This window comes from Myotis nattereri (assembly GCF_964212035.1).
Source record: "Myotis nattereri genome assembly, chromosome: 1".
NCBI classification, from domain to species: domain Eukaryota; kingdom Metazoa; phylum Chordata; class Mammalia; order Chiroptera; family Vespertilionidae; genus Myotis; species Myotis nattereri.
Genome location: NC_138075.1, coordinates 11,017,403 through 11,139,033, shown reverse-complemented (window position 1 = coordinate 11,139,033; position 121,631 = coordinate 11,017,403). Strand labels below are relative to the sequence as shown.

Genomic DNA, 121,631 nt, shown 5'->3' with positions numbered 1-121,631 from the left:
TATTTGTCCCCAAAGGTCTTTATTCTATACTCACACTCGGATGACGGTTGGGCTGAGTGTGACATTATAGGTTGAAAATCATTTTCCTACAGAATACATTACCCTATTGCCTTCTTCCATCCAGTCTTGCCAATGAGATGTCTGTTTAATTTTCATTATTATTTGCATTCCCTTATAGATGACTTTTTTTTTTAATTGGAAGTTTTTCAATTGCTTTCTTCATCTTTGATGTTCTAAAAAAATCAGATTATGTGACTAGATGAGTGTTTTTGTCAAATTCTGTGTTTACCACTCAATGGACCCTTTCTGTGTAGAGTTGTGTGGCCTTCAGTGCTGAATAATGCTGTTGTAGAATATTGGCAGATAATTCAAGTTCAACCCTGGCTCTAGGCCAGCTGCCGGGACCAAACGTGGCCTATGGAAGAGAGAACCTGAAACAAGTCTGTGGAGGGATAGAAAGTGAAAGCCATGGCAGGACCCGCTGGGCAATCACAGAAACCTGGGTTAAGGCCAACCAAGGGTTTTGTCTTCTTTGAGCCCCGACACCCTGGGAGGTGGGTCTGGTGATCATTTCCAACTTCTCTCAACATTTGGCCCCCTGCGTCTCTTACATCCTAAGCTATCTAGTTTCTCTCCCTTTTTTCTCTTTAGTCATTTTATTTAAAGAAATCTTCCTCCTTTGGGATGACAGAGCCAAGAGTTCATCTAAAGGACTCTCGTGCAGCCCGGCCCCCCATGGTTCAGTGGTTGAGCATCAACCTAGGAACCAGGAGATCACGGTTTGATTTCCGGTCAGGGCATATGCCTGGGTTGTGGGCTCGATCCCCAGTGTGGGGCATGCAGGAGGCAGCCAATCAATGCTTCTCTCTCATCATTAATGTTTCTATCTCTCTCTCCCTCTCCCTTCAAAAAAAAAAGGACTCATGCATACTATAGGTATTGAAGAGGGTGAAGAGGGCGGCTAAGATCAGGATTTCTGAGGAGTGGTCCCTGAAAAGCTACTATGCTATGTTTGCATACTCTGGTGACAAAGGACAGCTTTTAGCCATAGGCCTGCCTGGAGGCTGGGATATGGACCAGAAACCATTTAACATCATTGTACCTGAACGTCTCCATCTATAAAACTGGGATCATAAAAATAGCTGTTTGTACTTCAGAGTATTGTTCCGAGAATCAGTGCGATAATGGGCAAGGTGGTGGTATGGTGACAGCAAACGAACCGTTGCCTCAGTTGGAGGAATGAAGGATGTGTTTGGATTGTACAAGGTGGGGACAGGGAACGACCCTCAGAAATACCCCAAGGTTACTCTGTGCTGAAATCCCCAGTCATTGCAGGGCTGATGTCATCCCACCTGAAGCACTGGTCTGCCGTTTATGTTATTTTGTTAAAAATCTATTTAAATAACCAGACACCTAAAACAACAAGATACATTGGAAAAGAAAGGGAGCTTGTCATCGGAAGTCCGTGAAATATGCCGACTCCTGTATCCACACGACAGCACGTCCAGAGGGGCTGGGTCCTCCTTAGCTTTCAGGAACTCCTCGAAGTGCTGGTCTCCTCCAAGAGAATCCTCTCACCCCTTACAGTCTTTTGGGAAACTGACTTAGCTGTGGCGACAAGGCCACACTGAGTTCCAATTCAACTCAACTATCAGAAGACCAGGAACGTCTACATTTCCTTTGGCTGGGAGATTACCTGCTACTCAGGCAGTGTCTGCTGTGTCATTCAGTTTCATCATGATTGTGTACATTTCACATGGAGTGGCACAAAGATGCATGTACAAATATGTTCACTGCAGCAATTTTTATAAAAGCAAATAATTGGAAAGTGACATTTGCTTAACAACAGGGGAGTGGTTAAATAAACCATAGGTTTTATGATAAGGACTGGGCAGCCATTAAAAGTATATTTGCACAGTGGTTCCCACTGGGGGCTGGTGACAACACAGATGTGATTCTGCGGGACTAGACCAGGAAGCTCTACTTCTGCCCAGTCCAGGTCCGCTGAGACCACACGGAAGCAAGACTTGAAATAAGGCAGCACAGCTGTGCAGTGCTGGTGAGCATCTGCCACCTCCCAACAGGTGAGGTCTGGAGCCGAAGAGGTGGGGCCGTTTGCATCAGACAGACACATCTGGCAGCCTTCTAGAGGAAGCGGATGCCACAGACCCTGCATAATCTGTGCACGCTTGCACCTGGGAAAAACCCTAGAAGTCATCGGTGCATATGGGGTCTCTGCCTCCTCGAGCCATGTCATCCTGAGTGAGAAGAACCAGGTCACCAGAACTTGGAATGAAAGATCCAGGTAGAACTCAGCTGTATGCATCAAGGGAAGCAGGGTTCTGTATGCTTGTTCTAAGCTGTCATTTAACGCACAAGGAAGTTGCAATCGAGTCATTGCTCTGACTCTTGACCCTGGAAATGTAATGGGGGATGGGGGAGGTCTTACCTCAAATCCAAGTGAATGGGTTGGCTAAGCTCAGCAGAGGACTGTTTATGGAGGGGCTAAAAAGCCTTTGGGAGGGATATCCTAGGAGAAGAAGCATCTCAGCCAGGCACAGAGATTTCCTTGATAAAAATGTCATGGTCCTCAGAAAAGCAGGATGGTTCCCGCATTAGTCTCCTGGCTGGGCCTTTGAGCCTTCTCTTGGCTCAGGCCCCAGGAATCTCCTCTCTGAATTTTGTGGGTTGGGGGCTGACATGGAAAGGATTATTTTACCAGAAATTCTCTTAAATATTGGGCCACAAGTAGTATTCCTCTGATGCTCCCCCCTGACCCCCTCCCCCACCCCCGCCCGCCCGCAACAATGAAGTAGAGACAGGACAAAGCAACCTCTCTCCCCCATCATCCAAGAGGATCGACTGAACTTCTCTGGTGTCATGGGTGGGTTTTGGCCCAGGGTATCAGTGACAACTGGACAATGGTGGTGTCCAGCAGGCATGGGCTTGTTTGGGTGGGAGCCCCAGAAGTCTTTGACTGGGACCAAGGGCACTGTAGGAGAAGGTGGGACAAGCATCTGGGAAACTGGTGGCTCCATCTTTGCCCATAGCAGGTTGAAGCTTGAAAACCAGGTTACATAGAGAGGGGGAAACTGAGGCACAAAGAGGTTAAATCACTTGCCCAAAGGCATAGAGTTTTGAAGTGATAGAACCCAGATCTTCTTGACTTCGCTTTGTTCTATTGGACAATGAGGACTTTCAAGAAAAGACCAGAGAATGTCCAAGGAACGCCAGTAATCGAGTTGGATTTTTAAAAATATTCATCAGGGGAGCAGCAGTGATCAAAGCTGGGAAGGTATTTGGGACTGTATTGGGGAGGAGTTTGAGACTAATGGCAGAGCCCAGGTGTCAGCAAGCTATGGCCTCAGGCCAAATCTGCTCACTGTTTTGAGACCACAAGTTAAAGATTTTTACAGAAAAACAATCACAGTTGATCAGATGATAGGGAAAACTAACTGAGCTCCACTTAAGTGAAACTGTTCTATTTCCCATTGGAAGGAATTCCATTCTTCTCATTAGTAGACAGATATGACAAAATATTATATTCAGTTATGATTATTATATTTTTATTTCATCAATAAAATTTGTGAAACTTTGTTTTCTCTCTTATTATGTGAGTATCTATATAATAGCCTTCATTTTGCCTTGTGGCCCTTTAGAGAAAAATTTTGTTACCCCTTGTCATAGTTAGCAATTGAAAAATGTCATGGAGTATAATTTTGTGCACTCTTGGCAACAAAAGTCTGGGCATGCATATCCTATCCTATATAATAAAGGCTAATATGCAAATCAACTGAACTGTGGAACGACCAGTTGCTATGACATGCACTGACCACTAGGGGGCAGATGCTCAATGCAGGAGTTACCCCCTGGTGGTCAATGAGCTCCCACAGGGGGAGTGCTGCTCAACCAGAAGCCCTGAGCCAGGCTCACAGCTAGCGAGTGCAGCAGTGGTGGCAGGAGCCTCTCTTGCCTCCACGGCAGCGCTAAGGATGTCCGACTGCTGAGGGCTCCTGGACTTCAAGAGGGCACAGGCTGGGCTGAGGGACCCTCCGCCCCCCAGTGCATGAATTTTATGCACTGGCCTCTAGTGTATACATATTACGTAATACACAGTCTATTGTACACTGCACTAATGTTATAAGCAGCATAGTTAGGGCTATGAATATAGTGAGAGCTATGAAGTCAGACTGCCCGAGTTCAAATCCCAGACCTGCCACTTACAAGCTTTATGACATTGGACAAATTTTCTAACCCTGTTTCTCTAGATGGGGGTAATAATATTATCTATTTTATTGGGTTGTTGTGGAATTAAATTGGTGAATATATGTAAAGTGCTTAGAACAATCCCTGATACATAGTAAGTGCTAAATAAGAGTTGTTAAAAATGGTATGAACATTGTAATTCATACACAGCAAATAAGAATTTAAAATTAGGGATGATAATGAAACTCCTAAGCTTTTCTTTTGGCATCCTCATGTATTTCAAATCACTCCTGTGTGCTGAGCCGGCACAGCCATGGGTGAACCTGAACTCAGGCCCCCGTTCCCCATACTCAGCCCCACATTGGGCACCATATGTGCCGCACCAGCACAGCCAGGTTCCGTGAGCCTGAGAGGGGGCGGTGAAGGATTAAGAAAAGACAGACAAGAGAAGGAAGCTGGGTCTGGGTGGGACACTGCCCTCTCTGATGGAGAGACATTGCCATGGCCTGCAAGCTGAGTCTTTATTTTATAGCCAGATTCCATAAGGGCATGGTCAAGATGTTTACAACATTCTCGTGGGTTTCGAATCTGCTCAATTACATGCACCTGATCAAGCTTTGTTTACTTGCTGCGCCTCCCGCAGCCAATATCACTTAGCCAGGTGGGACCACAGGTTCGGACCATAGGGTCAAGCTTACAACGATAGCCTTTGGCTCTAATTGTGCTGGGACTTACACGTGGCTTTGCCATGAGACGATCATGTCCTCTCGCCAGTCCCAGGCTTGAACCTGTCCAAACACTGTAGCCGCTCTCCACACCCCTGGAGTGTGCATGGGACAGACCATGGGTGAGTAGGGTGACTTGTCAGGGCACAGAGGCAGGTGGCAGAGGGGCTAGTTAGGAGACAATTCATTGGTTCTCAGAAATAGGATGGCCTGACTTTGGAGCTGGCTGACCGTGGGAATGGAGAAGAGGGAATGGAGTGAGGGCTGCCCCTTTTTCCTGACCAAATGTGCCTTATAATATCTTCTCCCAAGTCAGTTCTTGCTACCAGCAAAGGAGCAGTCGGCATTGGCCCGGTGGTTAGTTTTCCCATTCATTCAACAGACTTTCCTGAGCCCTCTCTGTGCGCCAGGGTTACCAGGGGCTATAAAGACGAACCACAGATAAACCTGCACTTAAGAAGCCCGTGGCTGGGCCAGGGAGACAGGCATGAAAACAAGTGTGTGCAATAGTGTGTTGGGAGTTCTGAGAGGAGCCTGTTCAGAAGCTGAGGGAGGTGAACATGGAAGAACGCTCAAACCCATGGGGGCATGGAGGTGAGGGCTCAGAGAAACTTCACAGAGGTACGTTCACTTGGGTTAAGTATTGAGAGATGAGTAGGCATGGGCAAGGGGTGGAGAGGGCATTCCAGGCATGAGCAATGAGAGCCAAAACAAAAAGGCACAGCACAGCTCGAGGAATTCTGGGGACTGTAAATGCCCAGAGCCGGGAGGTTGCACAGTGGGGGAGTCACGTGCTAGGTCTCAGGTCAGGGTGACCCCACAGGAGTTGGGAAATCACTGGTGGGAGAGTAAAATAAAGTTCTTTTTAATAGCATCCTGCAAAAAACAGAATCTGCTTATGGTGTCTTTCTGGTGCATTAAACATTGGCGAGCCTTAAAAAAAATTAAGCTATATTGCTTTAATTGCTTTTTTTAAAAGTCAATATCAATGGCAATAAAAGTTACTTTGAATGGTATGCAGTTGAGTTGCCCTCCAAAAAAAGAAATCTAATAACCTTGGCCTGCATTTGCTTTGAAGGGATTTGGTTGTCTGCTTTTATTCTGAAAATGAAAACTTGTGGTGTTAGAACCTCATTTTTTTTTTTATGGTGAGATTACTATAGTAGGGGAAAATGAAGCCTCCCCACCCCCCACAGTCCACTGGGTCCTTTGAGTCCTTTTCTCCCTCTGTCCTTTCATCCATTCATTCACTGAATTGGTCAGTCTGTCTTCCTGTGAACAAGCATATACCTCTTTTTTGAAAACGCTAGATTAACCTCCACAACTAGGATTAAAGTAGCAGTTGTTAGAAGAGAAGATAGCTTTGTACCCTGGAGGATGTGGCAGCCCCAAATGAGCAAGAAACATGCCACACCGAAGTGTTTGGGTTGGGACATTTTTGGGTTTCGGGTTTCGGTCTTCAAGTATTATATGTCTTCTGAAGAAAACTGGAGAGTCCAGAGAAATAATAACGAAATGGGGGGAAATAACCATTTAGGGACACCTTCTGCTGCTATTGTGGAATATTTTCTTCTAGTATTTTTTTCTTCTATGTTTTTTTATGTGTCATGGACCTGGGGACCTCAATGAAGTTCATGTTCAGTACAGGCTTCATCATCCTCAGCACAGGCCTTTGATTAGCTTTGCTAATAAGTTGTACATCTTTTATTCAGAAAGATCCACAGACATTGTGTGCTGAATCCCCACTTTCAACCTAAATCTACATGTCGGGAACAGTCGAACAGAAAGAGCCCTATTTGTGGGCCTGCTCTCAGCACATTTACACCTTCACCACTTTGAGGGTTGTGGTCACTTCACAGCTATAGAACAAAGAGAGAAAGACCCAGAAAAGAGTGAGTCTCCAGGTCCAGATGTTCTTACTGTGGGCAAGCAAGAGTAGAAGGAGCAATCAGTAGAATAAGTCAGAGAAAGACAAATACTATATGATTTCACTTATATGTAGAGTCTAAAGAACAAAATAAACAAAACTGAAACATTCATTGACACAGAGAGTGGACTGGGGGTTGTCAGAGGGGCAGGGGAGGCTGAGTGAAAAAGGTGACGGAATTAAGAAGTTCAAATTGCTAGTTACACAATAGTCATAGGACGTAAAGCACAGCATAGGGAATAGAGTCAATAATATTGTGATAACTCTGTGTGGTGCCAGGTGGGTACTGGAAATATCAGGGGGAACACGTTGTAAAGTATGTGATTGCCTGACCTCTATGCTGTACACCTGAAATTAATATAAAATGATACTGAATGTAAACTGTAATTGAAAAATAGTAGAAGGAGTAAGACAATGTGCTCCTCGGAGTTCCTTCCTGGGGAATAGAGCTGTCTCCTTGCTTCTATGCCAACTTGAGAACAAGGATGCCAACAATGTTTTGCTGTAATTTTTGAATAGTATGTGAGAAATATGGGTTCCTGCCTTGGGGTCTTAGATGTCTGCCTCCAGATCGTCCCATGGCTCACCGCTGAAGCATCGTTCACATGTCAGCTGAGCTGCCGCGTCTTAGAGTCACTTCCTTGACCCCCAGGCCTCCTTCTACCCTGCCCCACCCCACCCCTATCACTCTCTATCTCATCAACCAACTTTATTGTCTTCCTGGCATGGACCGCTATCTAAAATGATCTTGTTCATGCTCTTATTTGCTTGTTTGTGGCCCATCTTCCCCCTTCTAGAATGCAAACTCCAGGGAAACAGGGGGCTTCCCTGCGCTGTGTTTGCTGTATCCCCCTACTTACCACAGTCTCTGGCACACCGTGACACTAGCAGTGCCTATTGTGGAATGAATGAGTGGTGCAGCTGGGCCAAAGCCCTGCACTCCTGCCTGCCCCACACCCATTGAGTCCCAAGCTTTAATAGTTCTTTCCTCCATCATCCATCTCTAATCCATCCTCACTAACCCCCAGCACTAATGTTTGGCCCCTACAATGATTACAATGTTCCTACCGCTCTATCTGCTCCAATCTCTATCCCATCTGCCACCACGTGTTCCTCCTGAATCTCCCGTGCTGCTTTCCTATTAATATTCCTGCCCCTCCACGCAAACCAATGGACTGATTCCCAGTATGGTAGCAGAGAGGGGTACCCCAGGGCAGTACATTAGAATTGGGGGGTTGGAAGGATGTGCAGATTGGAAGCAAAGCAAAGCAATGCTTCTCTCACTAGCTTTGCTTTATTCTGCACTCACATTTAATTTTGTGTGTCAAATATTGTGAAGGGAGGGCCTGGGGTTTTGTGGTTATCAGGAAGGCTAGGATGTGGTTTTAAAGTTAAGAGAGCTATTGATCGTTCTTTCTCCTAAGTAGGTCGTGAAACCTCGCCCTTCATGCTTTCCCGCATGCAGATCCTCCCTCCTGATCTCTGCTTGGGAAACGCCAGCTCCTCTTCACGGGCTGGTTTAAAGGCCGCTCCTACAATGCCCACCCACGTATTTTCCCCTTCCAGCAGAGCTAACTGTGCCCTCCCTACGCCCCATAGCACCGTGACCACAGCTCTGATGGGTCATATACTTGTTCAGATTCCCCCAGCAGACTGGGCGCCCCTCAGGGCAAGGCACTCAGCATCCTAATCAGCTTGGGCTGCCATAGCACACCACCATAGACTGGCTTAAGTAACATCGCTTTTCTCTCAGTTCTAACAGCTGCAAGTCCAAGGTCTGGGTGCTGGCACAATTGGGTTTAGGTGAGGGCTCTCTTCCTGGCTTGTAGTGGCTGCTTTCTCCTCTCTGTGTCCCCACAGGGTGGAGAGGTAGCAGGCTCTCTGGTGTCTGTCCCTTTTGATAAGGACACTAATCCAATCGGACCAGGGCCCCATCCACATGAGCACATCTAAACATAATTACTTCCCCAAAGCCCCATCTCCAGTGTATAAATTCGGGGGATGCACCAACATTCAGTCCACAATACTCCGTAAATGTTTAAAAATAAAGAACCTTAAATTCCCCCTGACCAAGGGCAGGACTGATCCCAGGGTCCAAAACAGGGCTGTACCTCCAGGTGGCTACAGTACACAGGCCCCACCTTTGAAAGTCCAAAGCACAGAGGGAGTCTAGCAATTTGCTACAGAGTTGATGTAAACCAAGCATGTCAAACTCAGTTATTTAAACGAGGCATGCGGCCTGCTGGCCACGAGTTTGACATGCTTGAATGGATTTGGTCACCAAGTGTCCTTGTCACAGATTGAGAAAGTCAAGCCCCAGAGAAGTTCAAGGGATTCGGCCAATGTCATATTCATCTGAGCTACGCCTAGAATCAGGCATTGCTTACAGAATCATCTTTGGTCCGCTTAGAAAGCATTTATTGATTGCCTACTGTGTGCCAGCAAGTGTGCTGCCCTCCCGAAGCAGCCTTCCTGGGTGTGGGGGGGAGATAGACCTACCACCAGCCACAGCAGTGCAGTGTGATCAGTGCCTCAAGACAGCTCAGGAGAGGAGCCTGTAACCCGCCGGGGGTGGGAGGAGGTGTCTTGGGTAGGGGACAGCTGAGTGGGGTCCCTAAGGACGAGGAGGAGTTAGGCAGGCAACGGGCCAGAGGAAGATGTTCCAGGCAGAGGAGGCGAGCCGGAAGCCAGGGAGAACAGGATCCTGCTGGGAACTGCAAATAATTACTGACAGTTCAGGGTAGGTGCCAGGCACTGTTCCCAACTCTGGGGTTCCAATAACCTAGAAAACAGGGTCCCTTCCCTCTAGGAAGTTACAGCAAAAGACACATGAAAGTGAAATAACCATTTGAAGCACAGGCTTCACTTCACCTCTCGTGTGCGTGGGAGGGGGCCCTTCAGGTGACAGTCTGAATGCCCTGAGCTCCCTGCCCCGCGAAGTTTCAGTGTTGCGAAGGCATTTCTTCCCTTCTCGGGGAACCTCCTTCTCCCACCATAAGCCCCATATCCCGGGGGCCCTGCTTGGCCCTGAGGGGCAGTCCTGGTGTGTCTGCCTCTGCAGAGGAAAGCCAGGAAAGCCCAGGGGCCCCCGGAGGCTTGTGTTCTCCACTGTTCCTGCTGCTGCTGCAGCTGGTAGTGCCTCTGCGGACACGCGGGAGCCTGGGGCAGAACTCGAAAGCACTTCCCTGAAGGAGGTGGGGACTGTGATCATGGAGAGAGGGGGGCGGGGGAAGAAGAGGCCTCTTTCCATGGGTCACCCCCAGCAGGGCATGCTACAGGCCACAGAGGGCCTGCCTCCCAGCACCTCGGGTCCTGTGAAGACACACACACACACACAAGCACACACACACACACACACACACACACACGCACACGCACAGCCCATGGGCATTCTGGGAACCAGCATCTTTACTCAGGAGCCCCGCCCTCCCAAGCAAGGCAGCCCCCTCACTGTGCTGCTCCAAGGCCGGCTCCCCGCGCCACCCCAGGATGAATGACATCTCTCCTCCCTGTGACACACATAACCACCAGCTGTCAGAGAAATGCCGCGGGGGTCACTCCGTCACTGCTGGGGTTGACTGAGTTGGACACGGAAGGGCCTGTCTGTTCTACACCCTTCACCCTTCTAAAACCTGCCCCTCCCTCCATCCTCTCACGGGTTCCCTAGAGAGTGCGAGGCTCTGCCCCGATGGGGCCGTGAGTCCCTTCCTTAGGGTCTTTCAGGGTTTGTGAGTGACAAAGCCAGGGTCCCTCCGCCGGAGGGGAGCTGTCGGATGTGCAGCTCAGGAGCTGGTGGCAGCTCTGTCGTGAAGAAAAGGGTGATGGTCAGAGAAAGGGCAGCTGAAGCCACAGAGCACAGAGCGGAAAGAGGCCGAGAGGAGAGACAGGGAGGGCCCTGCGGGGCTGAGACCCTGGTTCCCACAGGGTTGGACTGCCCTGTGCGTCTGACAATAAAATCCTCCCTGTGCGTAGGCGGTGTTGCCTGCTTTATGCAAGCCTGCCCCTCATAACTAGGGGGACCCAGTAATTTATTGTCCAAAACAGGACATTTTTAGAATGAAAGAATTACTCTGGGACAGCAGGTATAACCTGGGATGGCTCTGTCGCCCTCCTCAGAACCTGCTAATAGACGGGGCAAATCAGTCATCCAGCAGGAAGGTGGAGCAGGCGGGGCCTTGAAGATGGCGGGAATGCCTGATGGCGTGGGTGTTTCCCGGCAGCCACAGACCGTGTGCTCAGGTAGCTTCTCCTCCTCCCCTCCCCGCAACCACTCCTTCACTGCACCATAGAGAGGACAATGCCTCCTTCCAGGCTTGTTCCAAAACTTCATGGGGTTCCCCTGGGGGAAACCCCACAGATGACGAACTAGACTGGTTCCATCCTAGCGGTGGGCCTCGGCGAGGACCACTTACTCTCTCAGGACCTCAGTTTCCCCAACCAGAGAAGCAGAGGGAGGGAACCTGTGGAATGACAATGCTGTCCCCACCAGCTCTGCTCTAGTTTCAGATGTTGCTGCCTCCTGACCGTGACCTTGAAACCTTTCCTGCCAGTTGCCTTGACCATGAGCATCCCTCCTCAGCTGAGCTGAGGGCGAGGACTTCCTGAGGGTTGGGCGGTGTCTCCTGCCGAGGCTCTGGGGGAGGACTGCCCTAGTTGGGAAACTGGGAGCCACTGGCAGGAGCTTTGGGATGTCCACAGGGGGCCCTGGGGTTAAGGACTCAGCCCTGCAGCCACATCTGGTGCCATGTGAGGTCGCTGAGGTCAGCTGTCGGGACAGGTGGGAGGAGGAGGTACTGAGGGGGATGCCCACGCCTTCTGTGGAGCCAGGCCATCTCCTCTATGCTGTCCTCATCAGAATCCCGGGGAATGAGAGTGGCGATGGTCCCGTCCTCCAGGGTCACTTCCTGTGAGCTGTCGGCGACTAGTCAGGGTTGCCCCAGAGGCCGCATCCTCAGGTGTAAATCCACCAGTTACTCTGGCTTCTCTAAACATCCGGCCTCTCAGTCTTCTACCTTTGCCCTCAAGAAGACTGGGAGGGAGGTGTGGCCAGTGGACTGTACCGCGTGAAGGGCCATTTCTTGGAAGGAGTGTTGAGTGTGGAAAGACATCCATAAAACCGGCTTGGCAAATTTCCAGTCCACTTGCCCATTCCCAGAAGGCGTAGGCCTTTCCTGAACCTGGAAATAATGCAACTGGGCAAAGGTCCAAGGCCTGTCTGGGCAATATGCATGTCCAGTGTAGAAGGTGGTTGGTTCAGAGGGCAAGGGCACCCAGGTGCTGTCATAGGAGACCACAGCGAGTACAGACCCCTGTGCCATCCCTGGCGGAGTCCCTGTAATGGCTGTAGCCTGGAATAAATGTCCCTGAGTCCCCTGAACCCATCCCTGGCTGCAGGCTCTCCTGCCCCAGCCAGGCTGAGCTTCCTGAGATAAGCCTTTCATTTAACCCTCTGCTGCTCCAAAATTTCAATGGCTTTTGACTGCCCATCAATCACCCTTGCAACTCTGGTGCTCTGTCCTCTGACCTCGTACCTATGGAAATTGACCATGCTTGTCAAATCAAACCCCAGACTCGTAGTCTCCTTACTCACTCCTGTCTCTAGCCGCCTGGAGCCCCGGCCCCTTACAAAGCCCGCCTCTCCTCCAAGCTGACTCTTCCTTGAAGCCTTTCCTGAGGGCTTCAGCCCACATGGATTTCATTTCTTTTCCATATGAATGACTTTAACAGTTGCTGTCACATGGACACATTACTATTAAGCTCGCCTGTGCGTCTGTTCTTCTCAGAGTATCCAGGACAGAAACTACCCTTTTGCTTCTTCATAGCCCCCACTGTGATTCTTAGGATAGTACCAAACTCATAGCAGGTGGTCAATAAACTGGCTAATGGTTTGATGTCCCTCGTGAGGTGAAATGCTTTGGTTCCCGTTAGTTTTGCTGTGGGCCAGTGGTTTCCAATCATCTCAAACATGAAGACCTCCCTAAGAGATGAGTAGTACTCTGAGTGTGGCTGCCTTGGGAAGACACGAGATGAAAGAAGGATTTGCATGACTTGTCTTTCATTCATTCCAACAACAACTACACCCGTCTGAGAAACAGTCGGGCTGTGTGTGCGGGAGAGTCAGAGCAGCCACTGGAGGCCTTGCTGCGGATGTGGGTCAGGAACTGCTCGCTGTGGCTGCACAGACTGGGACCCACTGGAGTACACATTCAACAGAATCCTGGCAAGTACCTCATCCAAACATCTTCTCTCTGCTGCTATCAAGCCCGGGTTGCATTTAGAATATGTTGTGAAACAAACGGATGGATACAACAGGAAAGGGATTCGGAGGAATTCACCTACTCACACTATTACTATTAATAATATGGCACTGCGCTGTAACTGCTAGGCGCTTTGGGTCACTGTACCTATCGTGCGTGGTTTGACCTTCACAGCAGCTGTGGAATATTATTATGTCTACGGGGAAATGGTGAGGGGGGGTCATTGTGGAAATGGAGGAAGGGGACGAGCCCTACATGTGGGTAGATGAGATGCAGAAGAACAACAACAGATAAAATGCGGTGGGATATCATTCAGAGGTGAAAAGGAACGAAGGACTGACCCATGACGTAACACGGATGAACCCTGAGGCATTACACTAAATGAAAGAAGCCAGGCACGAAAGGCCGCAGGTTGTGTGATTCCATTCATATGAAATGTCCAGAAGAGGCAGATCCAGAGAGAGAGAGAGCAGATTAGTAGATGCCGGGAGCAGTGAGACTGGGGGGTTGGGTGGGGGAGGGCGCCTGAGTGACTGCTCAATATGTAAGGTTTTCATTGTGAGAGATGAAAAGTTCTGGAACTAGACAGTGCTGGAGGTGGCACAATATTGTGCATATACTTAATGCCATTGAACTGTACACTTTTATGTTATGTGTATTTTACCACAAGAAGAAAAAAAACAAAAATAGCAACAACAGCCCATGTGGAAACAGGATCCCAGGAGCGGGGTGCCGGGGAGGGGTGACAGTTCAGAAAGAGCATTAGGAGCCTGCAGACACAAATGGGAGAGCTCAGAACCTCTCAGGCTCGGAGCGAGCGGCCAAGCTGTGACCTCGCTGGACTGGGTTACCATCTGGCCCATGCGGGCATCAAGGTGAAGGACATATAATTCTGTGAAAGGACCCACCCCAAACTGTAATGAAGCCATGGGCATAGAAGGTGTGCACTCGCCCGTCACCTCTCCTGGTCCCATGAAACCTGGCCATCTCCTCCCCTTCTGAGATGGCACCCGTGACAACTCCCCCTCCAGTTCTTCTGCCAATGACGTGGGCCCCGAAGGTGGGCCAGACACACAGCTCGCTTTTCTTCTCGGAGGCAGCAGAGCAGATGCCATTCCTCGGCGGCCCTGCCTTCTAGAACTGCTTCCCACAGTATCACGAAAACAGTGGTTATTGCTAAGAAATGAATCTGCCCCTGCCTGAAGAGCTGCCAAGAAATGGTTGGGAAATCCTGTTTCCTGGGGAGCACAAGGAGGGGGGAGGGCTCGTTCTCAGGATCCTCACAGGGCTCGCTCTATATGTCTGCCCCCTGCTTGTTATCTTGCCCTGCCACCCGCCACCCCCGGCCTAACGAGGCACATGGGGAGCGTGCTTCCCGCTACAGCTTTGCGGGTGCAGCAAAGTGACTCGTGTTAGATGCACTCCGTGTTCTTTCTTTTGCAAGGGAGTGCTTTTCTCCTAATGAAGTCAAATGTCTTTTAAAAAATACACACAGCTCAATCAATTTCTTCTGTGGGTTTCAAAAGAGGTGCTTTATTCAGTTCAGAAATGTGGCAGCTGGAGAACAAAGGCGAGGAACAAAAACTTGCAATTATTTGCGGTGTGGGATGGGAGAGAGAAATGAAGACTATGCAAATGAGGGAGAGCAACTGGTGCCCCAGATTTCCCTCGGATGCTGGGGCCCTCTCCTTTCTACCCGCTTCAGTGTACTCTCCATTGGTCCACCCGCCCTCTCCAGCTTCTAATCTGGTCCCTCCTTTTCCCAAAAGGCATCCTCTTACCATCATGATCTAAAACTATCACTACTGCTCACCATGTCACTCCACGCCTCGCTTCTCCAGCATCTCACTGTACGCTAGACAACAGTGTAGACATAATGGCCTCACCCTCACCCTCCCTCCAAGACCTGTTTCCCAAGGGGAAATCTTGCTGACCGGAGACTCTAACTTGAGTCCTCTGTCTACGGTGCCAGTGCCCCTTCCATCCAAGCCCCCCTCACGAGAATCTCACCTGTGGCCTCGGGGATAACGGTGTAACTCAGAAGCTCTATGACGGGGGTTTCAGGTGCTATTATGGGCTGGTGGGAGGCATATTTTGAGATAGAAGAACATATTTTTGAGTCTCCATCAAGCCCTCAAGTTATATAGCCTAAGTAGCCAACTGAACCGGTGGGACGATGCATTGTTGGGAGAGTGACTTTTTCTCTACTCCTCCCGGGCCACCGAGTCAACGATGGAGCAGTTTGTACAGCTGTACAGAGTCTGGGCTTTCTCAGAAATGCCTGGGGACTCATCACAGCAGTTCTGCAGAGAGACTACTCTGCCCTTGGAATCTCCTGGGGCCAGACCACTGGCTCGTTCCTCTGAATTGCTCAACCACCAAGATTGTAGCTTGCACCTTCAGCCTGGGGCTAGAGCTCACCTGTATGAATTTTCCCTCTCTGATCTTTCCCAGGGGAACCAGTTGGCCCACCGGGAGAGGATGGGTCAGCAAGCAATTTTACCGAACTCACACTGGGACAATTGGATAAATTGCTGGACTGGTGCAGAGCATGCAAACCATGAAGCACTCTCCAAGATTATCTCATGCAATTTCTGGTTCCTGTGTTAGCTTTAAAAAACAGCCTTACGTCTATGGAGGCAAAAAAGTAGATTAGTGGTTGCCTAGGACTTGGAGGGGAAGGGGAGGGAGTGAGGGAGAGGGGAGAGGGAGTGACTGCTAGTGGGTCCAGGGTTTTCTTTCTGGAATGATGAAAATGTTCTAAAGTTTATTGTGGTGATGGTTGCACAACTCTGTGACTATACTAAAAATGATTGAATAGGCGAATTGTGTAAGCTAGACAACAGTGTAGACATAATTGCCTCACCCTTACCCTCCCTCATCTCTCTCTCTACTTACTAGTAGCATTTAAAGACCAATTCAGAGCCACCCCCTATAACTATTCTTAATTACTCACTTGGTTCCTCTACCTCTTACTATGTCAGTTGTATGCAGCGGTGTGTTAATATATGTTTAATAACCAGCTCTCCAGGAAAAAGAAAAAGCCCTAGTTCATAACATTTTCTGATTTCCATGATGTAAATACTCCCACCATGACCAATGCCAGACTACCAATGCAATGGCTGAGCCCAGAGCTGGGAAGTGCCCAGCAGGGCAACATTATGCAGCATTTCCACCTATAGATAAAAATAACCTCAAGAGCATAGTAAAACATTATAAAGTAATTAGGAAATGATGAGTTTGAAGTGTGTATCACCTTTGTAATTTATTTTATTGTAAGTTCATATTATTTAATTTTTAATAGTGGCTGTCCTTAACTACCAGCTCACAAAATCCCTGAAAATTTCACCATAAGCTCCTGCCAGCTCCGGCACCGTGCCCATCTCATCCTGAGCGTGCCTGCCCTGTCGCTGAAAAGACATCATTTCCTAGAGGGCAGCCTGGACACTCTCAAGGACAGGGCCAGTGCCCTTTGCTGATCACTGAATCATCCGTGTGGCCCAGTGGCCGGCAGGCACTAGGTGCGCTCAGCACAGCTTGTTGACTGAGAGCAAGGGGCCATCCTTGTAACCAAGGCAGCTGATCAAGAGCGCCTGGCGAACAATGGGCTCCTGGAAACACTGGCTGCTTCAACCAGGGAGGAGAATGGAATAATTGAAAATGTAATGCAAACAGATCATTCGCTTATTCATCTTTCGAAGTCAAATAAAAGGAAAAGATGCCTTTCTGCCCTGGGCGCAGGGCTAGCTCTCTTTGCATTGGGGGTGCAACGTTAGAGGAGCATGAGAGGTGAAGAGTGGAGGAGGGAACCCGCTTGAAGCAGGAAGTCGGTTTAGAACAGTGGTTTTCAACCTTCCTAATGCCGCGACCCTTTAATACAGTTCCTCATGTTGTGGTGACCCCCGATTTCATTGTTACAAATTGAACATAATTAAAGCATAGTGATTAATCACAAAAACAATATGTAATTATATATGTGTTTCCAAATTCTTTTTAACACATGCCCTTCACTATTAGCATAAGAATCTCCCTTCTTTTTCAGAGATTCCAATATATCCTTCTATGAAGGTCTAACCATTGCTTCAGGATGAGACTCATTCTCTTTTTTTTTAATATATTTTATTGACTTTTTACAGAGTGGAAGGGAGAGGGATAGAGAGTTAGAAACATCGATGAGAAAGAAGCATCAATCAGCTACCTCCTGCACACCCCCTACTGGGGATGTGCCCGCAACCAAGGTACACACCCTTGACCGGAATTGAACCCGGGACTCTTCAGTCCCCAGGCCGACGCTCTATCCAGTGAGCCAAACCGGCCAGGGCGAGACTCATGCTTATTCCGTAGTTTCGGGTCTCCCCACCAGCCCAAAAGATATGCAGTTTCATTTATGAAAACAGACATTTTTGGCCGGTTGAGTTGTGTGTGTTTTTTTCAATGACCTCCCCCTGCCGTCACCTCGCAGGCTGAGAGTCAGGCTGTGAAAGACTGAAAGCTGCAGGTCTGCAGCTGCCATTGGACTCGCTGGGCCACCTCCGGCTGGCGGCTGCCCCTCTCTGACCTCGGCTTCCTCACCTTTAACTCTCTCGTCTTTGACAGAAAAGTAGATCGTTTTGAAGTTTCCCCTCAGCTTTAACAATCTGTGAGCCCAAGTTCATTTCTCACCCTGACCTAGATTTTAAATGATCATGTGCTTAAAATATCACAAAATTTGAAAGTGATCAGTTATCTCCTCCGCTTGGAAATGTCATCGCTGGCAGTGCCTTGGTGGGTGTTGGGGGCTATTTTGGAGCCTGGGTGTTCAGAAAAGAAGGAAGAGAAGGTGGGGAGATTACCAAGTCAGTCACCTCCTCACGACTCCTGAGGCCAAATGGATGCTTGTCTTGAGTGCGGAACCGAGTAGCGCTGAGCTGTGGAGGTGTGTTAGAATAAATACCCGTGAAATTAGCCGCCACTTCCTTTCATCGAGTGCCTTGAACTTGGCATGATTTCCCTCGGATTGTCACAAGCTCTCAGGGTGTTCAGGCTGAGCCCCGTGTTATAAGTGAGAGGGAAGCAACTGGCCCAGGCTCCCAGAGCTTGATGGAGTCCGGATTCAAACTCAAATCTGCCACCAGCACCCATCTTCTGCCTCAATGTCAGTGGTTCTCCAGCAGGGTTCCCGGGCCAGCAGCATGGGCAGCCCCTGGGAGCTTCTAAGTACACGTTCTTGTCCCCCTTGCTTCCTTTGGCCTACTGAATCAGGAACTCTGTGGGCAGAGCCCAGCAAGCCCTGGGTGGGAGGGATTCTGATGCCCGTTCACCTATGACTGTGGTCGGCAAACTGCGGCTCTCGAGCCACATGCGGCTCTTCGGCCCCTTGAGTGTGTCTCTTCCACAAAATACCACATGCAGGTGCACGCGTACAGTGCGATTGAAACTTCGTGGCCCACGCGCAGAAGTCGGTTTTCGGCCTGGGCGAGTCTATTTTGAAGAGGTGGCGTTAGAAAAAGTGGGGGGTGTCGGTCGGTGGGCTGAGGGATATGCAGCACAGGGGAGGCGCCCGCGATTCATGCACGAGTTGCGTGAGCCAGTCAGTCAGCAGTCTCATTGTGCAGTGGTTAGTGCTAGTTGCGTCTGCAAATTGTGCGCGGGTGATGAGATAGATGAAACAAGTATACAAGTCGAGTGTGGATGGGAGAGTTGGAAGGGGTCGACCTCAGCGAACGTACCTCAATGAGATTGAGGACGTTTTTAGCAAAGGCCAGCTTAGGAGCACCCTAATTAAGTTAATAACAATGTACCTACCTATATAGTTTAAGTTTAAAAAATTTGGCTCTCAAAAGAAATTTCAATCGTTGTACTGTTGGTATTTGGCTCTGTTGACTAATGAGTTTGCCGACCATAGTCTATGAGAACCCTTCTATGGTGTTAGGCGGCCTCGCGGCCGTAGCTTGCTTAGCAGTCACACTGCGGAGATCCTCAGAAAGCCAGCATTCCCGATGTCCTCACAATGGTGTGACATTCCCACCAGGAGGTTGAAAACTGTCCACTCCTCGCTAGGGGGCAGGTGATCTGCTCACACTCTAGGGATGTCCCGCGCCACACAGATCATGACGGTGGCTGGTGGAAGCATGCTTGAGTCAAGTGAAAACAACCCACCAGAGGTTGCTTTTCTAGTTGGACTTTCTGGCTCCAACGAAGTGTCAGTGCTCAAGACCGCAGGCATCTTGCTTCCTCTTACTGAAGTTCTCTGGGAGAGGAAGGATGGATCCCCAGAGGATGTGTGGGGAGAATTGAAATTTCCTCCTGTTTCATGTCTAGTAGAGAACTTCCCTCCTTTTAAGATGAGCCGATGAGCCCGGCTGGTGTGGCTCAGTGGTTGAGCATCGACCTATGAACCAGGAGGTCACACTTTGATTCCCGGTCAGGGCACATGCCCAGGGTGCAGGCTCAATCTCCAATGTGGGGTGTGCAGGAGGCAGCCGATCCATGATTCTCTCTCATCATTGATGTTTCTATCTCTCTCTTCCTCTCCCTTCCTCTCTGAAATCAAGACAAATATATTTTGGGGGGAGAAATTAAGATGAGCAGATCATAATGTCTGGAACTTTGCATCTTGATTCCTACCTGGAATCACTGCTCCTATCTGCTGACTTCTCTCTCAGAATAGGGATGGGAGCCAAAAAGGCAGATGTCATTGGGAGCGGGAGGCGGGCAGGACTCGCAGAGGAGCTGGGGCACCGTTGCTGGACTGTGGAGGATCAGCAGACTTTGGTTCCAGCTTGGTGGGATCCTGGGGAGCTCATGGCGCATGCACAGACAGCTCCATGGGCTTGGGTATAGGCCAGGAGGTTTGTGCATCTGCTCCAGGAGATGCGAGGCTGCTGTGGCTCCCCAGTTCCTGATCTTGAAGGTGCACCGATGCCACCACGTTTCTCTCCGGCTGAAGGAAGAACCACTAAACCTTGGGGCCCGCTCCTGCAGGCTGCCTGGGCGAGCCGCTGCCAGTCCCCGGGGCTTCATCCACCCGCTCCACGCTGTCCCCAGTGCAGACGAAGTTGCCGGAGAATGGTCACACCACGCAGACTGGCTTCATTTCAGATTCCTGGTCTCCGACTGCAAAGGGGCTGTGGACACTGCCTCACAGCCCTCCCTCTTCCCCTTTGAGCTCGCTTTGCTCCACCACAAGGATTGTGCCTTTCCTCTCCCCTCCTCCCTGCTCTCCATCCCAGCCCTGCTGCTCACCGAGCTGCTTGCTTGGCTGGTAAAATAGAAGCCAACAGATGGGAACTCCCTCCTCTCACCACCACCAAACATACACACCTTCCTACACCTACTCCTGCAACAGGCCTCTCTTTCTTCTCTTACACTGGGCTGAGTGTCTCCCTGCCTTTGAGAGGCGAATCCCTCCACTTGTGGTCTGGATCTTACTCCTTCTTGCCTGTCCCAGAATATCACACCTACTGTCAGTCTAGTCTCTCTCTCTCCCCCACCACCGTCCCATCAGCCAATTTTTACTCTGTCCTGGATCATCATTGGCACCAACCTATAGGCCTGCTGTCTCTCATTATATATATACTAGAGGCCTGGTGCACAAAAATTTGTGCACTCGGGGGGAAGGGGGGGGTCCCTCAGCCCCACTTGTGCCCTCTCCCAGTTTGGGACCCCTTGGGAGATAACGAACTGCTGGCTTAGGCCTGCTCCCGGGTGGCAGAGGGCAGGCCCAATCCCTAGGTGCAGCCCCTGGTTGGGCTCAGAGCAGGGCCTATTGGGGAAGGGGGCGCCGCCCTCTGTCATGCACAGAGCAGGGTGGATTGGGAGGTTGCGATGCCACCCTAAGTCACGCTCAGGGTAGGGCCAGTTGGAGGGTTGGGGCACCACCCCCTGTCACACTCAAGGCAGGGTCGATGGGGAGGTTGCGGCACCACCCCTGTCACGCACAGAGCAGGGCCAATCAGCGGGTTGGGGCGCTGCCCCCTGTCACGCACAGAGCAGGGACCATCAGGGGGGTTGGGGCTCCTTACCCTGTCACGCACAGAGCAGGGCCCATCAGGGGGTTGAGGAGCTCCCCCCGTCACTCACAGAGTAGGGCCGATAGGGGAGTTGGCGCACTGCACCCTGTCACACACAGAGCAGGGCAGAACAGGGGGTTGGGGCGCCGCACCCTGTCACACTCAGGGCAGGGCCAATGGGGAGGTTATGGCTCTACCCCGTCACACACAGAGCAGGGCCTGTGGGGGAGGATTGGGGCGCTGCACCCTATCACCCACAGAGCAGGACCGATCAGGGGGTTGGGGCACCACACCCTGTCACACACAGAGCTGCAGGGCGTTCAGGGGGTTGGGGAGCTCCCTCCTATCAGGCACAGAGCAGGGCGGATAGGGAGGTTGTGGCCCCACCCCCTGTCACACACAGAGCCGCAGGGTGATCAGGGGGTTTGGGCGCTGCCCCCTGTCACGCTGATCCCGGTGCTGGGAGGCCTCGTGGCTCCGCTGATCCCAGTGCTGGGACGCATATTACCCTTTTACTATATAGGATAGAGGCCTGGTGCACGGGTGGGGGCCAGCTGATTTGCCCTGAAGGGTATCCTGGATCAGGGTGGGGGTCCCCACTGGGGTGCCTGGCCAGCCTGGATGAGGGGATGATGGCTGTTTGCAGCTGGTCACACACCCTTCAGCGTGGGGGTCCCCACTGGGGTGCCTGGCCAGTCTGGGTGAGGGGCTGAGGGCTGTTTTCAGGCTGGCGGGTCACTGAAGCTCCCAACTGCTCCTTTTTTTCTTTTTCTTTTTTTATTCTGGGCCAGCTTTAGCTCTGAGGCTTGGCTCCAGCTCTTAGGCCCCCGCTGCTGAAAGCAGGTATCTGGTTTGTTTGGGTTCTATAATCGAAACACTGTTTCAACTCCAGCTCTGAGATCCCGGCTGACTGAAAGCAGGTTTCTGGGGTTTTGTTTAGCTTCTATATTTGTAACTATGTTTCAAACTGCAAGCTCAGAGGCCGGCAAGGCAGGCAGGGAACGTTGGAGTCCTCCGTCACTGAAGCAAGCAAGCCTCATGTTCACTTCAAGCTGCCTGGCTGCCGGCTGCTATCTTGGCTGGCAGTTAATTTGCATATCGCCCTGATTAGCCAATGGGAAGGGTAGCGGACATATGGCTAATTACCATGTTTCTCTTTTATTAGATAGGATGTGTGTGTGTGTGTTTAAAGCTTTCATATATGTATATGTAAGTATATATGCATAGTTACAAATATAGAAAACATATAGTATATATATATCTATAATAATATAAGCATAATATGCTAATTAGTCCAGATGTCCTTTTGGACGACCTTCCAGACGAAGCCGGGGCTGCGAGGGAAGCCCAGGTCCCAGTGCTAGAGGGAAGGTGGCCAGCAGCTGGGAAAGGAAGGCCTACTCTTGCACAAATTTCGTGCATCAGGCCTTTAGTGTGTGTGTGTGTGTGTGTGTGTGTGTGTGTGTATATATATCTTTTTTTTTTTCAAAACTACAACTCCTAGGCTCTGCCTCCCACCTCCCACCTCCCACCTCCTTTCATTTTTGACTTTCTCCTCCCTCTCACCTCTCATTCTCTCCTCTACCTGCTTCAATCTAACATCTGCCCCGCCCTCTGCAGAGCAGTAGTTCTCAACCCAGAGCACTTGTGTGCCCCTGGAGACATTTGGCAATGTCTGGAAACAATTTTGGTTGTCATGGCTCGGGGGAGGGGTGCTATGGCATCTAGCAGGTGGAGGCCAGGGTGCAGCTGGACAGAAGGACACGCAGGACAGGGAATTATCCGGCCACAAATATCAGTCGTGCAGGAGTGGAGAAAGCCTGACACAGAGCCTGCTCCTGGCTGGGTTACCAGGAACTTCCGCGCGAGGCTGAGTCTGAGCAACTGTCCTCCATGCCCCGCACACCCAGCGCGCTCTCTTGGATTCTGGGACACCTCTCTGTCTTGGTTTCCCACCTAACCTTGGGCCATTTCTTTGCATAGTCCTCCTCTACCTGACTCAGGCCTGGGCTTTCTTCTCATAGTTCTCTCTCCTCTCCCCTCCATATTGGCCACCCAGTGGCTTCATGTCATTCCCAGGCCGGCTCTGGAGTGCTAGGGTCCAGCCTCAGCGGGCCAGGGGTTCCCAAAGGTGTGGATGGAGTCGGCGAAGAATGTTTTACACGGAGACAGTGTTCAGAACTCTCTAGCTCTCTTTAGTCTCCGTGGATCTTCTTGTGCCTGGCTGAGGCCACAGAGAAAGATCCCAAGGCAAGCTGAGCCTTTATTTTATAGTCAGAGGTAAACAAGGTAGTGGTTTCCATAGTTATACTGTTCTTGTGAGTTTCACTTGTTTTTGTTCTTGTTCTTGCTGCACTTTCTTCAGCCCATTAGCTTCCCAGATAAGATCTAGGGAGGTCATAAGGTCAAGCCTAATTATGCTTAAGAGAACTGTGCCCTCTAAGTTGGGACTTGTTTGTGACTTTGCCAACAGGTCAGTCCGAGGCTTAATCCTATATCAGCTCCCCACACTGGAGCCAGACAGATAGTGGTTGGAGTCCTAGCTCTCAGCTTCACGGCTGTGTCTGTAGCAACAATTCTTCTCAGTTCGTTCTCCAGTAAAATGGGGGTAATAATAGCACTTACTGTACAGAGGAAATCCCAATAAATCTCATGGGATAGAGTTTAATTCATTTAGCCATCATTATTGTCATTTATTACTGATGACCTAAAAGTAGCATATCTTTTTACTTTTCACCAGGGAGCTCCAGAATGGACCTCGAGGACTCACTAGATCAAATCAATATAGTTGTAAAGTTCAGTCTAATTTATTTTTTTTAAAGGAGAATGATGATTTTTATTTTTTTAATATATTTTATTGATTTTTCATAGAGAAGAAGGGAAAGGGATAGAGAGTAGAAACATCGATGAGAGAGAAACATCCATCAGCTGCCTCCTGCACACCCCCCACTGGGGATGTGCCCGCAACCAAGGTACATGTCCTTGATCGGAGTCGAACCTGGGACTCCTCAGTCCATAGGCTGATGATCTATCCACTGAGCCAAACTGGTTAGGGCAGTTCAGTCTAATTTAAAAACACACACACACACACACACACACGCACACACACACATACACATGCACACGCACACAAGCACACACGCACACACACGCAAACACACATGCACACACACACACTGCCTGAGCATGAGCCATGGGCCCGGCACTATACCCGACGCTTCACGAGGTACAAGGCGGGATTCCTGCCCCAAGGAGCTTACCCGCAGTGAGGACACAGGAGAGAAACACAGAGGGATAGAATGGACCATGTCCCAGGCCCTGCTTCAGGCTCCAGAACTCGGCCACGAACAGACACCAGGCCCTGCTCTCATGAAGCTTAGAATCTAGCTCAACAACTGGAGAGAAATAAACTAAAAGTGGCCCATCAGAGGGTGAGCAGTGTCATGAAAAACTAAAGCAGGCCAGGCGGGGCCAGACGTTGGGTGGGGAGGGAGTGGGGGACAGGGAACAGGCCGGCGAGGTGAGCCAGCAAGTGCAGGTTCTGACCCTGTCTTTCTGTGAAATTTTGTATCTTGCTCATCACGGATTTCTTTTTGCATTAATTTCTATTTTTAAAGATACGTTCTTATCCTGGTGGCTGAGTTATTTGTTTCCCTCTTACATTTTGTGCTGGTTTCAGCGCCGGAAGCAGAGTCTGTGTTTAGTGTGGTCAGGGTCACCACAGGAGGACTTTGGGTGCCTGGCTAAGGCTGCAGACTTCACTCTGGTCTGTGGAAAGGCCACGGACGGGTCTTGAGCACAGAGATGATGTCACCACCATACCATCTGGGGACAGTTGGTCTGGAAGCCTATGGAGAACGAGGGGAAGAGACCGGAGCATCAGGACCAGTTGGGAAATTGGTTGCGAGGATCCAGGCCCCGGGGGCTGGAATAGCAGGCAGTGGAGGCAAAGCTGGCGCCCCCGCCCCACGCCTCTCATGTGTCTGGTCGGCCTCTAAACTATCCCAGAAGTCAGCATTTCCCAAACAACCCAGCAGTTGCCATGAGCGCCAGTCTTTTGCCTCTTTCTGTTTCTAATCGGGTTGCTTTGTGTAAAACAGGAAGTGCCACCGTGACAATGGCATTATTTGTGGCTGAGAAATGTACTTTTTAAAACTCTGAAAACCACTGGTCCCTTGTGCAGAAGCCAGGCCGTGCTTATGGAGTCTGCCGGTGGGTGGGCCCCACTCCAGAGCCACGGTCTCCCTCTGCCCGACCAGCAGAAGGGCCTAGGAGCTGTTCCTGAGACTGCGGACCAGGCTGCCCAGCCTTTCAGGAACTCCCAGCTGTGTGGGGCCCCAGCTGTGGAGGGAGAGGCTGGCCGAGTGCCTGCCAGGCCCTGTGAAGCTGGGAGACTGACAGGGAGGTCACAGGAAACCCTCCCCTGCCCCAGGCTTCGTTCTTAGATAAAGGGTCCAATCCCAGGTAGTGGCTCCAGGCTGGGAGAATTCAGAGGAAAGGTCATTTCCTGAGACTGAGTAGGACAGGAATGTCCAGTGGGCACCACACTGGGGTCGGGGAGAGGGGTGCGGGCAGCCTCTTCAATGGGAACTTCTGGTCTTCTGTTCAATTGAATCCAGATTTCTGGTTCTAATTCCCCCGGGAGGGTGGCGGGGGGGGGGGGGGGGGGGCTCCCTCAACGCACTTCTCTAGTCGTTTTTAAAATGACATTTTCTCCTGAGCCATGAAGACATTCTTTTTGAGAGCAGTCTTTAGGATCAGAGCCTGGTTTGAAGCCTCACTGTGGCTTTCTAACTGTGGAACCTTATGCAGGTTGCTTACCCTCTCTGGGCCTTATCTCCTAGCGTTCCCATGAGGATGAAGTGCCGTTACTAGTATGTGTATGAAGGACCCAGCCATGGTCAGATCCTCGCTCTGCCACTTGATGTCTGTATGGCCATGGGCAAGACACTTAACTTCTCAGAGCTTCAGTTTTCTTATCTTTTTTAAAAAATATATATTTGTATTGATTTCAGAGAGAGAGAGATAGAAACATCAATGATGAGAAAAAATCATTGATCGGCTGCCTCCTGCACGCCCCACACTGGGGATCAAGCCAGCAACCTGGGGAATGTGCCCTGACTGAGAATCGAACCATGACCTCCTGGTTCATAGGTTGAAGCTCAATCACTGAGCCACACTGGCTGGGCCAGTTTTCTTATATTTGATATGGAATTATAGTGTCTGGGAAGCATCCATGTTATATAAAAACTGCTGTTTGACATTTTAACCCTGCATTTTGGCTTCTGTAAATGCTTGCTTGCTTAAATAATAAGGAAAATAAGACTACTCCCATTTCAGAGAGGCCATCAAACCTTCCCCAGATGAAGTTATCAGTGCTGGCACCAGGCCAAGCCTTTGGTTGAGGTCTCAAAGCCCCAGCACATAGGGCTCTTTCAGAACTTGCAAAGGGGAGCAGAAAACCCCATATTTGGGAGACAAAGAAGGTAAAAAGATATAAATACAGGAAACTTCCTGTGTGACTTGGCCCAGAATTTGAGAGACATATTCCTCTGGGCCTGTGCGTAATAATAATAATAATAATAATAATAATAATAATAATAAAATATAACTCCATCTCTCTAAGCGTTGCTTGGTTCTTCTCCGGTTTTCTGTAACGTCTGCTCCAGAGCATAGCTTTCAGGGCCAAATGAGACAACCCCTAAATTAGGTAAACCATGAACATGGCATACAGTAAAAACTCAGTAAACGGTTACAGTTGCTAATATGGTTGGAAATGGTAGCTATTATTAACATGGGAGCAAGTTTAATTTTCAGGACTCAAAGGCAATATTTCAGAACACCCTTTCCATCTCCTCTGGCCCCCAGTGATTCATGCAGCCAACAAGAATTGATTGAGCACCTACTGTGGTGATTGAACACCTACTATGTGCTGGTGATTTTGTTAGGCACAGGAGACACGGCCATCAACAAAACATGTGCATTTCCTGCTGTAGAATGGCTTGATGTCTAGTGGGAGAGTCAGACAATCTAATAATTTTATGAATTTAGAATTCCATAGGACAAAGTTTGGGAGCTCTGAGAACTTGTAACAGGAAGTGCTTGCTGGTTTGGTCTGGGGCGGGGTGGGGGCAGGGGTGGGGGAGAGGTCAGGTAGTTGTCTGGAAGAAGTAAAGCTTAGAGATCTGAAGATAGGGAAATGACTAAGCCTGCCCCTATATCCCTCCCTGGACCTGTAGGGGCTCTGAGGCCTGGCTGTTTTTAATGCATTGGCTCCCCTGGACCCTGGGGGTCTCATCCCTGGGGGGTGAGGTTCAGATTGTAATATTCAACCCCCCCCCCTCTTTCCCTGAGAGAGGCCAGGCAGACAGGAGATGAGAAGTGCACATGCGCTTGGCCGAGACAGTGGTATGACCCAGCAAAGGGGGAGACCCCACTGGAGGCCCAGCCTGGACAGGAGACAGCTGGAAACCATAGCCCAAGCCCTTCCCAGCTGCCTTTGTGGACGCAGATGACAGGAACCTGCCTTTTTCCTGCCCTAAAGTAAACTTTCTTGGGCTGACTTCACAAGGAGCAAAAAGATGCTGCAGAGTATTGGCCGATGGCTGATGGTTTCTCCTTGAGGTGTCAGGTAGGGCCTGGACACGCCCGCACATGGAGCTGAGACAAGAAACGGACTTTGATCTCTCTCTTCCGCAGTTTGCAGAAACCTGATTTCAACTAGAGGACAAGTCAGCTTTGGAGGACTGTTCCCTCAGCCCCACCGTTATCATAGGTGGCCGAATCTGGAAATTTCATGTCTAATTCAGGTTGAGGCACCTCTTTGGAAAAAAAAGCATCCTGAATTCTTATTCCTATCACCCACTGAGTCCCTTCAATTGCCTTTCCTTTTCTTCACTTTTAAACAGCCACAATTACCTGGCATACAATAGTTGCCTGGGTTTACCTCTTAATTCTCAAGGGGGCCTCATTTTAGCTGAGCAGTTGCACACAATAGCTTGATTATACTTCTACATTCTCTGGACACAAGCAATTGCTTCTTTCCCAAACACACTCTGGTGCTCTCTGACTGTGTCTCCCTTAGCAGTTTTCCCTGGATCTCAGCCACTGAAGAAACCAACTGTAAATGTTTGGCGTTCCTGGTGCCTCTGGTCATCCACACAACTTCACCTTCCGGGCTCTGCATTTCAGCTTCGGGCCTCCAGAAACCAGAAAGGAACGGCCAGGCCCAGGAGCGTTTCAGGCCCCAAAGCTCTGCTTCTTTATAAGCAGTCATTCCCCGAGGGTGCAGGTTAGGGCGTTGCCACGGGTTTCTAATAAAGTGGTGTGTGTTTTTTTCATGGTAAAATATGCATGACATGAAAATGAACCATTTTAATCATTTTTAAGTGTGCAATTCAGTAGCATTCGATACATTCATAATGTTAGACAACCCTCACCACGATCCATTCGCAGAGCTTTTTATTACCTCAAGCAGAAGTTTATTTATTTTTTTAATATATTTTTATTGACTTCGGAGAGGAAGGGAGAAGGAGAAAGTGATAGAAACATCAATGATGAGAATCATTGATTGGCTGCCTCCTGCCCACCCCTTACTGAGGATCGAGCCCGCAACCGGGCTGTGCCCTTGACCGGAATCGAACCTGAGACCCTTCAGTCTGAAGGCCGATGCTCTATACACTGAGCCAAACTGGCTAGGGCCCAAACAGGAGTTTATACACATTAAGCAGTAACTCCCTATCCTCCTCTCCTCCAGCCCCTGTTATCTCTATCCTACTTTCTGTGTCTATGACTTTGTCTATTCCAGGTATCCTATATAATAAAAGGCTAATGTGCAAATTGACCGAACAGCAGAACAACCAGTCGCTATGTCACACACTGACCACCAGGGGGAAAATGCTCAATGCAGGAGCTGCCCCTGGTGGTCAGTGTACTCCCATAGGGGAAGTGCCACTCAAACAGAAGCCGGGCTCACGGCTGGCACGCACAGTGGCAGTGGTGGGAGCCTCTCCAGCCTCCACGGCAGCATTAAGGATGTCCAACTGACGGTGCAGGAAGTGGGCCTAAGCCGTCAGTCAGACATCCCCCGAGGGGTCCTGGACTGTGAGAGGGCACAGGCCGGGCTGAGGGACCCCCCTCAAGTGCAAGAATTTCGTGCACTGGGCCTCTAGTATTATATAAGTGGAATCAGGTAACATTTGTCCTTTTGTGGCTGGCTTATTTCATGTAGCATAGTGTCTTAGAGGTTCATCCATATTGTAGCCTGTATCAGAATTTCGTCCCTTTTCATGGCTGTATAATATTTCACTGGATGTGCATACCATCTGTTTATCCATTCATCTGTTGATGGACACTTCGGTTGTTCCCATCTTCAGTACTTTTCTAATAATATTTAACATAATAGATGGAATCTGGCTCCTCTGTGACCCAGGAACAGTTTAACAACTACCTTTCACTTTATTTCGTTCTCTAGAAATAGGCCATCACTCAGGGAAAGCTTGACAACAGTGCTCTGTAGGCAAGCTGGGGCTGGTGAAGGCGAGGGATGGGTAGCTGTGGTCACTATGGGCCTTAGCAGAGTTATGCCCGGGGGTCCTGTTGGTCAGAGACAGCACCCTGGGCAGGTAGGATTGCACCACATAAGGTTTCTGATTCTATAGTAAAAGAGAACGTTCACTCACTCATTCTATTAAACCCACTCATTTCTTTAATTTTTATTTTTGAATGGCAGTTGACATTCAATGCTATTTTGTACTAAATTCAGGTATACAGCATCATGGTTAGACTTTATACTTTACAAAGTATTCCCTCTGATATTTCAAGCACCCATCTGGCACCATCCATAGATATTACAATATTATCGACTATTTTCCCTGTGCTATACTTTTACGTCTGTGTGACTATTCTGTAACGACCAATTTGTACTTCTGAATCTCTCCACCCCCCACCCCCCACACACATGCACACTCCCCTCTGACAACCATCAGTCTGCTCTCTGTATCTGTGAGTCTGTTTCTATTTTGTTTGTTCTAAATCCATTTATTTTATCACTCACTCATTCCAATGTTATTAAAATGGCGGTGGTAAGAAAATAGGCCGTGTCCACCCTGAGCTTGCAGCCGGCAGAGAGAAGAAAGGCCCCATAGGCGATGCCTGTGGGTAAGGGCTTTAGGGGGAGTAGCACCGCATGCTGCAGGACACACAGCGGCACCTCACCTGTTCTTGGGAGCCAGGAACGGAAGCCACACCTCTGCTCTGCCAAGTCATATGGGAAGGGAACAAGTTAGCCAGACGGAGGCAGAGGGCAGAGAGAATGAGCCAGACACAGGTAGGGGCATGCAAGGGGCTGCAGCTGAAGGGAGGACCCTGCAAGGGGCTCAGGTGTGTGACTTGTGCTGAGAGTCAGAGGAGGCGGGGAAGGGAAAGCCACAGGCTGGGGCAGGGACCTTTTGGCGAGTGACTTAGGATGGTGTTTGGGCTTAATCCTCGGGCAAAAGACGAGTCCTGAGGCTTTGAAGCCGGAGCCAGAGCAGCAGAAAGCAGGTCCTGCTTTCCCCTCGAAGGAGGCATCCCTCTGAAAAGCATAAGAGCCATCGTCATCTATTGGGCGTTAAACGACCAGGAAACTGAGCCCTAGAGAGACACGTGGTGCCCAGACCGCAACCCTGGCATCAGAACTTTCAGAGTCCCCGGGGTGAGGCCAGCCAAGCCCTTGCATGACGTGTCCCTGCTCCAGAGAGAGCAGGCCATCTCCTGCAGGGAGGATGGGATGCAGGCTTACAGGGCTGGCCCAGCCGCTCCAGGCTCTGCGGCTTTAAGAGCTGGGGTGGCTGCCTGCCACGGAGGCCACACCCCCGAGCACAGCCCGCGTGAGCTCAGCCTGTGGACTGAGGCTCTGACAGTCCCTGGGGCCGGCCTGGGCGTGCTGACCAGGCCCTGCAGCACAACCCGGGGACGCAGGCCAGCCGAAGAAAGAGGACCTTTATGCCTTTTTGAGAGAAGCACACTGCAGAGCTGTGGAAACAAAGAGAGGAACTGTGTGTAGTCCTAGGCCAGCCGTCCCAAACGAACTGTAAGTCAGGAGGGCAGGGAACACAGCACAGACCCGCCCTCCCAGCGCCCAGAGGAGCGGGGTCTGCAGAGAGCCCGCCCCTGGGCTGGCAGGGCACAGCCCATGAGCAGGGCAGAAAGTTTCCTGAAATCCTCCAAGCGGGGGTGCGGGCGGGTCTCTGTTTCTCTCTTTGAAAAGTCCGGGCTCTGCTCAGCACACGATGACTGACAATAGCTCAGGTGTGGGAAGCCTTTCTCCCCTCTGTCCTCCCTCCTGCGTGGGCCTGGTGCTCCCTGTCTTTGCCCTGAGAACCCCCAGGTCATGTGAAGGCCAAGGAAGCGAAACTGAAACCCGTCAGAGGTACCTGTCAGCTCTGGGGCAGGTGCTTGCTGCCAGGAGGTGATGCGGCTGAATGACCCACACATGGCAGGTGGCCGTGGGGGTGAAGGGACTACAGGCTGCCGCAGACACTGGGGCAATTGGCCGGTCAAAGTTCCCTGAGCACCCGAAGGACACACGCAGGGACCTTAGAGAAGAGGCAGAGGTGAGGCAGCACCCAGGTCATCACCTCCACCTGGAGGCGGAGTTTGACTGTTTTCTTCAAGGCTTTGTCCAGAGTCCAGCCGTGGGCAAACTATGGCCCGCGGGGCCGGATCCTGCCTGTTTGAAATGAATAAAACTAAAAAAAAAAAAAAGACCGTACCCTTTTATGTAATGATGTTTACTTTGAATTTATATTAGTTCACACAAACACTCCATCCCTGCTTTTGTTCCGGCCCTCCGGGCCAGTTTAAGAACCCATTGTGGCCCTCGAGTCAAAAAGTTTGCCCACCCCTGGCCCAGACCGAAGTGCTGCTTGTCTCCGTCTCCACTGGGGGCCAGGACCAGCATGGCGCAAGGGACCACAGTGATGTGCTTCTGACTTGTACGCCACCAAACACTAAAGGCAAAACCACTTGGCTTTGGGGTGTCTCCTCTCTAGCAGTATCTGTGCCTCCCCTCCCGCCTTTATTACAGACAATTGAGAGCTACCTGCAGTCCCCCTTACTTCATGAGAACACATGCAAAAGTCAGCATGGGGGGGTGGGCAGGTAGCAGGTTGAGATGATGTTGGCAGAAAGAAGAGTGTTGGCATTGATTGGCAGGCAGAGGAGGGAAGCTCATTTGTCTCCCAGATAGCTGGGTACAAGCGAAAAGGAAGGGGAAGAGAGGTCCAAGAGTAGAAAGCAAAGAGGGAGCTGGCCCCGCCTGAGGGGTGGAGTTAAGGTGAGGAGGAAGGAAGAGGAAGGTGGCATGGGGTGAGGCAGGGCGGAGTGGGGGGGGGGAGGGGCGGCGGGCGAGGGGAGGAGGCTGTGAGCTGAGGGAAAGTTCAACTGTGGCTTGTGCATAATCATGATGAAGGACCTTAAAGACTCAAATGTGACTTCTGGCTCCAGGGCCAGATCCCGGGAGGTCAACTGCTGGCCCTTGACATGTTTTATTTGTAAATTGGAGCATTCCTGGAAAATGGGGTCACTTCACATGTGATTCTGAAAGGTCTGGCAACACCAGGCTCTCACGGCAGCAGGGTGGCTAAAGCTGGAGCTCCTGTTCCCCAAGGTCCCCATTCACACTGAAGGCATTTTGCATTCCCCACCCACGCCCCAACCTCTGCACCTGCCTGCTTCCCACAGGCCTTGAGGATTGTTGCTACTCCTGCTCTCCGTAACAATCTCTTCTACTGAGAGCCTCTGTGTGTGTGTGTGTGTGTGTGTGTGCACGTGCGCGTGCACATGCACACCACAAACACAGGTAGGCTCTCTTTCATTTCAGTTAATCTCTCCCTTTTTCAGTTGAGGATGACAGATGCACGAAACCAAACGTACCCCTCTCCTTAGCATATTTCAGCAGCCTTCCCAGGCGACCTGCCAAATTGCTAGATGGTATTTGCATTTTTTTAAAAAATTGAGTGCATTTTGTTATTTTGGTTTAAGGATTCCCCAGCCTTACTTAAGGCCCTATTTAATTTATGCCACACTTACAGCTTTCAAAGCATTTCTTAGAGTTCATTTTTTATCATCCCAGCAATCCTGTGAGGTCCATAGTGTGGGCCCCCTTCGTACGCTCTTGGGGAAAACCAACTAGTAGAGAAGCGAAATGCCTTGCCTTGATCCTGCAGTAAATGGCAAGACAAGTTAATATTCAGGCACAGCTCCCTGGAAAATTGTGTCCTTTTGACTGCATAGAATTGTAAAAAGTTATGCTTTGATAAACATAGTGACTAAGGATTTGATCTCCAGCATACTTGTCGGACTGCTGGGTAGGCCACTCATTAGCTACAAGTCTTTAGGGAAAGTCTTGAATCTCCCTGCGCCTCCTTTTCTGTAAAATGGGGATAAAAGCCCTCATTTGCGAGTGTTGTGTGGATTAAATGCGATAATACATGTAAAATGTTTAGAACAATGCCTAGCAGAGTAAGCGTTCAATAAATATCACGGTCTGTACAAAAATTATTATTCTCTGTACCTTTGGGACATATCTATATTAGGTAGGGTATGAGCTAAGTTGTAACCAAAAGACCCCAAAAAGAATAGAAGTCTTTCGCCTTATAGCTAAGAAGAGGTAGATGGTCAGGACAAATAAACAACTCTACTCCACAGGGTCATTCAGGAACCCAGGTTCCTTCCATTGTGTTGTTCTCCATTCCTACTGTGTTCTCTTCTGCATAGTCAAAGCTGGCTGAACATCCCGTCCACCTTCTGTTCTGTCTGGAGGAAGAGCAGGGATGGAGGTGGAGGGCAAACAGCCCCGCTCAAATGGCATTATCTAGAAGTTGGCCATGTCCTTCCACTCATAGGCCATGGGCAGAACTTGGGCACACTTAGCTGCAAGTGAGTCTGGGAAATGGTAATGGCTAGCTGGGCCAACTAAATACTCCCACTACAACTTAAGAGTTCTCTTTCTAAAAGGAAGAAAGGGAGAGCAGAAACTGGGAACAGCTTATGTCTTTGTGCCGTGTTACCACAGATGTGTGCTTTGGACCTGAATTTGATGTTATTAATGCCTTCGCAGTGTGCCAGTTTCTCAGCCCACCTGTGCTCTACAGTTTGTCTTCTGGATGCCTAATGCTCTCTCAGATTTCTTCTTTTGCAAAACCCAGGACAGCTCTTGGCTCTATGTTTCAGAGGAACACCTCTGGTGACAATGTGATTATCTCCCGCAGACCAGTCAGACTGTTTACTGGGTTGGGCAGCCTCTTTCTTTACTGCCCAAGCCTCCCAGCAAGAGTGGTATTGGGCTCTGTCATTGTTCTTTTTCTTCTTCTCCCTCCTCCTCCTCCTCCTCCTCCTCCTCCTCCTCCTCTCCCTCTCCTCTTCCTCTTCCTCCTCCTTCTCCTTGTCCTTCTTCCTCCTCCTTCTCCTTGTCCTTCTTCTTCTTCTTGATCCTTGAATCTCTGTGGTCTGAGAGTTCAACCTCCATGATGTATACTTTCCTGAAATCACTAACTAACAGCCTGGCTCAGTGAAAGGAAATATAGATCAATGTTCCATTTCATTATGGCAATAATTGAGATTGAACAGGTCAAGGAAGGGAATACCAGTTGTCTCAGGGGAGCTTGTTCCAGAACCAAAGAAGGTGATTTGATGAATACAGGAAGGGGGCCCACACTACCAACCTCACCAGATGAAGGAGGACATTTGTACCTGTTGGAGGCCTACTATGTGCCAGACACCTACTAGAAGCAGAAGTTAGAGCACTAAATAATAAGACAGGCACCTGGGAAATGGTAATGTCTAGTTGGAGTACTTTATATTAAATTATTTCATCGAATTCTTACAAGTTCTTCAAGGCATGTATTTTTTACACTTAAATATTTTTTTATTGATTTCAGAGAGGGAGGTGGAGAGATAGAAGCATCAATGATGAGAGAGCATCATGGATCAGCTGCCTCCTGCTGACCTTCTGATGGGCATCAAGCCCACAACCCTGGGCATGTGCCCTGACCGGGAATTGAACCATGACCTCCTGGTTCATAGGTTGACGCTCAACCACGGAGCAACACCGGCCGGGCTATTTTTCACATTTTAGAGACCAAATGTTATTTTGGGAAATGGTAAGGATGATTTTGAACCCACATCTGTCTGATTCTAAAAATCCTGCTCTTTCCATTATTACCTCGCCTGCCTCCAATCACTTTCTTTGTTGCAGAGGGAATCTAGTCTATATACAGACGTGACCTTGACCCCTCTGCTGGACACCTAACCTTTGACTACTGTTAACTCCGGGGGCACCTTCCTCTCTATCCTGCATCTCTCTCTAATCACTCTTGTCCACTTATCCTTCTTTGTGGACCCACCCAGCTGAACCCCACTTCTGGAGCCTGCTCCTTCCTGGGGTGCTGGCTGCTGGAGGAATTATTCAGTCCACCATGTCTATCTGACCCATTATAGCCCTGGGTCCCCAAGACTGTCCCTCTTTCCTCGGCCCTTCTTTTAATCAGTTTTATTGTCTCTGGTTGTCATTGACAGTGAATCCATCATTTCCATGGATAACATGGAACAAATTTGAGGCCCCAGGAAACTCAAGGTCCTCCCTTGGCAACCACCCAGCATACCTCCTCCTCTTCTCCACCCTCCCATGCCAGGGAAGAGGTGTGCACCTGCCACAGCTGACCTTCCCCTTGTGCGCCAGATGCCCTCCCATCTCCCCTGGAACCTCCCTCCACACATTGTTCTCTCTCACTCACACTCTCAGCCTTTCCTCTACCAGCATTATTCATCAGTACCTGAACATGCTGTTGGTGCCATGGTCCCGCCTAACTTCTCTCTTCAGTTTCCCTTCCTCTCTCCCTTCACAGCCAAGCTTCTTGAAAGAACCATCTATACGGGCTCTTTGCACTGCCCGCCTGCCCCTTCCATCAGTCCTCCATCCCCTGCTGGCTTCTGTGCCCACGATCGATCGAAGGCCCAGACAGAAGTCAGGAAGGAGAGCCACGTCCAGAACCGGTAGACACTTCTAGTGCCTAATGTCGCTACCATTGTCACGGCTGCACCTTGAGCTTCTCACCCATGGCTCTCTTCTCTAGGTTCCCAATCTACTTTGCTGGATATTTTTCTTCCATATCCTTCACAGAGACCTCCTTTTCTACCCACTCCCTCTTAGCACCCTTTTAAAATGAAAAACACATTCGTAGCGCAAAATTTGCCAACCCTGGCTTAATCTCTTCTCCTAATATCTACATCTCAATGGAGTTTTGTTGTTTCCTAGAATATAGTGATGCGTGTGTGATTTGCTAATGTAAATAAGCTATGAGTTGGACCAAGGGTCAGATAGCCATACCCACCAGTGACCCGTGATGCCACTCTTGCACCCACCTCAGTTAGTGCAAGTGCCCCCTACTCCTGGGCATTGTGATTTGAAGAGCTGCTGGGTGAGACTCCACTCTCTCCTGCTGCCCCCTCCTGGCTTGGCTGTGGTCGAGTCCTGGTGGAGTTCATGGGGTTGCTGGTCTTGTCGATGCCTCAAAACCTGTGCAGTGGAAAGTACTGTAGCACGAATCTTAACCCTGGTGGGGATGGTCCCGTTTATTATTTCCTGTAGGGTCCTCAGACTGTTTGAGTACTGGTATTATATAAAAAGAAGAGCTATTCTGTACTGAACACGTACCATGTGCCAAGCATGGCTAAACATGTATCATTTCATTTCATCCGTGTAACAACCATGTGAGCTCCATATTCCTTTGTTTGTTGGCCATTCTCTCTGTACAAGTGATGAGACTGAGGCTCATGGAGGTTAAATACCTGGCCCACGACCACAGGGCAAAGGTAGCTCATCCACCCTCCCAGCTCCAGCTCTGACTCTAAAACCCATGTTCTTAACGGCTCCCTGAGTCTAATTCAGCGGGAATCGTGTGGCACCAGGAATCTGCATTTTTACAAGGGTTCCGCTGCGGGGTGTGGAGAGCGGCTACAGTGTTAGGACAGGTTCAAGCCTCGGACTAATGAGAGGGCACAGTTCTCTCATGGCCACGTGCAAGTCCCAGCTTGGAGGGCAGGGCCCTCCCAGCACAATTATAGCCACCAGCTGTAGTTGTAAGCTTGAACCTATGGTCCGAACACGTGGCCCCACGTGTCTGAGTGACGTGGGCTTGATAGAGTTCAGGTGCATGTAATCGAGTAGGATTGAAACCCACGAGAATGCTGTAAACAGCTAGACCACGCCCTTACTTTGCCTCCTGGACTCTGGCTGTAAGATAAAGACACGGCTTGTAGTCCGTGGCGCTGTTGCTAGCGCTGCATCAGAGAGGACAGCGTCCCACCCAGACCCAGCTTTCTTCTCTTGTCTGTCTTCTCTAAGTCTTTCACCGCCCCCTCTCAGGGCCCATGAACCTGGCTGAGCTGACATGGCACATAAGGCGCCCTGGGGCTGAGTATGCCATGGCCGTGCGGGCTCGCCACAGCGGGGGTTCTGGAGCGGGGCACTTTGAGAACACCGCCTCCCATAAGCAGAAGCGAAACTGCTCGCATGAGAAGGATGTAATGTGCAGCACCTGCAGCCTCATTCTGGGTGAAAGAAAATGCTGGGCCTGCAGCCTTCTGTAAGGAAAGAGGAGATTAGGGGAGGTGGTAAAATGTGAAGACCCCTCCTAAGCCCCAGAAATGTGCAGCTCCGTCAGATTCACCTGGGGCGGCGTCACTTTCCCCTGTCCCGGGAGGGGCCCCGAGCAAGTGTCCCCGGGTGGGTGAGAGCGCTCACCTCTCAGGGACGCCCGGCTGTCCAGAGGAACAGCATCGCATCTTAACCGAAACGGGGTCCTCCTGGCAAACCCCCTTTCCTCTCTTAGTAAGTCAGACATGGTGCTCAGGCTCTCAGATCTGGAACTGGTTACGGCCCCATAGGCAGAGACAAAAGGAAAAAGACTTGTTATCATCTAAACACAATGAATCTGTAATGAAACAAAGCAGGCCGGGCTACAGCCATTCCTTGGCTCACTCTGCTTTCCAGCGGCTAATCTATGCTTGGCAAGGAATCGGGTGGAAACTAACCCCCCCCCCCGCCCCTACCACCTGGTGGCCCATGTTTTCTCGAGCTTTTGTACCTCTTTTTGGCTCCTGGGTAGGGTTGGCCATAATCCACGGAGCAGGGGCCGGTGCCCTCATGCCCACAAGGGCCAGCAACGAGGTGGTGCCCAGCAGAGAAGAAACAGAGTGGAGAAAACCAAAACTGTGCCCCGCGTTGTGCTGGGTGTGTGACTGATAGGATTTCATCTCCCAGAGAGCTGTTGTGGTTATGTCTTCATTGAATGAATGAGAAAACAGAGGTACAAATACACAAGTAACTTGTGCAAGACCACCCAGATAGTAAGACCACCCAGATAGTAAGACCACCCAGATAGTAAGACCACCCAGGTAGTAAGACCACCCAGATAGTAAGACCACCCAGGTAGTAAGACCACCCAGGTAGTAAGACCACCCAGATAGTAAGACCACCCAGCTAGTAAGACCACCCAGGTAGTAAGACCACCCAGATAGTAAGACCACCCAGGTAGTAAGACCACCCAGCTAGTAAGACCACCCAGATAGTAAGACCACCCAGGTAGTAAGACCACCCAGATAGTAAGACCACCCAGATAGTAAGACCACCCAGCTAGTAAGACCACCCAGGTAGTAAGACCACCCAGATAGTAAGACCACCCAGCTAGTAAGACCACCCAGATAGTAAGACCACCCAGGTAGTAAGACCACCCAGGTAGTAAGACCACCCAGGTAGTAAGACCACCCAGATAGTAAGACCACCCAGATAGTAAGACCACCCAGGTAGTAAGACCACCCAGATAGTAAGACCACCCAGATAGTAAGACCACCCAGCTAGTAAGACCACCCAGGTAGTAAGACCACCCAGATAGTAAGACCACCCAGCTAGTAAGACCACCCAGATAGTAAGACCACCCAGGTAGTAAGACCACCCAGGTAGTAAGACCACCCAGGTAGTAAGACCACCCAGATAGTAAGACCACCCAGCTAGTAAGACCACCCAGATAGTAAGACCACCCAGGTAGTAAGACCACCCAGATAGTAAGACCACCCAGATAGTAAGACCACCCAGGTAGTAAGACCACCCAGATAGTAAGACCACCCAGGTAGTAAGACCACCCAGGTAGTAAGACCACCCAGATAGTAAGACCACCCAGATAGTAAGACCACCCAGGTAGTAAGACCACCCAGAGCCTGGAATCAAACCCAGAGTCCTTGCCCCTTCCACGTAGTCGTGTGCCACTTGCCACTCTCTCGGGCCACTGCCTCTGTGTCTGTTCCTCAGAACAGATCCTCGACTTCCAGCCCAAAGCTCCCCTCACAGGCCTTGGCAGAAGGCCACTCACCCGGGGCTCCAAGAATAACGTCAATACAATGAACCATTTTAAAAAACGAGATTATATATGTCGAGCACTCAGCCCAGTGCCCGGTACTTTCGGAAAGGACTCAGCAGACCTCCGGGCATTGTCGGGCCGAGCTGGGCGTTCCTGGCTGCAGGAGACTCCGCTGACAATTTGGGAACAAACACTTCTTAAGTGACTATAATGGATGGTCGACATAGGAACAAAAAAATAGACTTGGACTCAAGAAAATTATAATCCAACTGGGGAATTGAAAGCATTGCCTCCCTAGAGAAAGAAATGAAAACAATTCATAGCCTCATTTCCCGTCCTATTCTCGCCAACTACGAAACGTGCCGCAGCTTTGGAGAAAGTGACTTTGCATCTTTTGGGGGCCTCAGTGTCGTTGTCGGAAAAATGGAGACACTACGGATCTCCAAGGGCTTTCTTGTGAGGCGTGCGTACGTGTCCACCCTTCGTCGTACACAGTGGCAGAGGGTGATGCGCGCGTGATTTCCTCAAGTTAATCAGCTATGAGTCAGACCGAGAGTCAGTAGACAGCCACACCCACTGGCGACCCGAGCTGCCACTGCTGCACCCACCACATTTAGTGCAAACGACCCCCCCGCCCCCCCCCCCACACACACACCTGGGCATTGTGATTTGAAGAGCTGCTGGGTGAGACGCTGCTGTTTCCTGCTGCCTCCTCCTGGCTGCCGGTGGTTGAGAATCAGACGCTGAGTCCTGGTGAAGTTCATGGGGTTGCTGGTCTTGTCGATGCATCAGATGTGTGTAGTGGAAAGTACTGTACTTCGAATTGGTTAGAAAACTTTGCGTCCATCCGCGGTTGCTAGCTGACTCTGTGACCGTGGGCACTGAACGAGGTGGGCTTGCTTCGAGACCGGACTTGGAAATGACGCTCTGCCTGTGGCGAGGTGCCGGGGTCCAACCCCAGCAGGTCCAGGGGTTCCCAAAGGCGTAGATGGAGTCGGCGAAGAAGGAATGACACGGAGACAGCGTTCAGTTGATCATCAGCCTAGCCAGGATCTCCAGCCAAGTTCTGGTCTCAATCTCCAGAGAGGTTCTGCTTAGGATCTCCAGCCAGGTTCTGTGTCCATGTTCTCTTGCTAGGTTCTCCAGGTTCTCCAGCCAGGTTCTGTAGCCATGTTCCCTCACTAGGTTCTCCAGCCAGGTTCTGTCCAGGTTCTCCAGCCAGGTTCAGTCACCAGGTTCTAGTCAGGTTCTTTTGCCAATTTCTGTAGTCAGGTTCAGTCCAGGATCTCTTGCCATGTTCTCTCCAGCGAAGTTCTTCTGTCTGTAGGTTCTGTGTAGGTTCTGTCTTCTAAGTTCTGTGTGTAGGTTCTGTCTTCTAAGTTCTGAGTCTTGCTGTCTTGTTACATCTGTATTTATACCAGTTGATTCAATCCTATCAATCTCTATTACAAAGGTTAGGGCGTTTCTTATCTCCATTCCAGGGAGTAAAGATTATGTAGCTTAAGCATGATTGTTCGTAGTTAAAGTGATTAATTACCCGCCTGGCACTTAGTTGAGGGGTTTTATTCCCTCCCTAACTTCAGGGGAAAATCCCTACCTGGGGAAACAACCTTTCTCAGAGACCTTGGTTAAAACACATAGTGCCAAGAAGGTGAGCAAACATATTAAGAACAGTATGCCATATATGCCAGGTCCTTTGAAACAGAAAGGATGGACCGGCTCCCGGCAGCGAGGGCCCGAGATTAGAGAGGAAGGAGCGTTCCAGGGGGTTCTCCTTTATCCTAATGTCACAGACACCCCAGCCCCAGTTGCCCCTCACAGGCCTTGGCAGAAGGCCACTCACCGGGGACTCCAAGAATAACGTAAATAAAACGAACCATTTTAAAAAACGAGATTATAAACGGGGTTCCCTGACTCACGGACCTAAGGATGTCCTGAGGAGGATGGGTGAGATGCCCTGGGTCTAGGGGGCACCGTCATGGCCCCCATGCTGTGGGTTGGAGCTCTTCGGGCACCAGTTTGCTCTGCTCATGATGGTGGAATGGCCCGAGCAGTCCAGCCCTTGCAGCTGCAGCTCTGAAGGCCTCTGCCCCCCTCACCCCCCTTCTTAGGACGAGTCCTGAGCCTCCTTCTGACCAAACCGTCGCAGCTGCATGGAGCAATCCCACACACGGGGGTAGAATTCTGGGATCAGCTCAGCTTAGGTTGCAGGTTCCACACCCAGATCTGTGGAAGCACTGGAGCCCCACATGGAAAGGGGGTGCTCTTGGGGGGTGCGATTTGGCAGGGAGACTGCCACTGTGCTCACCACGGGGACATTGGCATCTCTACAATAGAAAGGAATGAGCAGGCTGTGTCTGAGAGTGAGCCCACCGCCTCGTTCCCTGAGAGGGCGCTGTGGGAAGTGGCTTGTGGGAGGGCAGTGGGGGCACGGGGGGTGGGGGTGGGGGGGCAGGGTGGCTGTGCCAGCCCTGGGCCTGCAGTGCGCCTGGGAGTTTGACTGGTGTGTCTACCAGCACCACCAGCAAATGCCGGAAAGGGGCCAGTTTCCTTCCGTTATGTTTCCTTCTATTATGAAGGCTGATGCTGCGGCCATTGACTATTTACTCCGCCTTAAAGCATCGGGGTAGTGAGGAGAGAAGGGAGTCCACGGTTCCTGGGTGCCCGCCACGTGCTGGACGGGAGTTTATCTCTGCCTGTTCTCCTTGAATGCTCCCCAGCTCCCTCTGAGACGGGTGGCATCGCCCCGGGTCCCAGATGGAGAAGGAAGGGGGAGTTAGGGCACTCGTCCAGAGTCACTCAGCTCACAGGTGGGAGAAGGGAGCCTGGAGCCCGCAGGCCTGCGTGGCTCTCAAATCCACAGGCCAGCAACTGTGTTGCAACCATCTCCAGTTTGTGAGAATTCCACTGTCCAGGATGTCACAGCGAGTCCCCTGGCCGATGGCGCTAGGCGTGGTGACAGCTGCTTGGGAGCAGGAGCTTGTCCTCCGTTACATGTGTGGTAGCCAGGGGCTTGGTGAGTGTAGAAATCTGAGGGCAGGGGGCTGCTCATGGACCTGCCCCGCGGGACGGAGGGCAGGACGGAGGGCCCGGGAGAAACAGGGCTGCCCAGCATCATCGCCGGCCTCCTCCTCACACCCTCCTCTCCAGTGGCTCGAGCGTCAGCTCAGTGCACTGCATACATGGTTTCCTCGCACCCCAAAAAGCTCCTTCGAGACAGGTGCGATTATTCTCCCCGTGTATAGATGAGGAAACCGGGGAGCAACCACGAAGGCTGAAGCCACAGCACGTGGCTTGTGCCCGTGGGCTGTGCATCCTCACCGCCATTTAGAGATGAGTACACGTAACCTTTGAGAGGGGGACCGCTGAACTCACCTGGCTGGCAAGTGGCTGAGCCCGGATTCCAACTGTCTGACCCCAGAAACCAGAAGGGTGGTCTCTATCACTTAAGGAAAACCTTTGGGGAGGGGGGGGACTCTTTGGCCTGTGGATCCAGCCAGGAGAGGAAGTCCCACATGCTCCCGGGAGAGAACAAACACAGGTCCTTTCTTGGGTCATCTGTGCACATTGGTGTCCCTCTGCCCTGCTCCCCACTTTTCCCCTCCCCCAGTCACCATGTCAGGGGCCCTGACCAAGCCCAGGGAGGAGCCCCTTCTGGAGCCTTGGGCCACATCACCCCCCAATGATGCCGATGCCAGTAGAAAGCCTTTTCAGTGTTAAGGGCACTTACAACACAATCACAGAAGCTGGGAGTGGATCCGGTCCACCGAGCCGCCGGAGGTACATGGGCTATGGGAGAGGGGAAGGCGAGGAAGTGGCGTGCCCCTTTCTCTGTTCTGTTTTTAGCCTGTGCTCTCAAAGCAAGTAGGTGCCATGGTGATAGGTGCCATAGAAATAGGCCGAGCCGTTCCCATGGAAATAAATGCACACGTGTTGGGGAGAATGGGGTTCTGCTGTGTTCTGGCTGCTGCCGAGGGCAGGACCCCAAAGGGCCCGACCCCCAGACCAGGGCAGAGAGCCACTCTAGGATGGCCTCTCCAGGCTTCTGACTTTCTCACTGCGATTGTCTGAGGCCCCCGAGGGCACAGCGTCCCTCCAAGGGCACCCCAGCCCTCCCCGAGAAGTCCTGAAGGCGCATGGTCTCTGCCCAGCACAGCGATCACCCGCGTTGGGAGCCCGCGACCCCCATCCTGCCTGGATGCGGAGCTGCCGCTGGCTTTATGCAGTGAGTGGGTAATACAGAGCCGTGGGGCGGGGACCGAGTCCCGAACGTTTTCAGGAATACTCGGAAAAGGAAACCGCGGAGGAGCTCAGCCAGGAAGCAGAGCGGGGAAAGCATCATCACACCCAAGATGGCGGGTTTTGGTCTGTGAGACCTCGGGCAGTAGACTCAGGCCCAGCTTAGCTATTTCTGAAGGCAGTTTTCATGGACCGAGAGACCCTTAAGACAACTGCTCAAGCCATCCCGTAGTATTTCCATAACCGTCTCTGCGTAACTGTTGGTAGATGTATATAAATGAAGCTGGTCAAGCTTAGTTCGTTTTTATTTGGATGTATACCAATTACATCCTCTGAAATGCAACCCCCATATACATACACCCTTTAAACCTTAGGCCTAGCGTGGGAGGATTAAGTTTAAAGACCATGTATTAGTAGCTCTGCCCCTAATATCTACTTCTGTCCGTAATGGGGCTCTATCAGATATATTCATTTCTATACATTTATGCTGTCAGATGGCATACTTCCTTTAGGGCAAGGCTGGCCGCAAGTTCAACATGCTTGCTTTAGGGCAGGGGTCCTCAAACTTTTTAAACGGGGGGCCAGTTCACTGTCCCTCAGACCGTTGGAGGGCTGGACTATAGTTTAAAAAAACAAACTATGAACAAATTCCTATGCACACTGCACATATCTTATTTTGAAGTAAAAAAACATAATGGGAACAAATACAATATTTGTATTTGCATGTGGCCCGCGGGCCGTAGTTTGAGGACCCCTGCTTTCGGGGAAAGCAAGTATGCTTTTGAACTAAAGTATGTCTCTGAGACCAATAATTCTAAGAACTGACCATTGAGATTAATTTTACTCTCCGTTAAAGCACAGGCTAAAAACAGAACACACATACCCCCAACAAAGGAATTTTTAAGAAACTTTAATAGTTACTACCACCATCGACTCATAACTGCTGCCCAAGAAGTTACAGATTATGAAAATCATCCAACGGGAAGGCACTGGAGAAGCGTCTGTCCGGCATGCCTGGCATTTGGCACGAAGAGACGCTTTGCCGTCCAGTTCACGTACCTTCTGTGCACGCAGGCCGTGTGTGAGGTCATCACCGCTAGGCAAGCCCTTTCCCAGAAGAAAAGTCCATGGAGCCCCCAGCTCCTTGAATAGGCTTGTGGGTCATGCCATTGGTGAAGCTTGCAGTGGAAGGGTAGCTAGACATTTAAGCAACTGCCTGGTTCCTCCCCAGGGAACCATGTGGCTTGGCGTTTACTGTTAGTAGCATCATTCCCTTGCCCGATATCTGGGTCCATGTGTTACGTCTCACAGTGACAGGGGTTTGGTCTGGCAGGGCATTGCAGAGCCTCTGAAATAAATAAGCAAACGTGCAGGCCCGGCCAACGATGAAACAGATGGGCTGGCCTTTGCGGCCCCTGACAGCGCATACCTTGGAGTTTTGCCAGCCACGGGGTTGGATTGCTGTATGGCACTAAGCAACCGAAAGCAGGTTTGCTTTGAAGAACGAGGCACTCAAATAGTCCACGACTCTCTAAGAATGGACGTTCGCAGTCACGTTTGGCAGAAAGAGTTTTCCCCAAGTTTCACAGAGCGATCAAGCGACTGCTTGGCCATGTGAAGCGCGCATACAAAAACCCTGCTTTGCCATGGAGTTAGGACAGGAGCCCGAGTCAGAGAACATTTTATATGTAATTCAAGATTCACGCCAACCCTGGTGTCACTTTCACACCAACATTTTGAAACTAAACAGTTAATGTGAATGTACCTTAACCCTCGCAGTTTGATATTTTAATCTAGATTTTATTTTTTTTATGATGGTAAACTATATGTAACATAAAATTCACCATCTTACCCAGTTTTCAGCACACAGGTCAGTGGCAGCGAGTACACGCGCATCATCCTGAGACCATCCTCACTATCTTTCTCCAGAACTTTTTCATCATCCCAAACTTAAAATCCGTCCCCATGACACACCAGTTCCCCACACTCTCCTGTCCCCAGCCCTGGGCAACCACTGTTCCATTTCCTGTCTCTGTGAATTTGACTATTCCAGGCATCTATACTAATAAAAGGGTAATATGCTAATTAGACCAGAGAGACCAGATAGACCAGGGGCTATCAGCCACAGTGGCGGGGGCTGAGGCAGAGGCAGTTAGGGGTGATCAGGCAGGCAAGCAGAGTGGATAGGGGTGATCAGGCCAGCAGGGGAGCAGTTAGGGGCATCAGGCAGGCAGGCAGAGTGGTTAGGAGTGATCAGGCAGGCAGGCAGGTGAGCGGTTAAGAGCCAGTGGTTCCAGTTTGCGAGAGGGATCCCAGATTGGAGAGAGTGCAGGCCCGGCTGAAGGACCTGCACTAATTTCATGCACCGGGCCTCTAGTTTCCTATAAGTGGAATCATACAGTGTTTGTCCTTTTGTGACTGGCTTATTTCACTTAGCATGATGTCTCCAAGGTTCATCCGTGCTGTAGCATGTGTCAGGATTTCCTTCCTTTTAAAGGCTAAATAATATTCCATGATATGTATATACCACATTTCATTTTTTTTCTGTTTAATTTTTCCATAACTTATTTCTTATCATGTTTAAATTTTGAAGCAATCACAAAGTGACAGAAAAGTTGCAACTTTTTTTTTCTTGAACTCTCTGAGCGTACGTTTTGCTGGTGTCCCCATCCTCCTCCCATACTTTCCTGCATTTTTCCCTCCTACCCACAACACAGCTGTCAAATCCAGGAAGCTGACACAGGTTCATTGCTACCATCGAATCCTCAGACCCCCTTTGAGTTTCACCAGTGATCACAATAGTGCCCTTTTTCTCCCAAGGATCCAGTTCAGAATCACTCTTGCATTTCATTGTGTTTGTTTACTCTCCTTCAGTCTGGAAGAACAGCTCCTCCATCTTTCCTTGACTTAACGTGACCTTGACACTTTCGAAGATGACAGGTGCTGTAGACCATCCCTTGGTTAAGGTTTGTCTGATGTTTCCTCATGATCGGATGCAGGTTATGCATCTATGGCAGGCATGTCGCTTTGAATGGCAGTGACCTGGCCTCCTTCTTCCCCACTACCAAGGATCTCATCGTTTCAATTTATTCCTATCCTAATGATGGTCACTTCGGGCACATGATTAAGGTGGTACCTACCAGGTTTCTCAAAGATAAAGTTAGTTTTTTCCTCTTTGTAATTAAAAGGCTTTTCACGGGGAGGTACTTTGAAGCTATGTAAATATCCCACTCCTCATTAACTTTATTTTTTTATATCCATATGGATGTATAGATTTCTATATTAGTTTGTGAATTATACTCCAGTCCCATCATTATTTACTTTGAAGCTCATACGTCCCCCAGTTTGACCAGTGAGAGCCCCTTCAGTCTGGATCCTCTCTATGTGGCCTCCTCCTTCTTGGAGCATGCTGCCACTTTCTGACCCGATAAGATGTTCCAGGCTCGCTTCTGACTTCCTTGCCCAAGCTGTGGAATCAACCATTTCTCCAAGGAGTCTCGGTTCATTTGAATGGAAAATGGTATCTAGAAGCCAAGATAAGGCGCTGGATGTGCTCATTACTCATGAAATGCTGCTGCCCCCAGGCAGAGCTAAAGGATACTGTTTCCCAGCATGCACGCGCGCGCGCGCGCGCGCGCACACACACACACACACACACAGTCCTTACCCTTCGATATCACATGCCAGGTGTCGTTCCCGACCCTCTGAAGAACCCCTCCTTACCCTGACACCACAGGCCGGACCACCCTCCCTGGGGATGGATGCCCTCCTCACCACTTGGGCTCTGACCCCCTGCTTTGGGTCACCAAGGTGTCCATCCCTCGCCATGGATTCCTGCCTTGCTCTGCTCCACCTCCTGACTCTAGGACTGAACTTGTTTAGTCGGCTTTGACCACCATCGACTTTGGTTAAAAATACTTGTTTTGTTCGCCATCCTTGCGTAATGGAAGCACTCGTATCTGACCTATTGAATCAACAATATAAATCAGTATATAATATGTCCAGCATTGGCCCAATCTTTTGTCTCTGTTATAATGAAAAATTTTTTTTGAAATATTTATACAGTTAGGATACCTTTTCCTTACGTCAACATCTCTTTTGCAAATTCGCAATTGTGTCTAGGCTGCCACCAGCAACTGTCTTGGCAGTTGAACAACTTCCACCACAAAAATTAATGAGCGGAGACAAGGTCTGCACACCTTGCTCTGTTCTTCCGTGGTCATGCGCAGGACTCTGGGGAAGTGACATCTACAGGCCAGAAATGGACTTTCCTAACATTGGGAAGTGCTTATGCTTGTGAATAATGTGATCTTCTTGGCTTGACTATGAGCTTCAAGGAGATGGACTGTGTCTTCTGTTATTCTTTGTACCTGTCAAGGTCACGTCCTGCATACATACAAGATGCTTGCTGACCAGACATTTAAACTTCATTCTCCATGTCCTCCATGACATAAATTCCTCCTTGAAACACTTGATTCTCTTGGCTTCTGAGCCACCTGGTTTCCCTCCTACCTCCCTGGTTGCCTCATCTCGGTTGCATTTGTGGGTGTCACTTGCTTTGCCCATCCCCCTGACCGTGGACATTCATTGGGTGCCTTCCCTGTGCCATGCACTGTTGCAGCCGCCAGAGATATATCAAGAAATGGAACAGGTCAAAAGTTCTGCCCTGGTGGAACTGAAGGGAAACTGAAAACTTTCTGTGTGTGTGTGTGTGTGTGTGTGTGTGTGTGTGTGTGTGTGAGAGAGAGAGAGAGAGAGAGAGAGAGAGAGAGAGAGAGAGAGAGAGATCCCTTGTCCCTCCTTCACAAGAGCCACCTGGGCTCCCCTAAGCATGCTGAGGGCTGGCTGGCCCAGCAGGGCACACGAAGGGTTAAGACAGCCTCTCTCCTGCAAGGGTCTTTTCTGGGAGTGAGACTTTCTAGATGCTCATCATCCTGGCCTGGCCTCCCCTCTCATCCATCTGTCAGCGCCTCTTTGCCTGCCCTGCAGTCCATCCCCCACCGGCAGCCAGAGCATCCTCATAAATGGTGAGTCTTACGAAGTCACTCTGCTGCTGAAAACCGTTGTGATTTCCCATTGCTCTGGGGATCCATCCAGGTTTCTTCCGGAGCTGGCCTCTGCTTGCCCTCTCAGCCCCTGCGCCCCTCCTCCTCCCTGTGGCATACACCTCCTCTGCACAAGAAGCTAGTTCTCCCCACTGCTCCCTGCCTTTGCTCATGCTGTCCCTGCCTAGGCACCCGCCCTCCCCACCGTCTGTGAGTCTGATCATTCCTCCTCCTTTCAGACTCAGCCCAGGAGGGCTCCCTCTGCACGTGGCATCATAGTCACTGATTTACTTCCTGTCTCTCCCAGGGAGACAGACACGATGCTAATTATGTGGTTAAGGTCTGTCTCCAGGGAGGCAACCCCCCGCCCCGTGAGCGTGGGCTGTGGCTGTCTTCTCCCCACGGTGCCTGCAGCGCCCTGGGCGGGAGTAACACACACAAGGGCAATGCTTCCGTGGCGCTAACCGTGGGCCCAGCCAGGAGTTGTTCCGAGAACCTCACACGTGTTAGCTAATTTCATCCCACCGCAACCCAGGGAAGTGCATGCTGTTATTAGGTCCTGTTTACAGTTGAGAAAATAGGCCCAGAGGGGTTAATGACCCCCTCCTAAGTGTAGGGACGGGTTTAGAATTCAGACAGTCTGCCCCCAAATCTGTGCTCTGTGCCATGATGCCTGCTGAATGCATGCATGGATGCTGGACTGTGCCGGAATAAGGCTAACATTGTGAGTGCGATCTTAGCAAGGGTGGGAATGCAGTCAGAGGGAGCTTGGGAGTGTATGGTATGGATGTACTAGAGTTTAGTTACCCCTCTATTTAACTAGCATTTAACCAACCTTTGTTAGGTTGTTGCTATGTGGTTTCTATTACTAACATTGCCACCATGGGCCTGCATTCAGCCCACTGTTTGAGCACATCTGGAAGATGCGTTCCTCCGGAATTGGACTGGATTGGATTGGATTGGATTGGATTGGACTGGATTGGATTGGATTGCTTGGGTAAAGCAGAGGAATGACTTCCTAATGGTGGAGTTTCAATCATCTGTGACAGGCATAGAGCAGATACTTTGACACTGGGCTTGGGATGTGTCAGATCCTGCTAAGGAACTGATTTTTGTGGGCCCCCTCTCTGGTATATTTGATGCTGGGGAATGATATTTGTGGATTTGATAGTTTGTTATTCTCTAAAGAGAAAGGAAAGAACTTGCAGCAGAAAGGTGACTTCTTAAAGTCCAACCAAGCCTCCCTAATGAGACCTCCCCGTCCTATCTCACTCCTAGAGTAAGACCTCACTGGACCAGGAGACACTGGGCCACTCAGCACCCCTCAGCAGTGAGTTCACTCGAGACCCTGGTGGAAAGCCTAGAAGTTCAGGGTTCAGTCCCAAAGAAACATAAAGGCTCAAGAGACTCTGGCCTCAGAATCATCTTGTTGGGGGTGCTGGTCCCCATTTTTCCTACTGAGGCTGTCATTTCCATTAACACCATACGATGGATGGATGGATGGGTGGATGGACATAGATAGGTAGATATTGATCAAGCAAGCATGACTTTATACTTGCTTTTGGATTTGGGCTCTACCACATACTAGTTATGAGACTTTAGTTAACTACTTTGACCTCCCTGAATCCCACCTTTTTTGTCTATAATGGGATTAATAATATCTTCTTTGTTGCAGGAGGGGTGGGGGGTGTGAAGAACCAATGGTTGTAAACCATTGAGGGTAAAGGGCCTGGCACACAGTGGGTTCTCATATATGGTGGGGGTTGCTACCGTTTCATATATGACTGGGCATTCTCTGGTTGGTGTATTGAGGGCACTTCTTTGGCAGGAGCCAATGTACGTCATGCTCTGTTTGACCCCTGCCTTCAAGGGGATGATCCATGAGGTAGGGGATCTCAGCCTCTTTCCCTCCCAGCATGCATGAGGTGACATTCAGGTGCCTGGCACACTCCCAGCATGCATTTCACAGGGCAGGAGTCCTAGCTGCCCTCATTTATCTCCAGGCCAGGAAAGTAACAGGAATGACTGAGGTCCACTTGAATTTATATTAAAACAGTAGATAAATAAAGCAAGGGAAGGCAATCATCTTCAGAGTTTGGTTTCTGGCTACAATTTATTTGCAAAACAGCCCCCAGTTTATACCTACCATCCTATCCAGTAGTAATGGGGAGGGGGGGGTGGAGCCCTAGATGGTTTGGCTCAGTGGATAGAGCGTCGGCCTATGAACTGTAGTGTCCTCGGTTTGATTCCAGTCAAGGGCACATGCCTGGGTTGCAGGCTGGATCCCCAGTAGGGGTCATGCAGGAGGATCAATTATTCTCTCTCATCCTTGATGTTTCTATGTCTCTCTTCCTCTTCCTTCCTTTCTGAAATCAATAACAATATATTAAAAATAAATAAATAAAAATATAATGGGGGGGTGAAGGCTAACAGGTACATGTGGGGGGTGTCTCGTTTGATTGGGTTTGGGGTAAACATCATTCTTTCCTCCAGATAAGCAGTGAGGACAGTTGTTAGAGGGGTCTGGCCATGCCCCCACATGGGTTGGGAATGGTTCTGTCTTGGACCTTTGCTCAGTGTCTGGCTGAGGTGTTAAGCCCTCCGCAGTGACCATGGGGAGCCACAGACATCCAAGACCTTAGCCGGTGCCCGGCTGCTTGGCCCAGGAGCGAGGTCTGCTGGGCCCAGGCGGGCTCTAGTCCAGCAGCAAGCTCAGGCTTGACCTGCCAATGCAGCTGCTTTAGCCTCAGCATCTCCACGGGGGCACGGAACCCAACCTCACCTGACTCCCCACTGTCCTCTCCCGGTGTGCCCACAGTGCTCGGTTCCTGCGCCTATTAAAGCATTCGCTGTCAGTCTTAAATACATCTCTACCTCTTCCGGGGCACTGTCTTTACTTTTCTGTTTGCTAGAGATTTTATACAATCTCAAATTCTTCATCGAACGGCCATGGCGGTTACGTAGTTTTCTACCGCTGATATTAGAGGTGAAAACATACACCGGTGGTTTAAAATCCCATCGGGCTCTCCTCTTTTAGACAGAAAGAGTTGTGGGAAGCCAGGCTTGTCCAGAGCCTTCCCTGTGGGCATTGCCTTTGTGCTTCCACCCATTCTACAGTCAGCCAGTCATTCAACAAACACTCGCTGAACTCCCACTTTTGCACCAGGCACTAGCGAGGCACTGGGTCTGCTTTGGTGAAGAAGACATGAGCTGTGCCTTGGAAGCCAACACACTGTGACCTCGATTTTGCTAACACGTTGAAGCCTCTTTTTCTAGAGTGTAAGTCAACTGATGGGATTCTTTCCTAAATGTAATCTCCTGGAGCTTTGAGACCATCTCTAACAATTAAAAATTATATTTGTATTACAGTTATAACATGAATAAATAATACAATCATTAATAAATAATAATACAAGAATAAACCATTTCACGTTCTCACAACTGTAAACCTACTTTTGCCCACCCCTGTATTCATTCATTCGTTCACTAAAGCTCTGTGTCAGGCACTGTGTCCAGAGTAGTGGCAGTAAGGAGGTATAAAGAAGGAAACATAAAATCTTTATCTTCTAGGACCCCTAAGTCTAAACGACAGAAATCACATGTAGACAGAAAATTCAGCCCGCTGTCTCATTTGTGATCAGCACTCATTCATTTGTTCATTGGGTCATAAGCGTTTTGGGTGTGTACAGTGTACTTAGGCTGTGGTTGGCGCTCTGGGACCTGTAGAAGAGGCCTAGGCACTTGGGGTCTCCCCGGGGTTGGGATAGGGGGTCCTGAGTCAAGTAGAACCTCAGGCCAACTGCAGTTCAGGCCACAGAATGTTCTGAGGGCCCAGGCGCCCAGCATGAGCCAGTGCACACCTCTTGGCTTCCTCCTAGAGGTGGAAGATTCTGAGCCAGTTATGAGGGATGGAAAGGCCTTCTGGGAGGGAGGGAGGACATTCCTGGCCAAGGGAAGAGCATGAGCAAAGGTCTTGAAGTGTTCGGAATTTCTGGAGACTGAGACAGGAAAGGGGTGGGGGAGGGACAAGAACTTGTTACAACCGATACACATCCCGGGGCTGGGCCAGGAACAGCCAGGACTGGACGGGATCGGGCATCTGATGGGGAATTGCCGCCTTCAAGGGAGCTGTGCTTTCTCATCTGTTCCCCTTCGTTCCCTCATCCAGACTCTCTGCAGCCCATTAAAGGATGTCCCGATGACCTTCACACTCCACCTGAAGTCCTGCCCTCTTGCTGCCATAAGGAGTTTGATTCTACAAAAGAAACCAAACATCAGAAACATGTCCAGCACGATTCGGGGTGAGTGGTGCTAGATGTTTTAAAAAAGAGAAAAAGCCCAGCCCGTGTGGCTCGGTGGTTGAACATCAACCTATGAACCAGGAGGTCACGATTCGATTCATAGTCAGGGCACATGCCCGGGTTAGCGGCTTGATCTCCAGTGGGGGGCGTGCAGGAGGCAGCCGATCAATGATTCTCTCTCATCATTGATGTTTCTATCTCTCCCTCCCTCTTCCTTCCTCTCTGAAGTCAATAAAAATATGTTTTTTTAAAATTAAAATTAAAACTAATAGAGAGAGAGAGAGAGAGAGAAATTCCCTGGGTCGTGAAGTTTTGAAGATACTGGTTGTGCAGGGCGCAGGAATCCCAGAGATGCCCAGCGTCGCACGGGAGACAGAAAGTAAGAGCAGAATGCTGTCAGCTCTGGTCGCTACTTAGCCTCCCAGCAGAGCTGGCACGTGGGCCAGCCTCGGGTGTGAATACCTGCCCACAGGTGGGACTGGCACCACGTGGTTCTGTTTGGTTGCCACAGCTTCGTAGGCAGAACCACCCACGGCCTCGGACGATGAGAGGGTTTCCCTCCCGTAAAAGTGCCCCTGGCTATGCAGCATGTTAACCTGGTTCAAATTCGGACCAGGCCTCCCTGCCTTGGTCTGATCTTCACTGGGGGTACCCAGCTCCCCACTGTCTCCCCAGAGTGACACCCAGGGCTCTAAAAGATCCTGCAAGAGAAAACATGTCAAAGTTGTCATTGACCCCAGTTGCAGCCAAATTTCATAACCCTGGTGGGTGCAGAAATCCCATCAGACCATCAAGAGCCCTCCCCTCGTCGGTCCCCCTCAAAAAGGCACCACTCAGCCCTCTGTTCCACGTCCTGTTGCTAATGGGGACTCTCCAGGGCCAGAGCGGAGATGGACAAAACCAAAACGCAGTGGCTCTGAACTCTATGCAATAATTAGAGAGGAAACAAAGAAGCTTTGTGCGCGTCGCCCCTCCCGGAGTTAGGGTCTTAAAGGTCCCGTTTGCTCTCACAACAGCGTTGGAGGTGAGAAGGGGGTGGCCGGGGAATGCGAGGCCACTGGGCTGGCCCGGTTCCCTTCCCCCTCATTCCAGCTTATTTTTGGAGGCTCGCTGGGCTTGCTTGAGACAGGCAGCCGGCTTCCTTGGGCTTTCAGCAGCTGGCAGCGTCCGGTTTGTCCTCATTTTGGAAGTCTGTCTGTGGCATTGGCAGGCACTGAGGATTCGCGATCAGGAGCTCCAGGCAGTTAGAGCAGGAGCCAGCCCCAGACTCTTCCCAGCAGACACCCGGCATCTGCTCCATTTCACCATCCCCGGGAAGGAAAGTGCCGGAGGTGGGGGCAGACCCAGCCTAGCGAGGCCTGGTGCCCCCAGGGACTCACGGGCCACCCGTCTCAGGTTTGCATCCTGGCTTTGCCATGCACCAGCTGTGCAACCCTGGGAAATTCACTCCATCTCTCTGAGCCTTATTCTCCTCGTGTGTGCAGATGATTACATAGACAAATTGCTTGGCACAGACAGCTTGGCACATGCTAAGCACACAGAAAATATTAGCTGACAATATTATTGCGGAAAAGAATGTCCACAGGATGAGAGAGCAAGGCTGGCATGTAGGAGGACTGTGCCCAAGGTTATTTCTCCAAAAGAGCATAATTATGTTTTTCTTTGGGATGGTCTTTTTAAAGGAAATAATCCTTTTTTTAAATATAACTTTTTTCCCCTCCAGTTATAGAATGATTCCTAATTACTGGGTACAGTTTAGAATACGATTAGCATGTGGATGTATTTTCTTTTAGTTCTTTCTCTCGATTTATTTTTTAATTTTTTAATTCTTATCCAAGGAGATGTTTTTATTGATTTTAGAGAGAGAGGAAGGAAGGGAGGAGAGAGAAAAAGACAGAGAGAAGCATCGATGAGAGAGAAATATCGATTGGTTGCCTCCGACCAGGGATTGAACCCAAAACCTAGGTATATGCCCTGACCAGGAATCGAACCTGTAGCCGTTTGGTGTACAGGACAACACTTCAACCAACCCAGCCACCTGGTCAAGGCTCTCATGGACTTTTTACAAAGGGGAATGTGCTGAACCTACTTTCGTTACCTAGTATCATTCCTTTAATGATACAGCCCAAATATCTCTTCATATCATAAAACATTTCTTCCGTATCATAACTTTAAATGTCTGTACAAGGTTCCATTGAGTGTAACTCCACCCCTCCTTCCTCAACACCCGTCTGCTAGGTACTGTACACGCAGAGTTCTCGTTGCGGTCGGGAGATCACTGCCATGTTACCCGAGGGAAACTGAGCCCAGGGTCACACCGCTGGTCAGAGGGAGGCTCGGGATTCAAACCTCCAAAGCCAAAGGCCTTCTCGTTCCAGAGGAGGGTGGTCGCCACCAGAGGGGGTCGGGGCAGGCAAGTGGGGCCTTCCTCTACGGCTCCGCTAAGACGTCTCTGGAGGGAGAGTCCAGGACTCTGTGAGCCGCTCAGCCGAGAATCTGCCCAGACAAAACACATGGGCAGTCTCTTTCCCAGAAAGGACATCCAAGTGGCCAGTGGAGCATCTGAAGAGACGCTCACTCACGCTCAGCACCTGGGCAATGCAAATAAAAACCTAGTGCGACGCCTCTGCACACCTGCCGGGGTGGCCGGAAGGCAAAAGGCCAGGAATACGGAGTGTGGGGGAGATGATGGCGCGACCAGGAACCCACACGCCGCTGTGGGTGGGCAGTGGTGGTACCAACCACCACTCTGGGTCTGCTTAGCTGTATGTACCAAAGCTGAATATGTACGTACCCTACCTATGCCAAGCAGGAGTATGCATGTGTATACCCCCAAGTGCATGTGGTAAAATGGTCGCGACTGCACCATTTGTAACAAGGCCACTGGAAGCCATGCAGATGCCCGTCGGCAGCAGTCTGGGGCAGATACCCTGTGGTAGCGAATGCACCACACAGCCATGAGAATGCACCGACTACGGTTAAACGCAGCAATATGCCTGGTTCCCCCAAACATGCTGTTGAATGAGAGCAACTGGACTCCCAAGACCCACACTGCACGATGCCACTCCATGAAGAACATCGTATGAAAAAGAGGCAAAGGCATGTGTGATGTTAGAGGTCAGGGTAGTGGCTGCCCCTGCAGGGGGAGGGGTGTAAGATGGCTAAAAGGGGAGCGAGGGGTTTCTGGGGTGCTCATCATGTCTGATTTCTTCCCCTGGATGCTGGTTCCGTGGGTGTGTTCCTCCCCTGAGACCAGCGGGCTGTACGCTCACGTGCACTTTTCTGTGTGCGCTGGGCTGCAGTAGGAAGTTAAACTACGAAGGCCCTCCGAGAAGCACCTGACTGTGTGTTCTTTCTCTCCCCAAACCCAGGGCCCCGACCGGCCAGCGTGGTGGTCCTGCACAGGGCCCTTGCCCCGGCCTTTGAGACGTTCTGCCAGGCCAACCGTGGCCCCCTGCCCCTGCTGGGCCGCAGCGAGCCGGGCAAGTGGGCGTTGCCTGCCCTGGGCGCCGTCTCAGGCACCAGGTAAATGCGCAGATTAGTGGGGTTAAAGGTGGCAGGGCCGATGCTGCAGCCAGGTGCCTGTCACCAGGGACCTCTGTCCAGCTTCGCGACCCCACAGAGCCTGGCACGGAGGCTCGCTCGTGACTGTTACTCAGGAAGGAGATGCCCTCCCCCCGATCCCACTCCTACCGCTAGCCCCTGCCCCTGCCCCTGCCCCTGTCCCTGCCCCTGCCCCAGGTAAAATCTTTGGAATCACCAAGAAAGCCCAGCCCTGGAGAAAGCCCACTGGCACTGCCCTCCAGCCACGTCATCACCAAAGCCAGAACCCTGTCTGCACAGCACGAGGAAGAAAATGGTCCCATTGGAGTGACTTTTCCTGACACTATGTCTGGTCACCTCCAACCCCCCAGCCCTCTCCCCCAAGAGAAAACTTTGGGGAATGTTCTGCTGTTACCATGTTGTGGACTCCAGCGATCCCCCCTGGGCCGAGGCCAGCTCACGTACCTTCTCCCTAGCACCTCCCATGCTCCCAACTCGGGGACTCGCAGAGCAGACCACTGAGCTGCCTCCACTGTTCCTCTGCCTAGGTTGTGCTTTCCTCCTTGTCCAGCTGGTGGACTCCTATGCATCCTTCAGGGCCCAACTCCGGCACCTCCCGCTTTGTGGGGAAGAATGACTCTCTCCCTTCCCTGTGCCACTCCTCTACCTAGACTGTGAGCACTCACGGTTCTGATTCCAATGGAGTCTCACCTGCCAGGGTAGGATTTTGAGCTTCTTAAGGGCTGGGCCTGTGCCCTCTCCATCACCATAGCCCCATCACTGGGTCTGCGCCCGGCACGGAGGAGCGGTTCGGCAAACGGCTTTGGAGTGAATGAAGAACGGGCTTGTAACCAAACTCTTTCAACCCTGCAGACGTTTCTCTAAGGAACAAGGAAGGCCTCGCCATGGCCAGCCCATGTGTCCTCTGTTCCTTCTGTCTGCGGGCCCTGCCTCGACAGCAGAGAGAACACCATTGTTTTTTTCTTTTCTTTTTTAAAATATGTTTTTATTGATTTCAGAGACAGGAAAGGAGAGGGAGAGATAGAAACATCAGTGATGAGAGAGAATCATCCATCAGCTGCCTCCTGCACGCCCCCTACTGAGGATGGAACCCGCAATCCAGGCATGTGCCCTGACTGGGAATCCAACCATGACCTCTTGGTTCCTGGGTTGATGCTCAACCACTGAGCCACACCAGTCGGGCCACTATTATTTATTTATTATTTTTCTTGCTGGTTGGGTTGGTCTTGGGTAAGGTTCCAGGAACTATAACAGGATGGGGCAGGGGCTATATTATATGCATGCTGACTTAATCGTTTCCAATCTGGCAAGACCTGAAAAACGCCAGCAAGGCCCCCTGCTCAAAACTGCATCGCCTGCCGCAGTGCCAGTGCCAGAAATTTCAGCCCCAGACGCCCTCTTCCCTCTCCCTGGTCCTTTTCATTTTTTATTATTTTTTAATGTATTTTTATTGTTGATAGTATTACAGATACCTCCCATTTCCCCCCCTTTCCCCCTCCTCCCAGCCCCTGCTCTCCCTCCCACAGGTCTTCGCTACCCTGTCCATGGATAACAGTATATAAGTTCTTTGGTTTATCTCTTCTCATCCACCCAACCCCACACTGAGGTATATCAGTCTGTTCCATGCCTCCCTGCTTCGGGTCTTAGGTTGTTGGTCAGTTCATTCTGTTCATTAGATTCCACAAATAAGTGAGAAGGCCTCGCCATGGCCTTCCTTATTCCATAATCATGTGATGTTTGTCTTTCTCAGACTGACATAAATATTCACTTAGCATAATATTTTCCGGGTCCCTCCATGCTGTCCCGAAGAATGAGAGACTCCTCTTGTTGGCAGCTGCATAGTATTCCATAGTAGTAAACGTCCCCCCGCTGCCCTGGTCCTTTTTAAAAATGCCTGGTCAAGGCCCGTATTGAGCCTGGGGCCTGCGAACTTCCCCTTGTGTCCCCAGGATGGACCGTCCCCAGTTCCGCAAGTACGAGTTCGGTGCCTGCACCGGCAGCCTGACCTCGCTGGAGGAGTATTCGGAGCAGCTGAAGGACATGGTGACCTTCTTCCTGGGCTGCAGCGCCTCCCTGGAAGGGGCCTGGGAGAAAGCGGGGCTCCCCAGAAGAGACCCTCCGGGCCACGGCCACGTGGGTGCATACAAGGTAGGGACACAGTCCACAAGGGCAGAACGACTTGAAAGTGTGGCTCACCCTGTATTTTCCTGTGCTGGGAGAGCAGCAGCTCAGGAGGCAGGAGGCCTAAGCGCTGGCCCCAGCTCAGCCACCCTTGCACCTGCTAACCTCCGCGAGCGAGTCTCTCTCCTGCCCACCCCCCGGACTGCCGTGGGCACCCGGCGTGGCCTGGGGTGGGAATCCAGCCCTTTCAGACAGATCGCTGCGGCTCCATAAACCAAACCTGTTTGGAATTTGTCTGGCTTCTTCGTTGTTGTTGTTGTTGTTAACCTCACCCAAGGATATTTTTCCATTGATTTTTAGAGAGAGGGCAGGAGACAGAGAGAAAGAAACGTCCATGTGAGAGAGACACATCGATCGGTTGCCTCCCGCATGCACCCTGACAGGGGCTGGGGGTCAAGCCTGCAACCCAGGTACATGCCCTTGACCAGAATCAACCCGCGACCCTGCAGTCCACAGGCCGACAGCCTAACCACTGAGCCGAACCGGCGAGGGCTGTCTGGCTTCTTTAACTTAGGGCAGCTCAGTGGGATTTTTGAAAACCCTTCCTGGCTCGCTCGTCCTGGCATCAGTGAGGATGTGCCCGGCTGGGTAAATGCTGGGGATTTGTGGCGGAGCCCCAGCCGGGCCATCCGCTGCCTCTGTCAGGAAGCTGGGTCATGTTCTGGGCCAGAGGCGGCCGCCGGCGGTCACACACACTCAGAGTGGTCCCCCTCCCGGATGTGCCCGCTGTTAGGGCTGCCTCCCTGCTGTGTCTCCGAGGTTTTATTCCAGCCGCCGCATGCCATGGGGAAGGAACCAGACTCCCTCGTTCCACTCACCACCCCTTGGACATGGTGTGAGGTCTGAGAAGGTACCTGGCTGGGTCGGTGGTCAGCCAGCGTCCACGGCCCGCCCGGGTCTCTTCACGGAGGACTCACTCTGGGGATCTCACCTTGAGCTGAAAGCTGTCTGGTTTGGGCTCCTGCCAGGGAGGCCCGCGCTGATTCTGACAATAAACAAGGCTGCCCACAGTGCAAGCTGCTTTTCACGCACGAAATAGGTGCCTGCGTGGTTTTCTTGAAAGTAGGGAAGGGGGCAGGGCAGAGCCTTCGCTGCTGGCAGGGCCCAGGCAGGGTCTGGCCCCAGAACACAGCCCCCATTTGCAGGTGAGAGCTGGGAAGACCTTGTGGCCCATCACCTGCGGCCTTTCGTTTTGGGTGAGGAAACTGAGGACTTTCCCAGGTCCCCAGGCCCGACGGGAGCCGGGGCCTCCTGGCTCCCAGGTGTACGATGCCGTCAGTGGAGGTGGCCGTGGGCCGATGCTTTGCAGGGGTGCTCGTCTCTGCCAGGCCGCGCTCACAGAGCCATGGTTTCTCCTTGTTCTTTTATTTGCACACTGTCTGCGGCTGCTTCGTGCTGCAGCAGCGGAGTTGAGTCACTGTGTTGGCGGCAAGAACAGCACCAGATGTTAGCCGGGTGGCGTCAGACCGGACTTGGGTTCAGCAGCCTGGGTACCGAGTTCTGGCTGAGAAAGAATTCACAGTCAAGTGGGTACCGAGTTCTGGCTGAGAAAGAATTCACAGTCGAGACTCCCAACTGTCAGAGGAAGTTCATTTAGCAAGTCACAGAGGCAGAAGTGAGCCATAGAAGACATGGGCTCAGGGAACAAGTGACAGAGGCAAAGGTAGGGCCCATGGAGCTTAGGAGAGAGAAGGCTCAAGGTAACGTGCCTGGGGCAGCGGTTCTCAACCTTGGCTGCGCATTAGAATCACCTGGGAATCTTCTTAAAAATCCTGATTCCTGGGCCTCATCCTCCGGAAATTCTGTTTGTCTGTTACTCATGTTGTGGCCCCACCCCATCACAAAGAAACAGAATTTCCGGAGGATGAGGCCCAGAAACCAGGATTTTAAAGATTCTCGGGGTGATTCCAATGTGCAGCCAAGGTTGAGAACCCCTGGCCTGGGGGGACGTGCTCCGAGAGGAGAGCGTGCCGAGCCAGGGTCTCTCTCCGACACTCATGGCCCCAGTGGCTACCGAGCAGCTTTCGGTTTAATGCTGACGCCTCTGCACATTGGCTCCTGGAGACACGGCCTGGCAGCCACCTGCGAGTCAGTCGGCGGCCTCGAGCGGATGAAGGGCACCCCTCGGGGATCGCTGTCTGCCTCCTGAGAGGGTCCCCAGCCTGTGCCCTCTCGGGTGCTGTTATTCAGCAGGTTCCCCAAGGTTTCATCTGGCCGCCAACACGGTCCCAGCAGATGACATCCTGGCCATGCCCTACATCTGTCCCAAGCCCCTGCAGGGCCCTGGTGCCATTCAGGGGGAAACACCCACCAGGAAGTCAGTCACACAGGCCATCCTGGGCCACTTCTCCTGAGTCAGGACAGCGAGGCAGGGCCCGGGGTCCAGGCACAGGCCTCCATCCCTGTGCGGGCTCAGGAGGCCGAGGCGACTGGTGCCTCCCGCTCCCGGGTGTTCCTCGGCTCCGCTGCCCCCAGCGGCTTCAGCTGTGGCCCACTGGCCACTTGAGGCCCACGGAGAACATTCAGAGGATTCCATGGAATTGGATGGAAAGAAAAGTCATGTTTTTACTAGTATTTTCAGAGCCTCAAACTGACCTTGAGCGCGGCCTTCGATTATGAATGCAGGCGACAAATGCAGTTGTATCTGCGACTCGGTGGCTGCCCCAAGGAACCACAGGCATTTCCATGTCTTATCCGGGTCTTCAGACATCTCAGGATCATCTTGTGTGCTGATCACAAATTCAAAATTATCACAGCAGGCCTGTCGTCTTGCTCCTTAACCTGTTAATGCAGAGACACACAGATTGCTGGGTCACACTTTTTCATCATCTGATAACAGTGTGTGCAGTATGATTGGTTTCCCTTATGATCCAATGCATTTCCTTTCCTGTGGTCTAAAACATCACTTCGACGGGGCTCCCTAGCTGCGCCAGACTGCCAAAGGGGTCCACGGCACCCACAAAGTTAAGGTTCTCTGTCTCAGACCAATCATCACCAGCAAACTTCTTCATCTGTGTGTCACATGGGAGTAGAAGCTATATTTGTAGAAGAGCTACTGGGACCTCCTACCTACCTCATTCACTGCCTTGAACTCTCAGTACTCAGAGCTCCGTTCTGTGCTAATTCTATTTTTTAACATTTTTTTTTTAAAAACTTGATTTCTTGGCAGACCACAGTGCCTTGTGCCACCGTTGCTGGCTTTTGCTGCCCTCTGGTGGTCACCATGAGGCCTGTCCCCAAGGACAAGCTGGAGAGGCTGGTGCAGGCCAGCTGCTCCCTGCTGGGTGAGCAAGGACAGCCCGTGCACATCGGCGACCCAGGTGAGTGGCCAGGCTCGCTCATGACTCTGACAGCTGTTCGTGGGCTCCGGCCCGAGAAGACGGGAACGGGCTTTGTTCCTGAGCTCCCGAAGCTGGCCCTCCCGCAGCTGCCTTACCTGTGCTGGGTCAGCAGATGCCCCTCAGGTTCAAGGGGCTGCCCTGGGCAGAACAGCTCCTGTGACCTTCAGGTGGACCTGGGGCGGGGGAAGCAGGTGGTGGAGTGTGGCAGCTGAGCTATTTGTCTTGAGACTTGAGCTCAGAGCCGCCTCGAATCTGGGCTGTTGTTCAGCGGCGTATTTGGCTGGGACACAGCTGCCTTCCAAATGTTCACGTGAGCTGAAACCCATTGATCCCCAGCATCTGAACTCAGAGGAAAAACCTCTGAGAGTGAGTGAGCAGATCCAGGCATGGAGGCCGCTCCAGCCTCTCAGAGGCTCTCAGAGGGCCTGGTGGGGACTTGGGATTGGGCCTTGGGTGCGAGTGAGTGTTAGTGTCATTGAACTTGCTCGGCTGTGTCACAAAGTCAGACACAGCCTGCATTCTGTGACAATGCAATCAGCCCGTGCCACCCATCCTTTTCCAGGACCATCTACAGCAGTGGTTCTCAACCTTCCTAATGCCGCGACCCTTTAATACAGTTCCTCATGTTGTGGTGACCCCCAATTTCATTGTTACAAATTGAACATAATTAAAGTACAGTGATTAATCACAAAAACAATATGTAATTATATATGTGTTTTCCGATGGTCTTAGGTGACCCCTGTGAAAGGGTCATTCAACCCCCAAAGGGGTCTCGACCCACAGGTTGAGAACTGCTGATCTACAGCAACCCGGTGACTAGAGTTCCTCTTGGAGAAAGAACCATGCACTTCTCCACAAGTTCAACTCAAATGCGGGCTGCCAGGGCAGGCCCTGGTGGAATTCATGTTCCTTTTCCCTCTGCAGAGCTGCTGGGAATCCGAGATCTTTCCAGACCTGACTACGGGGATCCTGTGCCGTGTCAGCCGGGGGAGGTCCCGGTGTTCTGGCCTTCCCAGCTGACCAGTCTCGAAGCGGTCAGCGGCTACCGTACGTCCAGCTTCTGCGGGCAACTGCTCTGGCCTAGGGTGGAACCTGGTGGTCTGTGGTTTCCGAAAGGGAAGGCTCACGGTGCAGTGACTTAAGGAGGGAAGTCATGTGACAGAGACCTGCAGCCCACAGCCAAGATGTCTCTGGCTTCTTTTTTCATCCCAGGTTGAGTCCCACCAGAGTAGCTTGTCCTTCAGCTCCAATCGTCTTGATTAAACATATTTCTCTCCTCAGAAGGTTCATAGCTAGGTCCAAGGGCCATCCTTTAGATGGACTTTTTGAGACATTTTGGAGGTTGGTGTGGCTTTGAAAGCAAAGGCGAAAACAGACAACAGGACTAAACAAACCCACTCCACATGGTGTTTGCAAGCCACACTGGCAGTACATTTTCCCAAAGGCCCAGGGTGATGTTACAATGAGGAGCCACACGAGGGCCCCAATTAGCTCACGGTGAGGGTGGGATGTGAGTGAAACATAAAAATATAACGATTGCCGCCCGTTGTCGTAGACACTGGAACATTCTAGTGTCTGCCACACATGAGCTACAAATCGTAGAACTGAGTGTCACTTTCCATTTATTGGAAAGCATTCATGGGAGCTTGGCTATCAGAATGGCCTCATGAGAGGAAAAGACATCCCTGACATGCGGATGAGGCATAAACCCCAACACCCATGGGGTTCTGGCTATTTAACATGAATATTTGGGCACCTCCTATGTGCCAGGCACAGGTGAGGTCTTGGGCCTCACCCCCGTCCTGTCTCAGCGCTATCATTGTCTTAGAGTTGCGGATGCAGGTTTGGAGAGGATAAAGTTGCATCTCCAACTGCAGTGTGTTTGCCATGGTGAGTCATGTTCTCAGAGATTCGGCTAGAGTGCCTCCCATCGCTGTCAGCTAGCAGGAGAGAGTTTTCCAAAGAACAAAATTAGCCTAAACGAAAGCAAAACATAAGTGCTCGGAGAAGAACAGAAGCTCCGTTCAGAGAGAGCTGTTTGTTAGCAAACAGAGCATTTGCTGCAAAGGGAGCGAAATGGTTGATGCATTGTAAGAGTTCAGGAGGTACATTCCGATGTCCCTGGGGTTGCGTTGATGGGGCCCCGAGGGCCCCACCTGTAGCTGTGGCTGAACTTCACTGGTTTTCCCACACTCACCTCATCCTCGCTTTCCTAAAACTTGAAGGCACCAAGTTTTGAGTGGAACTTATTTAGCCATAAGCCAGCCGATAGTGCCAACAAAGGGTGCAAGGAGTGCGGTTGGGGGAGGCGGTGCATGGCGCTCTCTTGTCCATCAACAGCAGGCTAGCCCAGAATGCACTGGGCTTGATGAAGGGGTGGGCTCATCCCTCTTGCTGTGTGTTTTAGAGACCCCGCTGGCTTTCACCAGCGCACCGGGCTCCACGGTTATGGCTGACCTGAAGGACTTGGAGGCTCCAGCCGGTTGTCTCAGCCCAGAGGGAATTCCAGAGGTCCATCCTATTTCCCAAGATCCTTTGCACTACAGCATCACATCCGCTTCGGCCGTGCAGAAGATCAGAGAGCTAGAGGCTGTAATTGCCGTAGACCCAGGTAAGGAACAAACATTCACGCCATCAGGGCCTGGAGAAATTCATCACTGACACGATGTTCAGTGAAAAAGGCTGCATGGAATTGTATCTATAGTATGATTTTTAAAAAAATGATTTTGTTGATTTTTAGGAAGAGAGGATGGGAGAGGAATAGAGAGAGAGAAACATCAATGAGAGACAAACAGCATTGATCCACTGCCTCCGCACACCCCCTACCGGGGATCGAGCCTGCAACCCGGGCATGTGCCCTGACTGGGAATCGAACCAGTGACCTTTTGGTTCATGGGTCTACGCTGAACCACTGACCCACACCGGCCGGGCGATAGTATGATTTTAAAAAATGTTTATACTGTATATGAATCCCCAAAAGGCTAGATGTAAATGCACGGCAGTACTGAAGGTGACGGTCTCTGGGTAGTAGAATAAAGGGTGATCTTTCTTCTTCTTTATTTTTTCCCCCAAAATGTTCAACCTTAAACATGTGAGCAAGTTTGGGGAGCGAGCTGGTTAGCTGGGCACGTTGCCAGAACTAAATTGGGGTTGGCGAGGTAAGAAGAAGGGCGACTGGTTTCTAGGTAGCCAAGTGCCACTGTTCAAACATCATCATCCATGCATTTCACAGTGGCCTCATCTCCCCCTTTTTTTGCCATTGCCCCGGGGTTGGGCGCAGTGCAGTTTTTTGTTTTTTTATACAGGGGAGCAGGGGCTGGAATTCTACTCTTTGGGGATCCTGGTGGGCAGGACCCTGTAGTTTGCCTCACAACCGTTTCCAGCCAACCTGTATATTGCACTTGCGTCTCAGAGAAAAGACAGTCCTTCTGTGGTTTGTCAGCCTCTGGCTTTCGAGACAAGGACAGGGCTAGTGGGACCCACGAGGGATCTGCTGGGTCCAGTTGGGAGGAGGTTTGTGAAGGCTGGTTGAGGGGCTTTCAACTTCCCGCTGCGCCTTCACTTACCGGCTGGATTTCTAATTCAGGTGGCCAGCAGAGGGCGCCATTGTGCTTGAGTGGTTTGAGGTTTTTCTGTTTTTGTAGGTTTTTTTCTGACAAAGGCTCACAGAGAAGCAAGGTGTAGACTTCACAGCCGTCTGCACCTCAGTTTCCTCATCAGTATAATTGGAGCAATAACAATTACACCCTTTCTCTCAGGGGTTCTGATAGGTCATGAGCATAATAGTTATTATCTACTGAGTTCTACTCTGCCTGGGCCAGGCATGTGCTAAAAGCATTTACATGTTTCATCTTATTAAATTCTCCCAATAACCCTAGGAGGCAGCTATTATTAACTTCTTTTAACAGATGGGGGAACTGAGGCATATAAGGTTAGGAAACTTGCCCAAGTCCACATACCTAGTAGATGGTTGGGCAGAACTTGAACCCACACCTGCTGACTTCAAGGCCACAATCAGTAAGTAGGAGATAACTTGGAATCTGAATCTGAATGGTATGTGCCCGGCATTTAACGTGCTCTGGCCTCTTCTGACTCATATCCCAGTCCCTCTCCTGCCCTTCTCACGGGCTGTGATTCTACCCCTGATTGTTCTTGCACGTTGACTGCCTGAAGAAGGCATATGTGGCCTCGCTGCTGGCCCACCGGACACCTGTCCCCCAAGCAGATACCTAGATCGACGGTGGTGGGGTCTGCAGAGAGCAGAGGCGTGAGGCCAACCTGGGAGGTCGACCCTCCAGGCCAGACTCCTGAGACCCCGACCGCTGATGGTGGTGACACTGGGGGAGAGAACAGCGCCTGCGCAGGGCCACGGGGCGGACAGCCTGGGTGCCCGCTGGTGTTGGCTGACACTGTGGCCCAGAATCCGACAGAGCAGCCCAGCCTGAGTCATGTCTGACCTTTCCCCTGGACCTGGGAGCAGAGGCTGCCCCCCAATTGCAGAGGGATCTGCGATAACAAAAGTTCCTATGAAACCAGAGGGCATAGCTTTTTGCTTGATTGTCTGTCTGTCAGGTCTTTCATTTGGCCATTCATTCATTTATTCTGCAGGGAATATGGTTCTCTTAACCTATAGACACACAGTAAATGTGGGATGTAGTCCCCCCCCCAGCCCCCCAGATGCACCTTCTAGGACATACGCATGTACAGAGGTGAACGCTCAGGCTGTGCATACCTAGTCTCTTCCGTAGTTAATCTCCTTGGTGGATATTTTTTTACAAATCCCTGTAGTACTTTCTCTCTCACAAACACTCTCACCCACGCTGACGGCTCTCTCACACGGCACGAGGATCATGAGGAAAGATGAATTATTGACTCTGCCTTTAGCTCAGATTAAAAAAAAAAAAGTAACTGGGAAGTGAATTTACTGCAGATGCAGGGCACCCACCACTGAATAAAATGTCCTGGGAGGGCGGCCACAGCACCCCACTTGGTGCTTGTGCAGAGGGGGGTCCGTCAGGGCTTGAAGCATGGGGCTCAGGGCAAAGGCAGATCTATGACCGTCTGGATGTGCCAATATCATCGATCAAGGAGCATCTTTGATCCTCCAAGCACCAGATGCGCTTCACTCCTCCGCTGTTCAATACGCAGATATAAGATTAATGGCAGTGGACCGGGCACTGCTCCCTGGGCTTAATAATAGAGCCACTCTGTCATTTCTGAGAGGACGTTGGCTTGCATCTGAGGTGCCTGGAGACTCCGGAGATTTATAACAGTCATGTTTGCACTAATAATAAATCCATCACAAATGTACAGACCACTTTAGAGTTGACAGAGTTCTCTCCTCCGTGTGTGTGTGTGTGTGTGTGTGTGTGCTCAGTCCAAATAGGTTACAGTCCAATTTTTTTCTTGTTTTCTTTCAAAATTTATTTTTCTCTCTTTTTATCGATAGCAACTCATGTTCATTGTATAAATATATGAAAGTAAAGAGGCAATGCAAATTACCAGAATCCCATCCCAAATGTTGGCCCTGAAAAGTCTTTCTCTTCAGTCTTGAACCTATAAGACGGACACCAACAAAAACAATATCTCTCTCTCTATATATATATGTGAATCATGCTGTGATACTATTTTAGAGCCTGCTTTTTAAACCTTTTAATACGCTGTGAGCATTTTCCCATGCCATTCGCCTTCTACAGCAATCTTTCTAATGTCTGCATAGAGTTCCATTTTACAAATGTCCCCCGCTCTCGTTACGATCCTCTTTGGCACCATAAACAGCGCCGCAGTGGCCATCCTCATGACCGTGTTCATTACTGACCACTTTACTGGGTTACCTTCCTAGAAGCGATGGCTGGCTCCCGCAGACAAATCTACGGTCCCCACCAGATGAGTGCTCTGGTTCCCACTCCCACTGGCAGCCTCCCCCCCACCTGGGCCACCCCCAGGCTCCTCGTAGGAACATTGAGGTCGAGAGCAGTCCAGGCCGAGGCCGAGGTCACGCAGCTACGACGTGCCAACACTTGGACCTGAATGTCAGTTTCCAGATTCTAAACCTGGACCTTTCCTCCATAGCAGGAGGCCAGCCCCGGGTCCCTGCAGAGTCTCCCGGCACCTCCAGTGCACGCTGACGCCCTCTCCGGCCCCTTAGGCCCACCTCTCATTTTAGCCGCCGCAGGGATGGGAGCTCTGAGCCACCTCCCGCCTCCACGTGGCATTGACGTGCTCCGCGGTGACCTGAGTGGAGACGATGGCACGGTGGTGTGTGACGAGAGTCGGAAAGCCGTGCTGCCCGGCTGCCATGGGCTTGGCAGCCACTGGCGGCAGCTCTAAGAGACGCTGCTGGTGCCCTGGCCAAACCCCAGCTGCAGCGGGCAGCTCTCAGAACAATGGCTCCCACCTTAGGCCGGAGTCTCTCTGCTCCGCCACCAGAGCAGGCACAGCCCGGGAGTGCGAGGAGTCAGCGTCCCGATGGGCAACCTTCAGCCCACAGGGGCAGGCGTGCCCAGTCCCCCTGTCCTCCAGAAGGACAGCCCTCAGCTGTGCTCCACACCATTTCTTTCTTTCTTTCTTTTTATTGATTTCAGAGAGGAAGGGAGAGAGAGAGAAACATCAATGATGAGAGGGAATCGTTGATCCGCTGCCTCCTGTACGTCCCCTATTGAGGATTGAGCCTGCAACCCAGGCATGTGCCCTGACAAGGAACTGAACTATGACCTCCTGGTTCATGGGTCTGCGCTCTACCACTGAGCCACACTGGCCAAGCTCCACACCATTCTTACAGGATTGAGCCCCAGATGCCTTCAGAGTTCATCTGCTCGCCCACACATGCTTTAGCGGCTTCTCTCCTTTTTCTCTGTCATGTCACCTCCTCCACCTTCTGACTTCTTTCCTGGGCTCACTTTCCATTGGAATGCTCTAATGTCTTAGGGTCTTCTTTTGGGGAATCCCCAACTGAGACAGTGCTGTGTCCCTTCCTCCTTCTGTGGCCCCCTGAATTGGAGTTTGCCGTAGCCAATAAACCCCGAGATGCTTTGCTCAAATAAAATAGAAATATATGCCTGTCACGCAACAGTCCAGGGTGGGACTCCCAGCGTGAGTATTCAAGCTCAGCAGGAAGGCGATCTGCTCCAGCCAGTCACTCAGGGACCCAGCACTCTGCCATCGCCTCATGAGACCCCTAGAGGGCGCCAGTTGTCTGCAGCTCAGCCTCCAGGAAAGGAAGAGCTTGGAGGAGTGCATGGGAGGTACATGGCCAGGAGGGGGCGCACATTGCTACCTAGAGAGAACGGAGTCTGTGGCCACAGCAAACTAAAAGAGAGGCTGCCTGGCCATGTATCCCGCTGCCCTTCCCTAGCGGGGCAGGGGCAGAGGACACGTTCTGGTGAACAGTTGGCAGCCTCTGGCACATCCCTCAAAACTACCTCTGAAACGGACAAAGAAACAAACTGCTGTTTGCATGAGTTTCTACTTGAAGCACAATTATATGATTGTGTGATTTTGTTTTGTTTTATTGGTAATTTTAGGCAACAGGGGCATCGGGCACCTGCTCCGCAAAGATGAGCTGCTGAGGGCCTCTCTGTCGCTGTCCCACGCCCACGCGGTGCTCCTCACCACCGGGTTCCCCACGCATTTCAGCCACGAGCCCCCGGAAGAGACGGACGGGCCACCGGGCGCCATTGCTCTGGCCGCCTTCCTGCAGGCCTTGGACAAGGGCGTCTCCATGATCGTGGACCGGAGAGCCTTGAGTTTGTTCCAGAAGCTTGTGGAAGAGGCTGTTGAGCAAGGTGAGCGGTGAGGCGAGGGCGGACGGTGGGAGGAGTCAGTGTTTGTGGAACTTCTGCTATGCCCTCGACACAGGCGTTTTAAGTCCTTACAGCTCAGAACGACTCTTTAGTATAAACAACATTATCCCCATTTTATAGAGGAAGAGTCTGAGGCTCTGAGAGAGAGGTCCAGGTGATCTGGAATTTGAACCCAAGTCCATCAGGCCACAGAGCCCATGTACCTGATGCCCAACCTGTGAGAGGCGGGGTGGCCTACGGAGGACTCTTGGCAACACAGGACATCCCTAGACGCCTGGCGTTGGGGATGGGGGAGTTGAGACTAGAGTGACCGAGAGGCTCAAATGGCAGCGTCTCATCTGTGGCCCAGATGGGCAGGGCTGCCCCACGCTGCTCAGGTCTCCGGAGCACACAGGTGGGCATAGAGCTGTGAGTGAGGGGGCTGCCAGGCCGGGATGCCGAGATGGGTCTCAGGCGTCTCCCCTCTCCTTCATCCTGCAGGTGTTGTTCAGGCAGAAGCTGGGAGCCTCATGACTCCCCCTGCTTCTCCCTGCCCATCTCTCTGTGTCCCTCAAAATGCATTCTTCAGGAGACATCAATCCTTTCAGCCTCTCCTAGGAGTTTCAACCCCAGGAAGGCATTCCTAAAGCCCCCGTTCCTTCAGAAGTTTCCAAAAGGATGTGTCTGAACAGACAGCAACGAATGTATGTTGAGACCTACTATGTGCCAGGCGCTATTTTTGGCTCTTGAAATCCATCAGTGAACAAAACTGAAAACAACCCCACCCCCATGGGTGTCTATTGTACTGGAGTGTGCCCGACAATAAACAACACAGGGGAAAAGGAACGTGTGGGTAGCCCCGGTGGGGGGCTGCTATTTTAAACAGGATGTTCAGACAAGGCTTCACGGAGAAGGTGCCATTGGAGCCAAGACTTGAAGTCAATGAAGCAGTGAGGCCGGGGCTGGCTAGAGGAAAAATGTCCCAGGCTGTGACCTTGGCCGGGACAGAGGCCATTAGGTGGAGCTGAGGAGAGGGCAATGGTCAGCGACTAGCCCAGAAAGGATGAGGAAAAGAGAAGCTGGGTAGGGAGACACAGAGGTCACAGGGGCAGACCGGGAAGGGCCTCGGGGGAACTGTGAGCACCTGGCCTTCTATTCTGGGGGCGATGCGGGGGGGGGGGGGTCCTGAGGCACTGAGAGGAGAAAGGCGTGTTCTGGCTTCGGTTTTCATTTTTTTAAAGATATGTGTTGGGGTTTTTTGTTTTTTTTTAATTGATTTCAGAGAGAAGAAGGGAGAGGGAGGGAGAGATAGAAACATCAGTGATAAGAGAGAACCATCCATCAGCTGCCTCCTGCATGACACTGAAGGAACATGTGGAGACAGATGTGCGTCCACTGGGGGGTACGTTACGTCTCTGCTCTGTCGCAGGCTTCCTGTTTGGGTGGGCCCTGGTGTTGTGACCCTGACCTACACACTTGGCTTTGCCCAAGCGATTTGGCATCTCGGAGCTTCATTTTTCCTCCTCTGTAAAATGGGGGTCACAGTGGTTCTTATCACACAGAATCGCGAACGTTAGATGAGAGAGTGTATGCCATGTGTTAGCGAAGGGCCGGCTCGCTGTCGCCGACGTGGTATTATGGCAGCTGTGCAGAGCGCATTTGCTAGCTCACGGCATTGGTGACACCAGCCCGGTGTCACCTCCCCCTCCACCAGCCCTAGGGGTTACTCAGGACTAAAAGGAAATCAACTTACGTATCCTCTGGCTCGAGGTCTCGGCTTACCTAACAAAGAATTCTACAGCCACGTGTCGTTCGATCATGGAAATGACCGTTTCCGACGAAGCTTTTGGAAAAGCCAGCGGGAATTGCCCAAACCCACACGGGGCTGATGTGTCCACCCTTTGCCCGTCTTGTCAAGGTGTTCTGAAGACCCCGGTCCCGATCCTAACTTACCAGGGCGGATCCACAGGAGCTGCTCAGGCGTTTCTCTGCGACGAGAGGGACCCCAAACCTCCTAGGTATGTGTGTCCCCTCCCCGTTGACAGTGGGTGATAGTGGGAGAGGCCGCGTGCTGTTAACTTTGACAACTACGTCCCTGCAGACGTCAGCCCTCCAGAGAGAACAAAGCTGTGAGCCACGGGCTCCGATGGGCCCGACTAGCCAACAAGGCTGGGGTTTCAGGGTGACGGGGGGGCAGCGCCAAGGGTCTCTCAAAGTCGCAGGTCCTTGAGAGGCGGCGTGTCTTCTTGAATGAGGGAGAAGATGCTAAAACACCAACACGAGTTGTTTCTCAGACTGGCTCATGGTCCACTGGAGAGTCGTGAGATCATTTCAGGGGGGTAGTCAGCACCTTTGTCAAATGAAATAGAAATGGCATCGTGTATCTTGCGTAGTAATAGCAAGTACTCGGTTGTGAAACTGCTGTGTGTGTGTGTGTGTGTGTGTGTATTTTTTACTGTGTATTGTGGTCAAACATTTTGAAAAACACTTCTCTTTTGTATGTACGTAGGATGCATTTCAGACCTTATAAATTTTAGTCCTGTGTTTTGCGAACGTTTTTAACCACAGTCCACGGTAATACATTTTGCATTGCAAACCACACACACACTCACACACATAATTGAAACAGAAGTTTCAATATAACAGTGTTTACTTGCTGCAGGCAGTGCACTCTAACCTAGTCTGGTCTGTTTTGTTCTGTTCTACCCTGTTTTCATCTACTTTTCAAAAAATATTGACCTGCCCTAACAAATCTATTTTACCACCCAGTAATGAGTGGAACTGAAGAATACCGCTTGCATAGGCCTGGGGCATAGCCGTATTGCAGCTCACAGCAATGAGGTGTTCCCAGTGGGGACCCTCCGTCACCAAGGAAAAGTGTGATTGCAGACCCGATATGCTATTCCAAGCTGCGAGAATGCGTGTGGCACCTGATAGAATGTTTATGTTTCCTGAATGGGAGGCATACACACAAAGCTCAGACTCGTCAGGGAGAAGCTAGAAACTCCTCCTGGGCCGGGTAACACAGATGTGCTCTCCTGCTGAATGGAGGGAGGTGAGCCAGATCTGATCCCCTAATGAATGGAGGGAGGTGAGCCAGATCTGATCCCCTGACGAATGGAGGAAGTGAGTCAGATCTGATCGCAGGCAGAGAGGCCTCTGCTCTTTAGAGAAGACGCACTAACTTTCCCAGGGAGCAGGTTCCCAGGAGTGAATTCCTTCCTGGGTAGCTAAATGGACTCTTCTGGCTTAAAAAAAAAAAAAAAATCAGCTCGGCCAGTGTGGTTTGGTTGAACATTGATCTATGAACCAAGAGGTCACGGTTCAATTCCCGGTCAGGGCACATGCCCGGGCTGCAGGCTCAGTTCCCAGTGTGGGGCATGCAGGAGGCAGCTGATCAACGACTCTCTCTCATGATTGATGTTTCTATCTCTCCTCTCTCTCTCCCATCCTTTCTGAAATCAATAATCTATATATATAAAAGCCCAGCGACTGTTACAGCAGAATGACTGGAACGACCGGTCAACCAGTCACTATGATGCACACTGACCTCCAGGGGGCAGACGCTCAATGCAGGAGCTGTCCCCTGGTGGTCTGTGCACTCCCACAGGGGGAGTGCCACTCAGCTAAAAGCTGGGCTCATGGCTAGTGATCTGCGGTAGCACTACCAAGCAGTGGCAGCAGGCGCAGCAGCTGGGATGAGCATGAGCTGTGCAGCGCCCGGCCCCAGTCCTGGCTTTTCCCTGGCTGCCTGCCACTTGGCGCACTGCTACACCCCTCGGGGTATGTCCAACTGCAGGTTTAGGCCCAATCCCAAGGGGTCCCAGATTGCAAGAGGGCTCAGGCCAGGCTGATGCTCAACACAGGAGGAGGGTGAGGGGGGTGCAGCAAGGCATGGAGGTACATGCTATGACCCAGGGATTCCAGGAACCACAATTCCAGAGCTTGCTTTCCAATAATAATAATAAATAAATAAATAAAAGCTGAAAAAAAGCAGCCAGATGCTGCCTCCCTGGGAAGAACGGCTCCAGGAGGGCAAAGCCTCCCCAGGCCCCGCCTGGCCTGGCTGGCACGCTGTGAAGGACCATGCACTGACCATGATAGCACCCCCCCCCCCATCCTCAATAGTACAATATATTGAGGGATAATCCTATATAATAAAGAGCTAACATGCAAACAGTCATCATGCCCTCACCCGTCACGCCGTAACGGCTCAGACACTCAACACTGGGGAGAGAGAAATGGGTACCAGCCAGGCACAAATGAGCTCACGAGAGAAGAATGGGGACCAGCCAGGCTGTGGCCTGTGAGAAGGACAAGGCATCCACCCCACGGTCCCAGGCACCTGTGGCTGCAGCCCGGGCGAAGCCACCCGCCTACAGTCCCCTGCAGCTGTGGCTGACCCGGGCAAAGCTGGCCTGGGTCCTGGGTATCTGTGGCCAGCCAGAAGGAGGGAATCCTGGGTCCCGGGTGCAGGGTGAGGCAGAGGCGGTTAGGGGCGATCAGGCCAGCAGGGGAGCAGTTAGGAGCGATCAGGCAGACAGGCAGAGGTGGTTAGGGGCTATCAGGCAGGCAGGCAGGCAGGCAAGCAGTTAGGAGCCAGTGGTCCTGGATTGTGAGAGGCAGTCGAACATCCCCTAAGTGGTCCTGGAATGGAGAGGGTGCAGGCTGAGCTGAGAACCCCCTCCCCCCCACACACGAATTCCGTGCACTGGGCCTCTAGTCCTATATAATAAAAGGCTAATATGCAAATTGACTGAATGGCAGAATGACCAGTTGCTATGACGTGCACTGACCACCAGAGGGAAGATCTCAATGCAGAAGCTGCCCCGTGGTGGTCAATGTGCTCCCACAGGGGGAGCGCTGCTCAGCCAGAAGCTGGGCTCACAGCTGGCAAGTGCAGCTGCGGTAGCGGGAGTGGGCCTAAGCCAGCAGGCAGACATCCCCCAAGGGGTCCCGGTCTGCGAGAGGCCACAGACCAGGCTGAGGGACCCACCCACCCCCCAGTGCCCCAGTGCACCAATGTCATGCTCCAGGCCTCTAATTTTTTATATATAAATAATTTTTTTTTTAATCAATGCACCTTCAGGAGGGGTGGTGCTGCATGCTCCTGGGTAAGGTCCAGACACAGTGCTCTCCTTCTAGAACAGAGGCTGCACGGGTCTGGCCCAGAGCTCAGAGCTGAGCTGATTTTCATCACCACTGTGTCCACCCAGAGGGAAGTCAGGACCAGCTTCTTCCTCCTGTCACTTAGCTTCTCAAGGGCCACCTGTCCCGCTCTGGGCACATCGCCTCGGGGTGACCTTCCAGCACCTGCTCAGGGCCTGCTTGTCCACCTGCTTGTCATTCTAGCACAACCAAGGCACGTGGACCAGCAGGAAGATTTGTTTTTCAAGACATGTACAGAGAAAGGATCCAGAGTTACGATGTTGTTTTTATTATGGTAAAATATACACAACATAAAATTCACATTTTTGCCGTTTTAAGTACACAGTTCTGTGCCGTTAAGGACATACACATTGTTGTGCAGCTGTCCCCACCATCCATCTCCAGCAGAACTCTTTCATTTTTCCAGCGGGAGCTCTGTCCCCATTCACATTCCTTCCAACTCCCAGCCCCTGAAACCTGCCGTTCTACTTTATGTCTCTACTAGAGGCCTGGTGCACAAAAATTTGTGCACTCGGAAGGGGGGGGGGTGTCCCTCAGCCTGGCCTGTGCCCTCTCGCAGTCTGGGACCCCTTGGGGGATGACCACCTGCTGGCTTAGGCCTGCTCCCTGGGGGATTGGGCCTAAGCTGGCAATCAGACATCCCTCTGGCAGCCTGGCAGCCCTCGGGGGATGTCCACTTGCCACAGGGAGCAGACCTAAGCTGCAGTCGGACATCCTTAGCGCTGCTGAGGAGGCAGGAGAGGCTCCCACCACCACCGCTGTACTGGCAGCCATCAGCCTGGCTTGTGGCTGAGCAGAGCTCCCCCATGTGGGAGCGCACTGACCACTAGAGGGTAGCTCCTGCATTGAGCATCTGCCCCCTGGTGGTCAGTGTGTGTCATAGTGACCAGTCATTCCCAGTCTTTCTGCTGTTAGGGTCAGTTTGCGTATTACCTTTTTACTATATAGGATAGAGGCCTGGTGCATGGGTGGGGGCCGGCCGGTTTGCCCTGAAGGGTGTCCCGGATCAGGGTGGGGGTCCCCACTGGGGTGCCTGGCCAGTCTGGGTGAGGGGCTGAGGGCCATTTTCAGGCTGGCCGGCAACTGAAGCTCCCAGCCTCTCCTTTTTTCCTTTTTTCTTTTTATTCTGGGATTTATTTACCTTCTATAATTGAAACTTTGTTGCCATCCTGCTCGCTCCAGCTCTGAGGCTGTGGCTGGCTGAAAGCAGGTATCTGGGGTTTGTTTAGCTTCTATAATTGAAACTTTGTTGCTTTTGGAGCTGTTGCTTTCAGAGCTCAGAGACGGGCCGCGGCAGGCGGGGAACCTTGGCTTCCTCCATCACTGGAGCAAGCCAGCCTCCTGCTCGCTTCAGCTGCATGGCTGCCGGCCGCCATCATTGTTGGCAGTTAATTTGCATATCTCGCTGATTAGCCAATGGGAAGCGTAGCAGAGGTACAGTTAATTACCCTTTTTGTCTTTTATTAGATAGGATATGTTTACTATTGTAGGGCCCTCATGTACATGGAATCACATAGGATCTGTCCTTTTAGTGACTGGCTTATTTCACCTGGCAAAATGTCCTTGAGGTTCATCCCCATTGTAGCAGGTATCAGAATTCCTGTCCTTTGGAAGGCTGAATCCTATTCCATAGCATGCAGAGACCACATTTTGCTGATGTGTTCCTTGGCTGATAGACACTTGGGGTGGTTCTACCTTTTGTCCATTGTGACTAATGCTGCCAGGCATATGGGTATGTAACTATCTCTTCAACACCCGGCTTCCAGTTCTCTGGGGGTGTATACTGCAGTGGAATTGCTGGATCCCATAGTAATTCTATTTGGATTTTTTGAGTTGCCCCACAGTGTTTCCATAGCAGAGTGAAGATTTTGAAGAACTCCATCATGGGATGGGGCAGATTTAGAGAGATATAAAGTGCAATTTCTCTGTTCTTCACTTGGATGATCAACACAATGTTCCTCCAATAATAAGAGCAACCACAGCCCCTGAGCCTGAGCACCGCATCGGTGTGGTGCTGCGCGCTAAGTGCCTCGCGGGCGTTTCCTCACTTCCCACTTCCCACACTGCAGGAGACGGGTACCGCCCAAGGCCAGTGGCATGAGGACTTGCGAGCTGATGCCACAGCCTACATCCTCCCCACCACGCCACCTGTACCCCTTACCTCTCTGTCTCTTCCTGTCTGAGGAAGTTTATCATGTGGTAGATTCATTGGTCTAATACAGCAGTTCTCAACCTGTGGGTCGCGACCCCTTTCACAGGGGTCGCCTAAGACCATCCTGCATATCAGATATTTACATTACGATTCATAACAGTAGCAACATGACAGTTATGAAGTAGCAACGAAAATAATTTTATGGTTGGGTCACAACATGAGGAGCTGTATTTAAAGGGCCAGACTCTAATACTTCAGTTCCATTTTGGTCTGTTTGTGTCTGTAAACTGAGCAAGAGCCTGGAAGGGGCAGTGGTGGGCCAATAGCAGCCAACACTCACAGCCCTGGGTGCCGGCTCCCCCGCCGGTTCATGGAGATCTGGGCCAGGCTCCGGCATCGACCACGGCCCTGACCCTGACCCTCGGCCTTCCTGCTCTCACGGCCTCTGACTCTAATAAATTGCTAAAGATTCTGATATCACTTCTGACAGTGATCAGATAGACCAGCTCCAGCACAGGCCCTGCCACAGAGCAGCCGTTCAGCCACGTTCTGTGGGAATGAAGGAATCCAAGAGAGAGTAACCTGTCCTCCACCCAAAAGTCGTGATGCTACAAGGAGGCAGCACCCTCTGCTTCAGGCTCTGTGCTCTTGCTCCCCGGCAGATTCGACCACCTGGTGGCGATCGAGCGCGCAGGCAGGGCTGCGGACGGCAATTACTACAACGCCAGGAAAATGAACATCAAGCATTTGGTGGACCCCATTGACGACCTTTTCCTTGTAGCCCAGAAAATTCCTGGAATCTCGTCAACGGGTAAGCAAGAGGCACCAGGAATTCAGAACGTGTCCGCACTACATGCCTTTTTATTGACTATTGAACACAGGACAGGAAAGAGTTATATGGGGGACCATTGTTTCCCACTCCAGAGAGGGTCTGTGTACACAATAATGACAACGTCATTTAGAAAGCCAGCGTTCCCACAAGCATCCGAGGGAAATGACATTGAACCTTGCGCATTCTGTTTGCCCAGCTCTAAACTATTAAAACTAATAATAGAATAATAATAATAAAACCAAGGCACGGTATGTTACGATGGTCACATGGGGTGAATGTACCAAGTATACGATGTATCATGTTAGGAAGCATCTTAATTTTAAAATACGTGTTAACGATGTGATTAGTGCCATCTTTGGACTGCTAATCATATCCTTGTGTGGCCGTTCGTGGAAAGTACAGAACTTTATCATTTTCAAAGAGGTTTCGCATTGATTGTATTGCTGAAGCCTCTCTAAACCCTGTGAGGTAGGTAAGGCAGGTCTAGTGTCCAAAAATGAGGCCGAAGGGGCTTCTTGAGCTTGCCCAGCTCAATGCTGCTGCCGGGAGAATCCGGAGCAGAGCCCAGACTCCCAAGACCCTACCTGACAAGCTTCTCAGGAACTCCATGGATTTCTGCAAGGCTTCCTCCCCTGGGGGCGATAGGGATCAGGACCTGCAGTCCTTAACCCGTTTGCCCTTCTGTCTGCATTTATCTGTTTTCTCCAACCCTGGAGCGTTTCCCAGACTCATTAGTCACCTTGGGCTTTTAAGGTTCTAATGAGTCCATGAAAGTCTTCCCGGCTGAGCTGAAAACTTCTGCAAACCCACCCTGGTCTTTCCCAGAAGCGGCCTGGGGCGTGGTATCCACTGTGTGGTTGGTTTTGTGCTTCCTGTTGCTCTGGGCAGGGCGCCTAGGACCTAGAGCCTGGGGGGCGGGGCGGGGTGGGGGAAGGGAGGGGATGTTCCCAGGGTGGAGAAGGAAAGGGTCTCCGCATCCAAAGGAGCAATCGGGGTCCGAAGGAGCTGCTGTTCCCCGCCTAACAGACCCCCCAATCTATGCTGATCCCCCACTGAGGCCCCCCGAGATCCCAGGGGAGCTAGCTGACTGCAGCCCCATCAAGCTGCCCCCTTTGTGGGCCTCTGGGTGCTTCTCTGGGCCTGGGGGCTGAAGCCCCTCCCGTGGTTTCCCACAGCCCCGTGCCCAGCAGGACTACTTACCCCTGAGGGTCCTTCCTCGTGGCTCCATCAGCAAACACCCTATTCCTCAGTTTCCCCAGGCAGCTGCCTCAGAGCGCTCCAATGAGAACCCAGACACCCACCTTTCTCTGACTACCCGAGCCCTGCCCCTCTCAGAGACTCTTCGAGCTCAGTCAGGAGAACAAGGCCACGGGCAGGACTAGCTTGAGGAGTGAACAGGATGAAAGTCATAAAAGGCTCAAGAGCAGAGACAGAAAGAGGCGAAATACCAATGCTAGGTGCTGTCATTATTTCCCCTCCTCCGATGGGCTGTCAGGGTCCCCACACTGTTCGGAGAAAAACCCTCGGGGTGCGGACCGAAGGCATTAGGTTGCCACAGCGGTCCATGGTCCATCCTTTTGGCCAAGTCCAGGTCTCCAGGTGGGTCACCTCCACTGCCCCACTCCGCCGCCTCACAATGAGCGCTACCCCTGGTGGAAGTTCCCTCTGTTAACGCACAAAAACACGCAAACCTGTCAAGAATTTTGTGAGCTTATTTGAGCCGAACTGTTGACAGTTGTCGGGAAGCAGAATCTCAACCTCTTGGGATACTGCTCCAGAGAATGGTGTTTTTTCACCTTACAACCAAAGGAGGAGATGTAGCCCTAGCCGGTTTGGCTCAGTGGATAGAGCGTCAGCTGCAGACTAAAGGGTCCCAGATTCGATTCCGGTCAAGGGCATGTGCCTGGGTTGCGGGCACATCCCCAGTAGGGAGTGTGCAGGAGGCAGCTGATCAATGTTTCTCTCTCATCGATGTTTCTAACTCTCTATCCCTCTCCCTTCCTCTCTGTAAAAAATCAATAAAATATATTTTTTAAAAAAAGAGGAAACATAAGTGGGTTACATGGAATCCACTGGGGATAGATTAGGGAGGCGGGAGAAAGCAACGCGGGGAAACCTCTGGGATTGGATAAAAAGTAAATGACAGACACACTTCTTTTACTTGGGTGGGTGCAGGATAGTCAACAGTTAACTCAATAACAACGAGGGGATTGGTGGTCTCTGCAGAGCGGTGCCTGTGCTTTGAGGGGTCCGGAAAAAGGAAAATGACTTTGATATTCCAACAATATGTTATTGTAGACGCAAAAAGACAGTAGGCTCAGTTAAGGTAAAGACTGGCCTTTGTCAGGGAAGATACCAGCCTCGGATGTGACTACCCACCATAAACTGCTTTTAGTTAGAGTTTTCATTTCAGACCATCCTTTGTGGTGACTTTAGGTCCCTGAGTTTGCAAGACCGCCCTGCAGGCCTCCCCTGAGCCTATCGGGTCAGCATGTGGCCCCTTTTTGTCCACACCTCACAGCCCAAGCCTTTGTAGAAACAGGTGCAGAAACTGGCAATCATGGGAGGCATCGGATGTTCCGGTCCACATGGGCCGCCTCTACAAGGGCGGTCCCCTACGATTATAAGGGAGCTGAGAGAGTCCCACCGCCTAGCGACACTGTAGCTGTCCAGACGTCAGAGCATTCCATTACTCACGTGTCTGTGGAGATGCTGGTGAAAACAGACCCACAGCGCCACTCACAGCATGAAAGTATCGCACATACCATTGTGGACAGTCCATAATACTTGAGAATGATAATACATGACTATGTTCTTGGTTTCTGTATTTACTATATCTTTATCATTCTTTTAGAGTGTACTCTTTCTACTTCTATAGAAAAAAGTTTGCTGTAGCCCTGCCCAGTGTTGCCTAGTGGTTAGAGCGCATATGCCAAAGGGTCTGGGGTTCGATTCCCAGTCAAGGGCATGTACCTGGGTTGCGGGGTTGCTCCCTGCCCCCTGTCTGGGTGCATATGGGAGGCAACCAATCGATGTGTCTCTCTCACATCAATGTTTCTCTCCCTCTCTCTCCCCCTCCCCCCCTTTCTTCCCCTCTCTTCTGAAAAGCAATGGAAAAAATATCCTTAGGTGAGGATTCACAACATCAAAAAAAGTTTGCTGGAAAGCAGTATGCCATGTTACTGAGTCTCCTAACTGCATCCTTTTCTCCTGTGCTTGACGTAATCTTGTGTTTTGTTCATCATGGCCCCCAACATACAAAATCACTGCGAACGTTGCCATTCAGAGGCCATGTCGAGTGACTGAAATTAAATTGAAAGTGGTGACGGTCTCCGACGATGGAAAGTCAGTGGCGGCCCCTGCTCACCAGTCTGCCTCTCCCATTCCACCACAGCTACCGTCTTGACGAACAAGGAAAAATAATGAAAGTCACTACAGGATCTGCTTCACTGAAAGCAACGAGACCAACGAACATTTGAAACGGTGCCGTATCAGACGTGGAGAAACGTCTGATGATCTGGATTAGGGACCAGACACAGAAGCATGTCCTTCTCAGCACCCTGACGATCATGATGAAGCAAGAAGTGTATTGGTGAAAGGAAAGGGTGGACCGGCCACGATGAATTTCCTGCTAGCTCTAGGTGACTGAAGCAGTTCCAGAATCAGTATTGAGCCCTGGCCGGTGTGGCTCAGTTGGTTGGAACTTCATTCTGTACACCCAAAGGTCACTGGTTTGATTCTTGGTCCGGCACATGCCCAGGTTGTGGGTTTGGTTCCAGGTCAGGGTGCATATGGGAGACAACTGATCCATGTTTCTCTCTCACATGGATCTCTCTCTCTCTCTCTCTCTCTCTCTCTCTCTCTCTCTCTCTCTCCTTTCCCAGCTCTCTCAAATCAGTAAACACATATATTTTTTAAAGAATTGTTATTCATACATGATGTGAAAGTGAGTGGTGAGTCTGCCAGTGCTGGTGTGAAGGCGGCTGGGGAATTTTTGGAAACTCTAGATAAGCTTATTATGGAGGAAAATTACTGACCAGAACAAACATTCAATAGTGATGACACCTCCCTATGCTGGAAACAGATGCCTGAACGTTCTTTCGTCCATGCGGAGGCCAAGTCAATGCCAGCTTTCAAGGCTTCTAAGGACAGGATAACATTTCTGCTGGGGCTGTGTTGCAAGCTACAAATTGAATCCCTTTAATATGGCACAGTGAGGACCCCGGGCCTTTGAGCTTCTCACCAAGCAGTGTCCTACAGAGGCAGCCAGAAGGCACGGGTGACCCAGCTCCTCTTCCGAGGCGCCCTCCTCGGGTGCTCTGTCAGCACAAGGGAGAGGTATGTTTGGAGATTAACATGTCTTTCAGGACGTTGCTTATTGTTGCTGATGCTCCCAGACATGCTCCTTTTATTGGCGATCTTCATCACAGTCTCAAAGTGGCGCTTCTCTCTCCAAACACCATGTCTGCGATCCAAACAATCCATCGAGAAGTTAAAACAGCTTTTAAGACCTACTCCCCGAGGATGACCTTTGCCCAGGCTGTTGCTGCCCCTGAGGAAGTCACTGAGAATACGCCGAGGCAACGATGAAGGCCTGCAGCATCTGTCTCCGCATCAGGAGCCTTGCTGGGCTGGCCTGATGTCCTCCAGGAGTGTATGAGTGGTGTCTAGAAGAAGGCACTCAAGAGGTTGGTCCATGACGTCAGAGGACTTGCCAAGGATGAGGAGGTTGCAGAAGTCACCAAGGCTGTGGCTGAGACGGCAAAGCCCTGTACCTGGCTGCAGGTGCGGATGGCATTGAGCAGCTCCTAGTGGTGGTTCCTGAGGAACTGACCAATGAGGAGGTGTTGGAGCTGGAACAGGAATGCATAACTGAAGAGGCAAGAGAAAAGGAGAGTGCAGGAGAAGAATCCCCGCCGGCTGGCATGGCTCAGTGGTTGAGCATAGATAGACCTGTGAGCCAGGAGGCCATGGTTCGATTCCCGGTCAGGGCACACGCCTGGTTTGCGGGCTCCAACCCCAGTGCGGGGCATGCAGGAGGCAACCGATCAATGATTCTCTCTCATCATTGATGTTTCTATCCCTCTCTCCCTTCCTCTCTGAAATCAATAAGAATATATTCTTTTTAAATTAGAAGAAGAATCCCCAAGAAATTTCACAGTGAAGGGTTTGGCAGAAACTTCTGCAGACCTTGACAGCTCCGTAAAAAGTTTGAAACCAACACGGAAAGGTTTTCACTAGTAGAGAGGAGTGTTCATGGTGCACTATCTGCTGACCAGCAAATCCGTGATGGAAAACAAAAACAAACAAACCACCGCGAACGTGTCTCAGAAAACAGTGAGCCCTCCTCGGAAGAGCCGCAGGCAGGCCCTTCAGGTGTTCCAGAAGGAGGCCTTGTTGCCATAGGAGACCGTAGCTCCACGTGTGTCCTTGCCCCGGAAGACCTCCCAGTGGGACAGGACGGCGAGTGGAAGGCGGTGATATCGATGGTCCTGACCCTGTGTGGCCCTAGTGTGTGTGCTTATATCTTAGTTTTTTAAAGAGTTTAAAACTTTAAAAAAAAAAAAGGTTAAAAAAATAGAACTAGAAAAAAGCTTCTAGAATAAGGATATAAAGAAAAATAGTTTTGTACAGCTATACAATGTGTTTGTGTTTTAGGCTAAGTTTTTATTACAAATGAGTCAAAAAGTTAAACAACTTTTAAAGTTTGTAAAGGATAATAGTTACAATAAGCTCAGGTGAATTTATTATTGAAGGAAGAAAACGCTTTTTTATAAAGTTAGGGTAGCCTAAGTGTACAGTGTTTATAGAGTCTACAGTCGTGTAAGGAATGTCTTGGCCCCCACATTCACTCACCACTCACTCACCCACCTGGAACAGCTCCCAGTCCTGCAAGCTCCATTCATGGTGTGTCCCCATTTTAATCTTTTTTTAAAAAAAATATATTTTTATTGATTTCAGAGAAGAAGGGAGAGGAGATAGAAACATCGATGATGAGAGAGGATCATCGATGGGCTGCCTCCTGCGTGCCCGCCCCCCCCCCCCCCCCCCAGGGATCGAGCCCGCAACCCAGGCATGTGCTCTGACTGGGAATTGAACTGTGGCCTCCTGGTTCATAGGTTGACACTCAACCACTGAGCAACACTGGCCGGGCCACAATTGGACCCATTTTTAACTAGGGAATTTTCTAGAATACCTAAAGGAGACATACATCTCCTGGTTGTCTGAAAATATATCCAGAGCCAATCCCCTTCTTTCCCCAGAGGCAATGAGGCCCGTGTGGAGGGGTGGCCCTGCCCCACAAACCCCATTTGGCCTGATCCTATATATACTGACTCGGTTTGTCTTTCCTTTAGGGGTTGGTGACGGAGGCAATGAACTTGGGATGGGCAAGGTGAAGGAGGCCGTGAAGAGCCACATACGAAATGGGGATGTCATCGCCTGTGACGTGGAGGCTGACTTCGCTGTCATCGCTGGTGAGTGCTAGGAGGGCTGGCCAGTGCAGCCTGGCTGCCCAGGGGGCGGGGCCTGGCTGCCCAGGGGAAGGGGCCTGATTGCCTAGGGGGACCTGCCTGCCCAGGGGGCGGGGCCTGGCTGTGCAGGGGGCGGGGCCTAGCTGCCTAGGGGGAGGGGCTTGGCTCAGAGCCTGTCTAGCCAGAAGTTTATCCCCCACAAAAAAATCAATAAATACAAAGAACTTTGGTTGATCTCTTACCCACCCCCCGCCTGCCCTCCCACCCTCCCCGGCCTTCCTGCTGTAGTTTGACAGTCTGTTCGAGGCAGCTCTGCCTCTGTAAAGGACTTGAATGCATGCATATAAGCATAACCAATGGACATAAGACACTGGGGGGTAGGGGATTGTCAAGGGCGGGGGGGAAAAAAAGGAGACATATGTAATACTCTTTGTAATACTTTAAGCAATAAAATAAATAATACAAAGAACTTTTAAAACTCCACAATAAGAAAACAAACTGCCCAATTAAAACATGGGCAAAAGACCTGAAACAGGGAGTTCGCAAAGAAGATGTAGAGATGGCAGGTAGGCATCTGAAAAGATGTCCACATTCTACGTCTCTGGTCTCTACTCTGGGTTCGCTTTCAGCTGGGACACCCAGAAGAGGAGGAGGAAACCCCCAGGCCAGGAGTTTGCTGGCTGTTGGCAGATCCGTTATCTGCCGGCCCCTGTATTCTGGGGTCTTGGATCCCAGTGGGAGAGCCTCAGGAGAATTTCTTTGGAAGTCCTAGATTTCCTCAAGTTTATCTGCCACCCAGATTCTAGGTTCTTTGTAAAATTGGTCAAAGCCCACGGGCTTGGCCCCTGCATCCCTGATGCGGTGACTTCAGCAGCAGGTGGGGTCCCCTAAAGAGAGGAGAGGACTTGACAGTGGGGTGAGGGCTTGCTGTGTGGGATGGAAGCTTCGGATGAAAACCTGTGATTTGGGGGCTGCGGGAGGTGAGCAGGGTCCCCTCCAGTTAGGGTTGGGAGCGCTGGGACCTGAAGACAGAGAATGGCGTCTGTCCCCTCAGCTCAGCGTAGCCCAGAAAGAGCAAGGGCTCTGAATCAGGCCGATGGCAGCTCTATTCCCTAGCCTCGCTGTCCTCACGCTTGCAGAGGGTCAGAGGAAACCCGTGTAACGCCCTGGGCTGGGCGGCCACAGGAGCTTTGCTGCGCTTGTAGCCGGCTGGGTGGACCCGGGGCAGTAGGCAGGGGGATGTCCCAGGAGAGTGAGTCAGGAGGCCCAGCAGCCCTGCTCATCTCCGTCCTCGGCTCCTGACACCAGGGAGGGACGCAGACCCGGGACGGGTCAGCAGCCAGCCGGGCCCAGCTTCCTCAGGCCCGACAGGGTCCACCCGCCACTGGCGCCCCGGCCCTAAAGCCTGCTGTCCTGTCCTGTCATCCCAAACCAGCACAGAGATGCTTTTGCAGGGGGACTCAGCGCACCGGGGGGCCCCCAGCAGCAGGGCCCCTGCGTGTGGGCTCAAGTCCAGCCCCCTTTCCTGGTCTTGGGGCCCTCGCAGCCTCATGTGCCTGATCCCACTATGTACCCCAGGATCCAGACATGCGTGGCTCCTGTCATGGCACAGATGCAGCATGAGTTTAATTTTTCCACTGGAAGGATGATGTAACAACAATACTATAGACACTTTCAAAAGGCAGGCAGTGACGGTGATGGGAGGGGCAGAAATACCACCGTCTCACCAGAACAGTCAGCATTTTTAGTTTTGCATGTCAGCGTCCAGTTCTCATGCTCAATACATCCCATTGTATGTAGTTTCTACCTGATAAACCTGCACTTTAAATATTTCTCTTTCCCTTTAATATCACTATGCATATGTTTTTATTTCCACACTTGCCGGGAGGGTGAGTATGGGCTCAGGGGTGGCATAACAGTGTGGGTGTGCTTAATATTAAACACCTGAAAATGGCTAAGATGGTCAGTTCTATGTGGGTTGTTGTTGTTTTTCTTAACACAATTAACTTTTTAAAAAAAAAATTTTTTTTTAAGAGTATGGGCTCTGGAGGCAGCAGCCGGAGTTCACATCTTAGGCCCACCACTTACTAGCTGTGTGACCTTAGGCAGGTGACTTAACCCCTCTGTTCCATTCCCCAGTTTTGTAAATGAAAATCATAATAAATGCCTATACCTCGCAGGCTGGTTGTAAGGATGCCAGGGGCATCCCATGTAAGGCCACACATTGTAAGCATTCCATTGAAGCAAGTCACTTTGTTCCATTGACTATAAGATGCCACTGATGACAAGAATTACCATTATTTTATATACTTCTAAGGAAGAAAAACACTGCCATTTATATCTGTAAGATAGTATTGAGTGTAAGAGGCACCTCAGGTTCAGAGATGTAAGTGTAAAAAAAAGCGCATCATGGAATCAGTGGACTACGGTATCATTATTATCATGTGATCTTCATCCATCATATTCTGATATATGACTTGTATTTTCATGCCGTATCTTTTGTACTCAGTGGGTATTTGGATTTTTTCTACCGTCTCCCTTCCTCTGGCAAATTCTACCCAGTCTACAAGGCCCATATTAAATGACACTTTTCCAAATCAGTCAAAATGAGTGCCCCTCTCAGTGCTCCCATAATCCTTTGCGAACCTCTCATTCATGATTGTTCCACCCTGTGGTGGGCTGTGTGCACCGTCCAGCTCTCCCCTGATTGGGAGCTCCCCTTCCTTTTCTTTTCTTTTCTTTTCTTTTCTTTTCTTTTCTTTTCTCTTTTCTTTCTTTCTTTCTTTCTTTCTTTCTTTCTTTCTTTCTTTCATTTATTGCTAATCCTCACCTGAGGACATTCTTTTCCATTGCTTTTCGGAGAGAGTGGAAGGAAGGGAGGGAGGGGGAGAGAAAGAAAGAGAGAGAAAAATTTTTGTGAGAGAGACACATCGACTGGTTGCCTCCTGCAGGAGCCCTGGTGCCCCGACTGGGTGGTGGGGAGCAAACCCGCAACCCAGGTGGGTGCCCTTGACTGGGAATCGAACCTGAGATCCTTCGGTTTCCAGGCCGATACTATCACCACCGAGCCCCACCGGCCAGGGCACCCCACCTTTCTCAATCCTCTAGCACCTAGAGCCCCACAGGTCCTTAATCAATCCTTCTTCACCCGAGTGGAGAACTGACTCCAGCAGGGTTTGGAGAAGAGCCGGTGAGGTGGTCCCCAGAGTGGCAACTGGCCGTTTGGGGCTGGCGGGTAAAAGAGGAAGAAAGAGCTGATACAACTCAAGTGGCAGGGCTGCTGCCCGCCCTCTGAGGACAGGCTTCCATGCAGCCTGAGGTTTTGGGCAGCCATGCCATAAGGAGGGTTCTGGGACGGCTTCCTCGGGGGATGGCCTGAACCTTTTTCTCTGACGGTGGGTCGGGCGTTAACAGTACATAACCCAGGCGGCTTAGAGCAGGGGTGGGGAACGGCCTGCCCACGGGCCAAATAAGCCCCGAGAAGTCATTTGGTCTGGCCCGGCCAAGGCAACCGAAGGCAGGACTCAAACTCAATAAATCTACGAGCTTGGTTCATAGCGACATAAAGTTACATTAAGTGAATTATGTTGAGCGAACGGTGATATAAATATCCAAATGGTGCTGGGCAGCAGTGCTCCTCACACTTTAACTTGAATCAGAAGCACCTGGAGGGCTTATTAAAACTCTGCGTGGGCCCCACGCCCCACGCCCCTGTGGGGTTTCTGATGAAGTAGATCCAGGCTGCAGCCTAAAATCAGGATTTTAAAAAGATTCCCAGGTGATTCTAATGTGCAGCCAAGGTTGAGAACCACTGGCCTAAGAATTTGTGTTTCCAACAAGTTCCAGGTGCCTCAGGTCTTGGGATCATTCCTGAGACGAGTTCCGATGCTGAGAGGAAGGTGAGGGACCCTGGACCGCATCACCAATTCCGTGTTCAAATCTCATTTTGTTCCAGGCGTTTCTAACTGGGGAGGCTACGCCTTGGCCTGTGCGCTGTACATCCTGAACTCCTGCGAGGCCCACGGACGTTACCTGAGGAAGGCAACCGGGCCCTCCCATGCACCTGGGGAGCAGCGCTGGACTGAGGCGCTCCCCTCCGTCGCTAAGGTAACAGGCCCCCACTGTCCCCAGCACCCCCCATGGGAGCCCCTCTTCCACAGGTGAGTAGGCCTGTTGTCTGAGCCTAAGCCACGGGCCAGCACCATGGTGCCCATCAACATTGGGTGACCTTTGACCTACTCATGATCCTAAATTATTAAGGAAGACCTGATATCAATGCCTGTTTTCCTTCTAGTTTGACTTTAGGCAAGTTGCTTAACCTGTCTGAGACTCGTTTCCTTTGTCTGTAAATTGGGGGCCAGCAGCATTGTTGGAAGAACTGAATATACAGGCAGATCTGAGGTATTGTGGGCTGGGTTCCAGACGACTGCAATAAAGCGAGTGTGGCCATAAAGTGAGGCGCACTCTTTTTGCTGGTAGAGGGTCTTGCCTGGAGCGGCGGGGGGGGGGGGGGGGGGGGTTGTTTTGTTTCTTTTAAGTGCAATACCTGTGAAGTGCAGTAAGGTGTGCAATAAAACGAGGTGTGCCTGCAGCTGCGGGCGCCTTCCAAGGAGTTCACCATCCAGGGGCACTACAACCTCAGGTGGGCAGGGACAATTAGCCCACCCAGAGTGAAGGTGGGAGGACTAAGGTGGGAAGAGGACCCTGGGGGCTGGAGGTTGGAGGGAATAAACCCAGGAGAAGGGGAGGCATTCGGAAAGGAGGCAAGGCGGGAACCAAAAGCTGGGAGGTGGGGACCAGCTCAGTGCTCAGTGGGGAGGCTGCTCACAAGGTGGGGGGCGTTGGCAGGGGGTGCTCTGGAGTAGAGGAGAGCGTCTCATCCCAGGAGCCAGAGCCCCTCGCTGCTGCCTCTTTTCTTTCTATAAACATTGTCTTGTACCCGTTCCAATCCCCTTTTCCTTCTGCCTGTCTCTCCCTCCTGCCCCAATGCTCCACCCTATCTCTCCAGCACCTCCCTGGGTTGGTGGTGTCTCTGTTTTACAAACGAGGGAGCTGAGACCCCAAGAGGGGAGTGGCTTGCCCAGCACCATCAGCGAAGAGGCAGAGCTGCGGTCTGGGTCTGGGCCCGGGCCTCTGACTGTACTCTGGGCTCTTCTCAGCATGGCTCACAAGTTGCCCAGGTCCTGTAAGGGCACCAGTTCCTGGTAATGCCAGGCTGCCATGCGGGAGGGGAGGGAGAAGCAGGGCTTGCAGCAGAAGAGATAATTTCTGGGGAAATGGTCTGACTAGATGGACCCAGAGGGCCTTCTGTGCTTTCTTTGCACTTCCTGGATCTTAATTGGAAAAAAAAAAAAAACCCACTCAGGGGGCTGCCTCACACATGATCCCTGATTCACACAGCAGAAGGAGCCAAATGCAGTCACACAGCTCAACACTTAAGCCAGGGATGGAAAATTCTCCTTCCAAGTTTCCACCCAGTCCTTCATAAATGTATTAATAATGCACCACCCTTATAGCGAAGACAAAAAGGAACATTTTAAAAGCAAAAGTACAGAGAGAAACCAAGATGGCGGCATAGGTAAACACGGGAAATTGCTGCCTTGCACAACCACTTCAAAAATACAACTAAAAGACAAAATGGACATCATCCAGAACTACAGGAAGGCTGGCTGAGTGGAAATTCTACAACTAGAAGGAAAGAGAAAAGCACACTGAGACTCAGAGGAGGTGCGGAAGTAAAGTGCAGAGGTACAGAGGTGCATGTGGAAAGGGCTGGCAACTGAGGACGCAGTTGTCTTTTTCAATTGGGAGGGAGTCTCAAGCTCCCGAATGCTCTGAACTCCAGTTCCGGGCGAGTCTCTGGGGACCCAGACTCATACGGAGAGAAACTGGACTGTCAGGCATCGGGCAGAACTCGGAACTCGAGTGCGGCTTTCTCTCAAAGGTGCTTGCAGCAATTACCGGGACACTGAGACACGGGGCCTCTTAGGGTAGGACTGAGGATCAGCCATAGCTGTTTGCTCCACCCTTTTGATTCCCTGAGACCCCGCCCCACCCAAGCTGTGCACAGAGGCTTTTGCATATGAAAGGCCTGGCCCTTTGCAATCTGAAAATTACCTAATAAACTGCAGCTGGGTCAGAGAGACCCAGAACTTCCAAAAGAAGGCCCAAGGCCCCACAGTAGCTTGCATTGCTTCACAGCTGGGCCTCATCTGGGCACCTCCAAACCCCAAACAAAGAAAGGAATCTGCAGATCTCTCCATAGCTCCTGCTGGGTAGCCTCAGGCAGAGGCTAGATTAGCACCTCCTTAGAGATCCAAGAGCCAGTGTACCCAGTGGTCAGAGTGGGACCATCCAGATTACAGCTCCTCAGATCCATAAGGGACACACTCAGGGGGCAGACTCAGTGAGCACCAAAGTCCCACTGAAGCAAGTCTTGCCCTATAGGGTGTCTTCAGCACAGAAGTTATCCCACTGCAGACACAGCTGACTCTCACAGCCAATTGGCCTGGAGGTCAATTCCTCCCAGTGATAATTACAACAATAAAGGCTTAACTACAACAAGACTGTGCACCAAGAGTGTCCACCTCAGGTAATTGGGGAGGCTGAGCCACTGGGCCCTATAGGACACCTAGCACAGAAAGCCACTCTATCAATACAGGGAAGCATAAAAAATGTGGAGACAAAGAAACAGGTCACAAATGACAGAAATGGAGGAAAGCAAACTACAGGATATAGAGTTCAAAACCACACTTATAAGGTTTTTCAAGAATTTTCTAGAAACCACCGATAAATTTAGTGAGACCTTCAAGAAATCTAGTGAAACCCTCGAGGATATGAAAAAGGACCAACTAGAAATTAAGCATGCACTGACTGAAATAAAGAATATTATACAGAGTTCCAACAGCAGACTAGAGGATCACAAGAATCAAGTCAAAGATTTGAAATACGAAGAAGCAAAGAACACCCAACCGGAAAAACAAAAAGAAAAAGAATCCAAAAATATGAAGATAGTGTAAGGAGCCTCTGGGACAACTTCAAGTGCACCAACATCAGAATTATAGGGGTACCAGAAGAAGAGAGAAAGCAAGACATTGAAAACCTATTTGAAGAAATAATGACAGAAAACTTCCCCCACCTGGTGAAAGAAATAGACTTACAAGTCCAGGATGCACAGAGAACCCCAAACAAAAGGAATCCAAAGAGGACCACACGAAGACACATCATAATTAAAATGCCAAGAGCAAAAGATAAAGAGAGAATCTTAAAAGCAGCAAGAGAAAGAAACTCAGTTACCTACAAGGGAGTACCCATACTGTCAGCTGATTTCTCAACAGAAACTATGCAGGCCAGAAGGGAGTGGCAAGAAATATTCAAAGTGATGAATAGCAAGAACCTACAACCAAGATTACTTTACCCAGCAAAGCTATCATTCAGAATAGAAGGTCAGATAAAGAGCTTCACAGATAAGAAAAAGCTAAAGGAGTTCATCATCACCAAATCAGTATTATATGAAATGCTGAAAGGTATCCTTTAAGAAGAGGAAGAAGAAAAAGGTAAAGATACAAATTATGAACAACAAATACACATCTATCAACAAGTGAATCTAAAAATCAAGTGAATAAATAATCTGATGAACAGAATAAACTGGTGAATATAATAGAATTAGGGGCATAGAAAGGGAATGGACTGACTATTCTTGGGGGGGAAAGGGGTATGGGGGATGCGGGAAGAGACTGGACAAAAATCGTACACCTATGGATGAGGACAGTGGGGAGGGGGTGGTAAGGGCAGAGGGTGGGGTGGGAACCGGGTAGAGGGGAGCTATGGGGGGGAAAAAGAGGAACAACTGTAATAATCTGAACAATAAAGATTTAACTAAAAAAATAAAACTATGTTAGATAATAAAAAACAAACAAAAAACAAAACAAAACAGAAAAACACTAAAGTATTTGTATTAAATGAAAGTCATAGAGAACAGAGGGAAATTAAATCCATAGGCTATTTAAAAGCCATTTAATGCAATGGTTTCTACTTTGTCCTTCCCCAAACTAATGTTTTTAATAAGCATGTGATGCATTTAAAAAAAATAAATACATACATAAATAAATAAAAGCAAAAGTACAAGCATACGTTTGTTGAGCCCTTCCTCTGGGTCAGGCCCAGACCTGCTCTGGGTGACAGTGAGGGGTCAGACCCGGCCCCTGAGCAGGGAACTCAGGATCCACAGGGGAGACAACACATGAAAGGTAATTTCAGGAGACAGGATGGAAGTGGGCACAGCAAGCTATTGTGGGGACACAGAAAATGGGCACTTAGCTCATTCAGAGAGCTCAAGGAAGGCTGCCTGGAGGAGGTGGCACTCAGCTGGGCCTTAGAGGGTGAGCAGAATATAAGTAGCAGGTAAGATAGGGAGGGAAGGGCCTTCCGGCCGCAGGAAGGTGCAGGGACCTGAGGCGGTGCAGTGTTCAAGAGAATAACTAGTATGGTCATACTAGAGTTCAGTGGTCACCCTTGGGGGTCCCCGAGTCATTCGGAGACGCTGGGCAGAGCTGTGGCCTGAGATGGTGGTGAGCCTTGCGTGGTTAGGGACAGAGGGATATCCCTCATCTCTGCTCTGTGAGTTGCCTGTAGGGAGGGCCTCCCATACTTAGGGACAGTTCTTTGCGGTCTGATTATAACTGTAGCAGGAGTGGGCACCACGTGGAGAAGCCCGGGAGCCAAACCTGCCCACTCCGGCCTTTGGCTGTGCCCTGGGGTTTTAATTGAGGGCAGAACAAATGGCTGGAGAGCATTCCCCAGACCTTCTCAGGGCCCAAGAGCCAACTAATGACACCTCACAGGAGGGACTGAGGATGGACGGACGGACGGGTGGACGGATGGACGGACTGGCGGAAGGACTGCTGGCTGGCTGGCTAGCTGGATGGATGGATGGGTCCATGAACAGACTGATGGATGAGTGGGTAATGGATGGATGGATGATGCAGAGACGGGAACATGGCCTCTGGCCTTATGCTGGGCTCATTTCCTTCCGCACTTTGATCTCCCACCACTTTTTTTCTAACTTTTTTTATGAGGTATAACTGATATAAGTCACAGGAACCTTAAGTGTACAGTGGGTTCAATTTCGTAAATATAAAAGGATCAGCTTCCCAGGAGACCCCTTCCTCCCACCCCACTCTGAACGGCAATACCACCTAACCATGGATGTCGGTCCACCCTGCTCCCACCGTGAGTCACTGGTGACCAGCCGCTCACTCGGCCTCTAAGCCCAGAAGTCATCCTGGGGCCTCGGTCGCCCCCCACAATGAGCATGGCCTCAGGCCTGTCCACTCTGCCTCCCTTCTGTGCCCCCTCCCTCCTCTCCTGCTCCACAGGCTCCATCTGGAGGGGTGTACCAGCCTCCCGGCGCTCTGCCTCCGCGCTCCCTGGCGTTCTCTCCCCACCAGCCCCCTCTCCCCTTGGAGAGGCTCCAGGAAGACGTGATTCCTGGGAGATTCGCAGGACTCACCGTTGGTCCAGCTCATCTCCATGGCTCTTTGCGGTTGCGTGCCAGCCGGTTCCTGTTGACTGGCCACGCGCACCCTGAGGACCACACGGTCCTCCCTGGGACCCAGAGGATGCGAATGGTGGGAGCAGCGGTGTCCTGGGAGGAAGTGGCCGGAGGGTCCCAGGAGCATTCCCCCATAAAGAGAGGATATGACCCATGGAGAAGAGAGATGGGAGAATACAGCCCAAACAAAGGGCGGAAAATGCCATTCTGGGTCGGCTGGCCCCTGGGAGGGGCTGTCGGACAAACACGCTCTGGAAACGCTCTCGGGCCTCCCTTCCACCTTGGCCTCCAGGGCAGGACGGAAATGGTAGGCTCTCAGGGCAGCTGAGAGCAGAGACAGTTCCTGGCGACATTTGCCAGCGCTCTCGCCATTGTTTTAAAGTTTTCAGTGAGTGCTCCTCCTAGCCCCTTGCTGGGCCCACTTCTGCTCGTTTGACCTGGTTGGCCCTCCTCCTGAAAGCCTGCCTGAGCCACCCCAGTAAACGGGGTTAGGCGCCCTGCCCTGTCCTGTGACCACCCTTACCCCACCTGTACTGCCTGAGCACACATCTAGGCTGTGAGCCCCGGGGGCAGGGACCGTGCCACATCCACCACTGTGTCACCAGTTCAGGGCCTCCATCAAACTTGGGTGGGTGACTGAGTGGATTAGCAATGCCCGAGCAGGAAGCTGTCACATCTTCCTGGTCTTGATTTCTTGGTCCTGTCCTCTCACACCCTCCTTAGTTTGTGGAGAGAAGGGGGTGGGGGAGGACATGTTTGACTTCTTCCCCGCAGGCACCGTCCTCTCTCCTTTTGTTTTCACCTGAGATCTACCTTCCTCTGGGAGAGGAGTTACTCAGCCCGACAGACACACTGGTGGCTTAGACGAGTGGCGGGAAAGAGAAGGAGGGAAGCACATCACTTTAGACAGCTCAAACGCGCCCCCCGCCGCCCCCATTGTACAGATGAGGACAGAGGCACAGGGAGGTTGAAACACCTGCCAGGAAGGACCCAAGTCAGATCCGTCTGATCCCCAACCACGCTGCCTGCGGGGCCCTGGGCTGCAGCGTGAGGAGGGGCCTGTAGTTCCTCCATGGCTCTGCCCGCTCCAGAAGCTGCCACATGCACCCCACAGGAGGCTAACAGCATGGTCTCGGGAGGAATGGGGGCCTTCCTGGCACAGTCAGAGGCCAGCGGCAGGTAGTGCAGAGCTGGGCAGGGGCGAGGTAGGCGGGAAGCAGCCCACGCTGCCCCTGCCACAGGAGGGACTCCTTAGTGTTTGTTAAGAAAATGCAGGTTTCCAGAAAAAGCATATTATGGAAAGAATATGTAGAAGAAACAGCCCAAACTGTGGCCGCTTCTGGCGAGTGGGTTTGGAGCCCAACAAAGCAGGATGCAGGATTTTCTTTTTTTTTTTTTTAAATGTCCTTATTGATTAAGTTTTTACATACATGTCCTTATCCCCACATTACCCCCCATCTCCCCCACTCATTCCCTCACCCCCCTGTTGTCTGTGTCCATTGGTTAGGCCTATATGCATGCATATAAGTCCTTTGGTTGATCTCTCCCCCTTACCCCCACCCTCCGCTACCTTCCCTCTGAGGTTTGACAGTCTCATCGATGCTTCTCTGCTCTGTATCTATCTTTTTGTTCATTAGGTTATAATGTTATTTATTATCCATAAATGAGTGAGATCATGTGATATTTATCTTTCTCTGACTGGCTTATTTCGCTTAGCATCATGCTCTCCAGTTCCATCCATGCTGTTGCAAATGCAAAGAGTTCCTTCTTTTTTACCGCAGCGTAGTATTCCACCATGTAGATGTACCACAGTTTTTTAATCCATTCATCTGCTGATGGGCACTTAGGCTGTTTCCAAATCTTAGCTATGGTGAATTGTGCTGCTATGAACATAGGGGTGCATATATCCTTTCTGATTAGGATTGTTTTTCATGAGGAGTCTCCCAGTGGCATTCATATTTTTAATCGGCACGTCATCATGAAGAAGAGGCCATGTCACGTCCAACGCCCTGCCTCCACTTACATGCTTGTCTGTGTTTCCTTCCCCTCCCCCATTCGCTAATTCTTTCTCTGCCTCCTTTTGTCTCAGGAAGAAAAAATGTTGAGCATCTTGGTGCAGCACCGAGTTCGGAGTGGCGTCTCGGGCAACGTGGGCATGGAGGTGGATGGGCTGCCCTTCCACGGCACCCACGCCCAGATGATCCAGAAGCTGCTAGACGTCACCACGGGGCGCCAGTGACCACACCCAGCACACCGGTGGCGAGTACGGGACAGACGGCCACGTCCGGACCGGGGAGGAGTCCCTGAGGGCCTCTGTACCAGCCTTCCAAATGAGCACCAGCCCGGGAGCTGGCCTGGGACTCTGCATGCCACCTCCGGGAGGGCATAGGGCAGGTGGGCCCCGGACCCTTCCTCTGGGCCTCCCAGTGTTTGTTTCTGTTTGCCAGGTGCCGGAGGCATTGCTGTCAACCCTCCTTCACCTTAGCCAGGGGTGGGCACTTTTTGACTGGAGAGCCACAATGGGTTCTTAAACTGGACCGGAGGGCCGGAACAAAAGCATGGATGTAGTGTTTGTGTGAACTAATATAAATTCAAAGTAAACATCATTACATAAAAGGGTACGGTCTTTTTATTTTTTTATTTTTATTCACTTCAAATGGGGAGGCCGTAGTTTGCCCACAGCTGCGCTTAGCCTCTCAGGCCGCCCACATGGTGTGCTCTGGAGGCCACACGGTAAGCAATAAAGTGCCAGGCAGACCAAGAGCCGTGAGCAAGCCCCCATGCTAACTGTGAAACAGTAAGATGCACACATGTGACGTGCGTATCTATGAAACTCTGGGATTTACTCAAGGTTTACTCACTACCACAGCCAAGGAAATATACCTTTGCAATGCTCTCTTTTCAAACAGCACTTTGTTTACTTAGGCAAAAGATGCCCCCACCTTAACATTTCACACCATCGCCTCCCCCCTCCCTCACCTCCTGAGTCCCCACACCTCCTGAGCCCCCACCTGGGAGCCTCCTCCTCCTCCACCTCCTCCTCATCTCATCCCCCCCCCCAATACCCTGCCTGGAGCCGGATGCTTTGCCCTCCCTGCCCAGGGGGGAGGCAGGCAGCCACACTCCTGGAGCCAGGGCAGGTCAGGCTCTCTAGGACCTAAGTCACTCACAGAGGCCTCCCGGACAACTCTAGCCAGCTTGCCCTTATCTCCTTCACAATCTCCCACTGCACATTTCCGGACAAAACCAGAAACGGAGTCACTGACCACATCCCTTTACACATACCTGTTGGGCCAGCCCGGTAGTGTCTTGTGCTGGCTCATCCAGACGGGGGTGGGGAGGGGGTGGCTAGGGCCCCAGATGCTAACTGAGTCTGCCTAGTTTGTTTTTCTGTTTTTAATTTAAATTCTTTATTGTTGAAAGTATTACATATGTCTCCCTTTCCCCCCACCCCCATTGACCTCTCCCCGGCTGCTCCCAGCCCCAGCACATGCCCTCGCCCCACTACTGCCTGTGTCCATTGGTTACACTGATAGGCATGCATACAAGCCCTTTGGTTGGTCTCTTACCCGCCTCCCCTGCCTTCCCTCTGAGGTTTGACGGTCTAGTTTATTTTCTTGAACATGTGTAGCTTGCTTCTTTATGGGGCATTGACTGGAAAGCATGGGACACATGCTGCAGAAACTACCCCTAGTTGTGCACTCAGCAGTAAGCCCTAAGTGTGTAGGAAGTGATCTGGGGTTCACTCCTGTGCTCCCCCCACAGGGGCGTGGCGGAGCCCCTGGCCAGACATAGCTGGGATGGGGGAGGATGGTCCAGACCGCCCTTTGGCATTCTGGCGGGGAGTCTCCATGTGCAGTCTGTGCCCCTGCTGGTGTGGCATCAGGGCCGGGGCGCCCATTGTAATGAGCTCACAGTCCCTCCGCCTGCAACTTACCGCAGCTCCCGGGACCCTCCCCCGCCCCCCCAGCGGTAAGCTTCCCTGGCCAGCTCTCCTCCAATGACAGGTTTTGCCCCTGATTTGAGACTGCAGAGCTCCGTGTCACAGGGGATTTTGATAGGATTGCACCCTGCATTTTTGAAACCTTGGTGGCTAGAAGAGAGAAACGTCACCGGTAAAGCAGCCGGCACTCTCTGACTCATGTGGGGGAGACAAGAACGTGCCTTCGGTTTTGTAATAGGAATGGAGTTCTGCGCCAGCGCGGGGACATCTGAGGCGTGGCTGTGGAACGGGTTGTCTTCGCTGTGGGCAGAAGTTTATGGGGAGATGATTAAGCTGTTTGGGGAAAAGGCTCAGACCCGGTGGAGCCCAGAGAAGCCAGAGAGTCGGGGTCCGAGCTCTGGAGTGAGAGGCAGGGATAGGCAGGCCCAAGGCCCTGCAGCAGGGGCCATGGTGTAAGGGAAGCCAGGAGAAGGCTCCCTAGCAGGGGCTGCCCAGGGACCACTGGTGCCCTGAGTTCTAGGATCCAGTTTTGATGCTTTTCCACAATATGGTTCCTGCTCAGGCCTTCAGTCATGTTCTGTTCAGGTTTGTCCTGGTCTTGGCTGTGCTTTGGGGAAGGGGCTGTGTCCACGTGGGGAGTGGCGTGGCTGTAACCTGGAGAAGCTGGTTACCGGGGGATAAGAGGTGACCTTGTCCTTGCACGGTGGGGGTGGAGATGGGCTGGGGTCTCCACCAGGATAGACTCGGGGGCATGTGAGCATCCCTGGGCATTTCAAGGAATGCGGGGTTGGGGGGATCCAGGTAGACAGTGTCCGGGATGCTCTGTAGGTGTTCAAGGGCAGGAACATTAAGGTGCCCATGCCCCACACCCCTGCTGGTGGGGCTTGAAGGCAAGCAAACCGGCTAAGGGGGTCAGGACTCCTTAGCCCCCTGCCTGTCCCCTGGCCAAGTGGACCTCACTCAGCTGGGCCAGGCCATCCCCTGCCTCTCCTTGCACAGGCCCTGCTGACCACCAGGCCTACCTCGTCCAGCCCCTGGCGTTCTTCTACTTTCTACCCATTCCATGTGGGCCCCATTGGCTCCACAATGAGGTCGAACTCTCAGATTCGAAAGACCACAGCTCTGGGCAGGATGGAGAAGATGTGGCTTAACTGCAGGTCACATAAACTCGATCTCTGTCAGCAATGTGATGTCCTAGCCCCCCAAAGGCAGTGCATCCGTAGAAGCACAGTGAGGTAGATAAATGGTCCCCTTCTCCTGGGTGCAGGTCAGGCAGACTGAGTCCCACTTCCAATCCAAGCATCGCCTTTGAAGAAGTGGGTTTTATAGGAAGATAAGCGTTTAAACGCTATACGTGGAAGTGGTTTGAAGAGCTGTGTGTCAGAGACTAACAGGACGCTCACCAATTCCGCTTTCTCTTCCTGCATACATAGGAAAACTACATTTCCCAGACTCCTTTGCAGTTAGCTTGGGGCCCTGTGACTGGGATCTGGCCAATGGAATGTGAGTAGCAGAGATATCAACCACTTCCAGACTTGGCCATCAACCCTGTGAGATCCTATTTGTGCATCTTCCCCTACCTGTGTGGATGAAAGGGAAGACCCCCCACCCCCACCCCCCGCCCCCCAAAGACCCTGGGACCTCTTGATATAACCTGAATCACTGCCATCACTCGGGAATACACTGTCAGGAAGCAGCCGCTCATGACTTCGCAGGAACCAGGGATAAACTTTTGTTTAAGGCACCGTGGTTTGGCAGGTAAGCACTGCTATTAATCCAGCCTTGTCTAACGCACGCTTGGCTTAACACACCGCCTGCAGGGTCACATGGCTCCAGACGCCAGAACTAAGGCCAGTGGGGAAAGTGGCTCCACTTTGCCTCATCAGATTTTCTTCCCAACCTTGGAGTGACTTGCCTTGGGTGGTAGCAAATTAGTGTCATGGGTGGTATCTGTTGAAAAATTGGACCGTCATTTTGGGGGACATACATGGGATAATTCATCGGTACATCCCCGCACTGATATTAATGTCCAATCTCGTAGGGTCCTTCTGTTGAGTTGAAGTAGATGGACTTGAAGTCCCACCATTTCCCCAGAGCACTGGGCACCATTGTGACCCCCGGGAGATGGCCGCCAAAGACCGTTGTCTGGCCAGATGAGGTCCTGGAGACTGCGGGGCCACCGGCTGTAAGCAGCAGTTTTTTCTGAAAAGCACTGACCCAAGCTGGCCCGATTCTGGCTCTCCCTGGGTTGTACCGGTCAGAGGACAGCAGCAGATGGGGGTGTATTCTGTGCTGGAAACGTCTCCCACCCTTGTCTGGCCACCCTGCAGACCACTGTGCGTAAACAGGAAGATGAGCCTCCCCTTGCTCAGCATCTGGTGAAACAGGAAGTGGATGGCTTCTGCCACCTCCAGTCCATACCAGCTGGACCTTTCCCTCCGCCCATTCTCTCAGGAGAGAAAGGAATCCTGAGCGCCCACCATGTCCTCTGTTTGGAAGAAGGATTGACTCTTCCCAAACACTTCAGGACTCCGGGAATCTGACCCCGAGAGGGATTAAGTGACTAAAACTGAATGTACATGTTAATGGGATGAGTTAATCCTCGGTAATAAACACGGAGCCGGCCCCTACAGAGACGGTGCTCAGGCCTGGCCAACAGATGTGTCTTCCTCACCACACCCGAGATGACTCCATCAGGCCTTTCTGCTTTGTAACCTTCCCCAGTGCGGGGCGGCCCGTCTGACCAGCCCTCCTCTCCGCGGGGGGCAGCTCTCAGCAGGGGTCAGGTGTCCAAAGACAGAGGAGTGATATTCTCCAAACCACAGGGCTGGGCTCTGTCCGCAAAGGGTGAGTCCCAGAGTGGATCTGCAACAAGTGCTGAAGGGCCGAAGACACGGATCTCAAGAGCAGGGAGAGAAGACCTACTTCACTTGAGGGCTCCGTGCTCCCTGGACACTGGGGGTGATCAAGGGCAACTCCCCCCATTGCCTTGTTCATGTTCCCTGTGAGCAAGTCAATCCTTCGACCTTCCCGACTCCACTGGGTGTTTCAAGGCCCCTCTAGACCCTCCTGGTGTTAGGAGACCCCCCCTTCCCCACAAGGACTACAGCACACGCCAGCTGGGGCTGGTTATTCTGTTTTATTTGCAGACTCACAGTTGCTACATAAATCAATTGCGCAGCCCAACACACACATACTTGGCATAAAAGAGAGGACGATACGAAAACACAACTCTTGATAGTAAACAGAATCGCCCTCAGCTCTCCCCAGTCCATCCTGGTGGGAACACTGGTGTTTAAGGTCAAAATATGGAATGAGGAGGCATGGAGGGCTCAGCCGGTGCCATGGCCCCAGTAGGATCCCGGGCTGGGGCGGGCGGGCTTTTCTTGGTTGTGTGGCCATTTCAGCCACCTTCAGACCTTCAGGAAGGGGAAGCGAACCCTCCATAAGGAGCTGGGGCAGGTGCTGCCCAGTCAAAGCCAAGTGTAGCCCTGGGACCCCACTTCCCTAGAGCATCCCTGGCAGATAGAGGGGTGGGGATGTGAGGAGAAAGATCGAAGACGTTCTTCCTGGCCCTGCTTTTAGCAGATTCCACAGTTGTTCTACTGGCACCAGCTTCCATCTCCCCACCCCTCGTCCCTCCCCAGACTTGAGCCCACCTGTCCCCTTGTGTGTGAGGGACTCACATCCCAGGGACATGAGAGCTGGCCCCAGCCATCGGCCAGGCCGCCTGAAGGGCTAGCATGTCTGTTAAAGTGGGCAGGTCCCTGGAGCAGGAGTAAGCTCTTCTGGTCCTTGGTGTGAGTGCCGGGGCAGGGGCTCCACATGCCTGGCAGAGCTGCAGGGGCGCTGAGCCCTCCAGGACAGGGCGGAAGGTGGCGGTCAGCACCCTGGGCGACGTGGCCCACGGGCCCACTCTCACGCTCCAGGTGGCTGAGGTGGGCGATCTGGCCGAGCCGTGCAGGACAACAAAGGAGGCGAGGGGCGCCCAGGGACACCTCCTCTCCCCGTTACAGAGACTGAGAGATGCCAGAGACTGCATCTGTTTTGTTTTGTTGCATCTGAGAATTAGACATTCCCTTGTGGGTGCGGCAAGGGGCGGAGGCAGAGGCCGCGGTGGGCGTGGGGGACACTGCCCATAGTCACGTGACCCTAGCCTCAGGGCCTTGGCACACAGCTGTCATGGAGACCCTGGCATTTTAAACATGGACACACACACACACACACACACACACCCAGGGCTGGTGCTCCTGGGCAGACGGAAACAACACTGGAGCGGAGGAATCCGTGTGGGAACGTGATTAGACGCCGGGGCTTTAGGCCTCTGTCCTGACACGTGTGCTTCAGAGCTGACTGTTTAAAGGGCCACAGACATCGGCCTGGGAGCCCCAAGTCCGGTTTTCCATCAGCCCTGGGGCTTGGGGCACCTGCTCGGCTCTCTCTACTCAATGCTGTGTTGGGGTCTCTGCTCTGCGTGGCACTCCTGCACTGTCCCCCGTGCACACCACCAGCACCCCAGATGCTTCCCCCCATTCCTGCTCCCCTCCAGCCTCCTGGCCCCACTCCTCTTCCTTCCGAGGCCCTTGTGGGTGGGGCTAGTGTTCATGATTGACAATGCAGCTTTGCTCACCTCCTTGGATGACACCATTCGTTTAGACAGGAGTCCTCTATGGCAGCAACGGCTCTGGAAGGCCCTGGCCGGCGCACACCCAGTCCCCACCCTCCTCTCCCAACGCCCCTCTATGCACGTGCACTCCCCCACCCTGCTTCTCTTGGAAAACCTCCTGCAGGTGACAGTTCACCTTCTTCCTCCCGCCAGCAGCCCCGCCTGCAACAGAAGACAGGACTGCCGGGCTCACCCCATCGGGCTCAGCAATGCACGCTCCCTGGAACAGAGAGGCCTTGCCCCGGCAGAAAGAGGCGCCCGCGCTTGGCAAAGCGTCGCCAGCCAGCCAGCAAGCTCAGACCTCACTTCACGCCACACCTGGGTGCCTCCGGCTAGGCCAGCCCGGCGGGGGGCAGCCCTTCCCCTTTAGGCGAGTTAGGGGTCTGGAAGGTCGACTGGAGCTTCCGTAACAACTCGGGCTCCTCGCTTCTCACCCCGGAGGCCTCGGGGGTGCCCAGCGGGTAGGCCTCCCGGGGCCCGCGGGTCCTGGAGCAGGTGAGGAGGGCGCGGCAGGCGGCGCGCAGGCGGGCCATGTCCCGGTGGGTGGTCTCGCTGACGAAGCAGTACAGCACGGGGTCGGCCACGCAGTTGAAGGTGGTGAGCAGCAGGGAGAAGTGGTAGGCGTTGAAGGCGCTCTGGGCGAACTGGCAGCTGGACTCCCAGAGGCTGCGCACGAGCAGCAGCACGTGGTAGGGCAGGAAGCAGGCCAGGAAGATGACCACGGTGCTGAGCACCAGCCGCTGGATCTGGTCCTTGCGGCTCTGCTGGGTGCCGTGGCTGCGGCGCACGGCCCGCAGGATGCCCCGGTAGGCGGCCAGCAGCAGGCAGAGCGGGAAGAGGAAGCCCACCAGGAAGCGGTAGTAGTTGATGTGGCGCTGCCAGGGCTCCAGCGGGTAGTGCTCGAAGCAGACGCGGTGCTGGTCCTCGTCCTCCACCACCTCCGTGTGCAGGAGGAAGTACACGCTGGCCAGCAGCTCCTTGGCCCAGATGACCACGCTGACGCCCACGGCCGCCTTCAGGGTGCGGAACTGGTGGAAGCGGAAGGGATGGGCCACGGCCAGGTAGCGGTCGATGGAGATGCAGCAGAGGAAGCCCACGCTGATGTAGATGTTCTCGTAGAGGAGGATGCCGCACACCTGGCAGGACAGGTCGCCGTACGACCAGTTGTCGTGCTGCAGCACGTACTGCAGCCAGAAGGGCAGCGAGCAGATGTAGAAGAGGTCGGCCACGGTCAGGTTGAACAGGTACACGCCCAGCTCGTTCCGCGCCTTGATCTGCAGGTAGCCGAAGTAGAGGGACAGGCAGTTGGCCGGGAAGCCCACCACCAGCACGGTGACGTAGACCACGGGGGCCAGCGTCTGGTGGATGGTGTGGTCGATGGTACAGTTCGGGCGGGAGGTGTCCGCAGTGATGTTCCCCATCTTCGGGCCTGCGGGGGCCTCACCCGTCCTGGCTCAGGAAGTGGGCCTCTCTGCCGCCATGGCCTTCACAGGCTGCCCCTCCTTGGCGGTGGGTGAGCTTCTGAAAGTCAAAGGCGGGAAAGGCTTAGAAGAAGAGCAGCTGACATGTATAAAGCACCTACTGTGTGTCAGGTGCTGTTCTAAGTGCCTCACTTAATCTAGGGCAGTGGTTCCTAACCTGTGGGTCGGGACCCCTTTGGCAGTCGAATGACCCTTTCACAGGGGTCGCCTAAGACCATCCTGCATATCAGATATTTACATTACGATTCATAATAGTAGCAACATGACAGTTATGAAGTAGCAACGAAAATAATTTTATGGTTGGGTCACAACATGAGGAACTGCATTTAAAGGGCCAGAAGGTTGAGAACCACTGATCTACAGGATGATCCAGCCAACCAGCTCCACCTCCACTAGGACCTCTGAACGCGGTTTATGTGTCCCCACACTCCTTCCCCGGCTGGTCCCTTATTTATGCTCCTGGTCACCACGGCACAGCCCATCCTGAGCCCAGCTCTCCAGGGAACAGCAAGGGACCAGCCACTATCTTCCTACCGGCTCACAGGAATGGACCCGGTCAGTCCACATGGAGGCCACCGCCCCTCCTGGGACCTCTCCAGGCAGCACGGGAGCGGCCTGGCCTTGCCCGCATCCCATAGTGCTCTGGCAGGAAGAGAAGGCTGAGCTTCCCTGAGCACTGCCTGAATTCCTGGGTGTTTGTTTGCTGACCCTCCTCGCTTCCACGGAGCTTGGGGACCCCCATGGGAGACAGCGCAGGACCAGGCATTGACAGACATGAGCTCCAGGCCAAGGTCAGCCGCTGACAAGTCATATACAGTGGGGCCTTGACTTACGAGTGTCCCGACTAACGAGTTTTTCGAGATACGAGCCGTCTCTCGGCCGATTTTTTGCTTTGAGTTGTGAGCTAAAATTGGGGTTACGAGCCAGCTTCAGATACCCCACCGCTGGTTGGCGCAGCGAATGTCACACTGAACGCCACAACATCAGCCCAGCATCACGTGTCTCACTCGTTCACTTTAAGATTTGACATACGAGTAATCTGAGTTATGAGCTCCGTCACGGAACGAATTAAACTCGTAAGTCAAGGCCCCACGGTACCCTTTCTGAGCCTCAGTTTCCTCCTCTGTAACGTGAGGATAGAAACGCCTGCCCTCGGGATCAGGAGGGGCCACAGAAGATGACGGATGTCAAAGTGCGCGGCACTGTTTTTCTTGCAGCCAAGAGGCGGAGTCTTACATCAGCGAAAAGTTCCTGAGAACTTAAAGAAAACCCTGCATATACAAATACATTTGAATAAGACGGAATAACATTTTTTGTTGTAAGCCTACTTTATAAACCAATATATCAAAGCCAAAGCTCTGAGCTTCTCTATTGATTTAACACTTCTGGTTCAGATGAGAAATCTGGCTGTGTCTAAATCAGCATCTTTTTCAACCTTTGTTCCCCCCACAATTACCCTCCCAAGGAGCCCTTTTAGACGCATCCCCCGACACCCCAGCTCCATGAAATGGTGATACCTCAGGTATACTGCATATCTGTGTATGTGCCCTTTGGGGGGGGGGGGGTGACAAATCATTTAATACCTAAGACTAATAATCATTTAATATCTAAGTTTTTTTCACCCCACCCAAGAACTAGCCTGCACACTCCCCCCCCCGCCCCCCGAGAATGCATGGTCTACACCAGGGGTCCTCCAACTACGGCCCGCGGGCCACATGCAAATACAAATATTGTATTTGTTCCCGTTTTGGTTTTTTACTTCAAAATAAGATATGTGCAGTGTGCATAGGAATTTGTTCATAGTTTTTTTTTAAACTATAGTCCGGCCCTCCAACGGTCTGAGGGACAGTGAACGGGCCCCTTGTTTAAAAAGTTTGAGGCCCTAACTGGTTTGGCTCAGTGGATAGAGCGTCAGCCTGCGGATGCAAGGGTCCCAGGTTCAATTCCAGTCAAGGGCATGTACCTTGGTTGCAGGCACATCCCCAGTAGGAGGTGTGCAGGAGGCAGCTGATCGATGTTTCTCTCTCATCGATGTTTCTAACTCTCTATCCCTCTCTGCTGGGAGCCGGTCCATCCTTGCTGTTTCAAGGGACCTGGCGTATATAGCATACTGTTCTTAATATGTTTGCTCACCTTCTTGGCACTATGTGTTTTAACCAAGGTCACCTCTCTGAGAAAGGTTGTTTCCCCAGGTAGGGATTTTCCCCTGAAGTTAGGGAGGGAATAAAACCCCTTAACTAAGTGCCAGGAGGGTAATTAATCACTTTAACTATGAACAATCATGCTTAAGCTACATAATCTTTACTCCCTGGAATGGAGATAAGAAACGCCCTAACCTTTGTAATAGAGATTGATAGGATTGGAATCAACTGGTATAAATACAGATGTAACAAGACAACAGGACACAGAACCTAGACAGAACCTAGACACAGAACCTACACAGAACCTAGAGACAGAAGAACTTCGCTGGAGAGAACATGGCAAAAGATCCTGGACAGAAACTGGAGACAGAACCTAGAGACAGAACCTAGCGAGAGAACATGGCAAAAGATCCTGGACAGAACCTGGACACAGAACCTAGACACAGAACCTACCGAGAGAACCTGGCTGAAGAACCTAGAGACAGAACCTGGCTACAGAACCTGGATAGAACATGGCAAGAGAACCTGACTAGAACCTGGTGACTGAATCTGGCTGGAGAACCTAGCGAGGGAACATGGCTACAGAACCTGGCTGGAGAATCTGGAGAACCTAGCAAGAGAACATGGACACAGAACCTGGCTGGAGATCCTAACCAGAACTTCGCTGGAGATCCTGACCAGAACTTGGCTGGAGATCCTGGCTAGAGATCCTGGCTAGGCTGCTGATCAACTGAACGCTGTCTCCGTGTCATTCCTTCTTCGCCGACTCCATCCACACCTTTGGGGACCCCTGGACCTGCTGGGGTTGGACCCCAGCACCTCTCCCTTACTCTCTGTGAAAAATCAATAAAATATATTTTAAAAAAAATAAAAAATAAAAAGTTTGAGGACCCCTGGTCTACACAGCTGCAGATGCGGCATGAGAGGCCTGAGTGAGGTGGTGTGGCAGCACCAGCAGGTCACCCCTGCCCTTTGCTCTCTCTTCACCATAGTCAAGACCAGAAGAGAATCCCCTCAGCATTCAGGACCCACATCTCATCACCTGCCAACCGGGGCCCCTCCCCCCGCAACCTGTGGCCTGTCTTGGCTCCCACTGGCCCTGTGGCCCCTGAGCCAGAGCTCAGGCTGGAAATGGGTACAGTGTGCTGGGGAAGGGTCAGACACATCAGTCCAGCAGTTCCCTGTCTGGGGTTCTGGGGTTCCCCAGAAAGCAAATGCTCAATCTTATACACATACTAGAGGCCCGGTGCATGAAATTTGTGCACTTGGGATGGGGGGTTCCCTCTGCCTGGCCTGCGCCCTCTCACAGTCCGGGAGCTCTTGGGGGGATGTCCAACCACCTCCATAAGCAGGCAGTTGAACATCCCTCTCATAGTCCAGGACCCCTCACTCCTTACTACCCGCCTGCTCGCTGCTCCTTAGTGCTGCCGCGGAGGTGGGAGAGGCTCTCACCACCTCTGCTATACTCGCCAGCTGTGAGCCCAGCTTCTGGCTGAGTGGTGCTCCCCTGTGGGAGTGCACTGACCACCAGGGGGCAGCTCCTGCATTGAGCCTCTGGCCCCCGGTGGTCAGTGCACATTATAGTGACCAGTCATTCTGGTCGTTCCGCCATAATGGTCACTTAGGCTTTTATTATATAGGTGAGTGTGTGCATTTTTCCTGGGAAGAGGGCCTGTAACTTTCATAAGCGTCTCTAAAACAGGCAGGAGATGGGCCTGGTTGGTCCAAAGCTGCTGCCTTCTCACCTCTACCCCCCATGGCTCTCTCCATAGCCAAGCCCACCCCACCAACTCTCCCACTCTGCCCCCCACCGTTACCACTCAACACCTACAATGCAGACCAGATCCTCCTCCTCCTTGCTTAAACCCACTGATCCGTTTCTTATCACACCTATGGCAGGACCCAAATTCCTTATGGAATGTTGGCCATTCTTCAGTGCACTGTTCTCTGGCATGGAGCACATTCACATTGTTGTGCAACCGTCACCACCATCCATCTCCAGAATTCTTCATCTGCCCCAACTGGAAAACTGTCCCCATTTACACTGGCTCCCCACTCCCCTGTCGTCCCCCACACCCCCGGCCCCTGGAACCCCCCATTCTACTTGCTGTCTCTAGGAATTTGACTATTCTAGGTCCCACATACAAACGGAGTCGGACAGTTTCTGTGTTTTGTGTGACTGGCCTATTTAACTTCGCATAAGGTCCTCAAGGCTCGCCCATGCTGTAACGTGCCGGAAGGTCCTTCCTTGTTAAGGCTGAGGGCTACTCCGCCCTATGCATGTACTGCATTTTGTTTTCTCATCCACTTGTCAATGAGCAGGTGGGTGGTATCTACCTTTTGGCTGTTGCGAATAACGCTGCTGTGAACATGGGCGTGCAGGTATCTGTGTGCGTCCCTGCTTTCTGTTTTGGGGGGCATACACCACACGTGGAATCGCAGGACCACATGGTAACTCCATTTTTAACCTTCTGAGGAACTGTCGTCCCATTTTCCGCAGCGGCCGCATCATGTTGCATTCCTCCCACCAGTGCCCAGGCTTTGCTTGTTTGTTTGTTTGTTTGTTTGTTTTTTCTGTTTGTGTTTTTGTTTTGTTTCCATGTTCTGATGGTGAGAGGAGGGGAGAAGGCCAGCTGAGACCTGTGACCCCTAAGCTCTGCCCACAGCCCAGCGGAGTCAGAATCAGGCCCTCCTTGCCCTCCCTGCGCCAGCTCTCCTGTCCATGGATCCCAGCCCCGCGCCTGTGGGGCCGAAGGGTCCACCGGCCCCGCTATGAGGAAGTGCACAGCAGCGCAGCCCCCCGCCCCCCGGCCTCCGCCCCCCTAGCCCAGGACCTCAGGTTCCCCCCCCGTCCCCGTCCAGATGCAATCCACCCACAGGAAGCTAACATCCATTCATAAACACAGGCCCTCCCAAGCCAATAAGACAGGGCCAATGAGCCACCGCGAGAACACGCCCTGGCAGGTCTCAACAATCCCCTGAGAGCCACCAGGCCCAAAGCCTGGTGTTTACCCGTGTGAGCGAGTATATGCACGGGGTGGGCCGGGTCAACCGCTCACGGCTTCCTCTTTCTTTACTGAGTGAATTCTGGCACCCAAGGTCACAAATAGTCAAGCCTGCAGGGCAAGGAAACATGGACTCTGTAAAGTACCTCCTGCGTTCACTTTGGAACAAAACAAGGGTTCTGACATTCTAGACAGGGGTTCAGACCCTGGTGCCTGAGTCACCGGAGGACCTGCCGCCGCAGATGACTGAACCACAACGTGAGGTTCTGACCCCGAGCGTCTGAGCCTGAGTCGGGGCCGGAGAACCGGCCACAAGCTCCCAGGTGCCGCGGGTGCTGCGGCCCGTGACCCACACTTGGAGGAGCCAGGGACCCACAGGTCCAGAAAGTCTGGGGTTTCCTCCTGATCGAGTGTTCGACACGAGGTCCCAGGCTGGGGAGCGGAGGCGGCTGGAAGGGGAACTGGAGACCCGGCAGCCCCGTGGTCAGCGCCAGGACACAGCCTTTGGGAGCTCAGCAGCCTGACGCCGGCTTTTCAAATATGGCGACTGCATCTGTATCTCAAACCAAAATGACTGTGCTTACACTTTATATTTGCAAAATCTTTTGCCGTCCCCAGAGCCTTTCACATCTGCCCTCTTGCCTGATCTTCACAACAGCCTCGTCAAGTCCCCCGTGTTAGGGACAAGGAAACTGAGGCTCCAGGAGAGGGTAGTGGCTTGCCCAAGAGCCCAGCACCTCTGGGTTTCCTTAGACAAGTATCTGTGGAGCATCTGCAAGGTCCTCAGCACCAGACCAGACACGGGACTGCGGGATAAGGAAGAAATGGCTCCCGCCCTCAGGGCACCTCCAATCTCCTAAGATTCCAGGAAGGCCACTTGCAGGAAGGACTGCACCGCAGGCCATGGACGGCGGGCTTCCTGCCCGTCCCTCCCACTCACATTCACTGCTGGTCTGTGCTTGTCACTCTGCCCACTCTTGTGGGATGACAGCTCCTCCACAGTTTCAGCCCCTCTGCACTCTCAGGGCGCGCAGACCGCACCACCCTCCCCAGCTTCCTGCCACCTTCCTGCCACAGGACGTGCTCAGCGAGGCCTGCCCGCCTGCTTCTCCACTGGTCTGCTGCCTGCCCAGTCACTCAGGGTGGATGGCTGGCCTTCAGCTTCTCCCCTCACGCCCCCCGCCCCCAGCATCCACTCCATTACCCAGTTCTACCATTTTCAACTCTTAAATGTTTCCACATCCGTCTCCTCTTTAGCTCCCCGACCAGTGCCCCGATGGGCGTGGTCAAGGCTTCCTCGCCAGAATCAGTTCCATGGCATCTCACCACCCTCAAAGCCATCCTCTAACACCCAAATCTAACCTAGTCCCTCCTGCTTTGAACCCTTGAATGGCTTTCTAATCGTCCACCTGTTCATCATCCGTCCATCCACCCACCCACTCTCCCATTCACTTATCCATGCACACAACAAATGCGTATCTATTGTATGGAGGGCACTGAACACTGGCTCCTAGGGTAACTCAAGTTGCTTTTAGTCTCACGGGGAGGGGGGCGGGGGAGGAGATAAGTGAACCAGCTCCTAAGAGAGAGGAGGATTTTAAGGGAGCTCGTTAGAGGGGACCTAACCCAGCCAGAAAGCCTTCCTGAGGAGCAAGTTATGCTGAGACCAGGAGAAGGGGAAGGGCTGCCTGAGGAGACAGGCGTTTCTGCTGTAGACACATGTGTGCAACAGATCAAATCCAAGAGAGAGAGAATGGGCTCCTCCGGGAACTGAAAGTAGCTTGGCATGACTGGTCAGAGAGGAGATAAGAAGAAGCTGTGGTAACTAACAATTAATTAGAAGGGAGGTGGGGAACAGTCAGGGACAAATCTGAGGTGTTCCTGACTCTGAGTGATTAGTCCTTATTAGCTCTAAAAAAAATTATTTTTTAGATGGATAACTGGGTGGGCGGATGGGTAAATGGATGGGCAGATACATGGATGAGAGGTAAATGGATAGATGTGAGTGAATGAGTGGATAGATGGATGAATGGGTGGGTGGGTAGATGGCTGGGTAGATGGGTAAATGTATGAGCAGGTGAATGCATGAGGGGTAGATGGGATGGATGAGTGTGTAAATGGCTGGGTATGTGAATGGCTAGATGGGTGATGGGTACATGGATAGATGGACTGGTGAGTGGGTAGAGAGACAGATGAGTGGGTTGGTAGATGGGTAGGTGGCTAGGGTGGGGAGGTGGCTGAGGCTGGGTGCTGGGACAGTGGGGTTTTCATTAACAGAAGCAGAAAGGTGACACGGAGGAGTGACTGTAGCCGTGTTTCCAATCTGGCACCTGCTCAAGCTGCCTGGGCTGCTCAGAGGGTCCTGCGCTTCCACCCAGGCCTTGTCACAGCCAGTGCTCCCTCCCACCAGCGCCCGAGGACAGACAGACACCACACTGCGCTTATTTCTACCCCAGGCGGAAACGACACCTTGCCCGGAGCGCCCCTCCTCTACCTGGTCTCCATAGGAATCTTACCCCTCAAAAACCAACACACAGCGGATGCAAAAGTGTTCCGTAAGCGAAAAGATGCAGATGGGACAGAAGAGCCAACCCCTACCCTCCGAGAGCCCTCCACCGGCTAGGCACCTCTCTTCCAATGCCGTTCTCGTCAGTGCCCATTTTACAGATGAAGAAAACACACTGAGGCTGGGAGAGGGATGAGCCAACCTGCTCAGGATTCCACAGCTACCTGAACTCAGGCTGGCCCGCATTGTCCTTTACGCCACGCTCTCTTCCTGTTTGTCTTTATGGGCACTGAGCAGCCACCCTCCTCCTCCAGGCCTTGCCAGGCTCCAGTCCTTATAGCTGCCACCAGGAGGGCCACCAGGCTTGGTCCCAGGCCAGCCCCTGCGCCTGGAGGATGCTCTGCCAGGTAAGGACCGCTTGCACGTTCCAAGCCAGGAGGAGGCGCCGCGTGCGAGAGCACAGCTGGCACATAAACGTGATCTAGCCGGTCGCCTTCACGGGGTGCCCACGGGCACACGGATCACCGCTCACCGTGCCAGGGTGGCCCTGCTCGCGGGAGCCCCGAGCCCACAGAGCAGGGAGTTTCCTGCAGACCCAGTTTCTCTTCCTTTCTCTGCTCCAACCTCCACATTCTTTCAACAAGGTTGTTTCATTTCCTACAAGTGCCTGACTCAGAGGCTGTTGATTTCCCTCTGGGGCGGGAGTAGAACGCAGGCAGCGTTTTTCCTCAGCCCCCACCGCTTACCACTCACTCCAGCAACAACAAGGCAGACTCTCATTTCTAACGCCTCGGAACTGTTTCCAAGCTCAATCCCATCTGGGCTCACGAGGCTCGGACGGGCCTGGCGCCGCCAACCCATTTCACAGAACCCGAAGCCCAGAGAGGCTACAACACAGTCGCTCAAGTTCATACAGCAAGTCAGGGCGGTCTGAATCCAGAAGCCAGGCATCGAGGCACCAACTCCCTGCCTTTAAGCTCTTCTGACCACAAACCACAGCAAGAGATGCACTTGACCTTGTAACCCAGCACACACATTCTGCACACGCACACACGCACACACACACACGCACACACACACACACACACACGCATGCACACAGACACGAACTTCCCCAACGCAGTACTTACCCTACCGTCTGCGACGCCCTCTGATCAGGTCTCTTCTGTTTTGTTTCTCTAAATGCAGGTCATGAGCTAACAAATGGATTTCCTGACCTTCGAATGCTGACTGACCCCACCTGCTCAGCCTCCAGACCCCAGGGAGGCGGCTGCCTCAGTCAGGTGAGGGGCAGGCAGAGTGTGGCGGCGACAGGAAGCTGTCCCAGCGGGATCCCCGGTCCTCTGTGACTTGCTTCACGGCAGAGCTCTGCTCTCAAACCTCAAACAGCTGGGCTTTCTTCTGCGGCTCCGAGAAGGTCGGGGGAGGAGCCGCAAAAGCACCTTCCGGGGCCTGGTGGACCCCCCAGGCCGCCACCAGGACCCACACTCGCCCTCCAGGGATTTCCCACAGGCCACACCTCCCAGCTCCGTCTAGAAAACCCCAGCTGGAGGCTGCCCCTTCCGGAGCTGAGGCAGAATCATGTGTCAGGCTGGCGGTGGCCCAGGAGCACTTGCCAGCCACAGGACCAGGGCGACGGGACTGCTCCCTCCACCTGCTCGGCCTGCTTCCCACACACCCCAGAGGCAGGGAGCGACCTTGGGGGGGGGGTGTTAAGCCGGAATTAGGGACAGGGGACCTCGGGGGCTGGGGGGCATGCAGAAGTGGCTGCACTAGTTCTACCCATCAACCCCCTTTGAGCATCTCCGGAATCCCAGGAGAGGCCTGCGCCAGGGGTCCTCCCTGAGCCGCCAGGTAACCTCGGACCCCAGCGAGAACAACGGGACCACGAGGCAAGGATGGGGCAAGCTGTTTCCACTCCCACGCCCAGGATGTCACTCTCCAGCCACCGGCAACCACCATCTGGGTCAGTGGGTCTCACGTCCCTTAGAGAACACTTGGGAGGTTATAACAAATAATACCAATGCCGGGCCCCACCCCGGGCGAAGGAAACCACACTCGCTGGAGATGTGGTGCCAGCACCGCTGTTTTAAAAGCTCTCTGGACAGCTCGGGGGCAGCCAAGCGCAGAGGCACCGGGTCTGCGCCGGAGGCCGGCTGGGTCCTGCTGTTCAGACCAGCAGGGCGAGCGCATTGGAGCAGGGCTCTGGGCCACCAGTGAGGCAGCGTTCATGTTTTTAAACAGCTCGGCCCCGGGTGGGGAGCAAGCACAGGGCTGGGCGTCATGGGGGCTCTGGCTCTCGGGAGCATCTGCTAAGCTCTCCCGGCAGGGCAGCCCCACGGGCCCCTGGAGGCTCCCTGGCCCCGCCTCCTCCTCCTTCAGGTGGGGAAACTCGGGCCGGCCAGGCAAAAGCTCTTGATCGGGGTCTTACAGCCAAACCACAGAGCGGTGATTCTAGGACCCCGCTGCCGACGTCAGAGCCACACTATTTTGGCGTGGCCTCCTCCCTCCTTGGAGCCCGGAAGCCCACGCCCACCATCCACGCAGGGTGTCCCTGAGGGTGCTTGTGCCCTGGCTCTGCTACGTGATTGTGGGACTCGTCTCCTCCAGACAGCAAATCGCGCTTGTCCTGTCGGGGACTGTACTGGCAGGGGTCCCAGGAACCCCCCTCTGTGGGGCCCTCTCCAAGGGTCTCCTACGTTAGTTACCGAGAAGGCTGCGCCTTGCTATGGGGGCTCCGTTCACACAGACCAGACGCCATTTCCGAATTGCGGACGCGTGGCTGGCTCTCCCCTTCCCAGACGAGAGGACGGGTGGGTGAGGAGTGCAGGTTCCCCCAGGACACACAGCCCAAAGAGAGCACCCCTGGCTCTGCCTATAGGCAGCCCAGCCACCTGGACATGTGCACACAGGCCGTCTGTGCCGGGAAGACGCTGCTGACACGGTGCCCGCCCCCTCCCCCAGGCTGCCCCAGGGTGCCCCACCGCATCTGGGATGGGAAGCCTTTCTCTCTCTCCGGGGCCAGGGACCCCCTTTCCCTCCCCACTGGGCCTCTGGGACTGCAGATGGGAGGAAGCTGGCTTCAGCGTTAGTCACATCGCTGAGCCCACGTCCTCTGTGAAATGCCACTCGGGGACAGGAAGAACAGCCCGCGCTGTGACCTACTCTGGCGCTATGATTTCATCTTTGAATGAGAAACCGTGATGACACCGAGCATCAAGCTGTGGCCTGAGGGGCCTAGAGACCCAGAACCCCGATCCTCACAAACCTCTCCAGGTAAACCTGCAGCTGAGCCAACGTAGTAAGTCTGCAATCAAAGTGTGGCCTCCAGAGAAGCCTGGCTCACCTCCCCCATTCAAACTCCTGGCCCGAAGCCCAAAGTGCCAGAACCTTGGAGCCACGCTGAACAGAGAAGGGGATGTAGTGAAGGGTGAGAATGCTCAAGCCCTGTGTGTGTGTGTGTGTGTGGGGGGGGGTGACCTCATGGGGGCTGCCAGGGCCTGCCGCAGTGGCTCCTCCCATCCTGGAAAGACAGAAGGGCCGAAACTGGGCCAGGCCCACCCCCTGAGTTCCTTTCCCATCTCTCTCGGCCCCAGAGCCAGCCGACCCCACTGGATGACAGACCAGAGGCTTGCCTGAACCCTGGGTATCCCGCCTGCCCCCAACATGAACACTCCTCCGGGAACCTGGGCTGAGGGACGGGTGAAATGTTCTGGAGGCTCGTGTGAGGGCGACAGGGCCCCCAGCGGTCCAGGCAGCCCGGGTGTCACCAGAGGGAGGACTCTGGAGTCTGCCCTGAGCTGGTGGCACCCAGCAAGGCCTCGGCACAGGGCGGCAACCCCGTGGTCAGGGACGGAGGTTAAAAGCAGAGGCTCTGGGCCGGATGGAGGAGGTTGAGATCCTGAGCTGTCACTGTCTGGCTATGTGACCTTAACAAGTCGCCTTCCTGGCCGATCAATGGGCTTCTGTGAGGACCCGAGAGATGAGGTCCGACAAGTGCCTGGCATGCAGTAGGTTCCTGATCCGTGTCAGTGAGGATGCAGTAATGCTGAGGATGATGGTGGTGACAGCATCGATCCCTCAGGCTAGAAGGTCTGCCCCGCAGCCCGATTCACCCTGGGAAAGGTGAAGGGTGGGCAGGCCAACTGGGTAAGATGCTTGTTACAGCGCACTGCCTTATTCCCCACGGCTACGCTGCTGGCTTGGAGCTGGTGGGGGGTAAAGGCCTTGGAGGAGCCTCGAGGGCTCTGGTAAGCACAGGAAGTGTCTGTCAGGAGCCATCACTGTTGGCCTGCAGGGACCTTCACTGACGTGCGTCTTGAAGGTGCCCTGGGCCTTACACTTTAGCACAGGCTTGGATCAGAGGAGCTGACACAAGGCGCTGCACTGTTGCAGGTGCAGAAGTGCCCAGGTGCGAATGAAGATGCCGGAAGGACCGAGAGGAGAAGCGGCAGGGATCCTCCCAGAGGGCCTGGCACCGTGGACCCGAGCGGCCAGAGAGGAGGCGGGAGCAGCTTCGGATCAGGAAGTGCAGTCACTGCCATTCGGGAGCACGTGCTCTGTACCATGCCCCGTGCTGAGCACCTTCCCGCCGTTTCCCGTTTGCACCCTCGCATCGGCCCCGTGAGGCAGGGTTATCCCGGTGTTACAGGCCAGGCTGCTGAGACTCTGAGAGCGCCAGCCGCCTGCCCAGGTCACAGAGCTCAGAAACAGCAGGACTGCTTGGCTCCAAAGACGGGGCTCTTGGCTACTTTATGAGTTTCCCGTTGCTGCTGGAACAAATGACCACAAACCTAATGGCTTAAGACAACGCAGATTTCTTCTCTGTGGCGGTCAAAGGTCTGCCGTGGATCTCACGGGGCTAACATCAAAGCGCTGGCAGGGCTGCCTTCCTTCTGGGGGGGCGGAGGGGAAATGGACTTCCTTATCTTTCCTGGCGTCTCAGGGCTTCTGGCATTCCTTGGCTTGTGGCCCCTACGTCTTCAACGCCAGCAGTGGGGAACTGAGTGCTTCCCACCTCCCTCTGCGCCCTCGGTCACATCTCCTCTGACTCTGGCCCTCCTGCCTCCTCTTCCACCTTTAAGGACCCTGTGATCACACTGGCTGAGCGGCCGAGCTGTGATTCAAGTCAGGGTCTGAATTCATTGTGTTTTAATAATTACCAATGCGACGCATGGGACTTTATACAATGACTTGTTCGTGCCCATCTTCCCCTCCGAACGGTAGGTTCCATCAGGAGGAAGGAGCTGGGTCTGTTCTCTGCCAAAATAAATGCACAACAAAAATGTGCTGGATGTCTGAATCAGTAAATGAACCTAAACTCCATTCACTTCTGCAGCCCACGTGCAGAAGGCCAGGCTGAGGAGCTAAGGAACTGAGGGAGACAGGATATGGGATGAGGCCACAGGAAGAAGGTTGGTTTTGACTCCGAGGGCGTGGGTGGGTAGCTATGTATGGAAACGCATTACCATGGAAGCTTCTGCCGAAAGAGAGACTTCGATTTCTTCTTTGGAGAGTCTGTGGTCTGTCTAAGGAGAGCTGCTTGGGACATCCTTCCTGTTCTGGTACAGGAAGCACAAAGCACAGGCCAGAAGGTTGCCATGGTGACCGCAGGCCTGCTTCCCCAACCTGCTTGCGTTCCCACCAGCCTGCCTTCCCACCAGGAGTGCTCCCACCCATCAATTAATAACCTAATAATGTATGACAACAGTCACTCCAACCACCCAGGCAGCAGTCCTCTCGAAAAACAAACAGACTTCTCCAGGGACCTAAGGTACAGAGATGCTCACTAGACTCAGCCTGGGCCACCTGCTATAATCTAGCTTTCTGAATCCAGATGCCTCTCTCCCCGGCTTCTCTCTCTTGTTTTAAAAGCATGGGTTTTGGCAGAGCTGGGGACTGAAGCCGCAGGGGTTCCAGCGAAACAGACACTCGCGAAGGCACCCTCAGCCCTGCAAGGCCCAGAGAACCTGATCCCCACCCTAACAGGCTCTGTGATAAGGCCCCAGGCAGGGCCAATTGTACATCTGCTGGTCTTCTAGCAAAGATGACTTAATTTGTTACACCACGGCACCCAGGAAGACAAAGCAAAAGTGAAGACTTTCAAGTTTTGGTAGATTCAAGATGTTTGGAAACTGATGCTCTTCTCACGGGGAGATGGGTTCTAAGACCCCTCCCCTTGAACCTAGGTGGGCTCTGTGACTACGTGACCGGAAGAATAAAGTCGAGGCCACACTGTGCCAGTTGCTGAGTCCAGGTCTGAAGAGACTGGGAGCTCCCACCTCCTGTCTCTGGGGATGTTGCTCTTAAAAACTTGGGTGCCCTGATGGGAGGAGGCCCCAGTGGCCTCTGAGAGAGGCCCACATGGAGAAGAACCTAGACCCTGGCCAACAGCCCCCGCTGAGCCAGGATCAACTGGTTTCCCACATGTTGTGTGATCTTGGAAAAAGATCCCCAGCCACAGCTGGGCCCTCTCAGCTGATGTTGCAAGGAGCAGAGATAAGCCATCCCCACCAAACCCTGCCCAAATCACAGATTCGTGAGCAAAATAGATGAGGACTGTTATTTTAACCTCCTAAAGTGGTTTTTTATGCAGTAAAATAGATAACTGGAACATAAGGATTATTTTTCTCCAAAATCACTTATGGGCTTATCATGAGCACTGTATGCATTCATAAGGTTACTTGATTTTAATTTTTGTAAGGGATTTACTTTTATTTATTTTAGAGAAAGAGAGGAAGAGGGAGAGATAGACACATGAATGAGAAACATCATCAACTGGCTGCCTCCTGCACGCAGTTTCCTACTGGGGATCGAGCCGGAAACCCAGGCATATGCCCTGACCAGGTATCGAACTGGTCACCTTCTGGTACATGGGTCGACACTCAACCACTGAGCCACACCGGCCGGGCGATTTTAATTTTTATAACAACTTTGTGAGGTGGGTATAATAATCTCCCTTTCCCCCACGAGATACTCAGAGGTAAGGTATCTTGTTTGAGATAGAAAGGATGAAACCAGTTTCCACTCTTTGTTTCCTGGTAGACGAGTCTTCTCTCCACAGAGTGCACTGTACCCAGAAGGCGGCAGCATAATGGAACATCAAGAACACTCATAGCTAACTCTTAGGGGCCACGGCAAGGCTTTTATAGTATCTGCATGATGTCATAACCATCCTAGGAAGCAGGCTCTACTATCATGCCCATTTCACAGAAAGTGACGCTGAGGCTTAAGAAGAGGGTAGGTGATGATCTCCAGTTAGCATCTCTAATAAGTGGAAGAGCCAAGATTTGGACCCACGCCCTCCAGTTCTGGAACTGAGCTCTCACAGACGCGCTGGTCCCTGCAGTCTAGCGCAGCCGCATTGCTCCGCCCCGCTTCCGCCGGGACTCTCAGTCCTGGCCCCTCCTGCCTCCTTTTGGAGGCTGAAGGGGGGAGGGCAGGGTTAAGCAAGACACAGCCATGTCATCTCAGATTTGTATAGTTCAAACCAGTCTCACTCCTTTTGCCCTCGCACCCCTCTGTGAGGTGGCCAAGCTAGCGTTTATCTCCATTTACAGAGGCTCAGCCACAGCAAGTGGCCTGCCCAAAGCCACAGGCCCCAAGTCAGTGGTCTCTCCTTTGCCCACCCCTGATGGCAGAGACCCTTGCTGTGCCCTTTCACACCGCATCGCTGTGTTCAGCTTAGGGGGCCTGCCAACCAGGGACCCCAGCGGCCAATCACAGCCCAGCTTTGTCCTCCTCCGTCCTCCCCGCTCCCCGCCTTCCCCCCCCCCACCCCCAACAGCCGCCCGCCTACTAAGGGGGAACGCACAGATGTAGGGGGCAGGAAAGGAAATGTGTGTCACCTGTGCCGTGCGTGGACTCTGGGAAATGAAGGGCTGGAAGTAATTACCAGGCGGCCACGGAGCCAGCCGAGGGGGTGGCTGCTAAACCAGGCAACAACCGCAGCAGAGACACCCCGCCCAGAAGAGGAACAGGGACGCGGGCGCTGGGCAGACACCAGGCGGGCCTTTCCGCTGCCGATGCCGCGTCTGCTCGCCTCCCGGCGCGCCCGCACTTGGCGTCACCACCCGGCGGTGCACATGCACACGCACACGCACACGCACACGCGGCCACTCCCGCACCTGGCCGCCCGCTCCGCCCGCGCACGCACACGTGGGGGCCACGTGCTTGCACCCTCACCGCGCGCTCCCGGGCCGCGCCGGGGAAGGCGCAGAGCTGGCTACCTGTGCCGGGATCCGGCGGTCGCCCTCCAGCGGTTTCCCGGGACCCAGACAAGGGGAAAAGGACTGGCTTTGGGGAGTCATACCCGTGCGGCGAGGGGCCGGCCACGATCACCCCGCCGGCCGCCCGTAGACCGCGCCCCTCCCACGGCCCGCGCAGCAAGCAGGTGGGCGCTGCGTCCTGGGCGCCTGGCGGGGGTGGCCTGGGGCGCTGGGCCGGTCCGTTTCCGGCCAGGCCTTTCTGTTCCTTGGACGACACGGCCACGTTGTGCTCCCATTCACCGCATTCCTCCCCCACCCCCTCCTCCAGTCTGCGCACCCAGCCTTGCCCTTCCACGCCATGGCTGGGCGCCTGCCCTGAGAAACCCCGGGAGTGCAGACCTGTCCTGGAGGTACAGCGCTTCCATCCTGTCCCCGGGACCGGCTCCGGAGCTGCTGGGTGAGCTCAGACTGGGCCTGGCTGAGGAGGGAGGGCCCCGGGTCCTTCTCCAGCCACATCCAGAACCCCTCGGTGAGAAGCTGGGAGAGCGCACGAAGCAGCCCTTCTATACCCTTTCCCTCCGAGGCCTCAGCGGCACACCGGTAGCCACTCGGTGAAGGCCCCTCCTGTTGCTGCTCAGGCTCCCTCCAACTCTCCGACCTCAGCAGGAGGCAGTTTGCTGGCTGCTGGATCCCTGGTGCCTCCCAGGGCCCGAGCGTGCCGTGGCAGGGGTGGCATGGACAGCACAGACGACCCCTCCTGGCGCTGTTGATAATTCACGGAGCCTTAGGTCCTCTGCCCCACAGGCTCACAGACAACAAGAACGATATTCACAGCTCCCAGTTTTTGAGTCAGGCACCGTTCCAAGCACTTAAATGCATGAACTCATTGGAGCTTCGCCACTTTGTGAGATGCTATTATTACCCCCGTTGTACCCAAAGGGGAATGAGGCACAGAGAGGTCAAGGAACTTGCCCAAAGTCACACAGGTATGAGTAGAGGCACTGAGATTCAAACCCAGGCAGGCGAGTCTACAGCCATCACCACCACCGGCAGCCTCTCTCAAGCCATCCTGAGCTGCACCGTCAGCACCTCCCGCTCTCTCCACCTGCATACCTTAACCTGCGTCCCTCTCCCCCAGAACACCTCCTGAGCGCCCGCCCCAGTTTGAAGATGAGAAAGTCACTTCCCCTATTGGAGCCTATTGTTTGCTCCAGGCAACTTGTGCGGAGCCCCCTGGGTGCTCCCTGGACTCCCTTCCCAGCATTCTTTGCACTGCCCACTGGGGTCACTGTTCCACAGCCCTCTCTCTAGCATGCATGGTCTTCCTTCCCCCCCAGGGCCTGGCTTGGAGCAGGGTGCCCCCCTCTGCCTGTGAAGGGAGTGTCTGGGGCCGGGCGCTGCAGGTGTCTGCAGGAGCTGGTGCGGTTGGTTGTCAGGACAGATTCTCCGGGGTTAGGATGGAGGGTAGCTGGAGTGACGCAGGGGAGGTAAAGGCAGAGAGCTACGTCTCACTTTCTGCTAGCTCCTTGGGGTGGCTCAACGCCCCA

The 121,631-nt window shown here is 52.3% G+C and overlaps 2 protein-coding genes across 2 annotated transcripts; one reads left to right on the top strand and one right to left on the bottom strand.

The window, feature by feature from the left end:
- Positions 1-52,974: 52,974 nt before the first annotated feature.
- DGLUCY (D-glutamate cyclase) lies at positions 52,975-96,747 on the top strand. The gene is made up of 12 exons (XM_081105494.1): positions 52,975-53,089; positions 56,461-56,614; positions 58,603-58,801; positions 62,004-62,154; positions 63,100-63,222; positions 64,583-64,786; positions 69,699-69,959; positions 71,875-71,974; positions 77,940-78,088; positions 84,466-84,585; positions 88,538-88,689; positions 96,225-96,747. Exons 1-12 carry the CDS (start codon positions 52,987-52,989, stop codon positions 96,372-96,374), a joined length of 1,866 nt encoding a protein of 621 aa, XP_080961620.1. The 5' UTR covers positions 52,975-52,986; the 3' UTR covers positions 96,375-96,747.
- A 4,457-nt stretch (positions 96,748-101,204) lies between these two features.
- GPR68 (G protein-coupled receptor 68) lies at positions 101,205-104,165 on the bottom strand (the record flags this gene model as incomplete). Its single annotated transcript, XM_081103277.1, has 1 exon — positions 101,205-104,165. One exon carries the CDS (start codon positions 104,163-104,165, stop codon positions 103,077-103,079), a length of 1,089 nt encoding a protein of 362 aa, XP_080959403.1. The 3' UTR covers positions 101,205-103,076.
- Positions 104,166-121,631: the final 17,466 nt, after the last annotated feature.

Excerpts from the sequence above, each read along its gene's own strand:
- DGLUCY (XM_081105494.1), top strand. The coding sequence starts at position 52,987 with ATGACCTTCACACTCCACCTGAAGTCCTGCCCTCTTGCTGCCATAAGG. Across the intron at positions 58,802-62,003 it reads GCCACGTGGGTGCATACAAG|ACCACAGTGCCTTGTGCCAC; the intron begins GTAGGGACACAG and ends ATTTCTTGGCAG. Across the intron at positions 62,155-63,099 it reads CGTGCACATCGGCGACCCAG|AGCTGCTGGGAATCCGAGAT; the intron begins GTGAGTGGCCAG and ends TTCCCTCTGCAG.